This window comes from Dermacentor variabilis, chromosome 7 (genome assembly GCF_050947875.1).
Source record: "Dermacentor variabilis isolate Ectoservices chromosome 7, ASM5094787v1, whole genome shotgun sequence".
Classification (NCBI taxonomy): domain Eukaryota; kingdom Metazoa; phylum Arthropoda; class Arachnida; order Ixodida; family Ixodidae; genus Dermacentor; species Dermacentor variabilis.
In genome coordinates, this window is record NC_134574.1 from 5,424,265 (window position 1) to 5,568,443 (window position 144,179).

Sequence of the window (144,179 nt, forward strand, 5' to 3'; positions counted from 1 at the left end):
CAGCAGCTCCCGGAATCGCTCCCCGGTACCTTACAGGAGTTTGACACCCCCACCGCAACGTCGTGCTCCCCGTTCTCCCTCACCGCGGCATCGCACCACGTCCCCTTCGTTACAGGAAAACTAGCCAGTGCGGCCGATGGAGGTGAGGTCGCTGGAGACATGCTACTGACAGAAATACCTCCTGTGTTGATGCTGAAAAACAAAGTGCGCGTTTTTGTAGATAATGTCCCTTTGGTGGCTCTGGTGGACACAGGCGCAACAATTTCTGTTATGAGTGTCTCTTTTAAACACGTCTTAGGGTGAAAGGTTTTGTTTAAATGGGACGAAGATTCAAAGTTCTGTGGAGTGAGTGGCGAGCCGTTGTGACCTATTGGGGTGTGTAGTGCTGACGTGTTTTTGGGAGGCCATGTTATTACGACAGAGTTTGTAATTATTCGTCGGTCGACCATGATGTTATTCTCGGCATGGACTTCTTGCGGGAGTGTGGCGCTACTGTCGACTGCCGCACAGGGAAAGTATTCATAAGTGGTGCGATTCTATCAGGACTCCTGGAGAACCCTGTAGGTCGCGAAACTACACTGTGTGTTTGTGGTGATACGGTCATACCTGCGTCATCTACCGTGTTGTCTGTTGCGGCGCCTATTCCGACAGCTTCGAAGCTACCGTAGAACTGATGCTCCTAATCAGTGGCTGAACTTACAGATGTGCCGGAAGAACCTGATGGCCACAGTTCGGAAACAGCCCTTATGTCGATGGTAAATAAATCGCTCAGCACGAGTGAACGCCGAACGTTAGTGCGTGTGCTTTCGAAGCACGTTTCAGTATTCGACTTTGCGCAGAAGGACAAAATACCTGCGATCCCTGCGTCTCGAACGCGCCATACCATCAACACGGGTTCGGCAAATCCGATTAGACAAAAGCCATATCGTGTTTCACCATCAGAGCGTCAGATTATCAACGAACAAGTGCACGAAATGATGAAAAAGGGAGTCGTACAAGAGTCAGCGAGTCCGTGGGCAGCTCCAGTGATTCTTGTTAAAAAAAAAGATGGATCTTGGAGATTTTGCGTCGACTATCGCCGTTTGAATGCTATAACAAAAAGGACGTGTACCCACTCCCACGTATTGATGACGCAATAGACTGCCTTCATTCCGCCTCAGTAGATTTACGATCTGGCTATTGGCAAATTCCGATGCATCCTGACGACAAGGAGAAGACTGCCTTTGTAACCCCTGACGGGCTCTTCGAATTTTATGTGATGCCATTTGGATTGTGCAACGCTCCGGCAACTTTCGAGAGATTTATGGACACTGTTCTGCGCGGCTTGAAGTGGAACATCTGCATGTGCTACCTCGACGACGTCGTCATCTTTGGCCGCACCTTCAGCGAACACAACTCGCGCCTGGATATTGTCCTGAACTGCATCAGAAACGCTGGCCTAGTTTTAAACTCTAAGAAATGCCACTTTGGTGAATGCCAAACCCTTGTGCTTGGGCACCTTGTCAACAAGGATGGCATCCGCCTTGATCCCCAGAAAACAGCAGCCGTTGAAGCGTTCGGTGCACCGCGCTCTGTCAGGGAGCTCCGTAGTTTTCTGGGGCTTTGTTCCTATTTCCGCCGATTTATTCCTAAGTTCGCCGACGTCGCGTATCCGCTGACATGCCTGCTACGAAAGGACACCCCCTTTGAGTGGACTCCGGAGTGCGACTCTTCTTTTCGTCAGTTGAAGTTTCTGCTGACGTCACGACCGGTTCTTCAACACTTCAGTCCTTCAGCTCCAACGGAACTCCATACGGATGCCAGTGGCATAGGTATTGGTGCCGTTCTAGTTCAACGCTACGGTGACCGCGAACACGTGATCGCATATGCAAGCCGCTCATTAAGTAGGCCCGAGCAGAATTACACTGTCACGGAACAAGAATGCCTCGCGGTAATATTTGCGGTTCAGCGGTTTCGTTCTTACCTGTATGGACGCCCCTTTACAGTGGTCACCGACCACCACTCATTGTGTTGGCTTGTGAATCTTCGTGACCCTTGTGGCCGCCTTGCGCGCTGGGCACTCCGACTGCAAGAATACAGCTTCACCGTATCTTATAAGAGCGGTCAACGACACGCTGACACGGCCTGCCTCTCGCGTATGCCACTCAGCATCACGGACTGTGACGCCAACGACTTCGATCACCTCGTGGCTTCTGTGTCGCCGCATTTTCCAGACTTCGACTGCTTCAAAGCCGAACAGCGAAAAGACGATAAATTAACACCGCTCTTCACGGCTGCGACCGCCTCGACGGCAGCAAACCATTTCTGTGTACGTGATGGACTCCTGTATAAGAACTTTTCCAGCACTGGCGCACGTTTCCTCCTAGTGGTACTGGAGAGCCTTCGCACAGCGATTCTGAGTGCTACGCACGATGACCCTACGTCTGGCCATTTAGGTTCGGCGAGGACGCTCTACCGGATTCAGGAGCGCTTTTATTGGCCTGGAATGCGACAGTCTGTTGAGACGTTGTGGCCAGCTGCTTGCAGTGTCAGCGCCACAAACGGCCATCTACTGCTCCAGCTGGTCTCCTGCAGCCGATCCCGCCTCCAAGCACGCCTTTCCAACAAGTGGGCATTGACTTCGTAGGTCCATTTCCAAAATCAGCCAAGGGAAATCGTTGGATAGTCGAGTAGAACTTGTTGCTGGGCGAGTTGGTTGGGATCTAAAGAATACATTGTTGCGCCAAAAAACGAAAAATAAAGACTTGGGAAGGAAGAGTAAGAAAAGACAGATTGAGCGCTGAACTTCAACTGATTTTATTCTTACAGCGGGGCAGGGAGAATGAACAAATGCGCATGCGTACATCAGTGTTGCCTAGAGCGAATCCAGTGACGTTTTGAACAGTTGCAACTCATTTTCAAACAGAAAAACAGACGTGTCACTAATACAACTCGTGCCTCTCTTTTTAATGTGATATGCCTCCAAAAGTTCTCTCGCTAACGTATCACCACTCCTGCCATGGAAGGCAGATGCCAGCCACTGCTGCGTGAGATCAAGATACTTGGCAGGAGTGGTGATACGTTAGCGAGAGAACTTTTGGAGGCATATCACATTAAAAAGAGAGGCACGAGTTGTATTAGTGACACGTCTGTTTTTCTGTTTGAAAATGAGTTGCAACTGTTCAAAACGTCACTGGATTCGCTCTAGGCAACACTGATGTACGCATGCGCATTTGTTCATTCTCCCTGCCCCGCTGTAAGAATAAAATCAGTTGAAGTTCAGCGCTCAATCTGTCTTTTCGTACTCTTCCTTCCCAAGTCTTTATTTTTCGTTTTTTGGCGCAACAATGTATTCTTTAAATCGTTGGATAGTTTGCGTCGACTACCTCACGCGCTACTGCGAGACGGCGGCCGTGCCCTCCGCAACTGCCACTGACGTTTCAACATTCCTGCTGCAATATGTGATCCTGCGACATGGTCCGCCTCGCGTGATCATCAGCGGCCGTGGACGACAATTCACAGCGGACGTCGTAGAGGAGCTGCTTCATTTGTGTGGATCCCACTTGCGTCACTCGACACCATACCATCCACAAATAAATGGGCTTACGGAGCGCACCAACCGAACAATTGTAAACATGCTATCCATGTATGTTTCATCCGACCACAAGAACTGGGATGACGTACTGCCTTTTATCACGTACGCGCGTTCAACACCGCCAAGCACGAGACTACCGGCTATAGCCCTTTCTTCCTGCTGTACGCACGGCCACCCCGGTACACAATCGACACTGTTTTCCCTTTCTGTAGTCATGAAAATCCCACTGTCGCCGAGACTCTCTGCCTTGCCGAAGAAGCTCGTCGTATTGCTCGTTTGCGCACTTTGGCATCGCAGGACAGATCGAAAGAACGCTACGACATTCGCCACCGTCCGGTAACCTATCGCCCTGGTGATTTAGTCTGGCTGTGGACTCCAGTACCGAAACGCGGGTTATGCCAAAAGCTTTTGGCCACCTACGATGCACCGTTTGTTATTGTTAGCAGACTGACGGAAGTCACGTATAACATAGCTCGCCTCACGGCAAGTGGTAGAAGAGCTGCCAAGACACAAGTGGTCCATGTCGCCCGCTTGAAATTGTTCACGTCAAGGCAAATGGATTAACTTGCCCGGCGGGCTTTATCTGTGACAAGGGGAATGTTACGCATGAAGAAAACGAAGACCGGTGAACGTGCTTGCGGTGCTGAGAAGAGGAAGGAAGAAGAGAACGACGCTGAGTTGCTTAACCAGCTGGCCGCTCTTGCGCTCACCTTCGCGACCTAAAGTAAACGGTCCCCTTCATCCGTAAGGGTTAAAAACGGTCTCCTTCGCACGTAACAATACTATGCACCGAGCAATGCGTGCGGGCTTGGTGCCCCACTCCGGTGTGGCATGTGTCTCCTCACCACATCTCTTGCATTCTGCCTTTCGTTCTTAGGGACACATGTCAATTCGATGGCCTACTTTCCAACAGTTAAAACAGTTGAAAGTATTGCCTTGTCCCGTCTCTATTTCTTCTTGTGTGCCGTCACTATTGGCGCTTCACCTATTGAAAGCGGATGGGCAACTCCGCCGCGACCACGCTGGCGCTAGGGCTAGCGCAGCGGGTCGGCGCGTCAAGGCTTTTTTCGAGCCACAGAGGCAAGATAAAAGTCCGACTTGCCCTTTAGTTGATATCTGTCGGTGTGAGTCGATCTTCCATTGCGTCCTTTGTAAAATTTCAGCGAACAAAAGGTGATCATGTGGCAGAAACAGTCACAGAACGACGGAGCATTGCGCCTCCAACACAGTAGTAATAACGAAGCTGAGGTAAATTTTTCGCAGGAGTGTAATCATTAACACGTTTTTGTAAATGTTTAAAATGTTTTGCACTTGGTTAGAGCAATATTAGCTCTTTGTTTGGCTGGTTTGTATAGCTATTTGTTTGGCTTTCTTAAGCTCTACGCCAACAGGTCGCTGGACCTTGCAGACCGATCAGGCCACTCATGCACGTCTTCGCTAAAGTTCCTTCCTCAGCTTGAGTTTAAGCCTCCACCCATCCGTCGAAACACCTAGCTTGCCTGTGGTTACCGGAATACCAGCCACGTCCAGCGCTGCGACAGAATGCTCGCAACGCACGCTGCTTTGATAGTTCTCGCTAGGGGTCGACTGCATGCAAAGTAGCTGGAGGAGAGGTTGGAGAGGCTTCGTGCGCTTGCTCCTAGAGAACCCGAAGTAAATGACACGACGTGCCATCATGACGCAGAGCCAGTGAAGGCAGAGCTTAGCCCCGATCAGTCGGCGAACGAGTTGAAGAGAAAATGCATGGCTATGGAGGAGAGTAACTTGTAATCGCCAGCAGCTCTCTTAACACGAGAAGCTTCACACAAATTGTGGTGCGAATGATTAACCTTAGCTCTACCCTATGCGTCTACAAAATTTGTCCGAACTGTTTCAGGGGCCCTTTAAACTCTGGCCCCTACTGGATCATGTCGGCTTGCCTGATTGGTCTGAGTAGGCGATTAGTGGAAAAGCTTGTGCCTCCCAACAGTCCGTGGGTCGCTAGGATGCTGTGGAAACCAATTTAAGGGAGGGGTCTGAGTCTTTTCGCGGTGAGCAAAGAGACAGCAGCCCATGGCGTCACTTCACAAGGGGAGACCAGGGCAGTCAGGCAGGCTGTCGACGACCGGTATGACGGTTTTGTACTGAATACGTATACAGTGTAAATCTAAAGTAATGCCAAGTTAATAAACCTAAAACACGTTGGCGGGCTAGCTGGTTAGAATCCATGATAGAGAGTGTAAGCACGACTGAACAAGAATGTAGATTCGGATGAAACAGTGACTGTTTGGTTTAAAAAATTCCTGTAGTAACTAAGAATCATTTGCTTACAGTATGCTACATAGAGAGTTGACATGCTTGGTCTACAGTATTCAAGACGCACATTTCTACAAGAATACATTTCAAGTTAAAATGTGCACTCAATTTAACTTCATTTTTCAATCACATTTAAAAAGACATTACAAGAACTTGTCTTTGTGCTGCGTTATTATTTTACTTCAGGGAAAGCTCCGTTAACAAACTATAACACGGAAATCAGCACTCGAATACGACGAGACAAATTATTGAGACGAGGAAAATTCCCTTGAAATAAATCTGGTTTGCGAGACAAATGCTTGTATGTATTGAATCTCTTAAAAGATGAGGGGGGAAATATGCGCTCACCGAGAGGGCATCGTCAGCACGAGACCACCACCAGGCACCTTACTGAGATGCGGAGAGCTTCGCGGCCGGAACGAAGCCTCCCCTCCCCGCCGGCCAAGGGTGGAAAACGCGCTTTCCGATCGCTCAAGGTTGCGCGGACATTGTATAGCTCTAGCGTCATGGAAAAAGCTTAAACAGGTGCGAGGGCGGCACGCATAGCGTGGGAAGCTAGCCGCCGGAATAGCTATCTCAAGTACTGCTGCTGGCGAGGGCGAAATACCTTCGTGTAATTATAATAACCCTAATAGGACTAATAGAGCCAGTTTAAGGGCGGAGAAGAAGGAAGGAGAGGGAAGCAATATTGCAGCGCCTTGGTTTTAAAGCGCAACCGTGGTAGAGAAACGGAAAGGCGATATAAGCGTGCGTGGCCATGATACGTACACGACAAACTGCCTTAAAATATTTAGACTTGAGGGAAAGCTCCGTTAACAAACTATAACACGGCAGTCAACACTCGAATATAATTATAACCCTAATAATAATTGTAAATATTCATCTCATCTATAGGATCTAAAGCGCATGCTGTTTCTTTGTCTCTGCGTGTAGTAGTCAAGAGAGCCAGTTTAAGGGCGGAGAAGAGGGAACGAAAGGAAAGTCTTTGAAGCAAACTTGCAGCGCCGTGGTTTTAAAGCGCAACCGTGGTAGAGAAACGGAAAGGCGATATAAGCGTGCGTGGCCATGATACGTACACGACAAACTGCCTTAAAATATTTAGACTTGAGGGAAAGCTCCGTTAACAAACTATAACACGGCAATCAGCACTCGAATACAACGAGACAAATTATTGAGACGAGGAAAATTCCCTTGAAATAAATCTGGTTTGCGAGACAAATGCTTGTATGTATTGAATCTCTTAAAAGATGAGGGGGGAAATATGCGCTCACCGAGAGGGCATCGTCAGCACGAGACCACCACCAGGCACCTTACTGAGATGCGGAGAGCTTCGCGGCCGGAACGAAGCCTCCCCTCTCCGCCGGCCAAGGGTGGAAAACCCGCTTTCCGATCGCTCAAGGTTGCGCGGACATTGTATAGCTCTAGCGTCTAGGAAAAAGCTTAAACAGGTGCGAGGGCGGCACGCATAGCGTGGGAAGCTAGCCGCCGCAATAGCTATCTCAAGTACTGCTGCTGGCGAGGGCGAAATACCTTCGTGTAATTATAATAACCCTAATAGGACTAATAGAGCCAGTTTAAGGGCGGAGAAGATGGAAGGAGAGGGAAGCAATATTGCAGCGCCTTGGTTTTAAAGCGCAACCGTGGTAGAGAAATGGAAAGGCGATATAAGCGTGCGTACACGACAAACTGCCTTAAAATATTTAGACTTGAGGGAAAGCTCCGTTAACAAACTATAACACGGCAAGCAGCACTCGAATATAATTATAACCCTAATAGTAATTGTAAATATTCATCTCATCTATAGGATCTAAAGCGCGTGCTGTTTCTTTGTCTCTGCGTGTAGTAGTTAAGAGAGCCAGTTTAAAGGCGGAGAAGAGGGAAGGAAAGGAAAGTCTTTGAAGCAAACTTGCAGCGCCGTGGTTTTAAAGCGCAACCGTGGTAGAGAAACGGAAAGGCGATATAAGCGTGCGTGGCCATGATACGTACACGACAAACTGCCTTAAAATATTTAGACTTGAGGGAAAGCTCCGTTAACTATAACACGGCAATCAGCATTCGAATACGACGAGACAAATTATTGAGACGAGGAAAATTCCCTTAAAATAAATCTGGTTTGCGAGACAAATGCTTGTATGTATTGAATCTCTTAAAAGATGAGGGGGGAAATATGCGCTCACCGAGAGGGCATCGTCAGCACGAGACCACCACCAGGCACCTTACTGAGATGCGGAGAGCTTCGCGGCCGGAACGAAGCCTCCCCTCTCCGCCGGCCAAGGGTGGAAAACGCGCTTTCCGATCGCTCAAAGTTGCGCGGACATTGTATAGCTCTAGCGTCTAGGAAAAACCTTAAACAGGTGCGAGGGCGGCACGCATAGCGTGGGAAGCTAGCCGCCGGTATAGCTATCTCAAGTACTGCTGCTGGCGAGGGCGAAATACTTTCGTGTAATTATAATAACCCTAATAGGACTAATAGAGCCAGTTTAAGGGCGGAGAAGAAGGAAGGAGAGGGAAGCAATATTGCAGCGCCTTGGTTTTAAAGCGCAACCGTGGTAGAGAAACGGAAAGGCGATATAAGCGTGCGTGGCCATGATACGTACACGACAAACTGCCTTAAAATATTTAGACTTGAGGGAAAGCTCCGTTAACAAACTATAACACGGCAATCAGCACTCGAATATAATTATAACCCTAATAATAATTGTAAATATTCATCTCATCTATAGGATCTAAAGCGCGTGCTGCTTCTTTGTCTCTGCCTGTAGTAGTTAAGAGAGCCAGTTTAAGGGCGGAGAAGAGGGAAGGAAAGGAAAGTCTTTGAAGCAAACTTGCAGCGCCGTGGTTTTAAAGCGCAACCGTGGTAGAGAAACGGAAAGGCGATATAAGCGTGCGTGGCCATGATATGTACACGACAAACTGCCTTAAAATATTTAGACTTGAGGGAAAGCTCCGTTAACAAACTATAACACGGCAATCAGCACTCGAATACGACGAGACAAATTATTGAGACGAGGAAAATTCCCTTGAAATAAATCTGGTTTGCGAGACAAATGCTTGTATGTATTGAATCTCTTAAAAGATGAGGGGGGAAATATGCGCTCACCGAGAGGGCATCGTCAGCACGAGACCACCACCAGGCTCCTTACGGGGATGTGGAGAGCTTCGCGGCCGGAACGAAGCCTCCCCTCTCCGCCGGCCAAGGGTGGAAAACGCGCTTTCCGATCGCTCAAGGTTGCGCGGACATTGTATAGCTCTAGCGTCTAGGAAAAAGCTTAAACAGGTGCGAGGGCGGCACGCATAGCGTGGGAAGCTAGCCGCCGGAATAGCTATCTCAAGTACTGCTGCTGGCGAGGGCGAAATACCTTCGTGTAATTATAATAACCCTAATAGGACTAATAGAGCCAGTTTAAGGGCGGAGAAGAAGGAAGGAGAGGGAAGCAATATTGCAGCGCCTTGGTTTTAAAGCGCAACCGTGGTAGAGAAACGGAAAGGCGATATAAGCGTGCGTGGCCATGATACGTACACGACAAACTGCCTTAAAATATTTAGACTTGAGGGAAAGCTCCGTTAACAAACTATAACACGGCAATCAGCACTCGAATATAATTATAACCCTAATAATAATTGTAAATATTCATCTCATCTATAGGATCTAAAGCGCGCGCTGTTTCTTTGTCTCTGCGTGTAGTAGTTAAGAGAGCCAGTTTAAGGGCGGAGAAGAGGGAAGGAAAGGAAAGTCTTTGAAGCAAACTTGCAGCGCCGTGGTTTTAAAGCGCAACCGTGGTAAAAGAAATGGAAAGGCGATATAAGCGTGCGTGGCCATGGTACGTACACGACAAACTGCCTTAAAATATTTAGACTTGAGGGAAAGCTCCGTTAACAAACTATAACACGGCAATCAGCACTCGAATACGACGAGACAAATTATTGAGACGAGGAAAATTCCCTTGAAATAAATCTGGTTTGCGAGACAAATCCTTGTATGTATTGAATCTCTTAAAAGATGAGGGGGGAAATATGCGCTCACCGAGAGGGCATCGTCAGCACGAGACCACCACCAGATTTTTTCATGAATGTTAGTTTTCTTTTTTCACTAAACCTTTTCAACTCTTGCAAAATTTCAATGCAGCATTTTCCATTTATTCTTTAATTCCTAGATTAATGATGTCAGCAAATCACTCAACCAGTGGAATTTGGTACCACTTCACAAAATTGGCAAACAGCAAGGCGAAATACTGAAACTGTCAAGCTGCGCTTTCTAGGTCACCTGGCTCGACCAGAAATCTTAGACGGCATTTGACGAAGCACCCCACAGTGCCCCTTGACCGAGTTGAACCCAGCCACTCTCGATCACATTCCGCGAGTGGTGAGAGCGTCGACTTCCCTGCTGCTCCTGCCTCGGCGCCATTTTCAAGCCCTTCAAGTACAAGGAGCCTGAGCTCATTATCGGACTATTCGGACGTATAAGAAAGTGGTTTGTTGTTGCCAGTTTCAATTTTGACAGCTTCGTCAACACCGTTCTCTACGCCTAGGCTTAGCTCAAACCAGTTATCGCAGCCATTTTTCACTCAATATGTTGAAGCAGTTAAACCAGTGTCAGCGCAGAAAAAAAAAGTTGATTGATGTTCAATTACACAAGATGATTTGCGAAGAATACCATTCGTTTTCACTGGTTCAAGATCAGGAATTTCGAAAACTCAATATTTTGAATCCAAATTATAGCTTACCGAGCCGTAAGACACTCACAAATAGTTTGTTGCCCGCTGTTCACAGCAAGCTCTTAAGATAAAATTAAATCAGCTCTGCTTGATGCCCCAGCTATTTGCTTGATATGTGATGGATGGACTAATATTAACTGTTATGCCCTTAGTGCTCATTACTTTGATCAGGCTATTTGCTTATGATCGCGTCTGATTGAATGTTTAGAATTTTCCGATAGAGATATATGAGTCACAATATAGCTACTCGGGTAAATGAAGTTTTAGAAAGGTTTCCTATCCGAAATAAAATTTGTGCAGTTGTCAGTGACAATGCTGCTAATATGAAAGCAGCGGTTAGGAAATTAAAAACTTGACACTTGGGTTGTTTTGTGTGTACTTTGAATTTGGTAGTCACAGATGCCATTCTGGCATCTATTGGGACAGCACTTGATAAACTCAAGTCCATTGTCCAGTACTTCAAAAGCAAAGCACACAAGTGCCTTATCCTGTTGTGAATACTTGCTCCAGTATGTTTTTATCCTTAGGCAACCAGATCTGGCCTCAAACAGCAAGGCACTGCCATTTGGTTATTACAAAGCTTTTATCTTCAATTTCTTTTTGCCATTCTTGTAAATATCTATGGCTCCATTCTTTGCATTCAATTTGCTGTCACTGCTTCTCTCACTTTATTTTTGATCTGGTTTTCTATTTACGCTTTCAATTATCCTGTAGTATATGGGGCCGTTCTGAGGCATGGCGTGACGACGGCGCCATCTGCTTATGCAACACATGCGTGGTTGAGTAATGGCTCCTTTATTCTACAGAAAGATACCAAAGGAGGATGAGTAGTACAGTTGCAAAGATATAAGCAATAACAGTACATGTTTTTGTTGCATGCAGTTACAGCAAGTCTGACCACCCGAAAGACATTTAACACAAAAAAAAAAACAGAACACATGCAATACAGATCTTTGTAAACAAGCCAATAACATTGTATAATAGTCAATTAGCAATGACTATGTCTGTAACTTCCCTTTGAACTAAAATTACTATTGGTGGGAAGCAAGCAAACCAACAAAAGTTAGTTACCTCTCTTACTCTATCCTCTTTCCCTGTCCTTTTATTCTCCTACCCAGATTCTTCCCCTGCTGACTGCCATCAACAGACAATGCTAAACAGTTACAGTGCGGTCAGCAATTTCTTTCCCTTCCTTTTTCCTAGATTTATTTCAAAACAATGACTACTGCTGCTACTAGCAAGCAAAATAAAAATTCGGCTAGTTTCAGTCAAAAATTACAAGTGCCTATTCTTTATCATTTGTTGCTAGTATGACAGAGGTACATTAGCATAAATCTGAAAATCAGCTAATTAGCTCTGAAATTTTCATCAACGATTCCAGGCACCGAGAAAAAGTGTGCTTGCACATTGCATTTTATGGTCTCCTATGATATTTTGGATTTAGACAGGCCATGCTGGCTAGCACAGAAAACGGCATTTGCTAGTCTACTCAATGTCTCCTACTTTCCTCCACAGATGAACGTGCAAGCAGAGCAACCAATGATTCTGGTGGTCTTGGATAGAAACCAGAGAGACCCACAGTGCCATCGAATGCTGGAATTCTTGTGCTTTGCGTCAACTTGGCTAGCTGCACTACATCTGGCACTGCCAATTTTGCTGCCCCACAAACGGCCTTTGTCAGATAGCTTGGACCCTGCGGTGATGCAAATACTGAGCCCCAAACATCAGACAGAAGGTATTCAATTCCATCGTGCACTGCAAGTTCCGGTGCAGCAGCTTCAACAGTCAATTCTTCAAGAATAGCTACACTTTCACAGCAGCCTTGTGAAGCAACAATGTCATCCACCAATGAGTCGCCAACATAGAGTGCGCGATGGCCGCCAAGCCATCGTTCGCACAATGCCATCCAGTTTCCACCACGATATACAATGCCTGCACACAGCTGCTCACCATGGCCGAGAGGCCTCTCTGAGCCATCTTCTTCAACAACCTGCAAAAATTGCACAAAAGAATGCCAATTTGAGTGACACTATGGTGACCACAGTTGAAGGTTCTGCGAGATGTGAGGCTGCACTACCATACTCTATCGCACAAAGGCAGGCAATGCCTTGGGAGTTGTTCTTTCCGAGTTCTCACATGCATGACCCAAAAGCAGCATCATATAGTATGAAAAAAAAAAGATTATGTCATGTAGTATGATTTACAATTATGTGCCATACTTCTCATTCCTCACAGTAGAACCTTGCTGATACGTTCCCATTATGTACGTTTTCCTGACGCCAAGTTCGTAATCAAGAACACAAGAAATGACCAAATGAAGTTACGCTCATTTTTTACCAGTTCATATGTTCCCCGATAACATGATTTTTCAGCACCAACGTTCAGTACGTCGCCAAACTGCGATCGTATGACACGTTTTCCGGCTGCTAGATCCCTTGTAAACAAAAAATGCGCAAGGCGCACACATTCTAGAACAGTATATAGCTGCCTACCGCGGCAGCTTCACCGCAATACTCACCCGCCCGTTTCGTGTGAAAATGCCGGTGCGCACTCAGCTTCTCATTTTGGTAGCAGCAAATCTTCTCCGGGGTCACTGCACACAGCATTTACAACTACTACCGCCAATCCTATTGCGATAAGCACCTTCGCCTATCTGTTTCACAGCGTGTGCTGACATCGGAAGCGTAGTGCATACTTTTAATAGGTGATAACCAAAACGTGCTGTTGTTCCCTGTTGTAGACTGCCATCATACAGACAGTTGACAAGCTTGATCTACATTATTCATAATGTACGCTTCAATAAAAATACATTTCAAGTTAGAATATGTATTCAATTTACCTTCATTTTTCAAACCACTTTAGAAAGGCATTACAAGAACTTGTCTTTGTGCTGCGTTATTTTACTAGTTTCATCGTTTTAGCATAAGATTTTTTTCGTGAGTGTTAGCTTTTTCTTCCCTAAACCTTTTCAACTCTTCCATAAGTTGAATGCAGCATTTTCCATTTTTCTTTAATTCTTCGATTAATGATGTCAGCAAATGGCTCAACCAGTGGAATTTGGTACCACTTCGCAAAATTGGCGGATGGCAAGGCAAAATGCAGATACTGTCGAGCTGCACTCTCTATGTCACCAGGCTCAACTGGAAATCTTGGATGGCATTTCACAAAGAAGCACCCCACAGTGCCTCTTGACCAAGTTGAACCCAGCCATTCCCAATCACATCATCAGCAGCCTGCTTAAGCCCACTGCAGGGCAAAGGCCTCTCCCATACTTTTCCAACAACCCCAGTCATGTACTAATTGTGGCCGTGCTGTCCCTGCAAACTTCTGCAGGTGAATCAGTCATCTTCTGTTTCAGCAGCGAGTCAAACGAGGCGAAGAAAATATGTGGACAGGAACAACTGACATAACCAACAAAGATGAGCACGAGTGAGTATACGTTGGCAGAACTGCGCAGAATGAGGGGCCAGCGGGCCAGCAAGAAAGCTTGGGGCAGTGCTGTCAGTGCAGTTGGTGGAGTCGTGTTTTGGAGGGTGTCGTGGCATAGAGCTATGGGCCTAGCCAATTCGTGTTTGGAGGGGTGGGAGGGCAACGAGAGAGGCACGCGAGGCTGACGATGCGGAGGGGGATGAGCGATGGTCGTTAAGGAGGTGCGGAGAGTGCAGCGGCTCGAAATTCTTTTTTAAAGCCTTACTAACAGCGTCGAGCTGAGTTTCGCTGTCACCAGCAATTTGACCTTCATTTGGCTGCAGCTGCGCTGTCGCCTTGGCAACGCATCATGTGACTCGCCTTGCAGAGTTCCGCGGCCGCCGCTGGCTTGGTGCATGCGCTCCCTGCAACTGGGTCGCCGCCTGACCCCGTGATTCACCGAGGGTCTGGCTAAGAGGAGCGCCGCGCTCGCCTAGTCAGTGCGAGCTTGGCCGAGCCGTCTTTTCTGAGCATTGCGTGGGAGCGGGATACCAAGCAGTGTCTGACCACACCCCGGATATCGCCCAGTGAGCTACTTCACTGCAGAGGGTCTGGCATGCAACAGGCCTCACACCATTGAGATCAACGTAGCAAACGCGTTCGTGCCCTGTCGGTTTGTGCTTTGACGCTGCGCATGTTTACGGCGTGTCTTTGCATGTCTAGCACTTGCACTTTCCCTGTGGCACAGCAGGCGTCGCACCGTCGAACGATGCATGTCTACCCAAGCTTAATCACAGTCATGTCTCACCACCAACTTAGGCACAGCCGTCATACCTGCCTTAACGACGATTGCGTACTTAAGTATAATAATTACAGCTACATCTAAAGTTAACCAAGTGAAACCAAGACTAAACTCTTTCGTTACTGTGTGAAAATTGTTTTTTATAGGCCTCTGAAAAAAATTACTTGCCGCTACAAATAATATTGCAGCATAGCATATTGTACATAATGACATGCTCTTTCCAAAAACATACGTTAGCAAACAAAAAAATTTATTAGGTAAAACATAAAACTCTAGGAAGCGCCACTTTTGCCGTCAGTTGATAAAAACAAAAATAAAAAACATGATATCTACAAAAACATTATTATCAAAGGAAATTCAGGATATACATTTCCAAGATACATAACCCAGGAATAGTGTATGAAAAAATAAATGCTCAGTATGCTGCGATTTCTTGGATACAAAAAAGAAACAAAGGCCAGTTCATTGCTCATGCAATGCAGTGAAGCAGTTCCTGGGTTTTGTGAAGCATAGGTGCACTCGGCACTTTTCCCACAAAAAGTCTAGTTTTTGTTCAACTTTGTGGTCCTCGTAACACATTTTGCAGTTCCGCCTATTTGGCATCTTCTGAGGATGGTCCGATGAGAAGTCCAAGGATTGTACTTCACCAGTTAGTCTAGAGTAACGCACCTCTTCCAGGACCGATCGCTCTCAGCATAGATTACAAGATTACGCATTCAAGCATATCTGTTTGCATTTTCGCTGGTTGTCTTTATCACCTCTGCAGAGAAGAAGAGTAGAAAGAAATCCCATGCAGTTGTAAACTGTCTTGCGCTGATCCATAGTGCTGGGCTGAGATGTGCTATGGATGGCGTTCTTTGCGTGAACGGAAGTTTCATTGCTGCCGATGGCAGCAGATCATAACCAAGCGAAGTATGCACCCTGAAGATAATCAGCAGAGTTTTCAGGTCATGCAAAAGATTGGAAGATAAGCACACACAAGGATGGAGACGACTCAAGGCTGTAAAGAAAACTCGCTGCTGAACAGCTGCGGTTGTCCCATGATGACTCAAAATACTGTCGCCATCAGAGCTTGAATCTGCTTTGCTGTCATTTTCAGAATCATAACTCGAGTCTTCATCACCAAATTGAAGTGTGGGTACAGCATAGCCGCACGGGACGACACCATGGGAGTGACTTTCGATAACTGTGCAGTGACATCGGCAGCGCCCCTTGCCGGGATTTTACGAGAGAATTGAAGCAGAAACTCCAGGAAACTGGTTGAAAATGTCAGGCCAACATGTTGGACATGCGGCGAACCTTCAGAAACACACTTTGGCGGAATCAAACGACTCAGACTCCAAACTAAAGCTCACAGAGAACAGCTGGCGTCATTTTCAGTTATTACTGCTCTGCACTGTCGGACAGCAGAGCCGGTGATATAATTTAATTCTTGACTGGCTGGGAGTCATTTGATCACAAAATTTTGATGCTATATGGTGCAATTGTGAGCAGCATGCTTTTTTCTCAAGCATGACAGAAGGTGACATACGCACTTCTTTTCGCTACAACATACGCACATTAGTTCGCAAAAATGTTCATCGAAAATCACGTCGCCAGAGTGTGAAAATTGAAACTGATTCTGAAAATGCAGTAACTGTACTAACTACTGAATGGACTTAAGTGGATAAAAAAACGGCTCCAACATGTCGAAATTGGAGATCTAAAGCATCAATCACCGGTGATGATTTGAATAGGCATGGTAACGAAAGAGTTAACCAGGTTAAACCAAGCCATCGTTTTGCATATCCAGGGTCGGCTGAGCTAAGCCGCAGCCACTTTTTCTTTTCAAGGACTTCGCATTCCATTACCTTTCAGCCAGACTTCGTCATAACCGATAATGCGGCATGAGAGCATCGTAGTAAGCGGGTTATTCCGTTACCGCAGTTGATGGTGCAGCAGCTTCTCGTTGTTATGTTAAAACCGCTATCGTTATGAGAAGGGGTGTGCAAATATCAAAATTTCCGAATACGAATCTAATACGAAGACTTAGCTTTGAATATTGTCACGTGGTGTCTTAACGTCACCACCACGTGATAATATCAAATCGAATATTGAATAATGATATGCACATGCATTTATTTGCAAGTTGAATTAATTTGTTACGTTGTAACATTGCAATTGCCTTGTCATTGTTAAAAAATTAGTAAGCCATTATACTAAAATGTGTATTAGGCTCAGGTTAACTTAGAAAATTTAGTAATCCCCGCCAGCTGTCCTCGCCAGCCTGTGCCTTATTGTACTACATCAATTGCCCGTAAACTCGGAGACATTTGACTCTGCGCCAGTCATCACTCACTGCACTTCCTGTCAAGCAATAAGCTCAGCATTGGGGGTGGCGCTGAAAAAGTGCACCCTCGCTGCCTGCACCCTCGCTCCCCTTGCTACTGAAAGGCCGGCTTTCCCTCAACGTTTAGACGTTCAGTGGCTAAATGTGCTCTACAAGCAAAATTTCAGTAGTAGCATGAAATCCCCCCAATATACTTGGATCAGATAGACACAAATGTTAAGAACCATGTTCGCTCCCACACCGCCAGCAATATGTTCGATTTGATTCGAATATTCGTATCCAACCGAATATTCGAACATTTTCGGATATCTATTTTTCGAATTTGGTATGACTTTAAAAATATAATATGATATTCAAGCTATTAGAAAATTCACACAACCCTAGTTATAAGTGGTTAGTGTGTATTTAGAACCTCCATATAATGAAGTGTGTTTAACACAACTTCAATATAACGAAATTTTACTGCCGCCGCAAAGTGATACCGAGACAATAACTGGAAACTTCTGCAGACGGAGATGGTCAAATGGTGAACTACAAGCAGCTGCCAACGAACGTGCCTCTCAAATCACACGCCATGCAAAAAAGATCAACCACCAGGGCTGAGCAGTGTCATGCTTTGCATAAAGTCCGTGTGCAATAAGATCCTATCGTGCCTCGCGCACTGTATGCTGTGGGTGGGAATGTCAGCTGAGGAGGATGGTGGCTTGATGAGCACCGTCTTCCTGCACGAGCTAAGGGAAAGGGGGGCGAGCTTGTGGTAATGCGATTAAGTGCACGTGAGGCCAAGCGGGGAGGAGGGGCACGCATCTCCTTTCTTTAGTGCGGCTGCGCATAGCTGTCAGCGGGGCTCAGCGCATGTCCTGATTTGGAGGTCACCTGCCACAGACGCTGAGGTGAAATGCCTTAAGGACAGAGTCGTCACTCTCGAATTCACCCTTGGCTTATGTAAAATATCTGGGACAGAAACACTTGACAGCAGCCAGTCATTTTCACGCCAGTTAAAAACAACTTCAAGGTGCGAGGATGCCGAAAACAGACTACGTAGATCAAATTAACTTTTTTTTTTTGGCATCAGCGATGAGGCCGGTGAAGCCTGGACGAGCAAAAAGTCATCAAACTCTGCGCTGAAAGGTTGGAGCTTACTTTATCAAACAACCAATTTGGATGAGTGCACAGAATTGGTCGACTTGCTCATGATAAATGCAGGCCAATAATCGCTAAGCTTGTCACATTTAAAGACAAACAGAACATTCTGGCTTCTGCAAGGAAGCTAAAAGGCTCCTCTGCTGAGCACTCACTTGGCAAGAAAGAAAACTGCCAGAACATGCAAAAGCACAGGACAAACCATGCAAACTGTCACTTGACAAAATGAGCATTAATAACAAGGAATACATGTACTAAGTTGATACTGACACCGGCGTACTATGTAGCAGATAGCTAAAAAAATCTATGGGTGCACGCATTCCTAAACTGAACCTTTATACTGACACATCTCACTCGCTCACAATATCGTACACTAACATATGTAGCATACTAACTAAGCGCAATATATTCTGTTCTTTGTTAGAAGATAGCAATCTTGACAGTCTAGCTTTAACGGAAACATGGCTGCACCACATTGTTTAAGATGGTGAAATTTTTACATAAAGTGACATATTCAGCATTTATCGGCATGATCGCAATGATAATGTCTTGCTTGCAATAAATAAAACTATTTCATTTTATGAAGTTGACACCTTGTCCTCGCTTGAGATTATCTGGGCTGCCTGTCAAATGACTTGTGAAAACATATTGGTTGATGTCTGTTACCACCCCCCTGAAATGCGCCTTCCATTTGTTGATAATCTATGTGAAAGCATGGCTACTGCCATGCAGAAATGTTCAACTAGTTATGTTCATCGGCTCAGTGATTTTAATTTTCCTCAAATCAACTGGCCATGCTTGTCATCATCGTGCAAGCACGCGACCAATTTCATTCAATTAACTCTGGACTTAAATCTCTGGCCTTCTAGATTTGGCACTAACTACTGCACCTGAAGTTGTGTGTCCTGTGTTAATTTCTGACGGTTTTAGTGACCATAAGCTGCTTCAGCTAACGCTCCAGCTACCAATGTTATTTACTGGATTTTAGTATAAAAAGATTTAGGATTATAACAAAGCTAACTATCGTTGCCATCAACACTGAACTTGAGCTTTTCTCAATCACTCATTTTTGCCATCTTTTTCCCAACATTCCGTTAAGGAAAACTGGATACTTTACAAAGACAAATTACTCGCTCTTGCAAACGAATATACAGTAGACTCCCTTTAAGACAAACTCCAAGGAATCATGAAAAGTGTTCGTCTTATCAAAAGTTCGTCTATCAGGAGTGCTTCTAAAGATGATGTTTGAGCATGCAGTCCAAATACCTCGTATATGAGAACAAATGAATGAAATGGCCTTTCAGGCAAAAAATAACTGCAATATAAGCATTTATTGCACTACTAGTGGTACACTGCACATTGCCCTAGTAAGGCATCAGGCACTGTTGACTGTTGCCCAGTCTGATATTTTCTTTTGTGCCTGTCGACAAAATCGTCTGGCTGCTACAAATGCAGACATCTCACTTAATTTTCTAAGATATTCCTCAGTGCGCTCGCATTGTTCAAAAAACTGCACTAAAGTATCCAGGCAACTGTCAGCTGCATTGCAGGTCACTTGTGCACATTCAGGCACAACATCCATCCTGTCAGCAGCAGCTTCTGATGGCAGGCCGAGCACCCCTTCAATTAAAGCTTCCAGTGTGTCAGCCGTACATGTTTGCACACCTTCATTAAAGCTGACATACGCACTCATGTCAATGGAGACACCCTTACTGCTCAGCGTAGAAACAATGCTGCTCTTCTCCAAGTTCACAGTAGAGTCCTCACTCATAGTATCGCAGTGATTCTGCACGCATGCCACGAAGGGCCTACTGCGTAGTTGGCGGTCAGCAAACGCGCGGAGGTTGGTAGTGCTGGCATGATGGCACTATCACGTGATCACCATTGAGAAAAAGCATTGGCTGCTTTTTTTCTCGCTCTTTCTCTTCGCCTTCTTTTTTTATTTTCGCTGGCTTTACTGGCCAGGCCACGCTTGGTCTTTCTCTCTCCCATTCTCTCTCTGCATCCTGTTTCCTCCCTGCAGTCTGCAAGTTCGGAGGACGCGAACCTGCTGTAGCGACAAAGAGGAGAGATCATTGCGGGAGGTGCTGCGGTGAGGGGGGGAAGGGGAGTAGCACAGCGCTGAAAACGCCTCGTATGAAGGGCTCATCGCATTGGTGCTGTGCAGGGCAGAGGGGGAGGGTCCAGTGATGGGGAGGCAAAGAAGAGAATGATCTTGAGGGCGCGGCTAATTCTTGTAGCCAGGCTGGGAGGAGTGAGTGAGGAAGGGTGGGAGAGGAGAGCGAGGAGCACCGGAACCTTCGCAGAAACACCGAGGTGGTTAGGCCTCCTTGTCTCCCCGCGTCGCACAGATTGTTGACAGTGCAGAAAAGCCTTGATTCATGTCTTTTTTTTTTTCTTTCTTTCCCCTAAAGTGCTGCTCGGATGGTCGAGTAAAGCTGCGCGGGTAAGGCGCAGCCGGCCGTGAAAGTTCATCTTATCCGATTAGCGCATGTGCAGTGTTCATATTATGTGGATTTTTTTTTTTTTTTTGCATTGACTCTATGGGAAACCAAACAAACGACTTCCACTGTTCATCTTAACCGAGGTTTCATCTTATGCGAGTTCATCTTAACGGGAATCTACTGTATTCCATACGTTTCGGCAGCCAACAACAAGACTAAACCATGGTTCAATAAAAAACTGCGGAAACTTCGTAATAAAAAAAAGCATCTGCACCACAATGCGATAAACTGTGCAAGCGAGTCCTCGTGGAGCAAGTACAAAACTTTTCTTAGTGAGTACACTTGTGCCTGAGAAAGAGTATGATTTACTCGAAACCTCAGCAGTCATGCCGGCATTACGGAATCGGGGTGTAGACGAGCTGTATGTAAAAATACTGAAAGATATATATAGCGGCTCCACAGCCACCGTAGTCCTCCATAAAGAAAGCAACAACATCCCAATAAAGAAAGGCGTCAGGAAGGGAGATACGATCTCTCCAATGCTATTCACAGTGTGTTTACAGGAGGTATTCACAAACCTGGATTGGGAAGAATTGGGGATAAAAGTTAATGGAGAATACCTTAGTACCTTGCGATTTGCTGATGATATTGCCTTGCTTAGTAACTCAGGCTACCAATTGCAATGCATGCTCACTGACCTGGAGAGGTGAAGCACAAGGGTGGGTCTAAAAATTAATCTGCAGAAAACTAAGTAATGTTTAACAGTCTCGGAAGAGAACAGCAGTTTACGATAGGTAGCAAGGCACTGGAAGTGGTAAGGGAATACATCTACTTAGGGCAGATAGTGACTGTGGATCCGGATCATGAGACTGAAATAATCAGAAGAATAAAAATGGGCTGGGGTGCGTTTGGCAGGCATTCTCAGATCACGAACAGCAGGTTGCCATTATACCTCAAGAGACAAGTGTATACCAGCTGTGTCTTACCAGTACTCACGTACGGGCAGAAACCTGGAGGCTTACGAAAAGGGTTCTACTTAAATTGAGGACGACGCAACGAGCTATGGAAAGAAGAATGATGGGTGTAACGTTAAGGGATAAGGGCAGATTGGGTGAGGGAACAAATGTGAGTTAATGACATCTTAGTTGAAATCAAAAGAAATGGGCATGGGCACGACATGTACTGAGAAGGGAAGATAACCGATGGTCATTAAGGGTTACGGACTGGATTCCAAGATAAGGGAAGTGTAGCAGGGCGCGGCAGAAAGTTAGGTGGGCATTGGTCATTAAGGGTTACGGACTGGATTCCAAGGGAAGGGAAGTGCAGCAGGGGGCGGCAGAAAGTTAGGCGGGCGGATGAGATTAAGAAGTTTGCAGGGACAACATGGCCGCAATTAGTAAATGACCGGGGTAGCTTGAGAAGTATGGGTGCGGCCTTTGCCCTGCAGTGGGCATAACGGGGCTGATGATGATGACACTTGTGCCTTACGCACTTCTAAAGACAACTACTTTGCTCACAACTTAATTTCGCTCCTGAAGACTAATCCGCGAAAATTTTGGCATACGATAACATCCAATCACAGTTCCGATATTTCCCTGCTAGACAACAAACAACCTTTTTCAGACGGGGAATGTTCATCGCTGTTCAATGCATTTTTTTCTTCTGTTTTTACAAGGGAAGACCATTCTGATATTCCAGTGGCTCCACATTACAATTACCCATTTGTGGCACCCGTAAATATCTGAACTGAAGGCCCCCCCCCCCCCCCATTGTTAGCCTCTTTAACAAACTTAATATAGCATCTGCCTGCGGTATTGACAATATTGACACGTGTACTTATCTTTATCGGGCGACCATGTTTCGCCGCCTGACAAATGTTATCGCACAGCGAGGGACGCGCCTTCATGTATGAGACTTTTCTGGAAAGTTATCGATGCTTCTATCCGCTGTCTGTTGTCGCCAAACCTTATGTTATCTGATTTCGTCGCCAGACGCGAATAGTGTAGAACTTTGTGGAAGGCACGCGGGTCCCAACGATTAGTCTGGAACATTGAACGACTGCTGTATAAAAGCGAATGCGCTTGGCCTACTGATCACATTTTCGACGATCACCGACCGTGTTCGCCACTATTGTTGTGCTATAAGCGTAGCCTGTTTTTGTGGGCGCAGGTTCACCCAATAAAAGTTAGTTTTGTCTTTCACAGTATTGCTACTGTGTTCTTCAACGTCACCACCACGTGACAATATTAACACTAAGTTATACAGTATCTATTTCAAGTGTCCTTTTGTACCCTATCTTCAAGCAGTCCTTATCGTCTGGTGTCTTGCCCGTTGACTGGCAGGTTGTGAAGGTTGTCCCTGTTTTTAAAGCTGGAGATGGACATGGGCCTGAAAACTATCGCCCAATATCACTCACATCTGTGTCATGCAAACTACTTGAAAACACAATCACCTCCCACATTTACTCGCACCTAGAAAAAAAAAATTTTCTTTCAGAAACAGCATGCCTTCAGGAAAGGTCTATCTTGTGAAACACAGTTACTGGAGTTCACCACCAATCTACACATCAGTCTGAACAACAGTCAACCAATTGACGCCATTTTCCTGGACTTCTCAAAGGCATTTGATCGCGTTGCCCACTGCCAGCTCATTTCTAAGATATCTCTTCTAGGTATCGTCTCACTAACACGTTCTTGGTTTAGAAAGTTCTTATCGCTTCATCGCCAATTTACCGTTGTTAATGTTTGTCCTCCTTCTATTACTGAGGTCACGTGTGGTCTACAACAGGGGAGTGTCTTGGGGCCTCTGCATTTCCTAATATTTATTAACGATCTCTCTTCAAACATTGCCTCTTGCAAACGACTATTTGCAGAAGACTGCATTGTTTACCGAGTAATTAATTCCATTAACAACCATACCACCTTGCAGCATGACCTTCTCATTATTACCGACTGGTGTAACATATGCAAAATGTCTCTTAACCCTTCCAAATGTAATATTACTATATCGTTCTCATGCAAGTGCAATAGCTCCATAGTCACATACAGCTTAAATAACACAACTTTGTCACATACCACTGCCTACAAATACCTTTGTGTAAACCTCACTAGTAACCTTTCTTGGTCTTGGCATATTAGTACAATTTGCACAACTGCCTTTAAAATGCTTGGCTTTCTGAGGCGCAACTTGCAAAGTTCATCTGCTGACGTGCATAAATTAGCATACCTGACGTTTGTAAGCCCGCAATCAGAATTTGCATCCGCTGTATCATCACCATAGCAAGAATATTTATTAACCATGCTGGAACGCACAAAAAACAGAGCTGCCCAATATATCACTCAGAATTTTGATCAGAACTCCAGTATAACGGAGATTAAGCTCGATATTTTTTTGCAGCCCCTAGACACCCGCCACAAGGTTGCTTTGCTCTGTCTACTTCACAAGTATGCTCATTACGATTAGCCATGCGTATTACCCCTCCAAACCCCCGCCTGTACGTCCTCAAGATTACATAATCATCTTAGCTTCAAGCGCATTCTTGGTAAAACTACTGCTTTCAATTTATCTGCTGTATCTCATATCATATCTCAATGGAATAGTCTTCCGGACGAAATCTTCTTGATAACTGATCGTAAAATATTTTGTGAACGTCTCTGCACACTTTTTACTTAATCTCCTTCCTCTTATTTGCTGTTATGCTTGAGCATTCTGTGCTTTGTTTTGTTTTTTTAGTTCAGCCTCTGTACAGTTGTGTTTGATTTATTTTTGAGTTTCTATTGTACTCAACAGCTCATTGTTACATTGCCCCCCTTACTCAATGCCTGACAGGGCCTGTAAGGTGTTTTCTAAATAAATAAATGTGGCAGAGCGGTCATGCTAAGATGGCGTGGCATGACCCACGTGTGCAGTACTGGAGGTGGCACAGCCTCGGCTCTCGGGCTAACAGCAGACAAAGTGCCACAGGGCACCTGTTACACAGGGTCGGAGTGGACGCGTGGCTTCGTACTGCCGATGTGAAGAGATCGTCAACATGGCACGAAACCACATCTTTTGTCGCAAACTCTCGAATTTAACAAAATGAATCGTTTTCTCACTCAATATTTGCTTACTCCAATTGCCCAATAATTAAAAAAGTTTTGCGTCCCCTCGCACATAAGAAAAATCCACCGCCGATTCTGCTTATCGGCATTAAAGGTCGAATTTCAATATAACGAAGCAATGTTACCAAATTTACCGACTTTGTTATATCTAGGTTTAAAAGTACTTTCATTGGAAAGGTGTGCGATTGCTGATCATTAAGGCAAGCATCAAAAGGGCTCATATCTGAGCCACGGTGTGGATGTTGAGGCGTTGGTTTTTATTCTGGCAAAGTAGAACCACATGGGGATGTAAAAAAAAATGTAGGCTTGTATGAAAACTACACTGCATCAATGTCAGCACTTAGTTTGTGAACAAAGCACGCACCCCACATGTTCGTTACTATATGGTCAGTGTTCATCTATGTGATCAGCCTGCAAGAACTGTTCAGACACAGGTAAATTCTGCTAATGCTGCTGCCAGATATGAAATGCTCGCATCTTTTCCTACCTATGTCTTTTGAAGTGTTTCCACAGGAACACGAAGAATGACTTAAGCTTGGTGTACTGACATAGCCACAAATAACACAGCCATGTATTGCTCCAGAATGGACTTTTTTCTCAAGATGTGCAAAGATCCATATGCAATGTGACAAGGATTTATAATATTTAAAGGATATGCAAAATGACAGCAAATTGAGGTACATGCAGAAAAAATTTTTGGAAAGGTGACAATTTGGGCAAATCGGTAATAAATTCAACTGTAAACTTTAGCACCACTAGACACAGTAAAAATAAGAACATGAACATAAAGAGAGGGGTGACATCTATCCATGCTGACGGTTAATTTGCTTATGGATAATGTTAGCCCCCAAAAATACCATTACAGGAGTGGTAATAAAGAACCTAAGAACTGTTCTAAGCAGAGTTTTCACTAAGTTTTAACACTGAGCAGTTGAAGGTGGGGGAAAGGGTGTGGCAAAAAAAAAAGGGCAGCAAATGAAATGTTTTCTAATCCCTGTTTTAAGCAATGGTACTACGTACCTGAAAAGTAAGGGAGGCATTGGAGAAGAAAGCTGGCTTGTTGGCGCCCACAATCACCAAGTCAAAGAGGTCACGCCACTGTGGGCCTAAAGCATGGGATGCAATGGCAAACGCAAGCAGAGGCTCTGAGCCAGTCAGAAGGAAAGTGCGGGTGCCGGCCCCTCGCAGGCTCTGGATCCAAGCCTTCACCGGCGGAGGGCACGGCCGGACCAGCACGTCGGGAGTCTGGAGCAAGGTCGTGGCTCGGGGCCCACCCGGACGGTAGAAGTGGGTCATTCCCTCCAAGAGGTCGTGCCAGAGAGGCTCCAGTGAGGCCTGCAGGCAAAAGCATCACAGCATTCACTAGCATATCCCCGCATAAAATAGCACAAATAAGACATAGACTGAGAAAGGAAGGACATAGAAATGCAGCGATGGCGTGGAGGCAGAGCATCTGCCTCGCATGCAAAAGGACCATGGTTCAAATCCCAGTGACACACAATTTTCCACCAGATTAAAAAAAAAATGTCTGCGTGTTGAGAAAAATTGCATAAACAGGCCTGGAGTGCGGCCTGATCCTGGTAACCAGAACTGGTAACGCGCTCCCTTACCAGAGCAGGATTGGCCACCCTGGTGCAGTACTTGGCCACAATCTCCTAAATGAATACTACAGAAGACCATATTCACACAATCAATCAGGTGACAGAGAAATGTGCGGAAATGAACCAACTCTTACATATAGCTTTCATTGATTATACGAGAAAGCGTTTGATTGGCAAGAGAAAGGAAGCGTAGCAGGGATCAACAGAAAGTTAGGTGGGCGGATGAGATTAAGAAGTTTGCTGGGACATGGCCACAATGGGCACATGACCGGAGTAGTATGGGAGAGGCCTTTGCACTGCAGTGGGCGCAGCCAGGTCGATGAGGAAGGACATGGCACATGCACTATGTGTTGTGTCCTTCCTCAGTCCAGATCCAACTTTACCTACATCGCCACAAGGCATTGTGCGGAGGGGAGGACATGGATCACACCATAGCACAAATAGCAATAGACTTGTACAAAATGCATAATAAAGAAGGAACAAAAATATGTAAATTATGTGATATTAATGCAAGAGGTATCTCAACGATGTCATTAATATAAATTTGGAACAACGGCCCTTGTGGTACACCACACATCACAGTTACCACAGATGATTTTGAGCCATTCAGAACTATGCTTTGTTGGTTACCATTTAAATACCTTTTTATCCAGTTAATAAAATAACTTTAAGGCTTATGTTTACAGAAAGCGTTGCAAATTCTAATAGGTTGTATGGTACAGTGTCGAAAGCCTCATAGAAATAGAGAAATACTGCATCATTGGGAAATTAGTGTCTAAGGAATGTGAAATGTAATGCTCAAATTCAGCTAGCTACGTAACAGATGAGCGTTCATGTCTAAAAACATGCTGGGATGATGTAAAGAAGCTGGCCGAATCAAGGTATTTGACCATTTCACTGTAAATGATGTGCTCGAATTGCTTTTAACAAGATGGGCCTTTATAATTTTCAGCAAGTTCTTTGTCCCTTGATTTTTGTACCAATATGACATGTGCAACGTTTCAGTCATGCGGAACAATTCCAGCATTAAGTGTGATTTCATATATAGTGCTCAAATACTTTGCAATGGTACTATGAAAGTTTTTGAGAAAAACCGGCGATAATCCATCACAAGCAACTGTCTTATATATCTATCTGTTGTAGCAAGCACTGAACACTACTAATGTCAACTACAGAATATTGCCAGGAAAAGGCGCAATTTGCACAACTTCCTAGCAATTGTGGGCAGCACAAGCGCCCATCTTCCCCACGTCATCGCATCGAGAGCCGGCACAGACACGAAAGAAGCACACTACACCCTCTCCCGATTCTCCCTCGCTCTCACGACGCGTGCACGCACCCTTCATCCCCGACTTGCGGGCAGGTAGCTGACGGGCGAGGAAGACATTCCCCTCCCCCAGGTAAAAAGGTACAAAACAGGACAACCGGGGGAGACCCTCGCTCTTGGATGCCGGACACCTGTACCACCTGGACGGGATCACCTGCCGCAACCCGTGAGTGACCTCGTTTGCCTGACCCACCCAGGCAACGAGGCAAGCCTATTTATCACTAAGAGGACGTCCCTCTGCGAGTGTTCATTATTGCTGGTAGCAATAAATGTTATTACAGTTGACGTCGCTGGTTGCCTTATTCGTTTGAACCCGATGTAGCCACAATTCCCCCGCTATGGGTTGGGAGGTCCACAAAGCGACTGCATGGGGCTAGGTCCAGAGCTCATCTTCAGCCCTAGCCGCACGCAGAGTGGAACCCCCCCACAATATGGCATACCACAATGTTGAATCCCTCCCATTCTCACTTCACTACACTGCAATGTGCACTTTCTCTGGACTACTTGCACTCTTCTGGTCTGCCCATTGGGATGCACACAAAGGCAGTGCTGAAACGTTCCAATGGCCATAATGCTGTAGAAAAGACCGCTTGGTTGTGCATCCCCCCCCCAAAGGAATCAACAGTGCAGAAGATAGAATGGAGTCGCTCTGTCCCAACTTCTGCACTGTTCGTTCCCAGTTTGATATGCATTAAATGGCTTGCACCAGCACCTTCCTGCATCTCACACACTGCTTCCCCTTCCGATTCAATGCGCCAGCAATGGTAGAGGATAAGTGAAAGATAATTTAGTTGAATTTTATTGACATAATTTACAAAATATAGAATTGCAATAATGCATCTGAATGCCTAGCCTGAGGCTAGTTGGGATTCATTCAAGTATAATTATGAAAGTACACATGTCAACAAAGGTTTAAACGCAAGAGTTTCAACCATGGCCCAGTTGTGCCTGAGACATGTAAGTACTCAAGAAAAGTTCAGGAAAACAATTGGCTGAGGTTCAACTCTTGTGAACCTAGTTATCATGAGCAAAAGGTCTTTTTGACTTGGTTTTGCAAAGAATATGCACACAGTGTTTCATTAAAGTTAGGCCACAGTCTTGCACATACATTACACATGCTGCCAAACAGGTTGTCCGTGAAGTCGCGGTGAAACCTGGCCATTGCAATCGAGCTTGCCGCCAGCCGCAGGGTGTGTTTCATCACACGTTCATTGTGGGTGCCGTTGCTGGTATTCACGTCTCCTTCTCCTTGTGGTTCGTGTCCCTGAACGACGGCGGCAGTTGCAGTAGCTTCGACCTTGGCACGCTTCTACGCTTGGTAAGCTTCTCTATAACGTGCTAATTTGGCCTCTCTTTGCTCCAGCATTTCAGCAGGCAACTAGGCCTTTGCTTGAGATCTCGCAGCTTGCCGTCTGGCTATACTGTACCTACTGGATGAGTGGATTCAGCTTGTCGCTTGCGCTAAAGGACATGCACAGACGGCCCAGCCGGCATGCCATCCATGGCGAGACTGAACAACCAAGCGCCGGCAAAGCAGCCATTAAAGGCGCCTTTATAGTCTGGCACTATCGGCGCATCAGAGCACGTTGGCTGCGTCTGGTTACACTGGCTGTGCCAGTGCGTTGAACCATCAGTCGAACTATAGATCCTGTTGTTCTCCCCAATGTGACGTAATATGTGTGTGCGCTCACACTACGTCAGACTATATTTAGCCCTTCAACCCACGCTTAGTCACGTGGTACAGCAGTGGCAAGGCTCCGAGCAAGCGCAGCTGTCACACCTGCCACACTTGTGCTCCGGCAGGTCAAGATCATTGTGACAAAATGAATGACCTTGAGAGGCACGGTGTGGTAGAGCTTTCACTCTAAAACAATGTGACCCAGTATCAGCTATGTCAAGGCAGTTGTGTGAGCTGTCATGTTACATGTACAAATAATCAACTTTCTGCTATCTTGTTTACGCATGTTTTACAGGAACCTTCTTCTCCCCTGTGTTTTTCTTAGCTTGTATTTTCCCCAGAGCCACAGAACATTTCAGGTGTCCACTAGGTAGTGAGACAGTTGTGATGCCCGCATCCCTGCATTTCCACCCTCCTTTTATCCTTAACAACTACTACTATTAACACTCGGCTTTAGGTGAAAACTATTCAGTTGTATAGCACAACTCTATAACACACATTGCCACAATGTGAAACCCTGTTACAAGTAGCAGCATAGGCCTAAATTACATCTTCTGGTGTCTTGTATACGGCAGCAGAAACATAAGCCTTAATGAGCAATGCCTGGAGCGTTGGGTAAGCTGCCTCTTTATTCTACCACCGTGGATGTAACGTTGTGATGTGTGGTGTGCGACATGGTGCGGTGATTGGGACGGTCAGGAGCAGACGACAAGGAGTGCACGCGCAAAGGCAAATTCCGTGCTGGAAGGAGAAAAACGACAACGCGGAAGAGCGTCCGGCACGTGAACGCGCGGCGCAAGAAAAAAGAAGAAAAGCAAACCAATTAGGAAAGACCACGGGGCGTCAGGCAGCCAATCGGAGAATGCCTAATCGGCCAGAGAGAAGAAAAAGCGTGGTGCGCTGGCAGACGCTGGGGAGACGCCGGGGAGACTCCGGGAGAGTTCCAGGAAGCGACGCCAGGAGGAGGTCAACCACCGGACCGGGAGTTGAAGAAGGCCGTCGGGTTCCGGACCTGAGCCAAAAGAACTTCCCCCGCCCGGAGCATCCTGCCTACCCGTTCCTGTGCGTCGCCCGTCTACCCGAGCGTGCCGCCAGCTGCTGAAGGCTGGTGAGCTTCTGCGCCTGTGGGCAGGACGAGACCAGTCGGGCTACGGGCCCGAGTTCTACGCCAGCTGCCCGGCCAGAACGCCGCCCCCGTCTGTCGTGCCGCCTGCTGCCCGAGGCTGGTGTTCGAGCTTCTGTGCCCGTGGGCAGGACAAGAGCAGTCGGGCCAAGGGCCCGAGCTCTACACCCAGCTGCCCGTCCAGAACGCCACCGCTGTCTACTCGTGCCACCAAGCCAGAGCTGGCCAGCTCCGGTCACCCGGTCAACCAACTTACACTACGACCGGCTGGTGAGATGTGCTCACCACGACTGGTGAGACCGGCGCCACTCCTTTCGTCAGCTTGTCGCCGCGTCACTGTGTCGATACTGTTGTGTGTCCCTGCCGTCGTGGCAAGCCCGGACTCGCGCACTAGTTAGCTCCATACTAGCCCCAAGTGTGTTTCTTTCTGCGATTATGTCTATTTGAGTGTTTCTTTTATGTTTTCTATTTTCTTCTATTTATTTTAAGCCTTTTTTTGTTCCATTAAAAGTTTGTGTGTGTTCGAAACCAACGGCTTTGTCCTCAATTGGGTTGTCGGAGGCTCCGCCTAAGAGAACCGTTAAAACATTTGAGTGCACGAACCTTTGCCCCCATATTAGGGTCATCACAAATGTTTAGCGGAGGGTTTGCTCTGGTGGTAAGACGCAGCCCAGAATGCGCATCAGCAGTACCAGGTGCATGCAGAATGGAAGCACTAATGACACTAGCAAGAATCCTTTCACAGATGCCACCTGTAACCGAATTCATACAATTTCATAGGAAACAGACATTAACATGTTCACCGCAGCAACACTTTTTGAAGTCGTCATTTTTGTGTGTGGCCCACCCGTGGGTAGCTTTTGATATTCCTCTAATGCAACCCACTGGTTCTCATTAGAAAACCCTCAAGGGGCAGAAAAATGGCTTGACAACACGCCAAATGAAAAGCAACAAACTTGTTTCCTCTTTGATTTCTAGCAAAGAAATCACTTGCACATTGCAGCAAACCTTGCACAACCCCACAGGGGGAACAAGCAGTAGGGATCATAAGACTCAAGCAAGAAATGGCCGTGAAGATCATTATTTTAACCATAATGATTGCTTTCACTGAATATTTATTACCACGAACATTTCCAAGATATCGCCATCCCCCCGAAATATGATAGTGAATTATTGTAATTGTCATAAATAAGGAAGCACGCAAAAAAGGAGGTCATTATTCATTTAATTTTACTGATTTACTTTCAGGGCCATTAGAGCATTACAGAAAGGAGTAGATGACAACAAAAAATACACCATAGTGAGAACAATAACAAGTAGTTCAACGAAGGTAACCAAGAAACCTTGTTGCCATGCTCGGTTTGGTAGTGTGCACATAAGTTTGTAAGGCACTCGGCTATCTCTAAGGCAGAGTTGTAGAATTGGGGATGGCCTTTAATATATTGTCTGTGTACCCGCACTGGTATAGGCTATATTTTAGGCTATTCGTAGCACTGCATTTGGCAAGGGCCACAACTGATTTGGGAGCAGCATGACAAATCTTTTTGCTGTGTGGCTGATCTGAACATGGCCTATGATCACATTATGATTAAAAGGACTTCAATTATGACTCCGTGACAACAATGTCAACTGGGTTCTACTACACTCTTCTTCTGTACGTGGTCAGACCAATGATGGTTTTTGCACATGAGAATCACCAATTACGATTTTTGAGAGGGGCTCTCCTTAACTGTATGACTGTACAAAGCAATAAATATCCATACATACATCACTCTAAAGTCACCTGGAGAGACTTGATAAATAGGCATTTGCCTGGCAGCAGAGAAAGGTCAGTTCTTACAAAGCGGTAAAGATTGCCTTCTTCCGAATTTCATGCTTAAAACTTCTGTGCCAGAGCCTTATGTTATTTCACAGATTTCTAAGCTTTTCGCCCCTTTGAGCAACTTCATGCTAAAAAAAAGTTATCAGAGCTGATGATGTTGTACATTTGGCACCTTCAGAATACAATATTGACACGCGTACTTTATCGGGCGACCACGTTTCGCCACCTAACAAATGTTATCGCACAGTGCGGGACGTGCCTGCATGTATCTGAAGTTTCTGGAAAGTTATCCATGCTTCTATCCGCTGTCCGCTGTCGCCGAACCTTATGTTATCTGATTTCACCGCCTGAGGCAAATGGTGTAGAAATTTGTGGAAGGCACGCGGGTCCCAACGATTAGTCTGGAACGTTCGACGACTGCTGTATTAAAGCCGACGCGCTTGACCCGCTGATCAGATTTTCTACGATCGCTGTTGTGCCATTACAACCAGCCCGGAATCCGAATCTACAAGATGCAGAATTTATCCTGCGAACGCCCTTTGGACAAACCCGGGGTTGCACCGAAAGGCACAGCGCCCTAAACTCTCCCTTGACAAGTCAAGATGCTGAGCCGTCAGGCAGCGGCATCCTGAGGAGAAGCATCGGCAAGCGACATGTCCAAACGTGCAACAAAGTGGTAGACAGCCCGGCGCCGTATTTCCTTTTGCCTGGAGGTCACCGCGCGCGGCAACTTTGAACCGGGTGGCCAGCGCAGTCGCTGGTTGGACCTCTTGGACGACCGTCGAGTGCTGGCTTTGTATTGGGCCATTTGAGTGACAATCGTTTCTCGGGGCTTTATAAGCCCCGACACCACCGCCGGGAGAACCGGATCCACCGACCCACCGGGAGCAGAGTGCCGCTCTCGAGTGGAGGGAGATGTGTCACGCGTTGCAGTCTCGCCGAACGTCGCCGTGCAGGAACAGTCGCATTTGCTGTGAGCTCTCGGCCCTCGTGCTGATCCGATCTTGTCCTGTATAATGACCTGTATATAGTGTATAAAGTCCCTTTTGTTATCCTCACCGACGCCTGACTCGGAGTCTTCGCTACCAACGCTCTGTCACGAAACGGGTGACGAGCGCTACAGGACCACCTCAGAGTCGCAACACGAGCTGGCAACGCTCTGTCACGAAACGGGTGACGAGCGCTACGGGACCACCTCAAAGTCATAATAGTGGATGGCAGCTACGGGATTGACCGGCATCGGCTACCTCGGCGCGGTGAGTGCCTGAGGTTTACCTCCAACACCAGACTTTCTCTGACACAGGTTATAGTAGCTTAGGGAAGGATTTGGTGTTGCATTGTGTTAACCTTGTGTGTTTCAAGCCTAGTGAGAGTGTTTTGAAAACCAGGGGATGCTGAGGGGGTAAACAGGGCAGTGTGTGAAATACTTGCGGATGTCTTACTAGTAGCATTATAGTAGCGTACGGCAGGTATATTCAAAAAGGGTAAACAGCAGAAGGACAGTGTGAACGATGGAGAAGTACAAGGTCAAAGAACTTCTCCAAATTTGTGAGGAGTTGGACATTGAGTTGGGCTCAACCAAAAGAAAGAATGCGATCGTTGAGGTCATGAGGACTGAGGATGTAACGGCTGAGGAAGCCGAAGAGGCCTGGGCGGATATCAATGAACGTCGGGAGCGGCAGGCAGAAAAGGAACGTCGTGAGGAGGAAAAGAGGGAGAAGGAACGTTGTGAGGAGGAAAGGAGAGAAAAGGAACGTCGCGAGGAAAGGAGAGAGAAGGAGAGTCGTGAGCACGAGCTTAAGATGAAAGAGTTGGAGACCCGAAATAGCGCGCCGGCGCCTAGTCTCACCTCTAACGTTCCAAAAATATGTGATCAACTTCCACCCTTTGTCGTCGGAGAGGATATGGCCAAATACCTCGTGAAATCTGAGCACGTGTGCGAACGGAATAGCATTGAGCGATCCCTCTGGGCACAGAATCTGTTAGCCTTGCTTCCTGGGGAGGCATCGGATGTAATAACTTGCTTATCGAAAGAGGCGTTTGAGAGCTACAGTGATGTGAAGGAAGCGCTACTGCGGAAGTATAAATTGTCGCCTGAAGCTTTCCGGCAGAGGTTCCGGTATGCAAAAAAGGGCAGGGAGTTGAATGTTGACTTCGCGTTTCATCTAGAAGCCGACCTGGTGGAATGGCTGAAGGGCGAAGAGGTTTACGACGACCGCGACAAAATCGTCAAATGCGTCGCGTTGGAGCAGTTCTACCGTTGCATTGATGAGGATGTCAGGCTCTGGCTGCAAGATAGGCTAAAGGAGGTTAAGCTAAACAAGGCCGCAGAGTTAGCGGAAAAGTATTACACCCGCCGCAGCTTGCACAGCAAGGCAGTGTGCGTAGAAAAAGCAGATAGGAGAGATGGGTTTTCCGGGAAGCCCAACGAACGAAAGCAAATCACGCGTCGCGAGTTTCGGGAAGACGAGTCCCTAACCAAAGAAACTGTAAGGGAAGGACAGAATGCATCTCAGAATGATAGCGATGGTCCCACACAGCGAAACGATACGATGCGTTCTTTTGAAAAACGGAAACCGTTAACCTGCTACAATTGCAAAAAGCAAGGGCACATCGCTGCGAACTGCGAAGAGAAAATTGCTTTTGCAACAATACAGGAAACTCACAAAAACATACGACTATTGGAGCCATATGTGCAGGAAATTAAGGTAAACGGCAAGAAGTGCCGAGCACTTCGGGACTCTGCAGCAACTATGGACATTGTCCACCCATCTTTCGTCTCCTCGAGTGATCTTACGGGAGAGTGAGCTAGGATACGACAAGTGGCCGAGGAGGAGAGTGTCTGTTTACCGATCGCAACGGTTATCATTGAAGGAGAGTTTGGGAAACTTAACACAGAAGCCGCTGTGTCTGCCGCCCTCCCGGAGCACTTTCCCTACCTCTTCTCAAATAGCTCAAGTAAAACTCTTGCTTGGGCTACTTGGTTCATGCTTGAAGTAGTAAAGGCAAGGCGCAGAAGACCAGGAATTAGGAAGAAGAACACAAACGACAGGACCGGCGCCACTCGAGACTGGCAAGCTGAGACGGCGATCAGGTTGACGCACAAAATGGCAGGATCGGTGCGGAAGCTTTGTTGAAAGAAAGAGCCCAATGTAGAAGAAATATGCTAAAGTAAAACTCTTGCTTGGGCTAGTTGGTTCATGCTTGAAGTAGCCAACTAGCCCAAGCAAGTTTTACTTGAGCACATTTCTTCTACATTGGGCCCTTTCTTTCAACAAAGCTTTCGCACCGATCCTGCCATTTTGTGCGTCAACCTGATCGCCGTCTCAGCTTGCCAGTCTCGAGTGGCGCCGGTCCTGTCGTTTGTGTTTTTCTTCCTGAGTCCTGGTCTTCTGCGCCTTGCCTTTACTACTTCAAGCATGAACCAACTAGCCCAAGCAAGAGTTTTACTTGAGCATATTTCTTCTACATTGGGCCCTTTCTTTCAACAAAGCTTTCGCACCGATCCTGCCATTCTGTGCGTCAACCTGATCGCCATCTCAGCTTGCCAGTCTCGAGTGGCGCCGGTCCTGTCGTTTGTGTTCTTCCCGAGTCCTGGTCTTCTGTGCCTTGCCTTTGCTACTTCAAATAGCTCAGAGCAGCTGCTGAAGGATCAGGGCAAATCATTCTTTGCCAACGTGGCGTACATGGCCCTCACGCGATCCAAAGCACACCCGCTGTCGAGAGAACTTGACTTTGCGTCGGTGAGCGCACAGCGGTGCGGCACACGGACCGATCAAGGTAACTTAAGTGGCGAGCAGGCACGGGAGAGGCAGAGCTCGGAGGCTGGCCTGGGCGAGCGTGTCCTGGAAGTGAGTGGGAGTGACACGTGCAGTGCTAGCCGCGATATGGACGCGACGTCGCAGTTAGGCAACGCAGGCTCCACACTCACTCCGGTTTCCGCCAGCTGGCAGGAGCAGGCTGCAGTTGAAAGGGAAACTCTGATTCACGAGCAACAGGAAGACTGCTCAATAGCCGATCTGAGGAAGAGCGTCATACGGGAAGTGAAAAAAAAGAGGGTTTCATTTTACGAGGAATCTGGCTTATTGTACCGCTGCTACACGGATAAGCAGGGTCGCAAATATAAGCAGCTTCTGATTCCTCGAAAATATCACCGAAAAAAATGAATGACCTCACTTGCTTCCTCAGTAGTATGTTTTCGGTCCAAGTGATTTAAAGGGGACCATTCTATTTGTCATTATTATTGCTGATTATTAGTTCCTGATATTTTGGTGTGTTGTTAATTTGAAAAATGGTTGTTTGAGCCTTGTGTACCAGATCGTACACCTGCCTCTTGTTGGAGCGGGAGCAAAAAGGGGGATAGCAATTTAGTTAGGTTGATTTGGAATATGGCCTTGGCTGGTGTTTGACGGGAGACAGAGGGCACTTGTTCAAGTTGGGTGTTGCCTTTTGCCGGTCGGTTTTGCAAGCTGCAGAACGACCAACCGGGACCAGTGGCGAGAAGCAAGGGCTTAGGAACGACCCGAGCGGAGCTGGTCGAGGTGCCTTGGCGACAACGCGGTGAGCAGAGCTCCTGTCCTGGCGTGTGGGACCTGGGCACATGAAGTTACCTGGCGTCCGGACATTGGACGTGAACTTGTACGAGCCTGACGAACGTGCGCACATGGCATCCGAGCCACGTGGAGGCAGCTCGTCTTCCCGGTGTCTTATCTGATGGCCGGGATGCTGTTGTGCCATTACCACCAGCCCGGAATCCGAATCTACAAGATGCAGAATTTATCCTGCGAACGCCCTTTGGACAAACCCGGGGCTGCGCCGAAAGGCACAGCGCCCTAAACTCTCCCTTGACAAGTCAAGATGCTGAGCCGTCAGGCAGCGGCGTCCTGAGGAGAAGCATCGGCAAGCGACATGTCCAAACGTGCAACAAAGTGGTAGACAGCCCGACGCCGTATTTCCCTTTTCCTGGAGGTCACCGCGTGCGGCAACTTTGAACCGGGTGGCCAGCGCGGTCGCTGGTTGGACCTCTCGGACGACCGTCGAGTGCTGGCTTTGTATTGGGCCGTTTGAGTGACAATCGTTTCTCAGGGCTTTATAAGCCCCGACGCCACCGCCGGGAGAACCGGATCCACCGACCCACCGGGAGCCGAGTGCCGCTCTCGAGTGGAGGGAGATGTGTCACGCGTTGCAGTCTCGCCGAGCGTCGCCGTGCAGGAACAGTCGCATTTGCTGTGAGCTCTCGGCCCCCGTGCCGATCCGATCTTGTCCTGTATATAGTGTATAAAGTCCCTTTTGTTATCCTCACCGACGCCTGACTCGGAAGTCTTCGCTACCAACGCTCTGTCACGAAACGGGTGACGAGCGCTACAGGACCACCTCAGAGTCGCAACACGAGCTGGCAACGCTCTGTCACGAAATGGGTGACGAGCGCTACGGGACCACCTCAATGTCGTAATATCGCGGACCGTGTTCGCCGCTATCGTTGTGCCATAAGTGTAGCCTCTTTTCGTGGGCACAAGTGCGCCCAATAAAAGTTAGTTTTGTCTTTCACAGTATTGCTACTGTGTTCTTCAATGTAACCACCATGTGACATCTGGTGGAGGTGCTTTTTGTTCATGTACCGGATGCCGCCGACAAGCCGTGATCCAAGCCCGGACCGCAAAGAGAACACAAAACGTATTCCTGGACCATCGAGCAAGCCGCCGTCTTCAAGAGCTGCCCCCTGAGCACAGACTTCTACCTGAGAAGACCAAGAAGATTGTGGCCAAGGCAACCCCAATGGCAGCCCCAGCGTCCCCCATCGTGCTGCAGACCCCCCCCCCCAGCCCAGGGAACCACGGACGTTCCGTGGTTCCACATTTGAGGACCCGGAAAGCTGGCTGGAAACGTATGAGAGGGTTGCTACATTTAACAGCTGGGCAAGCGACGACAAGCTGCGACATGTCTATTTCGCATTGGAGCACGCTGCCAGGACGTGGTTCGAGAATCGAGAAGCCACCTTGACGACGTGGGACCAGTCACTAAGCGGCTTCCTGCAAACATTTAAAAGCGTCGTGCGAAAAGAGCGAGCCCAAGCTCTACTGGAGACAAGAGCGCAGCTGCCGAATGAGACGATCGCGATTTTCACTGAGGAAATGAGCCGTCTGTTCCGCCACGCCAACCCAGAAATGTCCGAGGAGAAGAAAGTACGTCTACTGATGCGTGGTGTAAAGGAGGAACTGTTCGCCAGAATGGTAAGAAGCCCACCGAAGACCGTCGACGAGTTTCTTCGTGAGGCGACGAGCATTGAGAAGACACTGGAAGTGCGGAACCGGCAATTCAACCGATGCAACAAGCCACGCCGGAGTTCAATCAATGGCCACCGATGATCTGCACGAGACCATCTGGGCAGTCGTACGAGAGGAGCTCAAGTGCCCTCAATCACCGAAATTGTCAAAGAAGTCCAGCGATCGCTCGGAGTTCCCGAGGTACAACCACAATCATCGCAGCCCCAGCCAGAAGCGATGACCAACGCCGCCATCGCCCGCCGTCATGGTCCCCCTCCACGATCGCGCCAGGGCCCTGTAACACCGCAATTCCATCAACCACCGCCACCAGCACGCCCACCCGTTGCCCAGCTAGGCTACCCTAGAAAGTCAGACGTTTGGCACGCTCCTGACCCCTGCCCGCTCTGCTACCACTGCGGGAAAGCCGGCCATGTGTACCACCGATGCCCATACCGCGACCTGGGATTGCGAGGGTTCGCCATCAACGCACCGTGGCCTCGGGAAGGTGAACGTCCTCGTGATATCGCCGACTACCTTGTCGCAACTCAGTGGAGCCCTCGACGGCCATCCCGGTCGCCGTCACCTGGCCGCGACCTGTAGCCGCAGCGCCGTCAATACACTGGCCCAACATGGGGCCGCTCTGCGAGCCCATATCCGGAAAACTAAAAGCAGCAACCGATGGAGGTGCGGTTGCTGTTCGTCGACTGATGAAGATCCTCCTCCACCAACGAAGACGACAAAGAGACCATCTCGACGACATAACGACACGTCGCCGTCCCGACGAAGTCCGGAAACCAAGACTACACCGACGAAAGACGACGATGCGACGTTCCAACTTCAGTTCAACACGACGCAGCCGTGATCCGAAGCCAAGACCTAACTGCAATGCCAGACAAAGAATCACCGACCTCGACATGCTTCTCGACGGCCACGCAGTTACCGCTTTAGTGGACCCAGGGGCTGATAATGCCGTAATGAGTGGACACCTCATCACGCCGACTGGAATCGGCACAGCAAGAATAACCATTCATGACCGGACTTACCCTTCCACCTTCGTTATCCTCCAACAGTGTTCACGAGACGTCATTCTCAGTATGGACTTCCTGAACCAACAGGGCGCAATCATCGACATGAAGTCGAAGTCAATAACGCTGTCGGAAGATAAAGCGATACCACCGGAGAGCCCTCGTAGTAACCACGCCTTAAGTGTGCTCCAAGGTCAAGTGAGCATCCCGCCTCACTCTAGCATTGTTATTTCGGTCGGCACCGAAACACCCTCTGACGTAGAAGGCATCATCGAAGGCGACCGACGTCTAGTGTTAGACCGTGAAATTTGCATCGCAAGAGGGATCACTCGACTGCGTGGAGGGAAAACTGAAGTGTTTCTGACAAACTTCAGCCAGGAGTTCAAGCACATCAACAAGGGCACGATGATCGCATACATCGAGGAAATTCTGGAAGCCAGTAATGCATTTGTCCTCTCGAATTCCTCCACATCTACCCCGACAACCACAGTTCCCGAACCGGACTACGACATTAATCCAAGTCTATCTGTGATTAAGCAACAGCAGCTCAGAAGTCTGCTCCGATGATACAATGGCTGCTTTTCTACGTCATCGAGGATTCGACAAACACCAGTCGCCAAGCATTGCATAATCGCCGAGGAGTGGGCTCGACCACTCTGCCAGAGCCTTTACCGAGTTTCGCTGCGAGAATGTGAAGCTATAAGAGAACAAGTCGACGAAATGCTGCGCGACGACATCATCCAGCCGTCGAAAAGCCCGTGGGCATACCCTGTTGATCTGGTGAAGAAAAAGGACGGAACCCTACGTTTCTGCGTCGATTATCGTCGTCTGAACAAGATCACGAAGAAGGACGTATACCCCCTCCCACGCATAGACGACGCATTAGATCGGCTCTGCAACGCTAAATATTTCTCGTCGATGGACCTCAAGTCTGGCTATTGGCAAATAGAAGTCGACGAAAGAGATCGCGAGAAGACTGCCTTCATCACCCCAGACGGCCTCTACGAGTTCAAGGTTATGCCATTTGGACTGTGCTCGGTGCCTGCAACGTTCCAGCGCGTGATGGACATGGTTTTAGCAGGATTGAAGTGGCAGACCTGTCTCGTTTACTTGGATGGCGTTGTTGTCTTCGCCAGAAATTTCGATGATCACCTTAGGCAGCTTGCCAAAGTACTAGAGGCCATCAAGTCATCAGGGCTCACTCTGAAGCCAGAAAAGTGCCGCTTCGCTTACGATGAGCTTCTGTTCCTAGGCCACGTCATCAGCAAGTCTGGAGTCCGCCCTGACCCGCAGAAGACAGCTGCCATCACAAAGTTCTCGCAGCCCATCGACAAGAAGGCAGTGCGTAGATTTCTTGGCATGTGTGCCTACTATAGTAGGTGGTTTGTCAAGGACTTTTCACGCATCGCTGAGATGCTGACACAGCTAACTAAATGTGATGTCGAGGTTAAGTGGGAAACGCCGCAGGCTGACGCATTTCAAGAACTCAAACGACGCATGCAGTCGCCGCCCGTACTTGCGCACTTCGACGAGCACGCCGATACCGAAATCCACACTGACGCCAGTAGCCTAGGCCTCAGTGCCGTCCTAGTCCAGAGAAAAGATGGACATGAACATGTGATAGCTTACGCTAGCTGGTCGTTGTCAAAAGCGGAAGGTACTTATTCTACAATTGAAAAGGAATGCCTCGCCATTCAAAGTGGTCAGTGACCATCACGCGTTGTGTTGGCTAGCTAACTTAAAGGACCCTTAAGGACGGCTGGCACGGTGGTGCCTCAGACTACAAGAATAAGACATCACTGTAACATACAAGTCCGGACGAAAACACTCAGATGCCGATTGCCTATCATGTGCCCCCATTGACCCACCGCTGCAAGGTGACGAGGATGAAAATGCCTTCCTTGGAATAATAAGCGCGGAAGACTTCGCCGAACAGCAACGAGGAGACTCGGAGCTAAAACCCCTAGTCGAATATTTGGAAGGGCACAGCGAAGTTGTCCCTAGGACATTTAAGTGTGGATTGTCTTTGTTCGCGCTTCAAAACAACCTAGTCGTGAAGAAGAACTTCTCACCAGTCCACGCCAGCTACCTTCTTGTTGTCCCATCGGCGCTGCGTCCAGAAAGAAGTACGGCACGTCCTACATGACGATCCGATCACTGGGCACCTCGGTTTCTCCCGGACACTATCGAGGATACAAGAAAGGTATTACTCGCTGCACCTAATCGCCGATGTCGCCTGTGACGTCGAGACATGCTGGGACTGTCAGCGACACAAGACACCACCAGCACGGCCAGCGGAATTGCTACAGCCGATCAAGCCTCCTTACCGACCTTTTCAGCAGAACGGGATGGACTTGTTGGGACCGTTTCCGACATCAAACTACGGAAATAAGTGGATCGTCGTGGCGACGGACTATCTCACCCGCTTCGCTGAAACTAAAGCTCTACCGAAAGGCAGCGCAGCTGAAGTGGCGAAATTTTTCGTCGTGAACATCCTGCTGCGACATGGTGCTCCAGAAGTCCTCATCAGAAACAGAGGAACGGCTTTTACAGCAGAGCTCACGCAAGCCATTCTGGAATTCAGCCAGACAAGTCACAGGAGGACAACTGCCTACGATCCGCAGACGAATGGTCTCACAGAGCGCATGAACACATGCCTTGCCGACATGATAGCAATGTATGTCGACGTCGAGTACAAGACGTGGGATGCGGTCCTGCCGTACGTAACATTCGCTTACAACATGGCGGTGCAAGAAACAACACAGATCACGTCATTTAAGCTGGTTTACGGCAGGAACCCGAAGAGGACGCTCAACGCCATGCTGCCGCACGTCACTGACGAGGAAAATCTTGACATCGCTACCTATCTCCAGCGCGCCGAAGAAGCTCGACAGCTCGCCCCGCCTACGGATTAACCAGCAGCGTACCGACAGCCGACAGTACAACCTGCGACGACGCTTCGTCGAGTACCAACCCGGTGACCATGTTTGGGTATGGACCCCGATACGCTTATTGCGACGCTATTTCGGACCGTACAAGGTCATCCGACGTATTGGTGTGCTGGACTAGGAGGTCGTGCCAGACGGCAGTTCGCATTCACAGCAGCACCGCGCACGAACTGAAGTGGTCCACGTGGTGCGCCTTAAACCCTTTTACAGACGCTGACGAACTTCCTTATTTTGTTGTTTTCCTTGCTACGAGTGCTTTTCTTTATTACTTTTGTTTGTTTGCAGCATCGGGTCGACGCTTATTAAGAGGGGGGTATTGACACGTGTACTTATCTTTATCGGGCGACCATATGTTTCGCCGCCTGACAAATGTTATTGCACAGCGCGGGACACGCCTGCATGTATCCGAAGTTTCTGGAAAGTTATCGATGCTTGTATCCACTGTCTGTTGTCGCCGAACCTTGTGTTGTCCGATTTCATTGCCTGACGCGAATGCTGTAGAATTTTGTGGAAGGCACGCGGGTCCCAACGATTAGTCTGGAACATTGAATGGCTGCTGTATAAAAGCGAATGCGCTCGACCCACTGATCAGATTTTCGATGATCGTCGACTGTGTTCGCCGCTATCATTGTGCTATAAGTGTAGCCTCTTTTTGTGGGCACAAGTTCGCCCAATAAAAGTTAGTTTTGTCTTTCACAGTATTGCTACTGTGTTCTTCAACGTCACCACCACGTGACAATATGATATTTATTGGTAATCTACTAGTAAGTCCCACACAGGTGCTGCTGAAATATCACGTCACAAGAAGTTAGCTCATCTATTGCCCTTGCATTTTTTTTCTTACTGAGGTTCCACTCGGAACGAGACTGTTCTGGTAGTATATCAACAGTGAAAGTTACCAGTTTGGCTTCATGCGCATAGTTAGTGTTGCTTTCAAAGGCATTTCTGGGCTGCACACTACAAACAGATCTAGCCTAATGTGTTGTGCCAGGACTTGTTTACACAACAGTTACAGCTGCGCTAACATATCACAAGAAGCCAACAAACACTGACACCAAGCAAACAGGGGACATTACTTGTGCTTAATAAATGAAATAAAGAAACGATATATTAATGGATATGAAAGTGGATGAAAAGACAACTTGCCACCAGGTGGGGACGGACCAAACCCACAACCTTCGGTCTCCACCTGTGGCAAGTTGTATTTTCATCCACTTTCATTTCCATTAATTTATTGTTTCTTTATTTCATTTATTAAAGACAAGTAATGTCCCCTATGTTTTCCTTAGCATCAGTGTTTCTTGGCTTATTATGGTATGACTAATAAAAAAAATTTGGCCCCTCGGTTAATCCGTCAGCTGCGCTAACAGAAATATATAGATTCTTAGCTGTGCTGCATATGTGGTAATGGCTGCATCTTTCAACATCCTGAATATTCTTGGACATGTTGCAGGTTATTAAAACAGTATTTTAAATAAAGGAAAATACAAGCACTGTGTTAATAGCCTGTAATTATTGGCTGGTGAGGAGATACTTTTCAACATCGACTGCCTCACTTAGTTCCTCCGTTTTGACGACTACCCACCTCTCAGAGCAAGATGCACTCACCGCTGGCTTGGCACATGCAACCATATCAGCATACAAGGCCTCAGTTGGCACAGTGAAGTAGTCGGCAAAATTGTACCACTCATGGGATGGTCGCAGGTCTCTCCGAAACTCCAGCCCAGCGTACTCTTTTTGCAGTTGCTCTACCTGGAAATAGAAATTAGCCAGCCATTGCATTCCAAATTTCCCAGTAAAAGTGGCTAAGCATGCAGCAACATAAGCTGCAACCATCATTTTCATTTATTTCCTGCTTCAAAGAGCAGTGGAGCTCGGGAAAAAAAGCCGTAGCCCCGAGGCCCACAAGGTTCATTGACATTGACACCATGGAGCATGTGGTACAAAGATGTAATGCAGAAACATTATGCACGTTCTAGTAATAAAACAGTACTTCTGCATTACTAAATGAAAAACACCAAGTAAGACAGCGGCAGGTACACACAAAACAACAAATAGAATGCAAAATTAAGGGCTTGAAGAACACAACTTTAGGAGAATATATGCAGGAATAACGACACTAATTTCATTGTACCAAATACATTGGCTGTAACTTTAGGTAAAAAAGAAAAAAAAACAGTAACAAGGTTTTATATACACAAGCGTAAAAAACGGAGACAGTATACAAAAGTATAAAGAGACGCTCCCAACTCATGCTGCATTTAAGTGCAGCCCGATTTGTTAGCACACATGATCAAGAAATGATGTTTACTTACTGGAATAGTACAAAAAAAAATTTGAGCATAAATAATCAAGATATGATGTTTACTTAAAGGAAGGCCCATTCTTTCAAAGGATACCTTGAAGAACAGCTGGTGAGGCTCACTAACAAAGCCTGCACTTGACAGGTTTCACTAAGTCACCTAAAAAGTAATCTATATTAGCCTAACAATTTTACTGGCAGGTTGTTCTTTTAAAGAGCCTTACTAAAGAGCAGGTGGCACCATGTCAAAGGTCTTCAGAGAGGCACTGGATTTGTTTTTACAGCAGCTAAGCTGCAGCTGCAGCGCAATGACTTGTGTTCTGTTTCCATGCTTCTCACTTGGCCATCTTTTTAAGGGGGCAGAGTGAGGCCAACACAAACTGGGGCACATGCCATGTTTCTTGCGCAGGCAACACAGACACTGGGATTGGTCAACTACAAGAAACGTCAGCAAAGGGTTTTCATTTTGTCAAATTTCTGATGTGACAATGCACAAAAGAAAGACAAATAGAAGACAAGAACATGATGCCAGTGGCAAAATCTCGACCACTACATCTGAATGAGCTATGCTATACTTTCCCCCCAAACTTTGTGGGTGCGCACACAGTCTATACCTGAGTGCCTTGGCACAACTCGGCATGACAGCATTCGTCACAGACAGCAGCACAACTCTCCATTCCAGGATATGCCTTCCTACACATCTCACGCACCACCACCACTTTTTGATAATACGAGCAGCATATTATCATTGGCACATTATCAGCATACCGTGCTGTGCATAATATGTGCAGCAGGATTTCTTACAGTGCTATGTTGAGGTAAACCTGGCACCACTTAGCACGTGAATTAGTTAAGGAGCACTGTCAATAATGGCCGCTTCGGCTTGGCTTGAGCATCGCCTGGCCTAAACAGTGTAAACATATAGAGCTTCCTTGGAAAACTGTTTAATCACATGTAGCAGAACAACCAACAGAAAAGACACTGCAACTACCTCATCTTTCCTCCAATTATACCAGTGCATGAGGAAAAAAAAATGGAAGAAAAAACGGAAGCAGAGTTCTTGACATAAATGTGACATGGTCCCTCAGCTCCAGTATGGGAGAAGGCAGGAAACGAATAGACAGTCCGGACGCTAGTCAAGGCCTAAGGAGAGAGACAATGTTGGCTGTGAAGCTCACCTCCTAGCAGCATGACAATTCAGTTTCTCCCACATCCTCTAATAATGAGCCAATTAAAAAAAATTTTGTAGTAGAATGCTCCCTACATGGCAGCAGCGGAAGAGAGTGCAAGGGTGATTATTGCCGGTGACACAAACCTGGCTCAGAAGCAATTGTAGAGAGAGTGAAAGGCGATAAAAGAGTCGCAGTAAGAACATTTCCAGGGCAAGCATTGGGCGCTGTCCTGGAGCGTTCAAAAGCAAAGCTCGTGGAAAATGCCCATGGACGCAACCTTGTTGTAGTAGCAGGTGGGCTAAATGACGTCCTAAGCAGAAAGGGGGCAGGACTAGCCCAGCGCTTGGCGAAGGGGGTAGATGACTTGCGCGAGCTGTCCCCTCAGGTGCAGATCGCAGTGTGCACAGTGCCAGAGGTGCCTGCACATGACAGGAATGTACAAAGAGTCGTAGTGGCTGCTAATGAGGCTGTGTGGACAACGAGCCGAGAGAAAGGTTTCGAGGTTGTCGATGGTACATGTAAACAGGGAAGTGAGAAGGTGTGATGGTTTTGAATGAAATGAAATCCACTTCAATCACAAGCTTAAATGAGAAGTGGGCTGGTGACTCAGTGGTCACGCGGTTGCCCTTTTCGGGGGCCCACGGGCGTTCAGGACGCCAGTTTAGGTAGCGAAGAAAGTCCCCTAGGGGAACCTCAGGATAGCATTGCCATCAATAACAGAAAAAGGATGAAAACAAGAAAGAGAGATAGCCATGCAGTAGGGTACTGAAACCTGCAGGGTGGCTGTAGAAAGGAAAAGTGGGCAGAGATTGCGGAGCAGTCAAATAGGGAACAAACGCGGGTGCATGCAGTTACAGAAACGCACCTTGCAGATGCAGAAGAGCCACCAGTGATCGAGAAATATGCTTTGGAAGGGTGCAACAGAATTAAATCAGAAAGAAAGGGAGGGGGAGTTGGAATGCTCATCCATCAGGGAGCCAAATGGAAAAGCAAATTCACAATGTCAAGAGCATCTTTTTATCAGGTACAATGAGTGGGAAAAAACTTGGCTGGGTGTTACGTATTTGTGGACCGGAAATAATTGCACAGAGGGGAATGAAGTGTTAGTGGAATGCCTAAATAATGATACTAAAGGTTTTGAGAATGATGCTGAAATTATCCTATTAGGTGACATGAATGCCCACATACAGGATTTAGATGGCTATACTGACAACAACGGGAAGTCAATGCTAATTTTTCTGAGCAACATAATCTTGTTATCGTGAATACAAGTGTGACGGGCAGACAATGTGGCAAGTGGGAAACTGGCAATCGACCTTTGATTACTCTCTGATGACAGAAGGAATTCATGATAAACTGAGAGAAATCGTCATTGACGAGGAAGGGTATAGCAGCATAGGGAGCGACCATAAACACATCATTTTCAAAACGGGACATGTAGCTGGGAAAGAGAGCAAGGAGTGCAAAATGGCCATTCAAAATTGGCAGTCCAAACAAATAACAAATATAGTCACAAGAGCCGAGGAAGAATTAGGCAAATGGCCAAGAAAAGTGTGGGAATATAGTGAGCTAAGTATAATAATGACAGAAATGCAGAAGGAGAACCTTATCTCATTATTTCGATATGTTTAGTGCACTTGCAGACAACCAGGACGTCAACTGCCTTGCTAATTACTTTGAGCATCTTGTCAAATCATGTATCGAACGTTTTGTGCCCACCAAAACTAAGAAAAGAAATTCTAACATTCTATGGATGGCTCGTGATATCTTGCATTTGTCCCATCGCATTCGAAGGTTAAGGCATTCCAGAAGAGGCGCTGGTCCCATGGCGTTGGATAGATATGTTAAGGCAAAGAATGAACTCAATCTTAAGTTGCAAAATGCCAAGGATTTCTTTTTTCGCATTCGCCTGCACAATTTGTTAAGAACTAACCCACGAAAATTTTGGTCTGCTATTTTACCTCGCGATGCTTCATCCACTTCTTTCAGAATAGATAATGACGTCATCAACGACCCGGCGGTGACGTCCGATGCTTTCAACAAGTATTTCCAATCCGTGTTTGTTTCCGATAACAACTTTATCCCGACACTTACCAATATAGTTTCTTCTGAAGCAATCAGTGACGTTGAGATAAACTGCGAAGGCATCCTCCACCTTATATTAAACCTGGATGTTAAGAAATGCACCAGTCCGGACGGGATACACAACGTGTTCCTTGTTCGTTATTCGTTGTGGTCATCAAAATATCTGTCAGTCATATTCAGAAAGTCTTTATCATCCTCTACTGTACCTTCTTCATTGAAGTTAGCCAAAGTGCTCCCTCTTTATAAATCTGGAGATAAGCAGTGTTTGTCGAACTACAGACCAATTTCACTGACGTCACAGTCATGCAAAATGTTGCAACACATCATTCATAAGCACATCACGCTCTTTCTGGAATCAAATAATTTACTGTCTAACATGCGACATGGGTTTAGGCACGGTTTTAGCACGTTAACGCAGCTAGTTGAGTTCATGCATGACATTTCATTTAACCTTGATGTAGGCAACCAGGTTGATGCCATTTTTATAGATTTCTCGAAGGCATTTGACACCGTTTTACATTCTAAACTTATTGCTAAACTTAATGCTGTACTGAGTAATCCTCGTTTAGTTAACTGGATTTTAAGCCTTCTCTCATTTCGCTCCCAGTTCGTCTCTTACAGTTCGACTGACTCCGCTACTGTTGATGTGACTAAAGCCCCTTAAACTTCGTAAAGTAGTGCCACGCGTTGAAGAACGCCGCCTCCTCCTCCAGTGCTCTGGCCGAAGCTGACGCCGCGTCGCTATTGGCCTAATGGCATCACGTGGCCCCTTGCGCCGGCTTCGTTTGCTTACAGTCACGCTTCAGTGCCATCTTCGCTCGAGAAGCGGCGCTCGTTGGCGCATTCCTTCCGTTCCTATTCTGTGTTGTTTTGATCTTGTGAACGCCTTGAAGGATGTTTTGTGGCAAGTGCGACATCGCTTCACGTCATTTTCTGTTACCATGACCTGCTGCGCGTTTGGATGCCAATATAGTTTTAGCAAAGGCAAGAATATGTTCGCGATACCGTCCGGTAAGCGCAACGCGTTAAGAAGAAAGACATGGCTTCACCGAATCGGGACGGAGAACTTCCAACCAACTTCCTCCGCGCGACAATGTGATGTAAGTTGTGGCTCTCTCAGAGTATTGTATGTGCCAGGCTTGCGTATTGTGCTGCGGGCAATAACACAGTAGATATTGCACAGTTCATTGTGCATGTTGTCATTTGTACGCACGCTTTAACATGATTTTTACGCAACGTCTGCTTTGCTTATATGCGCACTATGTGGTCGTGTTAGTCATATTTGGTGCGCTTAATCGTTTTGAACGCCAACCGGCTTGAGTTCGCGGGCACGCGAGGTTGCGTGCGATAACGTGATTACAAAACTTTTAAGATTCAGCGCAGTCCTTTTGATAAAATTTCAGTCTCGATCATGAAAGCGCCTCAGGAGAGCAACTCTTTGCCTTTTGTGGTTTTGTGGCTTACTAGCCTTCTTTAGATAGACTAGCTTTGTTTGCCACATTTGTTCGTGTTCCTCGTTGGCGGTCGCCCGGTGGATTTGCGATACAGAGGCACCGATGAAAAGCGTGCGTGCTCTCCCGAAACTGTGTCACACGGTGCGTTCGTCGTCGAGCGACCGCATCATAGGTAATTGAGACGTATGTGCTAATTCGCGTGAGCTTTAAAGTGTGCGAAGCTTAAGATGCGGCGGTGGAGCACTCACAAAGAAAACGTGCGGTCGCCCGCCCGTTCCCTGGCTGGTTTAGTCGTCGTTCGTGCTTAGTCGTTTGCTCGTTCGTTCGCACGCTCGTTTAGTCGTTTGCTCGCTCGTTTAGTCGTTTGCTCGCTCGTTTAGTTCGCACGCTCATATAGTCGTTCGCTTGCTCGTCTATGCCACTATTAGTTTCTACAGTCATTATGCCTAATTGAGACGCGCTTGCTGTAGGACTCTTTGGCTGGTGCGTTTATTTACGCAATGAGACAATAAATGGTGCACACGGACTTGTGACTGCAAAGGCAAATCTGTAATGCATCTATGTGGAAATAACAGTTAACTTGCAACTCGAATGCCGTTTCATATCATTTTAACCTACGGATAAAACATCATTTCACTTGCCGCAATTTCGGCCGCGTCATGGCGGGGGGATTCTTTGCGCGATCATGACTTCACTAATAAAGTCATGTCTCGCAAATGCTACTTCGAAGGGAGTGCAACCATCCTGAACGCATGTACCTCAGTGCAACTCGGTTCACGACAAGTACGTCACTTAGTAAACGGACGAACCAACGCACGATGAAATGTTATTCGTGATAAGTCATTAACCTGAAAAAATTACTGAAGGCCACAGTGGTCTTGTTTGAGATTGAGTCAAGCATTGTTATCGCGTTCCCGCTTCGCGCACGAATGCTAAAAACTCGTTTTATTTTCTTGTGTACGCACAGTCCCGACTCTATGATCGGCTGCGGTATCTCTGTCGGCGTTGAGACACGAGAAACATTATAGCACCAGTGCCCACATCTGAGGCTTTGCGTGCGCTTAGATTGGCAAGCACACACGTTGGCGGCACTGTAGCTTGTAATACACTTTCGAACCTCCAGAGCAGTGATGTCCATCAGCTTTTGTACGTCATAGCTCGTACGCGCCGCGAATTCACATGGTAAGGGCGGCGCGGATTCTTTAGGCTGAGGGCTTGCTGGAAGCGAAGAGGTTGACATTCGATGGTAAACGTGTTATTTACAACCATTCGCAACAAGATCTTGTGACACGCCCTTGACAAATGTTGCGTACCTAATTGTAGGGCACGCGATACATTTGCAGTCATCAACACGCAGTGTTAACACTCCTTCAGATACTTATTAAAGAAACAGTTATCAAAGAAATGAAAAAAAAGCTGCCGTTACCGAATTTGTACAAGCATCCGACTAGAAATTCTATGCTGTTCACGAAGTTACGCGGAGCTGGAAAGCCAATGTGAACGTCTAAAGAGCACTGCCTTGCTATGCGTGCATTCACTCTGCGAAAGGTCGTCTGCTGCGTTCGAGCATCGTAGGCGGCGCCATGGTCGAGGAGGGAGCTTCAAAGAGAGGAGTGAAGGCGGAGGAGGAGAGTGGCACTACTTTACGAAGTTTCAGGGGCTTTAGATGTGACATCAGGTGTGCCCCAAGGCTCCGTCCTTGGGCCGCTTCATTTTTTTATTATACATAAACGATTTGCCACTTCACTGCTCTTCTAACATCCGTCTCTATGCTGATGACTGCGTTCTATATGAAGTGATTAAATCTTCTAATAATCATTATCGCCTTCAAGAGTTGATTTCTAGATTTTGCGATAGGTGTAACACTTGGCAAATGAACATTAATTTCAATAAAACCGTTCTGATGTCTTTCTGCAACAAATCTTCCCCCTCCCTGTTCAGTTACTCGTTCAATGGCCGTGCTGTAGATAAGGTTTCTGAGTATAAGTATCTTGGTGTCATTTTTATGCATAACAAGTCATGGTCCAAACACATTGATTACATATGCAGTAAAGCACTAAAAAAGTTAGGTTACTTGAGGCGAACGCTAACCCGATCTCCTAAAGAGACAAAGTTACTAATGTATAAATCTCTATTCCGCCCTGTTCTTGATTATGCATCTGTAGTTTGGAGCCCACATAAGCAGTTAGAGATTAATAAACTAGAAGCTATGCGGAAAAAAGCTGTGCGATTTATATGTCATCGTTACGATCGCGACTTTTCGCCCTCTTCAACACTTTCTTCCTTGAACCTAAACACGCTCTCTTCTCGTCGCTGTGTCGAATCATTAAAATTCTTGCATTGCATTGTCAATTCTTTAGTTAGGCTCTCAAATGATAATTACATTAACTTCGCGCCGGGATCATCAACGAGAAGACATCACGACCTAAACTTGATACCCTGCTACGCGCGTACTAACATGTTCAAATTCAGCTTTTTTCCCTGCCAATCGAAGACTGGAATTCATTACCTGGGTCCATTGGCTCATGCTCATCCAAAATTTTTGCAACCGCCATCCCAGATGCATAATCGTGCTCACCCATGTCTGGCAGCATTTGTATAACATCTTGTGTATTTTTCTTTTATTTTCTTTCATCAGTGCTCTTTTTGTAAAAGTGTTCACTTGTGTTTATTTGTGTATTGCCTTTCATCAGTGCTCTTTAAAAGTGTTCACTTGTGTCTACCGCTTAGAACGACAGAAAGCTGAGCTAGTTGGTAAGGATTTATTATGCAAAAAAGAAGTGAGGCATGCAGACAGGAGCACAATAAGAACAACAGTTTTACTGACTGTCGCATGGGTGTGGTGTGTAAAATTCCCCTTAGCTGTGGCCAGTTCTACGTAGGGCAAACGGGACGGTGTATCAATCAGAGGCTAATGGAACATAAAAGGTCGTTAACTGGTGGGTCGCCTTCTAATCTTTCGCTACATTGCCGAGATTGTAACTGCACGCCAGAGTTAATGAATGTGCGATATTGTACAGGCATAAGAATGAAGATACGCGTCTTATGGTAGAGGCATGGCATATCTTTAATGGTGGAAGTGCGTGCATGAGTCAGCCTTCGATTACTTTACATAAGGAAGAGATTAAGTGTCTTAACAGTTATCTCTCACGTAAACCGGCACGTGTACCCGACTGACACATGGTGTTACCATTCCTGAGCATGCGCAGATGAGTTTTGTGTCTTCTTCTTTTTTCGCCTCAGTGCTCCCTTCAGTTGAAAGTCCGCGTTCGTGTTGTCCACTTCTCTACTCTTGTGTCCTGTCTGCACGCCTCACTTCTTTTTTGCATAATGTCTACCGCTGTATACTCCAATGTATTTTCTGTACCTTTTCTTAACCCACTCCTGCTATAGCGCAAATTGCACTGCAGTATGTATAAATAAAATAAATTAAATAAAAACACGCTCGCTGGAAAGGAAAAAAGAAACAAAAAAGCTGGTGCAACAGGGTGATACGAGAAGTGATTGCCGAACGACAGAAAACATCCCGAGAGCACAGGCTGGCAAAAAAAGCCTAGTTACCGCTGCATGAGGTAGCCAGAAAATGGGAAATATATCGGTAGAAAACTATGTTTCAAATATTGGTTCAAGCAAAGATAAAATGTGAAGGTGAACGTTGGTTGTCAGAAGTACATGAGAAAAAGAAGGCCACACCTAGAATCTTTTGGAACGACATAGAATTATTAGGCAGGAAGTCTGGAATGATACAACATATTCTAGGCAAAGATGGAAATAAACTGGAAGGGGACGCCAGCATTGAATTACATCAGAAAAATAACAGCAGAATCTTTCCAAGGCAATGACGAGGTTGTATTTGAAGAAAAAAGAGCATGAAAAAGAACCAGATAGAAAAGGAGCTGGTGCTGACAACTTTCAAATGGAAGAAAGCCGAATAGAAAATTCCTAAGCCCACAGCCACAGGGCTAGACGAGGTTCCTGTTAGGCTGATTAATCAATTAGGACCAAAAATTATGGAAGCTCTGGTGAAAGCAGTGGAATAAATTTAAAAGATAGACGGATACCAGACAGTTGGCGACAAAGTAGAATGAATTTAATTTATAAAGGTAAGGGGGAGAAAGATAGAATTCACTCGTATAGACCATGGACCATTACATTGGTAATGTACAGGTTAGCAATGCAAGCAATTAAATTAAAGCTGCAAGCATGGGCAGAGAATAATGGAGTTTTAGGAGAACCTCAGAATAGCCTCAGAATAGGTAGGTGTCTGGATGATAACTTGTTTGTCCTTACTCAGTGTATTGAAATATCCAGAGTGGAAAGGAGACCATTATATGTGACCTTTTCAAACATTACAGGAGCGTATGACAATGTAGACTGCAACATCTTGTGAGATATTCTGGAAGGGGAATGCTTAGGTGACAATAGCATACAGGTTTTAAGAGAGATCTACCCAGAAATTACCGTTTGCGTTGAATGGGAAGGGATGAGGAGCAAGAATAAAGTTGATATCAACAAGGGACTGAGGCAGGGGTGCCCTTTATCTCCATAGCTGTTTATGATGTATATGGTGAGGATAAAAGGGGCGCTAGGAGCAAGTAATATAGGGTTTAATTTCCCATACAAACAGGCGGGTACAGTAGTAGAGCAGCAGCTTCCAGGTTTGTTTTATGTGGAAGACATTGTGTTGCTAGCTAACAAGCAAAGTGGCTTGCAACATCTGGCTCTAGCCGATAGTATAGCCGATAGCCGATAGTATAGCATAGGCTTCTGCTGTAAAAATACTTGTGTGTGGATTTAGTGCCCCGGATACTGAAAACGAAGGTCCCAGAGCTGCGTAGGAAACTCCTTTATAGGACTTGGAAGCGTCTGTATAGTATTCTGTACAGGAGTACTTTTCCTGAAGTTCACGAAAATGGAATTGTATATGTGCCTCTGACGCCCTCTTAGATATTTCAATGAAAGAGACGTAGCATTCAATGGTCTGCCATTCCCATGGTGGGAGCAGGCGAGTGGGTGCCATCAGGACATTCTCTGGCACTAAGGCACCTGTTTCTTCTGCCGGTGTTATCAAACGAAGGTTCAACGGAGCTCTAATAGCTGGGCGGTTACGAAATAATCTGGCTGTAGACACTTTACAAATAGATGAGTGACATGGATTCTGCATGTGTGGTTTAACCTTGAGCGCATAGGAAGAAGTTAATTTTTTTATTTGTTTTTTTTATTTAACAATACTGTAGGCCTTTGCACAGGCCCAAGCAGGAAGTGGATTGTAAAATATACACATGAGCATGGGAAAAACAGGAAAAAAGAAAAAAAAAACAAAAAACATATAAAGCAAAAAAAAACTGCCATACAACAGCACTGGTATTCAACACAAGACACTTTTTTTGTTTCACATGAATCAGGGAAAAAGGTACTCAAGACACTTTCAATATTAGTCACATAATATTCTTGTAGTTATCGTGGATCTATAAAACACCACTATTCAGCACATTGCAATATTTACATTTGAAATCATAAGGCAGTATGCAATCACACGTGCACTAGTGTCCAATCACTCAGCCAACGCATTACCTTTGTCTACGTACTCAAATACTTTCATGAACAGCCAAAATATGACTCCAATTTTGCGACAAAGCCATCCACAGAATCTGATTCTACAATTTCCTTTGGCAACGAATTCCAGATTTCAATTGCCCATGGGAAATATGAATATCTAAACGTGTCGCACTGTGTCGGATACTGCCTGATGTGTTTATTATGACAGGTTCTATTGGAGTGTCGGTGTGGTGGTTGCACGTAATCTCGCTTATCTATATTAATGTTGTCATTATATAGGATAAAAAGAAATTTCATGACAGCCACACGACGCCGACAAACAAGGGTAGGCAGTGCTGCCTGGCTTCTAAGAGCACTTATGCTTTCGTATCGAGAATACTTATGGTATATAAATCGCAATGCTTTATTTTGAATACTTTCTAATTTCTGTGAGAGTCCTTTCTGGTGCGGGTTCCACACTATGCTACCATACTCAAGAATTGGCCTTACTAAAGTTTTATATGCTGTTAGTTTCACATAGGACGGTGCTGCAGTTAATTTTCTTCACAAGAAACCAAGTGTTCGGAAGGCCTTTGTGCATGTATTATCGATATGGGTATTCCATTTTAACGCGCTTGTAAAGGTTATGCCTAAATATTTTACTGTGTCAGTTTGTATTAAATCGTTGCCCATTAATGTATAATTGAACCTAAAGATCGACTTTCTATGAGTTATGGTCATATACTGCGTTTTCTTAAGATTAATTTTCATTCCCCACATGTCACACCAGCGGGCTATATTGCTTAGTGTAGTATTTAGTCTAAGCTGGTCCTCGATTCCTTGCACACTTGTATAAATTACCAAGTCATCGGCGAAGAGCCGCAATTTTACTCCATTTTCTGCACAATCAGCGATGTCGTTAATGTATATGAGAAATAATAATGGCCCCAATATGGACCCTGTGGTACCCCTGAATAAACTTCGAGTTGATCCGAGTCATAATTATTTATAGTAACATATTGAGTTCGGTTTGACAGATAGGCTGCTATCGATTCTACTACATTGTGTTCAATTCCGATAGACTTTATTTTCTCGATTAGTTTACAGTGCACGACGCGATCATAAGCCTTCGAAAAATCAATAAAAATAGCATCAGCTTGGAATTTGGAGTTAATTATTGATGTGAAGTCGTGTTATTTCTAATAATTGTGTTATAGTTGACAAGCCTTTTTTAAAACCGTGTTGCTTAGGATATAATATGTTATTTTCTTGTAAGTATGTCATGACAGCTTTACTTACTATGTGTTCCATTAATTTACAGCAGCAAATGGTTAGTGATATTGGTCTATATGTTTCCACATGTAATTTATTGCCTTCTTAATGAATGGGTATTAATTTGGCACATAGCCAATCCTTGGGAAGAGAGGCTGTACTCAGCGATTCAGAAAATATAATCTGCAAAAAGGGAGACAGCTGCTGCACGTATCGTTTCAAAAATATATTTGATATATTATCGGGCCCCGGTGCCTTCTTGGTGTCTATTTCCAAAAGCAAGTTTAAAATGCCCAACTCTGTTATCATAACTCCGACCATCCGGATGTCAGCGGCTGTCACGGGCGCACTCGATATTTGTTAAATGTATTTGCTACAACGCGCATGTCTTCTATGACCAAACCTGCCACTTCTATTTTACTGCTCACGCCTTCTGGCTTCGACAAGTAGCGCCAAAACTTTTGCAGTTGATTCCTTATGAAATTTGTTACCTTATTTGAAAAGAAGTTGTCTTTTGCAGCTTTTATTTGTAATTTCAATTTGCATGCGAGCTCTATTATCTCCGCAAAATTTATCCTTTTTCTTCGACGTCCTTCTAGTATTCGTTTTAGGTGAATTATGCTCCGCGTGATCCACGGTGTTTTCCGCTCAGTTCTATTGAATTTTGTAGGTATGAAATTATTTTCGCAATGCATTATAGCCTCTTTTAGTTTTATCCAAAGGCCATTAACGCCTCCGCAGGATTCAGCTGAAAAACCATCCAAGGTTTCCTCTAAGTATTCAATAACACTCTCATCATTAGCTCGGCTATAGTCCTTGAAAGCTATTCGAGATGGTTTGATCTTACACCCAGCGCTCATACGCAGAGTAAAAAATGCTAGAACCAGCATCTTATGATCTGAGATCCCTTCTTCAACGCGTATATGTGGCGTTATCGACTGCGATACTAAAGCAAGATCAAGTACTGAACAGGCATTTCCTTGGACACACATAGGTTCATTAACAATCTGTGATAAAGAATAACTAAACATTATGTCAAACAGGCGCTCACAGTTTCTTGCATCTCTGTTGCCTATAGTTAACTTATTCCAATCTATCCCAGCTAGATTAAAACCCCAGTTAATAAAAGCTTTGTACAGTTATTAATTTTGCTGTGTAGGTAATCATGCACTTTCAAAAGGTATTCCTCAGGCGCTCCAGCGTGTCTGTAAATAGCACCTATTAACAATGACGTATTATCAAAATGAATTGTGCACCAAGCATTTTCATGGTTAGCTATTCCAGGCTCTTCTTGAAATGTTAAACTGCTTTTTATCATAATAGCTACGCTGCCTCCTCGGCCGTCACGATTTGTGCGTATCAATGAATATGAGGCAGGCGCAATTTCAGTATCATGTATTTGGGCATGTAGCCATGTTTCGGTAATTATTACAATATCTTGACTATACAGTATGATTATCTCTTTTAATTTATCAATTTTATTAATGACACTTCGAGCATTCAGGCACAATATCGAAAGCAGCACAGAAATTCGTTGTGTCTTGTTACCTTGTCATTTCTTTCTGCATTCTTTCGTGCTACCCTGTGCCAATGACGAGCTGTGGGAATCACTTAAGGTAGGTACAATGTTTCTTGTTATTTCTACTCTGGTGCGTTTATTGGGATCCCACATGTAAATACGTCTATTCAGTCTTAGTTTATCAAATGATAGTAAGGCTTTTGTACCGTTTGCCCGTTCAATTGCCGTTGAACGCCACAAGTTAGATCGGATGTCTCTTATTCTTTTTGAGAAATCTTCTGATACTGATATCGGTGTGCCCTTGAGTTTGTTACAGTAAGAAAGAATTTTGGTTTTTTCTCTGCAATCGAAAAGTCGAAGAATGATTGGGCGTGGGCGCTGACCATAACGATTGCCAATCTTATGAATTCTTTCCATAGATTTAACTTCAAGGCCGAGTATATCCTTGAATATACCTTCTTTTATTTTGCTTTCTAGTGTTCTCGCCTCCACTTCTGAGTCTTCAGTAATGCCATAAATTACTAAGTTATTTCGGCGACTTCTATTCTCCATATCATCCACTTTAATAACGAGTTCATGCATTTGTTTGTTTATGCTTTTGCAACAACTTTCACATTCCGATATTTTTTGTTTGCATTGTCTGAATCGAGATAGCTCATCCTCAATGGCCGTCATTCTTGTTTGTATACCGGCTACTGTTCTTTCCACTTGCTTCAAGTTAGAAGCCAAATCCTTCAACGTCTTATTTGTTTTACTTTGTTCTTTTAGTATCTTCTTCAGTAAGTCAGTGTTCATGCCTTCATCACTTTCTGAGCCAGAGTGCAGTCCTGGATTAAGTTCTACATCTCCTGACATTAGCAGTAACAGTCTTATAACATCACAACATTCACACACCAAACCAGCAAGAAATCTTGGACTCGGTAGCACTGTCAGGGTGATATCATCATCTCAAACTGAATATACGAAATACTTGTCACCAACCTGTGCAACAAAAAAGACATGCATGAACATGTGTCCCGAGACGGTGCCACCAAGTCCACTGAAGGGCTCGGCATGAAGATCCGCTTTTATATCCTGGGGTGGAAGTGAGTCTGCTGACGTCACTGGCTTTGGTAGTTGATAGCCGCATTCCTGAGCTGCGTCCATGCTCAGTAGGTCCTGGAAATTTCCTTGGAATGGTCACAAGGTGACAGCCATTGTCGACTGCTTACTTCCCGGCGAGGCATGTGCGGTTGATCCGAGGCTAATACCGACTAGCCACCACGCAATCTGTGCAACAAAAAAGACGTGCATGAACATGTGTCCCAAAACGGTGAAACCAAGTCCACTGAAGGGCTCGGCATGAAGATCCGCTTTTATATCCTGGGGTGGAAGTGAGTCTGCTGACGTCACTGGCTTTGGTAGTTGATAGCCGCATTCCTGAGCTGCGTCCGTGCTCAGTAGGTCCCGGAAATTTCCTTGGAATGGTCACAAGGTGACAGCCATTGTCGACTGCTTACTTCCCGGCGAGGCATGTGCGGTTGATCCGAGGCTAATACCGACTTGCCACCACGCAATCTGTGCAACAAAAAAGACGTGCATGAACATGTGTCCCTAGACGGTGAAACCAAGTCCACTGAAGGGCTCGGCATGAAGATCCGCTTTTATATCCTGGGGTGGAAGTGAGTCTGCTGACGTCACTGGCTTTGGTAGTTGATAGCCGCATTCCTGAGCTGCGTCCGTGCTCAGTAGGTCCCGGAAATTTCCTTGGAATGGTCACAAGGTGACAGCCATTGTCGACTGCTTACTTCCCGGCGAGGCATGTGCGGTTGATCCGAGGCTAATACCGACTTGCCACCACGCAATCTGTGCAACAAAAAAGACGTGCATGAACATGTGTCCCAAGACGGTGAAACCAAGTCCACTGAAGGGCTCGGCATGAAGATCCGCTTTTATATCCTGGGGTGGAAGTGAGTCTGCTGACGTCACTGGCTTTGGTAGTTGATAGCCGCATTCCTGAGCTGCGTCCGTGCTCAGTAGGTCCCGGAAATTTCCTTGGAATGGTCACAAGGTGACAGCCATTGTCGACTGCTTACTTCCCGGCGAGGCATGTGCGGTTGATCCGAGGCTAATACCGACTTGCCACCACGCAATCTGTGCAACAAAAAAGACGTGCATGAACATGTGTCCCAAGACGGTGAAACCAAGTCCACTGAAGGGCTCGGCATGAAGATTCGCTTTTATATCCTGGGGTGGAAGTGAGTCTGCTGACGTCACTGGCTTTGGTAGTTGATAGCCGCATTCCTGAGCTGCGTCCGTGCTCAGTAGGTCCCGGAAATTTCCTTGGAATGGTCACAAGGTGACAGCCATTGTCGACTGCTTACTTCCCGGCGAGGCATGTGCGGTTGATCCGAGGCTAATACCGACTTGCCACCACGCAATCTGTGCAACAAAAAAGACGTGCATGAACATGTGTCCCAAGACGGTGAAACCAAGTCCACTGAAGGGCTCGGCATGAAGATTCGCTTTTATATCCTGGGGTGGAAGTGAGTCTGCTGACGTCACTGGCTTTGGTAGTTGATAGCCGCATTCCTGAGCTGCGTCCGTGCTCAGTAGGTCCCGGAAATTTCCTTGGAATGGTCACAAGGTGACAGCCATTGTCGACTGCTTACTTCCCGGCGAGGCATGTGCGGTTGATCCGAGGCTAATACCGACTTGCCACCACGCAATCTGTGCAACAAAAAAGACGTGCATGAACATGTGTCCCAAAACGGTGAAACCAAGTCCACTGAAGGGCTCGGCATGAAGATCCGCTTTTATATCCTGGGGTGGAAGTGAGTCTGCTGACGTCACTGGCTTTGGTAGTTGATAGCCGCATTCCTGAGCTGCGTCCGTGCTCAGTAGGTCCCGGAAATTTCCTTGGAATGGTCACAAGGTGACAGCCATTGTCGACTGCTTACTTCCCGGCGAGGCATGTGCGGTTGATCCGAGGCTAATACCGACTTGCCACCACGCAATCTGTGCAACAAAAAAGACGTGCATGAACATGTGTCCCAAGACGGTGAAACCAAGTCCACTGAAGGGCTCGGCATGAAGATTCGCTTTTATATCCTGGGGTGGAAGTGGGTCTGCTGACGTCACTGGCTTTGGTAGTTGATAGCCGCATTCCTGAGCTGCGTCCGTGCTCAGTAGGTCCCGGAAATTTCCTTGGAATGGTCACAGGGTGACAGCCATTGTCGACTGCTTACTTCCCGGCGAGGCATGTGCGGTTGATCCGAGGCTAATACCGACTTGCCACCACACAATCTGTGCAACAAAAAAGACGTGCATGAACATGTGTCCCGAGACGGTGCCACCAAGTCCAAATATGTCCTCTGGAGATGTAATGTCCATTCATTAGACTCCACATACAGGCTTTCTACGGGACTTGTCCTAAAAGCGCCTGTAGCCAGGCGTATACCCAAGTGGTGAATGGGATCTAGCATCTTTAAAGCACTAGGCGGAACAGAGCTATATACTATTGCTCCATAGTCAAGGCGGGACGGTATAAGACTTTTGTAGAGGCTCAAAAGGCATCTCCTGTCACTTCCCCAAGATGTGCATGACAAGAGCTTTAGTAAATTCATTGTCTTCAGACATCTCGCTCTCAGATACCTAAGGTGAGGGACAAATGTTAGTTTCGAGTCTAAGATGATTCCTAAAAATTTATGTTTGTGGCTGACAGATAGCGGTTGTCCATTAAGATGGACAACAGGGTCAGGTAATATACCTCTCTTTTTAGAGAATAGAACGCATGTGCTTTTTTGGGGGTTTAACTTGAATCCATTCAGGTCAGCCCACTTAGATATTTTGTTTAGGCCAAGCTGTATATGTCGCTCACAGATAGAACTATTGCATGATTTAAATCCTACCTGTACGTCATCCACATACATTGAATAAAACATTGTTCGTGGTATGACGCTGTAGAGGGAATTCATTTTTACGATGAAGAGCGTGCAGCTCAGCACACCACCTTGTGGCACACCTGTTGCCTGCGTAAATTGACGAGATAGCACTCTACCAACCCTCACACGGAACGTACAATTAGAGAGGTAGCTTTGAATCAGGTTCAAGAGATTGCCTCTGACACCCATACAAGTCAAATCACGAAGAATTCCAAAACGCCAGGTTGTGTCGTATGCCTTTTTCATATCTAAAAATACGGCTAATAAAAACTGCTTGTGCACGAAGGCATCTCGGATATTCGCCTCCATGCAGACAAGGTGATCTGTCGTACATCTACCCTCCCTAAAACCACACTGCAAGGGGTCTAGTATTTTGTTGCTTTCAAGATAATGAATTAGGCGTCTGTTTACCATTTTCTCAAAGAGTTTGCATAGGCAGCTTGTCAGGGCTATAGGCCTGTAGCTGCAGACCGAAGTTGGATCCTTGCCCTCTTTGAGAATAGGAATTACGACTTCTTGCTTCCGGGCAGATGGAATGTAACTAGCAGAGAATATGGAATTTAAAAGTGATAGTAGTGTTGTGTGTTTCTGCGTGTAGGTGTTCAATCATCTCATGAACTATTCGATCGCCTCTAGGAGCTGATTTATTGCAACAGTTCAGTGCAGCCTGAAATTCCACCATGTTACATGGTCGGTTGTAAGGTTCATTTTTATTTCCTTTCTGGTTCAGAGGCCGTCGTTCCGCTTGTCGCTGATATCTTAATGTATCTGAGTAATGGGATGAACTCGAGATGTACTGAAAATGTGCCCCTAGCGAATCAGCTTGGTCCTAAATAGTGTCTCCTTGTGTGTTTACTAAAGGTAGAGGAAGACTTTTGCAGCCTTTTATTTTGTTGACCCTATTCCAGGCTTTCCGTTCGTCTGTATATGAATTGATGCTACTGATGTATTTTTGCCAACTTTCCCGTTTGGCCCGGCGGCGTGTTCTTCTACCTAGTGATTTTATTTTCTTGAAGTTGATAAGATTCTCGGCAGTTGGAGATTCGCGAAGGTGATTCCAAGCCTTATTTTGATTTTTACGAGCTTCTTTGCACTCCGCATTCCACCAGAGAACACGTCATATGAAAGGCGATCTATTTGACTCAGGGATACATAGTGACGCCGCATCAACAATAAATGCTGTCAGATATGCCACGGCGTCATCAATAGAAAGTGCAGAGATGTTTTCCCAAGTCATGCGGGTGAGTTCTTTATAATGTTTCCAGCCGGCTGACTCGACTTTCCAGTGGGGGACGCATTGGGGAGCATTCATCACGTTTTGTTGATTTCATAACAATTGGAAAATGGTCGCTCCCATATGGATTTTTAAGCACGTTCCACTCTAAATACGGTACGAGTGTACCAGATGCAATGCATAAATCGATCGATGAAAATGTTTTGTTTGCCACGCTATAGAATGTAGAGTCTTTATTATTTAGTAAGCATGCACCTGTAGTGAAGAGGAAGCTTTCTACTAAGCGTCCCCTGGTATCACAACGACAAGCTCCCCAAAGGGTGTTGTGTGCATTAAAATCTCCGACAACAATAAAAGGTTCAGGCAGTTAATTCATAAAGCTTTGGAATTCTGTTTTTGAAAGATGGTAGTTCGGGGGGATGTATAGTGAGGAAATTGTTACCAGTTTATTGAACAGTACCGCATGGACTGCGACTGCCTCTAGGTGTGTTTTAAGCTGTAATTGCTGGCAAGCAACCCCCTTATCTACAATTATTGCCACACCGCCAGACGAGGCAAGGGCGTTGTTGCGGTCTTTTCGGTAAGTGGCATACTGCCGGAGAAAGTTCGTGTGTGAAGGACTAAGATGCGTTTCTTGGACACACAGCACCTTTGGATTGTACTTATTTAAGAGTTCCTTAACGTCGTCTAGGTTGTGGAGTAAAACTCTGACATTCCATTGTATTATCTGTGTATCCATAATGTATGTGTTGTGCTGTGTGTCTAAGAAATATAGATTATATTAGTTCACGAGACCTTTCCAGGCCCCATGATACGAGCTCTCTCTTTCCTCCCGGCGCGCTCGAGGGAGCTGCGCCATTCCTTGGACGTCTGAGACGCCGGATTTGTACTCGTATCCATCACCTCGTCTAAGGCGGTGGATAGTGCCTGCGGAGCCGGCACATTTGCGGGGGCGTTGGGCCTATCTGCACGGGCAGTGGCCCTGGGTACAACAGGCCCGAGGGTCTGCTGTTCCTCTTTTGCGGGGGCTGGAACGGCGCTGGCAGTTCCAGCCAGGGGGGCTGATGGCGTGTCCGCCGTCACACTCCATGTGACTTGGGCGGCCGCCGAATGATGTAGCACTGCCCCCCGGCACGCCGCATCGGTGTAGGAAGGACTGGACTGATTTTGGAGTGAGAAACGCTTACGTGTCTCTGGAAAAGACAGGTTGAGTTTTACTTTCAGTTCTATGATTTGTTTCTCTTTTTTCCAAGAAGGGCACGATCACGAGTAGGCGGGGTGATCTCCTTCACAGTTGGCATGGTGGTTTGTTGATGTACAGAAGTCAGAAGTGTGTTCAGAAGAACTACACTTGGCACAAGTAGCACGTCCTCTACAGTTCTGCGACCCATGCCCAAAGCGCTGACACTTGAAGCAATGACACAGTTTTGGGATATATGGCCTGACACGAAGCTTACGGTAACCGGTTTCTATTGTTTCAGGTAGGCTGCAGGTTCCGAAAGTAATGATTATGCGTTTGGTAGGTATTTGCTTGTCATCTCGCCTCAGTGTTATCCTTTGTACTTTGACTACGTTCTGGTCCTGCCATCCTTCAAGCAGTTCGTTTTCGCTCAGTTCGAGGAGGTCCTCTTCTGAGATGACCCCGCGCACTGTGTTCATGGATATGTGTGGGCCCACTGAGACGGCAATTTCCCCTAATGTTACAACTTTCGGAGTTTGTCATACTGCACTTTGTCACGGAGTTCGAGAAGAAGATCACCACTTCCCATCTTCATTACTTTATAGCCTGGGCCAATTGCTTCAGTGAGAGATTTTGCTACAACAAATGGTGAGATCATTCTGACTGTTTTCTTATCGTACTGACTATGTACAATGTGGTACTTTGGAAAAGACTGTTTTGGCTGCATGAAAAACGTGAATGTTTCATCGGTGCGCCCCTTCTTCAGGGAGCAATCAGGTAGCAGAGGAAAGTCATTTGCCATATAGAGCAGGAAAATTCGGCGACGATGGTGGCCACCCACCACCGAGCCCAACAAGGGGACGCTACAAGGTTGGAAGAATACCTGCAGACGCCAGCCATGCATCGCCGCTATAACCTAATATATATACCCAAGATTGGATATATTACACACGGTTAACCCTTGCCGCCAGGAAATATGGAAGTAATACAAAGTGAAGAGGAGACAGGAAAGATGGAAAAGTGGGAGAGAAAGACGAAGATTGGAGAGTAGGACAGGAAAAGGCGACTGCCGATTTCCTCCAGGTGGGTCAGTCTGGAGGTGCCATCTATGGGAAGCAGAGGCCGAAGAGGTGTGTTGCCTCCGCCAGGGGGCCTTAACGGTCCAATCACCCAGCATCGGCTCAGCCCCCAGGATCCCCCTTTCCCTAGACACGGCTAAGGCGCGCACGGCTACACGCGGGAGGGTCCAACCCTCACGTGCTCTGGTACGTGGTGTCGCAACGCACCAAACGCCTGCTGACGAAGACGCCCCTGTGGGGGGCTTGTATACTTTGCCTTAGAAGACGATGCCAGAACGTGGGTTGAGAACCGGGAGTCGACCGTGACAACATGGGACCTGTTCCGTACTGGCTTCCTGTGGACATTTACAAGCGTGGTGTGCAAGAGCCACAGCTATGCTAGAAGCCCGAGTACAACTACCCAACGAGACCACAGTGATCTTCACTGAGAAGATGACGCGTCTGTTCCGGCACGCTGACCCGGAAATGCCAGAAGAAAAGTGCGCTTCATGATGTAAGGTGTAAAGGAAGAAATTTTCGCTGAACTGATCCGCAACCCACCAAAGACTGTAGTTAAGTTAATAATAATAATAATATTTGGGGTTTTACGTGCCAAAACCACTTTCTGATTATGAGGCACGCCGTAGTGGAGGACTCCGGAAATTTTGACCACCTGGGGTTCTTTAACGTGCACCTAAATTTAAGCACACGGGTGTTTTCGCATTTCGCCCCCATCGAAATGCGGCCGCCGTGGCCGGGATTCGATCCCGCGACCTCGTGCTCAGCAGCCCAACACCATAGCCACTGAGCAACCACGGCGGGTTGTATGTAGTTAAGTTCTTGACAGAAGCAAAATGATTGAGAAAACTCTAGAAATGTGCACTAGGTAATAAGACCGCCAAGTGCTGATGCTGCAGTGTGCTATCCAAGCACTGGGCTCCGGTGATCTCCAAGAGACCATCAGCGCCATTGTGCGCAAAAAACTGCGCAAGATGTTTCCTTCATTGCAACTCCAGGTATCCTCAGCCACTGACATCGTCAAGGACGAACTTCGACGGCCACTAGGCGTTACTGAAGTACAGCCCGAATCGTCGCTTCCCGTGCCGGAAGCGATGACCTACGCTGCCATCGCCCATCGTCAAGGTCCCCCTCCGCGACCGCACCAGGGCCATGTAATGCCGCAGTTCCATCGTTCACCGTCACCGCCACCAGCATGCCCGCCCATCAACCAGCACAGCCACCCGACGAAGACGGATATTTAGCACGTCCCCGACCACTGCCTGCTCTGCTATCACTGCGGGGAAGCTGGACATGGACACCAATGCCCATACCACGAAATGGGACAACGAGGGTTCGCTTTCAATGCTCCAAGCCTGCAGCAAGGTGAACGCCCTCATGATATCGCCAACTACCTCGCCGCTACTCAGTGGAGCTGACAACTGTCCCATTCATCATCACCAGGCAGCTACCTGTCGCCGCAACACCGTCCATACACTGGATGTCAAACTGACGACGATCCTCCGCCACTGAAGAGACTATCTCGACGACATAACAATATGCCGCTGTCCCGACGAAACCTGGAAGCAAAGAATACGCCGATGAAAGACGACCTCACGACGCCAAATACCAGCCACAGGTCAACACGACACAGCAGTGATCCGACGCCAAGACCTAATTGTAACACAAGAAAAAGAAGCACTGAACTCGATATGCTTCTTGACGGCCATGCAGCCACTGCCTTAGTGGACACAGGGGCCGATTACTCAGTCATGAGTGGACACATCGCCGCCCAGTTCAAAAAAGTTAAGACTGCACAGGAAGGCACTCAAATTCAGACTGCTGGAGGACACCTCATTACACCAACTGGAATCTGCACGGCAAGAATTACCGTTCATGACTGGACTTAACCTGCCACCTTCGTTATCCTCTAACATGTCATTCTCCGCATGGACTTCCTGAACTAACACGGCGCAATCATTGACCTGAAGTCGAAACCGATAATGCTGTCGAAGATCAAGCGACACCGCCGGAGAGCTCTCGTAGTCACCACGCCTTGATTGTGCTAGACAATCAAGTGAGCATCCCGCCTTGCTCCAGCATTATTATTTCCGTCAGCATCGAAACACCCGCTGATGTCGAAGGCATCATTGAGGGTGACCAACATCTACTAGTCGACCGTGAAATTTGTGTCCCAAAACGGATCGCTCGACTGCACGGAGAAAAAATGAAAGTGTTGCTGACAAACTTTAGCCAGGAGTTCAAGCACATCAACAAGGGCACAACTTTACTCGCATACATCGAGTAAATTCTGGAAACCAGCAATGTGCTTGTCCTCTCGGATTCTGCCGCATCTACCGTGATGACCGTAGTTCCCGAACCAGACTTGGACATTAATCCAAATCTCCCTATGATTAAGCAACAGCAGCTCAGAAGTCTGCTCCGACGATACAAAGGCTGCTTTTTGATGTCATCGAGGATTCGACAAACACCAGTCGCCAATCATCGCATAATCACCGAGGAGTGCGCTCGACTACTCCGCCAGAGCCCTTACCGAGTTTCACTGCGAGAACGTGCAGCTATAAGAGAACAAGTCGAAGAAATGCTGCGCGACGACATCATCCAGCCGTCAAAAAGCCCGTGGGCATCTCCTGTAGTCTTGGTGAAGAAAAAGGACGAAACTCTACGTTTCTGCGTCGATTATAGTCGTGTGAACAAGATCACGAAGAAGTACGTATGCCCCCTCCCACGGATAGATGACGCATTGGATCGGCTCTCCAACGGTAAATACTTCTCGTTAATGGATCTCAAGTCTGGTTACTAGCAAATAGAAGTCAACGAGAGAGATCGCGAAATGATCGTCTTCATCACGTCAGACGACCTCTACGAGTTCAAGGTCATGCCATTCAGTCTGCGCTTCGCGCCTGCAACATTACCGAGCGCCATGGACATGGTGTTAGCAGGGTTGAAGTGGCAGACCTGTTTTGTTTACTTGGATGATGTCTTCGTCTTTGCCAAAAATTTCAACGATCACCTTAGGTGGCTTGCGACAGTACTAGAGGCCATCAAATCATCAGGGCTCACTGTGAAGCCTGAAAAGTGCCGCTTCACCTATGATGAGCTTCTGTTCCTGGGCCACGTCATCAGCGAATCTGGAGTCCATCCCGACACACAGAAGACAGCCGCCATTGGAAAGTTCCAGGAGCCCATCGACAAGAAGGCAGTGCGTAGATTCCTTGGCATGTGTGCCTACTACAGACACTTTGTCAAGGACATTAAACGCATCGCTGAGCCATTGACACATCTAACTAAACCTGCTTGGGCCAATCTGGCCTGCAGTATTGTGAAATAAATAAATAAATAAATAAATAAATAAATAAATAAATAATGTCGAGTGCAAGTGGGAAATGCCGCAGGCCGACTCATTTGAAGAACTCAAATGATGCATGCAGTCGCCACCGGTACTTGCGCACTATGACGAGTATGCCGATACAGAAACCCATACTGACGCCAGTAGCCTAGGCCTCGGTGCCATTCTAGACCACAGTAAAAGCGGACTTGAACGGGTGATAGCTTACGCCAGCTGGTCGCTGTCAAAAGCGGAAGGGAATTATTCTACGACCGAAAAGGAATGCCTCGCCATCACTTGGAGCTACAGCAAAATTCTGCCCTTACATATATGGCAGGCCATTCAATGTTGTCGGTGACCATCACGCATTGTCTTGGATAGCGAATTTAAAGGACCCTTCAGGACGGCTGGCGCAGTGGAGCCTCAGACTACAAGAATACGAGATCAGTGTAACCTACAAGTTCAGACGATAACACTCTGATGCCGATTGCCTATCACGCGCCCCCTTTTGCCCGCCACAGCAAGATGACGAGGATGACGATGCCTTCCTTGGAATAATAAGCACAGAAGACTTTGCTGAACAGCAACGAGCAGACCCAGAGCTAAAAAGCCTCACTGAGTATTTGGAAGCACATACCGATGTTGTCCCTAGGGCATTTAAGTGAGGATTGTCGTCATTCTCGCTTCAAGACAACCTACTAGTACAGAAGAACTTCACACCAGTTTGCGCCAACTATCTTCTTGTTGTTCCCTCAGCGCTGCGTCCAGAAGTGCTGTACTTACACAGGTCGTACTGCTGGGCACCTCAGATTCTCCCGGACGCTATCGAGGCTACAGGAAAGGTACTACTGGCCGTGCCTGATCGCCGACGTTACCCGTTACGTCAGGACATGCCGAGACTGTCAGCGACGCAAGACACCACCAACAAGGCCAGCGGAATTACTACAGCCGATCAAGCCTTCTTGCCAACCATTTCAGCAGATCGGGATGGATTTGTTGGGACCCTTTCAGACATCAACAACCAGAAATAAGTGGATCGTCATGGCGATGGACTTCCTCAACCGCTTCGCTGAAACAAAAGCTCTACCGAAAGGAAGCGCAGCCGAAGTGGCGAAATTTTTCGTCGAGAAGATTCTGCTGCAACATGGCGCCCCAGAAGTCCTCATTACCGACAGAGGAACGGCCTTTACAGCGGAGCTCATCCAAGCCATTCTGCAATACAGTCAGACAAGGCACAGGAAGACAACTGCCTACTACCCACAGACAAATGATTTTACGGAGCGCCTGAATAAGACCCTCGCCGACATGCTAGCAATGTACGTCAACATTGAACACAATACGTGGGATGCCGTCCTGCCGTACGTAACCTTTGCTTACAACACGGCGGTGCAAGAAACAACACAGATCACACCGTTCAAGCTGGTTTACGGCAGGAACCTGGCGACGACTCTCGATGCCATGCTGCCGAACGTCACCGAAGAGAACCTCGATGTCGCTAACTATCTCCAACGCGCCAAAGAAGCCCGACAGCTCGCCCGCCTATGGATTAAGAACCAGCAGCATACGAACAGCCGACACTACAACCTCCGAAGACGCTACGTCGAGCACTAGCCTGGCGGCCGTGTTTGGGTTTGGACCCCGACAAGCCGACGAGGACTCAGTGAGAAACTATTGCGACACTATTTCGTACCCTATAAGATCATCCAATGTATTTACTTATTTATTCAAAATACCTTACATGCCTGAAGATTGGACATGGGGTAAGAGAACCTTATTGGTGAACTGGACAATGAGGTCGTGCCAAACAGCATTTCACATTTACAGCGGCGCCACGCGCGATTTGATGTGGTCTACATGGTGCGTCCTAAGCTTCCTTTTTCAAACTTCCTTATTTTGTTGTTTCTTTGCTACGGTTGTTTTTGTTTATTACTTGCATTTGTTTGCAGCATCGGGTTGATGCTATTTAAGAGGGGGGTATTGACACGTGTGTTTGTTTATCTTTATCGGGCGACCATGTTTCACCACCTAACAAATATTATCGCACAGTGCTGGACGCACCTGCATGTATCTAAATTTCTGGAATGTTATCAATTGTTCTCACCGCTGTCTGTCACCGAACCTTGTGTAATGTGATTGCATGTATGAGCGACGTAAATAGTGTAGAACTTTGTGGAAGTCACGCAGGTCCCGGCGATTACTCTGGAACATTCTATGACTGATGTATAAAAGTCGATGAGCTTGACCCGCTGATCAGATTTTCAACGATTGCCGACCGTGTTCACCGCTGTAGCTGTTCTTTTAGTGCAGCCTGCTTTTGTGGGCATAGGTTTGCCCAATAAAAGTTAGTTTCATCTTTCACAGTACTGCTGCTGTGTTCTTCACACATCGCTACCACGTGACAATATAGAAAAAAATAATACCTAGTGAATTAATAAACACACAGTCAGAAGAAGAAATCAGTGAAATATTCATCAGGGATGGTTGCATGTACATTATCATGAATGAGGTCTTGAAATTTGCTTATGTTACTTTCTGTAGCGATGTGTCATGGCAACAGGTTCCAATCTTTTGATATGCACAGTATGAAAGATGCAGTGTAGTGTTTTCAGCAGCACATTATGCGTTTTATTTTATTAAGATGGTCCCGGCAAGGATAGTTGCTGGTTACAGGAAGAAGAAATCATGGAAGGATGTGTGACGACAAAGTTTATGGAAAAGTGAAAGGCGATAAATTATAAAAGAGATAAATTATAACTTGAGAAAGACTGAAAAAGCCGTAAAAAATGGGCACAGCCAGAAATCAGTGAGAAGGCAACTTGGTATAGGACAAACCATGATGTATACACTGAAACATAAGCAGGGTAATATCATCAGCAATCTCAAAGGTATAGTAAAAGCAGCGGAAGAATTCTATACTGACCTGTAGAGTACCCAGAGGACTCAGCAGTACTCCATTCGAAACAATAATGAACAGGATACAGAAACTCCTCCTATAACTAGAGATGATGTCAGAAGGGCCTTGCAAGACATGAAACAGAGAAAAGTGGCAGGAGAAGATGGAATAACAGTAGATTTAATCAAAGATGTAGGAGACATAATGCTAGAAAAACTGGCGGCTCTCTATACGAAGTGTCTATCGACTACAAGGGTCCCAGAAAACTGGAATAATTCAAACATTATGCTAATCCACAAAAAGGGAGACGTTAAGGAACTGAAAAGCTATAGGCCCATTAGCTTACTCCCAGTATTATATAAAATATTTACCAAAATAATCTCCAACAAAATAAGGGCAACTCTGGACTTCAGTAAACCAAGGGAACAGGCTGGCGTCAGGAAAGGATACTCTACAATGGATCACATCCATGTCATTAATCACGTTATCGAGAAATCCGCAGAGTACAATAAGCCTCTCTATATGGCTTTCATAGATTACAAAAGAGCACCTGATTCAGTAGAGATACAAGCAGTCCTAGAGGCATTGTGTAATCAATGAGTACAGACCGCTTACGTAAATACCCTAGAAAATATCTACAGAGATTCCACAGCCACCGTAATTCTACACAAGTAGGAAGATACCTATAATGAAAGGGGTCAGACAAGGAGACGCAATCTCTCCAATGCTATTCACTGCGTGCTTGGAAAAAGTATTCAAGTTATTAAACTGGGGAGGATTAAGAGTAAGGATTGACGGTGAATACCTCAGCAACCTTCGGTTTGCCGATAACATTGTTCTATTCAGCAATACTGCAGATGAGTAACAACAAATGATTGAGAACTTTAACAGAGAGAGCGTAAGAGTGGGGTTGAAGATTGATATGCAGAAGACAAAGATAGTGATGAATAACTGGGCAAAGGAACAAGAGTTCAGGATCGCAAGTCAGCCTCTAGAGTCCGTGAAGGAGTATGTTTACCTAGGTCAACTAATCACAGGGAACCCGGACCACGAGAAGGAAATTCACAGAAGAATAAAAATGGGTTGGATTGCATACGGCAGACATTGTGAGCTCCTGAATGGGAGCTTACCATTATCATTGAAAAGGAAAGTATACAATCAGTGCATTTTACCGGTGCTGACATACGGCACAGAGACTTGGAGGCTGACAAAGAAGCTTGAGGACAAGTTAAGGACCGTGCAAAGAGCGATGGAACGAAGAATGCTAGGCATTACTTTAAGAGACAGAAAGAGAGCGGTTTCGATCAGAGAGCAAATGGGTATAAACGAAATTCTAATAGACATTAGGAGAGAAAAATGACGCTGGGCAGGTCATGTAATGAGCTGATTAGATCATCGTTGGAGCATTAGGGTGAGAGAATGGGTACCAAGAGAAGGGAAGCGCAGTAGAGGACGGCAGAAGTCTAGGTGGTGCGACGAAATTAGGAAATTTGCGGGTTCTAGTTGGAATCGGTTGGCACAGGACAGGGGTAATTGGAGATTGCAGGGAGAGGCCTTCCTCCTGCAGTGGACATAAAATAGGCTGATGATGATGATAAGTGAGCAAGCTTACGGCAATGCAAAAGCTCTTGCAATTGAGTGAGATTTGTTAAATCAGTGACACTAGCGAAAGTTGAGTATTCCGAGTAGATGAAGCAAACAGCAAGGCTTGGAAGGGCTTTTATGTCGTTAATAATGTAGTGTTCATAAGGATCCCCAGATGGCTGAGGCATATTCAATTTTAGGTCGAATTAATGTGGTGTAAGCAAGTTTACAAAGGTGAATAGGCACTTGTCTAATGTTATGTTTAAGACGGCTAAGAGAATGATAGCAACGGGTTGTGTTAATATGGTAATCCCATGATAGGTGAGATTGTAAATGAAGGCCAAGGTACTTGTACATTGATGTCAGTTCAATAGAGCTGTCATTTAATTAGTAAGATGAAGGTACATAGCAAACATGGTTGGTGAATGACACAGCCTTTGTTTTGCTGTGATTTAGTTACATTAGCCAGGATGAGCACCATAAACTTATCGTGTTAATGTTGGGTTGTAACGTCAGCTGTTTAGTGATGCAGGATACATTATGATATACGATACAATCATCAGCGAAGAGTCTAATTCTGGCTGACAGTGAAGATTGTTAATGTAGATTAAAAATAGTAACGGTCCAATCACACGGCCGTGGGGGACACCAAAAGTGACGTGTCCGAAAGATGAGGTAGTGACATTAACAGAGGTGAATTGCATGCAAACTGATAAGAAATCGCTTATCCATGCTACACCATTAAGGTGAATGTTAAGCTTTTCCAATTTGGTCAATAGCCGGTCGTTTAGGTCATGATTAAAAGCTTTTAAACAGTCTAAAAAAAAATTGCATCTGCTTGCTAACCAGCAATTATAGAAGAATGAATATCATGGATGAAGCCACCAAGTTGCATGTCACAAGAATATTCTCTTCGAAAACTGTATTGGTATTTGAATAAATGTTATGTTCTTTGAGGCAGTTAATGATCTGAGAATGTATAAGGTGTTCTAGAAGTTTAGTTTAATGATATGGTCTGTTTTCTCATGATGCTCGGCCAGCGCATTCGATGCCGTGCTTGCCTTTGCCACGTGGTGCTGCTTCTTTCTTTTCCTAAAATTTCCCAATTCACAGATGTATTATCATCATCGTCGTCAGATTATTTTTATGTCCACTGCATGACGAAGGTCCTCTACTTATGATCTCCAATTACCACTGTCTTGCACTAGCTGATTCTACCCTGCAAATTTCATTGCCCCACCCAGTTTTCTGCGGTCCTTGACTGCGCTGCCCGTCCCTTGGCACACTTTCTGCAACGGTCCTCCGGTTATCTGCCCTACACATTACGTGGCATGCCCAGTTCAATTTTATTTTTCTCTTAATGCCAACTAGAATATCGGCTATCACCATTTGCTCTTGGATCTACACCACTCTCCATTTCTTAACAATACGCCTAACATTTCTCGTTCCATCACTTTTTGCATGGCCCTTAACTTGTTCTCAAGCTTCTTTGTTAACCTCCAAGTTTCTGCCCCATATTTTAGTACCAGTATAATGTCATATATGCCATAGTTATTAACAATCCTGGCCAGTACCCCATGTGGAGCAGAAAAAAAATTAAGAATGATGACAAGAAAACTGCCATCTTTAGAAACGTGTATTCCCGTTTGTGCAACACGATCGTGGTTTTTGTGTCTTCGTGTATGAATTTTTATTTTATTTTTGTTAACAGCATTATATGAAATGTGTGCTATCAGTCAACCGTTGGGAAGGAAGCGAACAATACCTACACAGAGGTTATAAAGCTTGCCAAAAAGTAGACTTTTCTCACAATAATTGCGAATGATGCTAAGAAGCTTTGCCGTGTTATTAACCTTTCCAAAGATAATTCGGTCACGCTGATTGATTCCAGTAGTTTACCGGTACCCGATGATGTATGTCCCCTTGTCCTTAATTCTGTATGCTGCAAAAACTTTGCTGTATGTACTGACCCTGTACAGACCATGTACTGACCCTGTACTTCCAACTCTTGAGTGTTGCAGTTAGCCGGCCATAGACTATTATCATTGAACCTCATGGCGCCGAAAATGTAATTAAAGGTCTGAAGTTGTCATCAAGTCCTGGTGCTGATTTGATTAATGTGAAATTTCCGAACAATACTTTTGTTTATTCATCTGTTGTACTTTCAAAAATTTTTTAGCAATCTTTGGACATTCATCAGCTCCCTGCAGATTGCAAGGTGGTCCCATTTCACAAGCCCAGTGGCAAAAATTCGCCCAACTACCACCCCATTCACCTGCATTCCTTGCAAGGTCCTTGGGCACATGTTGTATTCGCCTTTAGCAAAGCATCATCATCATCATGAGCCTGGTTACGCCCACTGCAGGGCAAAGACCTCTCCCATACTTCTCCAACAACCCCGGTCATGTACTAATTGTGGCCATGCCATGCCTGCAAACTTCATAATCTCATCCGCCCACCTAACTTTCTGCCGCCCCCTGCTACGCTTCCCTTCCCTTGGGATCCAGTCCGTAACCCTTAATGACCATCGGTTATCTTCCCTCCTCATTACATGTCCTGCCCATGCCCATTTCTTTTTCTTGATTTCAACTAAGATGTCATTAACTCGCGTTTGTTCCCTCACCCAATCTGCTCTTTTCTTATCCCTTAACGTTACACCTATCATTCTTCTTTCCATTGCTCGTTGCATCGTCCTCAATTTGAGTAGAACCCTCTTCGTAAGCCTCCAGGTTTCTGCCCCGTAGGCGAGTACTGGTAAGACACAGCTATTATATACTTTTCTCTTGAGGGATAATGGCAACCTGCTGTTCATGATCTGAGAATGCCTGCCAAACGCACCCCAGCCCATTCTTATTCTTCTGATTATTTCCGTCTCATGACCCGGATCCGCCTTCACTACTTGCCCTATGTAGATGTATTCCCTTACGACTTCCAGTGCCTCGCTGCCTATTGTAAATTGCTGTTCTCTTCCGAGACTGTTAAGCATTACTTTAGTTTTCTGCAGATAATTTTTAGACCCACTCTTCTGCTTTGCCTCTCCAGGTCAGTGAGCATGCATTGCAATTGGTCCCCTGAGTTACTAAGCAAGGCAATATCAGCGAATCGCAAGTTACTAAGGTATTCTCCATTAACTTTTATCCCCAATTCTTCCCAATCCAGGTCTCTGAATACCTCCTGTAAACACGCTGTGAATAGCATTGGAGATATCGTATCTCCCTGCCTGACGCCTTTCTTTATTGGGATTTTGTTGCTTGCTTTATGGAGGACTACGGTGGCTGTGGAGCAGTTATAGATATCTTTCAGTATTTTTACATACGGCTTGTCTACACCCCGATTCCGTAATGCCTCTATGACTGCTGAGGTCTCGACAGAATCAAACGCTTTCTCGTAATCAATGAAAGCTATATATAAGGGTTGGTTATATTCCGCACATTTCTCTATCACCTGATTGATAGTGTGAATATGATCTATTGTTGAGCAGCCTTTACGGAATCCTGCCTGGTCCTTTGCTTGACAGAAGTCTAAGGTGTTCCTGATTCTATTTGCGATTACCTTAGTAAATAGTTTGTAGGCAACGGATAGTAAGCTGATCGGTCTATAATTTTTCAAGTCTTTGGTGTCCCCTTTCTTATGAATTAGGATTATGTTAGCATTCTTCCAAGATTCCTGTACGCTCGAGGTCATGAGGCATTGCGTATACAGGGTAGCCAGTTTCTCTAGAACAATCTGTCCACCATCCTTCAACAAACCTGTTGTTACCTGATCCTCCCCAGCTGCCTTCCCCCTTTGCATATCTCCCAAGGCTTTCTTTATTTCTTCCGGCGTTACCTGTGGGATTTCGAGTTCCTCTAGACTATTTTCTCTTCCATTATCGTCGTGGGTGCCACTGGTACTGTATAAATCTCTATAGAAATCCTCAGCCACTTGAACTATCTCATCCATATTAGTAATGATATTGCCAACTTTGTCTCTTCACGCATACATCTGATTCTTGCCAATTCTTAGTTTCTTCTTCACTGTTTTTAGGCTACCTTCGTTCCTGAGAGCATGTTCAATTCTATCCATATTATACTGCCTTATGTCACCTGTCTTACGCTTGTTGATTAAAATCGAAAGTTCTGCCAGTTCTATTTTAGCTGTAGGGTTAGATGCTTTCATACAGTGGCGTTTCTTGATCAGATCTTTCGTCTCCTTCGATAGTTTGCTGGTATCCTGCCTAACGGAGTTACCACTGACTTCCATTGCACACTCCTTAATGATGCCCACAAGATTGTCATTCATTGCTTCGACACTAAGGTCCTCTTCCGGAGTTAAAGCCGAATACCTGTTCTGTAGCTTGATCTGGAATTCCTCTATTTTCCCTCTTACCGCTAACTCATTAATCGGCTTCTTATGTACCAGTTTCTTCCGTTCCCTCCTCAGGTCTAGGCTAATTCGAGTTCTTACCATCCTGTGGTCACTGCAGCGCACCTTGCCGAGCACGTCCACATCTTGTATGACGCCAGGGTTAGCGCAGAGTATGAAGTCTATTTCATTTCTAGTCTCGCCGTTCGGGCTCCTCCAGGTCCACTTTCGGCTGTCACGCTTGCGGAAGAAGGTATTCATTATCCTCATATTATTCTGTTCCGCAAACTCTACTAATAACTCTCCCTTGCTATTCCTAGTGCCTATGCCATATTCCCCCACTGCCTTGTCTCCAGCCTGCTTCTTGCCTACCTTGGCATTAAAGTCGCCCATTAGTATAGTGTATTTAGTTTTCACTCTACCCATCGCCGATTCCACGTCTTCATAGAAGCTTTCGACGCAAAGCACTTGCACAATACGTAATTCATTTCTTCCCAGAAGCACATGGTTTCCAAAAAGAAGTTGTCTTGCAAAACTCAAGTTTTTCCTTTAACTCACAGCTTCCATCTTATTTTCGACAAGGGTTCATTTACAGACTGCATTTCTTTTAGTTCTCCAAAGCCTTCGAATAAGTGTGTCATTAATTGCTTCTATTTAAATTTAGTAAACTTAATCTGGCTCCTAACCTGTTTGATGGCTCGAACATATTTCTCTTTCATCGGTCACAGTATGTTGTGTCAAATAACCATATGTCCGCACCTAATCCCATAGACCCTGGTGTGCCCCAAGGATCAGTTATAGGCCCTCTTCTTTTTCATATTTACATTAACGATTTATCCAATGATGTTTTTTCTAACACTTACCTTTTTGCAGATGATTGTGTTATCCTCCGTGAAATCTCAGACAAATCTGATAGCAAATTCCTACAAGACTCTAACTGGTGTGACGTGTGATTAATGCAACGGAACTGTAAATGTATGCCTGTAAGTTGCAGCAATATTCCTCCGCCAAACCTCAATGATACTCCCCTAGAAGCCGTAACCTCCTATAAATACCTTTACACAACGATAAGATAATTAACAATACCAACCGCATGCTATATTACATTTGCCAAAATATTTTTTCTGATCCTACATCATTAAAGTTAATCTTGTACAAAACGCTTACCAGGAGTAAAATGGTGTATGCTTCATACATCTGGGACCTGCACCTTGAAATCCTTATTCAATCACTTGAACTAATAGAAAATAAGCTGGGTGTTTCATTTATAGCAATCATAGCTGCACATCAAGTGTAACTTCCATGAAAAACTCCTTACTACTTGCTTGCTCTGCTCTCAGCCCGACGCAAGTGCTGTCGCCTTGCTTTATTTCATAAATGATGTTTCCACAATTCCTACCCGCGCGATAACCTTTTATCATATCCTACCTACATTTCCTTTCGCATTCATCATAGCCATGAGGTCGAAGTAATTCAACGCCATACCAGAACCTCTCCCGAATCATTCATTCTTAGGACCTCTCAGGAATGGAACCACCTTCCCAGCACAGTTGTTGCAATCAAGGACAATCAAGTTTCGTTCGGCCATATCAGACATCATCGCTCCTGGACACAATTACCTAGTCAACTTTGCTGTGTTAACTAACCACTTTTTGCTGCTTTGTTATTTACTTATGTATATGTTTTTTACGCGCTCCCCTCTGTAATACTTCAGTCTTGAGGGTACAATAAAATAAATAAATAATGAACTTTCCCTGTGTGGCCAGGTTCGTATCAAGCTTCAAAGTGCAGCTTTTTGACCTGATCATCGTTGCAAACTTTGTTTGCAGAATAAATTAAATACAATTTATTGAAGCTAGTGCTGCTGGAATCTCCACAATCAAACAATGCCACAGGGATGACCTACGACACGTTATGTCGCTTGCTGTGTCCCTATGTGTGCAAAAGCTCCAACTTTTTCATTATGGCGAACAAATATTTTTAGTGTTCTTACTGTCATTCTTTTTCTTAAAAAGCACAGTCTTTATGTCATAATTAAATGATTTATTTTAGAGTGATTTAACAGTGCCAAATAAAGACATATAAAGTCCATTTCACCTGTCATAGTACTATTGGGATTTCAGATGTGGAAACAGCAGCTGTGGCAAATGTGTTGGTGATCCCTTCGTGTGTTGAATTTTTGTTTAAAAAAAAATTTTTGGTCTCGATTTCTCCGTTGGAAATCTTTTTGCATACCAAAAAAATGCCAAATCTTTGGAAGAACACTTTCGAAGTCTAATTTGATGTAGTACCTGTCTTGTGGTATCCCTTAAAATGGCTTTCTAGCACATTCGCTGGCAATAATCTGGTTTCAGTATTACCACTGAAAACCTACTCATGCTCACAGCAAAGGTCATTTGCTGCATAGCAGGACCGTTGAAGCACTGCCAGAGTACTCCCAAATGAGCACTAAATGTTCTTGGTTACCTCGCTACCCACTCTATACATTCAACTGCAGCAGAGTATCACATCGGTGAAAGCTTCAAGAAGCCTGTGGATAAGTGAGCACTAAACAACCTGCTACGAGCAAAAGAGGACCAGAAGCCTAGATTGAAATTTTCTATTAACACAAAGCCCACTGAAAAATGGTGATGCTTATTTGAACGTTGATATATACTAGCTTGACACAATATTTATCTCTTTTAGATAACATGGCAATACGGTATGTCCACACCAAGGTGATGGCTCCCTCGGAGCAATGAAAAGCATTGGACATAGCATTAGAAGGAATGCAGAAGTCTCTGTAGGAATGGCCCTGTATTGGTGACATGGCTTAGATGCAATAGCGAAACAGGTCAGGAGGTAATATACATTATGTTTGTATTATGGTCTGTCCAACCTCATAATGAAGTAACACAGTTCCAAGCACGCACTAAGTTTTGCAAGGCTTCAAAGACAGTCACATTCCACTAATTCAGCAGCATGTAATGCCATTATCTCCAAGGCCATGCTTTATGGCTCACTGTAGTGTCACTGCTCATTATTGGACAAGCAGAATGTGCTGCAAACGACTTGAAATGCATAGAAAAGGTCAAGTTTAATTTTACTAAATTGGGAATGCCAAACCTGTGCTTAGCCAAGAGTGAATTCTAAAACACCAGTTAGTATCACTTGCAGTTAGTATCACAGTTATTGCTGGCCTGGCTTACCAGGCCAGCAATACTAGTCAGTAACGAGCACACCACAACAGAATGTAGTAAGCCACGGACACACATCAAACAAGGCCAACAAAAAAAATTGACTATCCCCGTTTATAGGAATCGGTCATAACATGAAAGGGAAATATGTATTCTAAGGAGCAGTGATACCTTTCTTGCACATTCACAAATACAAGTCCCTAAATATGCACCCTTTTGTTAGTTTTGCTCAGAGTGAAGTAACGGCAAGCATGCGAGGCATATGCTGCAGTGCAGCATAAACAAAACCCTCGAGGCTACCAGGCACCAAAAATATACCCGACACGATGATGAGCACATATTTTGTGAGGCTCCGGCGGCTTTGTGCATGCACACCCATACATTTGCTCAAAGGCGAGCTGACGCACGTTCATCAAACGCACTCAGCAAGCGGCATCTAAGGGCTGAAAATGAGCTTGCGATGAAAAGTGAGGAACCTGCAGGTGCACCATTGTCCTTCGCCTCCCCTTTCCAACTGCTCCTAGCAATCCTTTCTGTGTGTAACTCCTGCCTCCATATCATTCTACCGTTCTCCGAATGTCCCTCATTCAGCTATCACCACCTTATAAAATGGCAAAGTGGTGCCATCTCGCAGGAAATTTGTGTGACGATGATTGGGTATCGTACTCTGATGAACACTGGGCCACAAGCCAGGGCGGGCTTGGTGGCGCACCAACCATAGCCTGCATTGCCTGTTATCCTTGCACAGACTCCCCTTGGCCTGTATTCTGGCTGCTCTTACTGCTCTGCCATGTGCCGTCGGCAAAGAAATGGTATCCCTTCACTGGGAAACACAGTTTACAGTTCCACCCACCACTACTCAGACAATCGTTTTCTGATGCAGAACAAATGCTGCACAGTTTCCTTCTACCCGCCGTCCCTGGTTTTCCCAACCCTTTGCAACATGCATCACCAATCATGACGCAATTATGCAAGGATAAAAAACCGGACATCAGCGCACACTTCAGTGAGCTTGGTGGCACACCAGCTATGGCCATCAGTTACCTGCATCACCTATTATTTTTGCAGACTCCCCTTGGCCCATCTTGCAGCTACTCTTGCTAGTCTGCCATGAGTTCTCCGCATAGACATGGCATCCCTCTACTGGGAAATGCAGCAGTTCACAGTTTCGCCCACCACTACTCAGAACACCAGGATGACCCAATGCAGAGCCAATGCTGCGCAGCTTCCTCTTGCTACACTCCGTTCCTGGTTTTCCCATCAGCCATTTCGACAGGTATCATACAGTCAACCGTGACATTGTTATGCATGGATACAGGACACAACAGCAACTGCTCGCACTTCAGTGGGCTTGGTGCCATACCAGCTATGGTCAGCACTCACCTACATCGGGCGCTATTCTTACAGGAAAAAATTATCATTTGTACCACAAACTCGTTACACAGCATTGGTTGTGCGGCCAAGCCCCAGTTGTTGGGCTAGTTTGATATGTAACTGTGCATCTGCGATATTTGTAGAACTGTTGCTCCTTGCGGGTGACATTCAAGAAAGCCCTAGTCCTTCTCAAGTCCTTCATGGGAATGAAACCACACTGGAATGGAATGCAAACGGGCAGAAGTAAAGAATGGCTCCTAGGCTTGATTACATGAATGAGAGATGTATGTTGGTGGCCTGGCCAAGTGTACTCCGGCCACAAAACTTGACCTGCACAAATGAATCAGCCCAGTGTCATTCAGAGAGTCCAACGGGGAAAGAAAACATTACACTTGTTTTCTTGTGTTTAGGCTTTCTTCTGGCGCAACAGCGGATGTGTATCTTTGTCTAGTTTTTTTGCACTGCAAGTTTCCGATTATGAATCAACAATAGACTGACAATGCATTCCTGAAGAAAATATGCATTGAAGTTAGCATGGACAGCTGGGAAAATTGGTACACTTGCATTCTTCAGAACTTAAAGGACGGGGAAAGAATACTGCCAAGTTGAAAAGAATTAGTACCCATTGATGGAAACATACCCATAGATGCTCTCTTCCTAGATTTCCAAAAGGCTTTCGACAAGGTACCTCATGAACGGCTCTTCCTAAAACTATCGCGTCTTAATCTTAACCCTTGTGTTCTCCAATGGATACACAACTTTCTGACTAACTGTCAACAGTTCGTTCACGCTCTCTCTCGTCTAATTTATTATCCGTTATCTCCGGCGTGCCACAACGCACAGTCCTGGGGCAACTACTCTTCTATTAATGACTTAACGATAGGTTGTTCTTCCAAAATTCGTTTATTTGCTGATGCTTGTGTAATCTATCGTCCTATTACTAACAATGCTGATTCTCGTGCTCCCCAGTCTGACCTTAACATCATTGAAACTTGGTGTAATAATTGGCTAATGTTCCTCAACATCAAAAAAACGTTGCTGCTTACATTCCATCGTTGCCAATCATATACTTCAGATAATTATGTTATAGCTGGTTCAGAAATATGGGCTGTGACTTCTTATAAGTACTTAGGTATTAACTTGTCCAATAACCTCGGTTGATCTTCGTACATTTGCAGCATTAGCAATGATGCCAATCGTGTATCATGCTACCTGCGCCGTAATCAACCATCTTGCTCTCCCCTCAGTAAAACTACTTGCATATTTAACAATCGTTCGACCCAAACTGGAATGTGCATGTTCAAGGTGGGACCCACACCAATCTAACCTGACAACAGCACTGGAATCCATACAGAGTCGTGCAGCATGGTTAATTCATTCTGACTACTCTTACCACACTAGCGTTACTAAACTTAAGTCCTCTCTGAACTTTCCAACCCTAGAGCACCGCAGAAAAACAGCAAGACTGTGCCTCTTTTACAAATTTTATCACTCGCTCGTTCACCAGACTGACATCACGCCTGCGCATCGCACTTCATACCGTCATAGCCATTCAAAGGCGGTTTATCCCCCTCCAGCTCGCACGACCACTCATCTTAACTCTTTCTTCGTTCAAACAGCGAAAAACTGTAATCATCTACCTGCTGAAGCAGTGCACCACTCCAGTCATTCATCGTTCAAGGCATTCATTGAAAATATGATCCAAATATGCCCACCCCTCATGTAAAACATTAAATGGGGTACTTGAGGTACCAATAAATAAATTAGTGCAGGTGGTCCTTGTCAACCTTATTACACTCATATTTCACTGCACAGGTTTCAAGAACACATAAAAAAAAAAAAGACTGGTGAAAATACCTCCACAAAGCCCCAGCGCAACCTTTCCATAACATTGCGGATTAATTATGATGGCGTCTCCCCCTATGCCTTTTTAATTGCTCATTCTGGACTGCCAAGAACTACATAGGACACTGCTCTATATTTTGTTTGCCCAAGAAGCTGGGTTGCACTAACCCGAGGCCAGCTGCACCATACCTCTTTCACACTGGCAATCAGTTCGGAGTTAGTCCAGAGACCTGTTCTGGCCCTGTCAATCATGAAGAAGCTTAAGCCAGCATACTCGCCTCACAAGTAAACTGATTCACTCTATAATCATTTCACTGGCGGGAGATAGAGCATTGTGAGTTACACAAGACATTCTAAATGAACCAGATGCATTAGCTATTAAAAAGAAAACAGTGTTTTTTTTTTCTTTTTGCACTACTAAAGCTGTCCAAAGGGAACAAAATATTTTGAGATCAATGACGTCAATTGATGTCCCAGCACTGCAGTATAGGGTGCAAGCAGTGAAGCTCGCCTGCAATGCGGCGCTGCGGTGCCTCAGCGCAGGTCGCCACATTTGTGGTTGCTCCTTGGCAGACGACAGCGTGTCCTGCTCGGCGTTGCTGCGCAAAGGCATCTTGTTTTATCACGTGTGGTTCCACTTCAACAATAAAACTACTATTAAGTGTTTCACTGCATGTGTTGTGTGAACAAGCGATATACTGAGCTTGGTGGTGTAGGTGTGAGTTTTGCCTAAATATGTCAATCGATCCCCGGGTATGCGCTCGTGGGTCTGGATGCATTAGCAGTGGATGGTGGGGTTCATGCACTTCTTATAACTGGTCAAGAAGCAAGCGCAACAATGTCAGCATTTGAGGGCGGGCTCTTACAACGTGCTTACAGAGCCGAATGTGCGAACAAGCATCTGCAATTCCGGCTGTGCAGGTACTGTGTGCTTGCATTGAGCTCTGTCGGCCTTCAGCAACAGCACATATGAATGCCTGCATCATCTTCCTAAATGCATGAGGGTAGCTTTTACAGTGCAGAAAAGATGGGTGTTATCTCCGCATTTAGTCATTCGAACTCACACCCATGCACCCTGCTAAGTACGCAAAGCTTGTGCCATCAGTGGGAAGTAGCCCTCGCTTCGGCAACGAACCAAATAAACGGCCTCACGGTTTGTTCGCATATTGTTGTAGTCATTTTGAAATCAAGTTGACCACGTGAAGCTTGCGTCTAGGACATGGCCTTTTAAGAATGCAAAATTAATGTAGTTCGCTGGGCGTGAAACGTCAACAAAGTGCAGCGCTGAGCTGCAGTCTATTCAAAACATTGCAATCACAACCATTCAAGTGCATAACTTCCAAGAGTTTGATCACATCCCTTATTACAGAAGGTGAAACTTCTTAGTGATGACGTCGTTATCGTCATTCGAAAATGCGAAAAAGTTAGTCAAATTAGCTAGCACACCATTTTACCAGCGACATTTTCCAGTTGTCTCAAATCCACTGATTGACGGGGCAATAAATACCAATAAGCCAAATGCCCAGCTTCATCATCGCAATTTAAGGCTTGCGCACCACCATGAACGCCGGCAAAATCGCTAACATGCGATTATGCTTTTGCACCAGCCTGTAGAATACTGTGGCGATAAGCTGTTCATATTCTGCTGTAAAGGGTACCTTCGTGCATTTAGGAAGAAGTCGCAGCAGGAATATGGGCTGTTGCTGAAGTCCGACGGAGTTAAATACATGGGCATGGGACAAAAAGTGCATGGGCTCATAAACGCAGATGCTTGTTTACACATTCGGTTACATAAGAACGTCACAGAATCTCACCCTCGAATTCTGATATCTCTGTGCTTGTTTCCTGACCTATTAGAACAAGCGTGTGAACCACACCATACACTGCTCATGCATCTGGACCCAAAAGCGCATACCCATGGAGATCAATTGAGATATTTAGCTAAAGCTTACCATTACATCACCAAGCTAACTGTATTTCACGTTCACAGAGCACATTCAGTAAAACATTTATTAGTAGTTTTCTTGTCGAAGCGGAACCACACGCGATAAAACAAGATGCCTTTGCCCAGCAATACCAGGCAGAACATGTCGTCTGCTGAGAACCACAAATGTGGCAGCCTGCGCCGAGGCACCACAGCGCCGCGTTGCGGCCGAGCTTCCTGCATACACTCTATCAGCGCAAAATTCAAGACAGGTTACCGCTAAAAAAAAATTCAATGGTGTTCTTAAAGAATATTTCACCAATATAAAGTGGTGATCGCTAAAAGTGAGCCACTTATCTATTCCCGAACGACTTGCCATAAGCCAGACAAACCTCCGAATCTGAAAGGCGTTCGAAACCCTTTAAGGCGCGGTCTACTCTCCCGCTGGCGTCAAACTTGACCAGGAGGCCACGCTTTTTGTCCGCCAGCAGACCTCTCTGCGAGAATGCCCGCGCACTGGCCCACAACCTGTTGCCCGGCCGCTGGTGACCAGCGCTCGTAGAAAGGTAGTCGCCGACACTTCTGTGGATGAGCTCGAACAGCGCTGGCAACCGGTAGCGCGCCAGCGTGTTGTCCAAGTCGAACCCCACAACGTCATAGTCGACCAGGCAGAAGGTTCCGGCCGCACCGCTACCAGAGCTGTCGACATTTGGCCGCGTAGTAGTCGACATGCAGCGCGAACTAAAAACGACAGCACTGCGGCGAGAACGAAGTCGACGAGCGACCACCGCTAGAGAAACGATCATGCCGCGCACACACACCACGGGTACCACGTCGTCTAATATGACAGCAGCACGCTGCTTGCTGGGCCCCAGGTAACAATTTTCGGTGGCGAACGAGCCTCTTCTCGAAACCGAACGTTGGGTGGTAGCGCTGAGCTTGGTGTCACAAATACAAAGCCCACACTCTGACTATTACCATGTTATTACCAGCTGTTACCACGCCATGGAATAGAGAACCAAATTAGAGTGGCACAAAAATAAGCAGCGACAGCGCATGTAACTTACGTAGATGGATGCCAGGTGGCGCTGCTCAACCAGGAAGGACTGAAGAAATATGGAAGAAAGTAAATGGGCTGGGAGAGCGTTGAGGTATCTGTAAAGAAAAAAACATTGATTCACAGTGGAGGAAAAGAACTAGGAAGCTTAAGGCCCATCCACACAAACGGACCTGCGGGCCGATCGGTCACGTAATGCGACGTCACGGCCCACCACGAGACGTTCATTTGAGGGATCGCCATTCGTTTGTGCGCAGGGCGGCGCGAGAAAGGAAAATCTGGGGGCTTTTGGTCTTTAAATATATGACTCTGTCTAGGTACCACGGAGGAGGCTTCTTAGCGCGTGTTCTGGCATTTGTCCCTAGGCGTGCCGGCATTATGGAGTGGGGTCGAGTTTGTATGCGCTAAAGCAGCTAGATCGTAGCTTTCTCGCGCCTTACGGCGATGTAGATAACATCACAGATGTTTGTGGGAGCGACCGTAATAGAGCCCGGGCCGCATATATTGAATATCTAGAAGCCAGAGCGTCTTAGCAACCGCGGTTGAACGCAAGTGGCTGAGAGGCCGCCGATGACGATGAGTGACCCAGAACGAGCGCCGCAGGCGCGAGAAAGTCTCCGTCGCACCTTCAGACGCAAAGTTCTGACTGGTCTTGCAGAAGTCGTGGCGCGTGGTAGTGTTGGACTTAGCGTCACAGGTTGGCGGCTATAGACCTAATTATATTTATTCAATCGTGCTTTTTTTTACTAATTATAACAACGTGTCATTATTTCGCATTATTGGCGGCGCCTCCACGACACCAAAGCGGCAACGATCGAGGACACCAAAGCTAGAACTCGGACTGGCCCGTAGGTTGAGGCTCGCCGAGGCCTGCGTGTGCCAGGGATGTAAAAGTTCGGCTGTCCGCTATCGCAGATAGCCATCTTTTGTTTTTTTATGCGAACACCCCCTGGTACGCTTCGGCCTCCGCGGCCTCAACCCACGGCCGCACTGCTTCCAGCTTTGATCACCCCGCTACCCCTTGGGTGCCCTCAAATCCTACACCGCCTGCTTTACTCAGGTGTTCTCCTGAGGCCTCCGTTTGCCGATTACTTGTGCCCTTCTGGAGTAGTGCTGGTAAAATATCCAATCTATCGTCGCGACGAAAAAAAGCGACCCGCGACTTGTACAACACCAGTCAGAACCTTGCCCCATCACACACAGCCATCACCGAATGGGGCGCCCGTGCCCACTTGCTCACCGCACGGGCGGCCAGCGGCGGCATGTCTAGCGGCCATACCATGGGCCAAATCTTGACCTGGGGCGCTATTCTGGACATTCCGCCGTTTTCTTCGATGCATGGTCTCGTGGAGCGACGCAAACAAAATGGCGCTGGTGGCCCTGTTTTGCTTACGTAACGTGACGCCAACTTGACGTTTCGCCTAAGAAACTGAAATGAAGGCACTGAATGTGGCATTATCAGCAAAGCAAAACAGTTTTCCTCCGCAGTAAAAATAAAGCAGCTATCTCAAAGCGTATGATTATTCCATCGAAAACGCTTCTTGCTTCCGTCGTCTGCTGCGTACAAGCCGTCGTCTGCTTCAATAGCTAGGATGCGTGTCCCCGGAAAATGGAATGAGTCATCGCATGTTGGCGCCAACGCGCTTGTTTTCTTGCTTGAGACAACATACGCGACCTACCAGTGGTGATACGCGCACGTTCTAGGCAACGTTATCGTTATCTCGTGAAACGCAAGTGACTCAGCCCGATCGACTCGGCTGACTGAGAAACGGTCGAATATCACCGATAGCGTTGAGCGCGCTAGAGATATCCACTAGTAGGGTGGCTAGAAGGGGAGGTGTGAATACCGGCGGCGCAAACGTGACCCCACAGCGCACCGATGCCGCGGGGCGGCGCTGTTGACCAAGGCGGGGTAGGCACGCAGCCGAAATGAGCGCCTCGCCAGCCTCGCGTCGGCTGCATCTCTACCACCGAAGAGAAAGTGACTGCATAAACGAGTGAGTTTGTTTTCAAGGGCATTGTCCAGCTTATAGAACGATTCTGAGGGATATAAAAGGCCCTCAAGGTGCCACTCTTTGGATGCCTCTGATGGAAGTTCTCTGGGGATATTGCCTTTATCACTAAGACATGCTGCTTTGCAGTCTTCACAATGTGTGAGCAAAACACGCCTTCTCGCCCCATAACCTGCAATGTAATAAACTTTAAGCCGTTTTTCGCTGCGGTGCTCTACATAACTTTGGTGGTCCACAGTCACTTGCACGGCATCTGTTGGCACAGCCTTCACGCTGTCTTCACTGTGGCTTTCTTGTTCAGCCAGCACCTCTCCAACAGATAACAACTCCAGGGCATCCGACGACACATTGCCGTCCTTGGGGCTCCTTGTGAAGTTCTAGAAACTAAGACACCTGGATGTGCGCAAGCAACATTTGTTACTTAAGCATGCCGAACTTCTGTAATACATTGGTACTATTTACCAAGCTTGCACGTATACACACCTTATGACTAGAATGAATTGAGGTGGGGTAGGATGATTGTTTGCCCCACTCGCTTGTCTCACAACGCCAAAACATTGCTCTAGGCGGTCTTGGCTCAGTTTCGAAGTCATCATGTACATATGATGTCAGCATTGTCGGTAAGGTAATTTAGAAGGTGTTTTGTTGAATGGATGGTCATCGTCAGCCCCTCAGAAGTACTGTTACTAAGAAAGCCGAGCCCATTGGAGTGAGCCTCCCATTCATCAGGAAACGGAAGAGTTTCATCAAGGGTGGCCTCTTTCTTGCTGCCCCATCTGAAATGCCAAAGAGAACAATCATGCACCATTTTGAGAGAAAAACTATGTTAAAATAACCTCATGACTTCTGCAGGGAACCTCGACGTCATAGCTTCAATGAGCCTGGCCTGACCATTGGGACCACTCGATCCCGTTTGGCAAATGCTTGTTTGCAGGCAGGGGCACGGAAGAGATACCTTTTCTGAGGTTTTCTTGCACCCAGTATCACATCAGGGCACAAAGCTCCGTCTTCTTTTTCGCTGCCGACTGCATCTCGCCGTCGAATTACGGATTGTCGCGAGGAACACTCCAAAAGGGGCGCCGAGACCAACTGACAGCGGAGGCGCAGGCCAGCACGGCTACGAGTCCCCCGCCGCGAGCGGCAGCGCCACATTCCCCCTGGTGGCATCGGTGCGCAAGGGGGTCACGCGCGCCCGAAGGAAAGCGCCACCGGTATTCAAACCTGCCCTTCTAGCCACCCTACCAGCGCTACGGGGCAGCGCGCAGGGAAGAGAGGGGTCAGTGACTTTCGGAGGGGTAGGGTCGCCGCGCCCTCACGCGGCGAGCAGTGGCGCGAGGCACTGAGAAATTTTTGGCAGCGTCTCGTGCAACGCGGTGCTCCCCAGACGACTCCACACAGTATCGACTCCTGCAACGCACGGAAGTGACGTCACTTTAATAAATTAAACTAAAAACAATTGAAATATATCAAATCTTACTAAACAATGCGTTTAACTTGCAAAGATATGAAAGAAAGTTGTCTTATGCGTTCATTAATGTACACATTTTGATTAAAGACATCAACGCAAAATGATTTCAACTATACTGTCAAGCGTTTCTCTATAATAATAGTCAGCGTTCAACATTACAAGGCAGAAAAATATGCTATCTATCACGTGCCTGCAGAGATGGAAAGCAATTTTTTTTAGCTTCTCGTGCGTCACCCGAGAGCCCGAGGAATGTGGTGGGGCCGCAAGCACACGCACGCTTCTGCCCCGTTTCCTCTCTGGAGCAGCAGACGACAAGCGCTGCAAGCGTACATGCCCACGTTTACGTCGCCACACGCTGTGTTTACAGCAGTCTCCGAACGCCGCAATATGGATTTATATACAGTGTGACGGATACGTGAAACTGCAGTCTTCGCACTGTCACTCGAATGTTTCCTCAAAGGGTCGGGCCCATACGAGTTCTTTGCTAGCTGTCTACCACAAAAGTCGGTCACCACGATTCGTTTTCGAGATCGAAGCAACCAGTGAACCAGTTTTGACACCCCTTTTCATGCAGCGCCGTGCGTCTTAATGTCATCATAGCTGCGCAAATATTACTGACTCGGATCGCGGAGAAACCGATGCGGCCGCCACCATTGTGCTCAATTATAAGCAGAAGCTTTCTTTTCCTGCGTTCCCGGGATTAGCCGCGTCCTCGTGCTTATCGTCGAGTAAATTGAGCGGATCCTTGAAAGAGTAATAGTAAACTGGGCCGGTCCCGAAGATCTTGAATATGTATTCAAGATAATGTATAATGAAAGGTACGGTGACCCATTCGTGGTTGCTTGTTGAGCTTGGAAGGCTTAAACAGAAGGAAACCCATGCTTTGCCATTGGCCAATTACCAATTAAGGGAACACATTACGAGGTCAGGCAAAGAATGCACCTGGGGAGGGTGGGAGCTTCACATTTCGAACCTATTTCCTATAGTGATGCACATTATTAAGATTCTTTTATGTGAAATTGCTGAACGAAAACAAGTAAACTTCAAGTATGCTTCACATTATAGCTATTATCATTCTGAGCTTAAAGCCTCCTTAAATTTCTGTAATAAGTCTGCCCCTGGCACTTGATGAAATTATACATACACAAGATATTAAAACACTTGCATCCTGAAACACTAATGATTCTTTAAATTATAAAACAAAATCTGCAGTCATTTCAGGCATCTTCGTTGTGCATAAAAAAGAAAGCCGTTGTAATTCCTCTTCTCAAGGAGCAAGATTAGGATCCATCTTTGGCAGCTAGCAACAGGTCTGTGATACTTACTGTAGCTGTCTATGCAAAGTCTTCGAGAAAATGATAAATCGCATCATCTCGTACACTCTCTAGAAAGCTAAATAAGCCGTATCAATGCGGCTTTAGGGAGGGCAAGTTGACGATCAATGACAATCGGTATACACTGAGCCCCATCAGGTTCTTTCTAACTACATATTTGCAGATATAAAAAAATCTTGTTACACAACATGGCACTATGGAATCTTGTTAGGCTTACCAGAAATAAGCATCTGTGACATGCTGAGCACAACAAAACTATGTGAGTCCATCTCACCCCGCTATTGGTTTTTTCGTCACGTACAAGGCAGAAATGCCCAACTCACCATACTACTTGAATTGCATTGCAAGCCTCTCATGATGCCATCTAGTCCACCTGTACAGCACCCAACATCACAATAGTGCAAGTCCCTCTCTATCACTTATGATAAAAGATTCAGTCACTTACTGCAGTGAAGCAGCTCAAACAAGTTACAGTTAAGAATGCTACTAATCTGTCAATAAATTCACAGACTATACACTTCCTTACATCTCAGTATTGAGGTGCACTGAGTACAAGCACACAGATGGAATTGGTTCAACCATTTGGGCAGACCAATTGGCTCAATCAACTGCCTCATTTGTGACACCTAACTGTATTCCTCCATCTAACCTAACTGTAATCCCCATGCTCTTCACCACGCACTGAAATCTTGCCTCTGGTGGGACACGTATATATGTGCCTTACTTCCCCGATAAGTCTGCTCCTTGCCTGTGACCTTACCCAGACACAGGAAATATTTCTTCAGAGATTTTGTCCGGGAGCAGCCCTTAGACAATCCATCACTTGGGCTTAGGGATTGCCTAAAGCTGACTAAGAAATATGCCCCAAGTGCTCAACTCCTGTAGCAACGTCAGTGGCATATACAAAGGGGGGGGGGTGCACGAAGGACACATCCCCCCTTCCCCAAGATGTCTGTATGTGGCTGGCAAAGCCCCGACCCCCCCCCCCACCTCCCCTCTACTGTGTATGTACAGCGCTGTGTATGTCGTCTATCGCTGTCCTGGTCCTTTGCGCTGTACGTTATTTTTGATCATGAATTACCAACTAGCCCAAGCAACCACCCTAGTCCCCTCTACTCCCTCAACCTCTGCGTTCCCAGTCAAGTGCGCCACTTAGTAGCCTCGTGCTAACATTCACTCAGATTCTGAACACTGTTGCCACACTGTAGTAGATGGCATGTCAAATACTCTGAGCTATTTACACAGCCAACATGCAGACTGCCATTCACAATGCATGTTAAGAGCATTGTTGGCAGATCTTGGACAGATCGATCCTTGGAAATCGTTTAATGACCCATGCTAAGCATTTGCCACCTCAACAGTAACAATGCAAAGAGTGCGACACCTTATTCCTTAAGCTTCCAAGCATGTGCTAGGTGTGCATATATGCAACTGCAATACTTAGAACTGAAATAGAAGTATGCATGCTCAGAGTTCATCACTGACGCCTCAAAATCACAAGCGAGAGTATTGTTTGCAGCACTGGGACCTTCTTTTAATGCATGTGAGGCTGTTAATTTGCAAACAAGCATCCTTACAAGCAAAGCACTAACAGTTATTTTCCCCATAAAATATATTATAGGCACAAGCATTCATAAAGCTGTATTACTACACATTGACTGCCTTAGCACAGTGAAAGTAATGAAAACATATAAAAACCACAAAAACGTGGTACCAAGCTAGGTACACAAGTATCTGTGCATAGCCTAATTGCGTATGGTGCCTGCTCGCCGTGGCTTAGAATGAAATGAGCTTGCAGCACCGGCAGAGTCCGAGTCCTGAAGGCCCAGGCTTCCCCTGAGAATGCTCGCATTTTAGCACTCATAGTGTGCAGTGAGGTCCCCCTTATTCTCTTTTGCAAATTTTGACGTGGGCCCCCCTGTAGAGGCTGCCCAGGATTCATCTCTGGCTCACAGATTACGAAGAAGCATCCATCACTTATAGAGGCCCTGAAAGTGGAGCTCACGTTTCATTCACGGACCTAAAGCTTTTCTTGTGTAAAATGTTCAGAAGCAATTTGGAAGATACATGGAATATATAAAGGTCAGTAATGAATTACACACAGTGCAGAATAACTGAAAGATGGGCAAGGGGGTGCAGATTTATAGCGATGCCTTGCTTGGCAGCACGATGTAACACAGACAAAAGAAGAGAGGTGAAGAAAGTAAAGACTTGGCACTGTATACACAAGAAAAATAATTGTTTAAGGAAAACGCTAATATATACATAGATATATGTATGTCCTGAAGCAACAGTATACACAACGAGAAAAATAAATCGCAAAAGTAGATTCACAAAGCCACGTGATAACAAAACAATGTCAGAGAATGGTAGACATGTACAAAAATAAAAACATAACAATAATTCATTTCACCTAGGACACACATCTAGATAATTGCATTTCTTGGTCACAAGAGTCACAATTTAAGCCTGGCTAATGCATTTTTCTCGTAATTTGTTGATACAAAATGTTTCAATTATTTCACTCATTAATTTGTTACAATGATGGGAAAGCATAAGTGTGTGATTGAGCATGGGGTTACATCCACATGAGTGACAGTAACTGGCCAAATAGTAAGGCAGTCGAGACGAAGTGAATGGATGGTGGTGCTTCTGCACTCTCATGTTGCACCTCGTCACAACATAACGGGATCAGGTATACCAAGTCTAGTTAGCAGCATACACACTTGGAAGCATGTTTTGTTTGGCAATCAGATTTTGCTTTTTTGTTTTTACCTTTTTACACTTAGTGCAGCCTGATCCCAATGGAAAGACAAGCAAGGTGTCTGGAATTTGGAATGTGGAGAATAAAAACGGATGGCATGTACACATTCTTACGTTCTGATGAGCAGTGAGTTATCAACATGCAACAAGTTTGGAGGGTCCACCTGTTCTCCATGTCTTTATGGAGAACAGGTAGCCTAGCCATAAAACAGGTCTATAAAATAGGTCTATCCATAAAACAGCATAACAACAATTTATTATTACATTATATTTTTGTTTTTATTTATTTATTTGGCAAATACTATCAGCCTTGCATAGGTTGTGACAGAAAGTGCGATATAATGTACACCTGTTTACCTTTCAGTACAGCTGGTTAGGGCAGTGTTTGCTGGCACATAGTTCCAGCTGCCAGGTGCCTAAAACTGCCAAAACTACCCTTCTGTGGCAATCATGGTCAAGTTTAGGCAAGTCAGAGCCTTATGCATATTCTTTTTATGCTGATGTCCCTTTTTTGTCTGATTATGTCTGATGTTTAATAGTACAATGGCCTGGAATGACTAAAGAATGCCATGAATGTTGCATGATACATTTAACTTAAAAATGGATTGCTATAAATAATAAATATTGGCTGTATACAGGCTTAAAATAACTAGCTGTATAGGAGTGTAAAATATACCTGCTGTTAAAATTACAAGCCTATAAGTGATGTTTGTCTTTGCTAAAATGCATGAGGAGATGAGAAGACAAAGCATTTGAACTGGTGTGTCCTTGGCAACAATCTACTTTTCAATAACAAAACTGTCAGGTACTTTTCTCAGTGGTGTAGGTATGCTGGATATATATACAGTGTCTTCAAAGTCTTAAATCATAGCATTTCCTCCAGTTGAAGGCTTAAGCTGCAATGCTGCAGTGCACATGCAGTGCCAGCTTCCAAACCATTGTGCGTAAGGGCTATGGAAAGGCCCAGAGTGCTTGGTAAAAGACCACACCAGTTCAAATGCTTTGTCTTCTCATCTCCTCATGCATTTTAGCAAAGACAAACATCACTTATAGGCTTGTAATTTTAACAGCAGGTATATTTTACACTCCTATACAGCTAGTTATTTTAAGCCTGTATACAGCCAATATTTATTATTTATAGCAATCCATTTTTAAGTTAAATGTATCATGCAACATTCATGGCATTCTTTAGTCATTCCAGGCCATTGTACTATTAAACATCAGACATAATCAGACAAAAAAGGGACATCAGCATAAAAAGAATATGCATAAGGCTCTGACTTGCCTAAACTTGACCATGATTGCCACAGAAGGGTAGTTTTGGCAGTTTTAGGCACCTGGCAGCTGGAACTATGTGCCAGCAAACACTGCCCTAACCAGCACCATTGCCACTCCCACCACCGCATCTTAGGTTATATAACGACGTTTATATAATGACAAGTGTGACATGTTTAGAGGCATTCACCTGCCGTACATTCTGTTACCTGTGCACATTCACAGAGAGCTAACAGTTAATTCTGTAGCACGCAAAGAAATAGAAACCTTCGTTAAAAATTATCTGTGCCATAAGCTGCGCACATATGCTGTTAAATAAGAGAGCTACGTAAAGGTTATATTGACGCTTCTTTATTCCCATTAAAGCGAATAATGATTGCAGTAAATGCACTTTTATGTATATGTATTAACCATAAGGCCAAAACTGCCTTTCTGTCACAATCATGGTCAAGTTTAGGCAAGTCAGAGCCTTGCGCATGTTCTTTTTTCCCCGATGTCCCTTTTTCTTAGCACATTGCTGTGTTCTGGCGAAGCTTTCATTTCTACCACCTGTAGTATTGTCCTTACAAACAAAATAATGCAACTTGTTTTTAATTTACAATGTTCTTTCTTTATTTTGATTTTTATATTGCATTCATTTTCGTCAAAACTTCACATTTGAAGTGAATTGTAAAACTGATAATTTGTGATACAACAACAATATTGCGCAAAGTTGTTGAATAGGTTAAGGTCTCACAGTCCACCAAGTTTCAACAGGCTCCATGGATTGGTATAGTTGATAAAAAACCATAGATATAGCAACTTTTGAAAATTGTAGCAAATTAAGCAGTTATGCTAAAACACTTCCGTTTTGCACGGCTAGCTAGCCCTTCTTTACGTCTATGTTTAGAGACAAAAATATATTCTTTGTAGCTGTAATATATTGTATTTCACATTTTTGTGAATTTCCGAGAATGCCATGTGCATGAAATAGGTGCCTCCACACTGAGGAATTTCCCAATTTTTTTTTCTCCTAAATATTCATTTGGCATAGAAGTCATGTTCACTTTCATGCTACTGAGTGATATGTGCATAAAATATAAAATATTCTATCGAATCTAAAATATAAATTTTTTGACCCGTGTTGATCTCTCGTGTGATCACCCAGCATGGAGACGATTGAAACTGACACAATTTAAACATCAGTACGTGAGACAGGTTTTCAATGTTGTCTGCATTCCTGCATGCTTTAATGCAAAAGATGTCTAAATGTGTAAGCGTGGTGCTGCCACATCAGTACACAGCATAGACATTAGTGATGGCCAAGGCTTTACTAGCTATCGAAATAAAGCTTTACATGTTGCCTTAGATATGATGTGCATCTTATAAGTATGCAGCACTTTCCTGTGAAAATTGTTTTAAGAGAGCAAGATACCTTTTGCCAACAATTGAAGCAAAACAAGCAGCCTGCCTCAAGGCAGCTTTTGTAGGCTAAAATAGCTTCACTTGTTCAGGGAACATGCTGGTTTACCCACAGAGGTACTAATGCACCCTATACTTTCTAATAAAGCACATCTCATAGCAGCTGACATCCTTGCCTAACTTCTTTCTTAATTTTCTCATCACAAAGCCATCACATATGAACCTCGAGTATCCTCATAGTAATAAATGAGAGCACAAAAGTACACATTAGCCTGCCCGTAGTTTCCAGGCCTCAATTTTTCTTCTCTTCGATGCTGTCTAGAATCTTCGCCAACTTTCCTAGATGATTTAGTGTGGCAGGATCTGATAGCATGCATAATTAGTGTCTCACAGTCTTGAAATAAGCCTTTTCTTCATGTCAAATGGACAGGTGTGTGCATATAAAAGAAAAATAATTTTTAATGCTGTAAATAGGGTGATGACGGCGATCCATCCTATGTTGCCCTGAAAATCATAGCCTGGGTAAATTGCACAGTGTCCTCTAGGCATCCTGATATCTCACGTAAGAAATAACTGCATAATTACTTCTCCTAAACATTATTTTTGTATTAGTGCTAATATAAGTACAGTGCCATACAGCAGGAGGTCAGAAAATGTCATTATCATGGGAGGATCTCTGTATAAATGAGAAGAGAGAGCTGCAACTAATAGAGAGATCAGTTATCGTAGCTGTCTTACATGCTTGCACAGAATGACAAGTTCCATAATTGTGCTAAGCTGGGCATGCAATTTACGCATTTGGATTGAGATAAGACATGATTCAGTACCATTATTGCCCTCACTTCTCAGATGGTGAAATCTAGTATAGCCCACTGCTGAGCACTCGGTCAACGAAACTGTGCTTGATAGGTGATACATGGTGAAATTAAAAAAAACTTGGAAGTTGGTGTGTCACCTCAGTGTGAGCTCTACCAGCACTTGGTTGAATTCCGTATACTAAGTCCAAAGTCAAGGTCGATGACTTCCAGACTGGCCTAGGCTAGTTCGAGCCTGAACCAGAAAGATGAATGCCAAGGGTAAAGAGAGGTAGCTCATTAATTGTTAGCATGACTGATGGGTTGATTCCTACCTCAAAGTCAGTTTTGAAGACTGACCTTACTTCTCCTTATCTGAATTGTTAGTAACATGAATGCAGCAGGACTTTCTTATATATAGCTGGGGACCAACAGTCTCTGCATATTCAGTGAGTATGTCAAGAGCATTTTGCAGCTGTTAAATTGCATATTAAGATTCCCATACGTTGATCAAATCGTCATGTCATCAGCATAAATAAAGAACTCAATGCTTGTGATGTCTTGAAGCCTCCATGCAGGACGAATGATGAACAGCGAGGGGGCCAGAACAGAGCCATGTGGCACACTGTGGTTTGAAGCACAGCTAGGATCCAATATGAAAACAATTTACATGCACACTAATTCTTCTCAGACTCAAAAATATGAGTACCACTTTTGTTACCTGCTTTGGTAGACAAAAGTCTTCCATGTTTCAAAAATTACCTAAATTATGTTCTGCATTATTGCATGCATTGGTTGTATCAGTTACCACCACCGTCCACAACTACTGGCTGTGAGGGGAGACAAGCAGCACACCATCTGGCAGGAGAGACAGGCCATCCTCTGTGCCTAAGTACAATCTGAATCCAATCTGTGCTGCTCGGTACACTTAATTTTTATATTCAAGCTCCCATGTTTTTCAAGGTGCATACATTAGCCATCATTAACTTCATTAAACAATTTATGTCTGCTTCAGGATTGAAAGCTTCAGTCATATCCTTGCCTTGCATTAGCTGACTCCATTCTAGGCCAGTGAATTATGCTACCTCGAATTACACCTCCCAATCCTCTGCTGCACATTACTGCCCTCCTTTCCTCTAGCACCGATTTTGGTACTCTTATAGATTATCAGTTAACTGTCTTCCATATTATACATGATAACTGATAATTTCTAGTATCATCTGTTCCTTGTTAGTATATAGGATATTATATGTCATGCTGCACATAAAATTGATATGTCCAGTAGCAAGTATTATCAGTGCAGATGTGGCAATGTATAAAAGACAGAGTAAACAGCAGCAATGCGAGGAAATTAAGTGATGGTTGATTGGCTGTGAAATGAGATGCATGCGGGAGCTAACCCACATTTTTTTAATAGAAAATTTGCCACATATATTGCGATTACAAGCCAATCTTACAATTTCATAATAGGAGTGTGCAAATATTCAAAATTTCGAATATGAATCAAATAGTCTTTGCTATTCAATTCGTATTCGATTTGAGAATTCACTATTTGAAGTTGTCGAATAGTACATTTGTTTTGTTTGAATACTGTAAGGGACAACAACAGTTCTTGCAGTCTACAAGGAGGAAGACTGATATAAATGAAGAATCGTTGAATGGTTATAGTGCAGGACAACTGTGATTATTGCGCAGATGATCCAGTTTCTAAACAAAGATATGGAGGAGGTCATTTACATGCTATAGTTGAGTAAGCATGTCCTGCCTTAAGAAGACTTTGCATTTGCTCTGTCTAATTAGACAAAGCAATTTATTGTTTGGTCAATCTCTCCATATGCTGGGATTCCTTCAAAATGATATGCAGGGCTGCAGTATTGCCCTTAACTCCTTCACTGAGCTGTATACTTTACTATACTCTACTACATGTGTCTGGGACAGGCTGTTCATTTTCTTTTATTTGTGTCATGGTCATTGCACACCAGATATGATTGTGCTTTCCTTTGCTTCTCATTTACAAGCTTCCTAGTTGACTTGACATCTAGTTGTTAATGGCACTATACGCATCCAAAAAGGCCAGCAAGTCTTTTTTTCCTTAACAGACTATACGGCATTTTTCATTTCATTATTTTAGAAAATGGGAATATTCAATATTTGATTCGATATTCAGAGGTAATTTTTCCTGAATATTGCTATCGATTCAATGAGAAAATTTCACTATCCAAGCATGCGTATTCAATATTAAAACTGCAACAATAAAAAGATTAGGTTTCAGTGCATGAGAATAATGTCACTTATCATTGCTGAATGTTGTGGCTTACGTACTGTCTGCATAACTTCTCCGCTTATATTATAAGCAAGAAAGGCGCAAAAAGATTGCTTGGAGGCAGGGGACAGCTGAAAAGTGAAGCTTGCTTGACATCATGTCAAGCATTGGGGGCCCCTAGATGGCAGTGATGGCTGGCAGCCAGCTCAGGTATAAAATTGGTTTTGTCTTATTTTTTTCTCCACAGTGGCTCTGACGAAGTGACATAGGAGCGCTGCGCCAAGAAGGCTGCAGCAGAGAGAGCTCACAGTGCTTTGCACAAAGGGAGTACGTGACAGACTGTAAGGAGTTGAAAGGTACTTCTTAATTTTGACAGCTGATGCTATCTTGGCATACATGCTATTATCGGAAAGTTGCACATATCTACTAGGAGTTCCTTGAGATTTTCAGTTTTTTTTATACATGCTGCGATTTGTGTGCAAAAAGGCATGGAATGTTTTCGTTCATCTCAATAATAAAAACACTTTTTATTGATTCACTATTTTTGTATTTTGACTAAGCATACAAGCCGTAGAATCCTTAAGTTTTGCAGTGACGTGTGTAAATGTTGATATAACTAATACTGCACTGCACAGCACTTCCTTCGTTTCAAGCAGCTATGCACAGACATGCGTGCAATGACAGAATGAATGTTTGCAGTCACCGTCGGCGCTCAGCGTTGCCCATGTATTAATTAAATTTACTAATACCTTAGCTAGTTCTGCTGCAAGATTTATGGCAACGCTTGTGTAGTCTTGTTAAGCTTGACGGAGTTGTAACGACATCACCTGGTCTGCCTGAAAAAGACACATTGAGATGCAAACTTGTGCAGAGTGGCACAAAATGTTTTCACTTCACATCACGCGCAAAAGCGCCACCTGTGCTTTCATGCCATTTCATGCAGCCCTACTCATGCCGCGGGTTTTACCGCAATGCTTGTCACTGCGGTGAAGTTCGACAAGTTTGTAATTGTGTGGCACGCTATGACCGAATTTAACGCTTTGAGACGGCATTTTGAGCGAAGCGGCAGCAAATGGTTACATTCATCTTAAGCACAAGCGCACTGTGGAGTTACTCGTTCGATTCCACGATATGTTTGCGTCTGTCGAGGGTATTACCTCAACGCTTGGGCAGTGCCGTGAAGTTCGACAAGTTTGTAATTATGTCGCACGATATGACCGAATTTCACGCTTTGAGACGGCATCTTGAGCGGAGCGGCAGCAAATTGTTACATTCACCTTAAGCACAAGCGCATTGTGGAGTTACTTGTTCGATTCCACGATATGTTTGCGTCTGTCGAGGGCTTTACCTCAACGCTTGGGCAGTGCCGTGAAGTTCGACAAGTTTGTAATTATGTCGCACGATATGACCGAATTTCACGCTTTGAGACGGCATCTTGAGCGGAGCGGCAGCAAATGGTTACATTCACCTTAAGCACAAGCGCACTGTGGAGTTACTCGTTCGATTCCACGATATCTTTGCGTCTGTCGAGGGCTTTACCTCAACGCTTGGGCAGTGCCGTGAAGTTCGACAAGTTTGTAATTATGTCGCACGATATGACCGAATTTCACGCTTTGAGACGGCATCTTGAGCGGAGCGGCAGCAAATGGTTACATTCACCTTAAGCACAAGCGCACTGTGGAGTTACTCGTTCTATTCCACGATATGTTTGCGTCTGTTGAGGGCTTTACCTCAACGCTTGGGCAGTGCCGTGAAGTTCGACAAGTTTGTAATTATGTCGCACGATATGACCAAATTTCACGCTTTGAGACGGCATCTTGAGCGGAGCGGCAGCAAATGGTTACATTCATCTTAAGCACAAGCGCACTGTGGAGTTACTCGTTCTATTGCACGATATGTTTGCGTCTGTTGAGGGCTTTACCTCAACGCTTGGGCAGTGCCGTGAAGTTCGACAAGTTTGTAATTATTTCGCACGATATGACCGAATTTCACGCTTTGAGACGGCATCTTCAGCGGAGCGGCAGAAAATGGTTACATTCATCTTAAGCACAAGCGCACTGTGGAGTTGCTCGTTCTATTCCACGATATGTTTGTGTCTGTTGAGGGCTTTACCTCAACGCTTGGGCAGTGCCGTGAAGTTCGACAAGTTTGTAATTATGTCGCACGATATGACCGAATTTCACGCTTTGAGACGGCATCTTGAGCGGAGCGGCAGCAAATGGTTACATTCACCTTAAGCACAAGCGCACTGTGGAGTTACTCGTTCGATTCCACGATATCTTTGCGTCTGTCGAGGGCTTTACCTCAACGCTTGGGCAGTGCCGTGAAGTTCGACAAGTTTGTAATTATGTCGCACGATATGACCGAATTTCACGCTTTGAGACGGCATCTTGAGCGGAGAGGCAGCAAATGGTTACATTCACCTTAAGCACAAGCGCACTGTGGAGTCACTCGTTCGATTCCACGATGTGTTTGCGTCTGCCGAGGGCTTTACCTCAACGCTTGTGTAGGGCTGTGAAGCTTCATAAATTCTAATAACATTGCATGTTCTGATAGAATTTCATGCACTAAAGCGTTTAATTATGTGTGGAGACGCAATGAAACTTCATACTGAGCTCGCAGCTTCACAGGCATAGGCTATGTTTTAGATCAATGATAATGCTGTGCAGGTTTCTTTTGAGGAATGAATGAGTGCTCTTTACAGAATGAATGGTAATCATGCTGTGAAGCGTGCAACAGCAGTCATCAGCCATAGCCGGCGCTTTTTCGAATGTTTTATTATGCTTCTGTAAATTGAGCCTGTACGTTCGAGTTTACGCTTCACATAAGACTTGAGTGTGATTCTCTCACAGTAAAAGCGTTTAGCAGGCATGTGCGTTGAAAAGGCGTGAACAAAGACTGACCTAGAGGGAACGTAATGTATTATACGCATTGGCGCTGTGCATCGTACGTAGCTGACCGAGCAATGGATATGCAAAACGGGTAGCGATATCGCAGAACTTTCGCTTGACACCGCTTCTAGCAGAACCGGCGCGTAATAATAAACAAATGAAATGCTGAAACCAGCGGTAACACCCACATTGTTCAGGTACGAAAGAGATCCGGGCAAGCATTGCAAGTCAATCCAATGCTCTTATGTCCTAGCGAATCGTAGTGTTCGTGAGTTCGCGTCTCTTATGCACGTTGTTTAAATTTCAAGCGTGAGAGTCGCTTCTTAATGCTTTTCAACAATGATGAGTCTGACGGTGAGTTTCACGATGCGGTTACGAGTTTTACAATGTTTGTATCTAAACAAGTGCGTCTGCTTTCGGCTTGCTATAACTGTTCCACGTCTGGATGGACAAGTAGCGCGTTTTGCAAACAGCATTTCTAGTGCAGGATTTGGTACTGCGTCCGAGAAAATCTGCACTTATTATGTAGTAACGAATAGTTATTGCTGCTCCTAATCAATGAGTCCACAGCGCCGCCACTGCAAACTAACATCGAATTTACGCGCGTTGGGTGTTCGCACTGAAATGTGTGCCGACGTGTGGTGCAAGGGAAGTCCCTGTACTCAGTTTAGTAGGAAACTCCATGCTCTTGCTGATGGCTGAGTTCTTTCATAGTGTGAGGCATACCGCCCCAGATGGTGCAACGTGTTCAGTTCTAGTATCCGTAACCGGAGAACACCGAGGCAGCTTGCCCTAGACGCGGGTGCACTCGGCCGCTGTTTTTGCTCCATCGCCATGCAACCGAGTAATCCTTCGTTGAACCGTTTTCTTCTGTATCAGGCCACTTCCTCCTGCCCACAGTGGCACCATTTCATACAGCATGATGCAGCAACTCATTTCTCTGTTCTGCTTGCACTCAGCACCCTGTCATGTCTTTCCCAGTGAAAGCTGCATTAATTGATGCACTAGGCATGCTTGAACTCGGTTTTAGCTCTACTGAAACTTTGCTCAAGCAAAGTGGTATCGTTAATGTTCTACTACCATTCTTCCACTTCGCACCCTGCCATCCATTCTGAAAGTGTGACACCTGATTTAGTGTGAACACATTTTGATGAAGGAGTTTTTAATACATTGATGAATTAACAAGACCTTGCTCCACTAAGCTTGAGCAGGCTAAGCTGGGTGTGCCAGTAGAGTGAGCATGATTTCTTCTCTGCTCATAATGCCGACATACATGATTGGCAGACAAGTGAAAGGTTGGACTTAAAAAACATAGTGGTGTCACTTCTAGGTGCTTGACACATTAAGAGATAGCATGACATATTATGAGCATGACACATTAATGCATAATATAAACAGCTGCAAGGACCCACTAATGGGATTTTACTGGGACAATGTTAGTTTATTACTTTGAATGTGATAGCATTGTGGGTGAACTTCAACCGCTTTGAAGGATCTAGCAGAAAATGTAGCCTGATCCCAAAGGCAGTGCAGTCTAACGCATCATCTCAAAGTACTGGCTGTCAAGAGGGAAGAATGCGAGAAACTGGCACGTTTTGCACGCACCGGATGTTTCAAAGAGTGACTTTGGCACAAGAGAAGTGTATGTGCAATTATGGGTTAACGGTTAGAACATAGGGCTGCTTTGCTAGAAGACGGATTCAATCCCACCAACAGTCACACACTGCTTTATAGCCTTATAAATGTACTTCACCCGCTTTGGAGGTGGGTTGAGCGTGTACGATTGTGTCATAGTGTGCATGAAATCACAAGTTTGTGGGAAGTACAAGTTATAGGAACGTCACTTTGATAAATGAGTATGTGCAAGATTACACATGCATAGAAATGTCACAATCATCACAACCTATTGCATACTTAGACAGTTAGCAGTGCTATGTTTTAGTCTAGTTTTTTTAATTTACTTATGCTCAATGGCTGGACAAACATTAGCACATGCAAAGAATCCTCGAAACAGAATTCTGTGACACTCTGCACATGACCTATGCGGTTAGGCACGGGGGAAAGGGGGTGGGTCAAGTGCATAGTTTCACCGCAGCAGGGTAGGATGTTTAGCGGGGCAGTCAACGAATAAATTTTTGTGCTACGTGTATGTTTAGTGTGCTCTACCAACTCTGAAATGCCAAGGAAAGAAGTGTGTAGTAACTTTCACATGATTATTTACATTTCTTTCTTGGTGCAGAGAAAAGGCACTTTAAGCCATACGGGTTCACTTTATGGTGGAAGCACCTAGAACAGCTACTCGTGACCTAAAGCATCCAAACAACAGGGTGATATGAATTTCAATGTGGCAAAGCATGCTGTGTAAGTCTTAGTTTTTATTGGTTAGCTTAGCCTGCAGCGAAATAATAAAAAGCCATAAATTTCTAGTAGCTTAATCACGAAATGCTTAAGTTGTGCATGTTTACGTGTTTTCTTCACACCACATTTAATTTGTAGCTTTTCCTCTAGATGTTTAATACAAATGAGCTTTCACTTTGCTTATTTAATTGAAAATTGTTGCATGCTCAACAGTGTTATAGTGTAGTGGAAGTCAGTATGTGAACAAAGCATGGACAGGTTTATTTAGGTGAGTGCTCTACACCAAGTTATACCAATTGTGAACTTGAAATTATTTTTATCCCTCAGATATGTCACCTTTTCATACCCATTTCATGTAGTGAAGCAGGTTACCTTTATATAGCTCTTTTAATCAGCACAGATTTCTCTGCTACATTAAAGTAACATTTCGATGGGCTACACTGTCGTACACTATAAAAATGTGCTGTATTCTTTCAGTCAAACAAACTAAGAATAACTTTGAATTAATATTGAGGCTGTTTTCAGGCAACATTCAAAATGCCTTTTTCTAAATGTTCACTGAACATCCATGTAATACGCACAAGTCTTGCAGCAAAATGTCTATGGGATACCCAGAAAATGTTCTAGAAAAAAAATGTATGCATAGGGCATGCAAAAATGTAATCTGGATGACTGAATTGTGTTACAATTCTTTAAAGTATGCTCAGATTAGGTACAGGGGCCCAATACTTGATCACCCATGCAACAGTGAAAGACAATCGAACAGTAAATGTGTGTTGTGCTTTTCGAGTTTATTGCAAAACAGTGTAATCTGGACTTGAGTGTTGGGTTGTTATAGAGTGCTGCCCTTTAGCATGGATTTTTTAAATGCTCTCTCTGTTCATTTGTGTTCATAACCAATAAAAATTGTAGACAAAGCTATACCTTGCCGTACCTCCGACATTGTCCTACAGGTACCTTGGCATTGAACTTACAACTCATCTTTCCTGGAGTACACACAAAACAGCTATCTGCGCAAGAGCTTCGAAAACTCTGGGTTATCTTCGACGGAACTTGCGTAAATCCCCTGCTACAGTTCGTAAATTAGCATATCAGACTTTTGTTCGCCCACAGTTAGAATTTGCGTCATCTGTATGGTCACCACATCAAAATTATCTAGTTGATATGCTAGAAGAAATTCAGAACAGGGCATCGCGCTTCATCACAAATAACTACGAAAGAACTTGTAGCGTGACCAAGATTAAAGCAGATATTTCGCTCCAGCCACTTGAAACTCGTCGCACGATAAGTCTTCTTTGCCTTTTCCATAGATACATCCATGGTAATCGACCTCATGTGTTGCTGCTTGAAGTACCAGCGTGCACGTCACGTCGCCTTAACAATAGCCATAGTTTCATGCGCATATTCGGCAATACACTGTCATTTAATGCATCAGCACTGCCACGTGTCATAACCGTATGGAACAGTCTTCCTGATAACATTATGGGCATAACAGATCGTAATGCTTTTCGCGAAGAATTGCAAAGTTTCCTGTAGAAACATTGTATAAGGATGTTATTTACCTGCTTTCCTTCCCTGTTTCTCACATTTGTATTTTTGTGTGCATGAGTATATTACTGTGTTTACGCTCTCTAAACCTTAGCCTAGACAAACATTTATTGAACTTCGCTTTACTTATCTTGTGAATGCCTGTATCGATATTTATACTGTTTACCCCTATACTGCTTTACTTATCTTGTGAAAGCCTGTATTGATGTTTATACTGTTTACTCCTGTTGAATCACTTTGTGTCCCCCCCTTACCCAATGCCCTTAAATGGGCCTGTAAGTTATTTTAAATAAATTTTGACAGTGACAAGCACCTGATCAAGGAGGAGTATTTAAAAAGACTCGCCTAGGAATTAATTGGCACATACCTAACGTAGTTAGTGCAAAAAGAAACTTGTGTGTAGGCTAGTTTGTTCTTGAGCATGGAAGCCAAGTTGTGCTGCATAGCTGATGCAAAATACTCCTAAATAAGAATGCGAAGGCACTCAAGATGGTGCACAATCATCTTCTGTGTTTCATATTAACTATGCAGTGCAAGTTGGTTTCATAGCAGGTGAGTGTTATGCATTTGCAAAAAAAAAAAGTTATAGCTTATATGTTGCATTGGCCTGTTACATACACAATGCCAGCTTTGGAAGAAAATAAATATGTATAATCAATCTTTTATTGGCAGAACCATTACAGCAAAATATACAAGTCTGATTTTCCATCTTAGACAATAGTTTAATATTTAGATAGAGGTACAGACGCTCCTGATGACTTGATGGTAGTGTGAATGCATGCAGCTGGTACATCAGTGGACCTGTACAAGAGGGAAAAAAACGCAGGTGAAGTACAAAGGATTAAGAAGAATCTGCAACTTGCACTCTGAGATGAACATGTCACTGTGCAGCACATGCCATGTACACAACAAAATTTCAGAATTAGGAAGAATCTTGGTCAAAATGCGTAGCTCGTTCATGTCTATCTATCATGCAAGCAGATACAATGAACGGGTTAAACTCTGCAAACTTGGCAAACATAGCCTCCACAATTTCAGTCGTTTCATTTTGCAAAAAGGCATAACACACAGGTCTTCCACGACCTCCACCATCTTCAACCAATATAGAGTACAAGATATAGCCTTCAATGTTTACTTTATATGTTCCATCAATAAATAAAATCTCTGGGTACTTTTCCAAAATCTCACACATGTGCGTTGTCTGAAGTAGCACAAATTGCAGGTTATTTGATTCTTTTCATAGTGAATGACCCAGTTTGGATTATTTGCTAACAAGGTGTCTGTTTTTTCTAAAACCATTTCTCCGTGAGCCTGCTCGTTGCGAATAGGAATAGAAAACCTTTGCTTGTAATTGTTAACATCTTTTGTAGTTAATTTCTTGCCCGTTTTCTGTTCGACCAAATTTTTAAAATACTTTGGGCCAATATTACATTTGGCAAAATCAAAGAATTCTACCTTCTCTGCATCGTTTAGAAGCCTGCTTTGAGGATACAAGTTATAATACTTCGTGGCGTGATTACGCTTAGCTTGCAGCTTGGTTATTTTGTAGTGAAGAGTAAGGGATTTGCACAGGCTTACTGAAACTGCCATTTCACAACCAGTACCATTGTATGCTTGCTTGGGTCGCTTTCCTGTGCCTCTTGGTTTTATAGCACGACCATGAACACAGCTATATGAAATCCTAATATACTCAAACTCTTTAGATACTATTGCAAATGGACTTCTATGAGACCTATTTATTGTGACTATGTGCTTGCCCTCCCTGCACCATTCATCAAGGCTTTGCCTAAAAGAAATAAAATTATCAAATGTTGCATTTAAATAAACTTTGCTGCCTCCCCCATGCAATAAAGTGACAGTGTTAGGAACTCTGGTTGTGTTAGCACCAGCTCCTTCACAAACAGCCTGGGCATCAGAGCTGGCAGGCCTGCAGCTGGATGTCAAAGCAGCCTCACAACACCTACGTCGCGTGGGAGCAATGCACGCAGCTTTGTCAAGGTCACCAGCCTCTGTGCCAGGATTGCTAGTCATCTGCCCTCCATCTTGCATTGTTTCTGACCTACAGCATTTGCAGACAATGACCTCATTTGGAACACCATTTATGACAGGTCTGCACTCAGCCATAGCAACTACCAAGCAGTCTTTATTCTACCTGCTAGCCACATGCTGCACCTTGCCAAAACTATCACAAATGGCGTCATGAGGGGCACTGGCTTGTCAGAATCAGAATCAGAATCGGTTTTTATTGAGATCATTAGAATGATTACAAGTTGTTAATATTCAGGAGGAGGTCCCGGAGTCAAAGACTGCAATGGGACCTCCTTTACAAAGTAAACGTAATAAAACAAAAGTACAGCAGTTTTCAACAAATGGTTAAAAAATTACAGGTTTTAGTATAAATACCATGATTGAAGAATTACATATGCATAAATGTCATGAAAAAAAGCTCAGTAACACAATCTAGTTGACAACTGATGAAGTAACTGCGTAGATGACGTGACGAACACAGTAGAATTTGTTAACTCGAATGTATATGTGATGCAAAAACAGAAACCTAACGGTATGGCAATGAAAATGAAATGAAGGGATCCTGAAAGAATGGTTATGAGTATGGACTAGGCATCAGTATTCGACATAATGTAATCTTTTAGTTGTTTCTTGAATTCGTGAATTTTAAGTGTTTTTATGTAAACTGGTAGTGTGTTCCAAAATGCGATGGATGAAAAATAAACGCTCTGTTTGCCATAATTAGTATGGATTTTAGGTAAAATGAAGTTCCTATTTATTGCAAACCTAGTACTATTAGTATTTAATAGAGAAGACTGTGGTAACAAGCTATCACATCGTGTGTAATTGATTTGGCGGAACAAAAAGGTACCTAGATTATATTTAACGAGTTGTGTGACTGTAAGAATGTGATTAGTTCGTAAAAGATATGAGGCGTTGTTATTATATGGGCTAAATGTAATTATCCTAATAGCCTGATTCTGTAGAATTTGCAATGAGTTTAAATGGGTTACGTAAGTGTTTCCCCAGCAAGTAACGCAGTAAATAATGTGGGAATGAATAAATGAAAAGTATAATGATAGTAATATTTGATGGTCAAATATGTTTCGTGCTTTTAGAAGTACCCTAATCCCGTAGGTAATCTTCTGTTTTAGTTTGGTTATGTGTTCAGTAAATTTAAGATGTTTGTCTACTTCTATGCCAAGATAATTGCATGAAAAACTTGCAGGGATAGGACTTCCGCCTAATAAGATAGGAGGAATGGAGTGAAGTGTTCGTTGGTGGGAAGTGAATACAACAAATTTTGTTTTAGACGGGTTTATCTGTAGCTGGTTAGTTTGGCACCACTCCATCAGGCTGTGTAAGTCGCTATTAAGGTTAGATACTAAGGTTGTAATACATTTATTGGAATTAATAATAGTAGTATCATCTGCATAAAGTATACATTTCGAAAAGGACAGGCAGTTAGGCAGATCATTCACGTATAATAAAAACAAAAGCGGACCCAGTATGGAACCCTGGGGCACACCAATATTAGTGAGCATGGTTTTAGAATGAACGGCTGAAATGTTTACTACTTGCATTCTGTCTGTTAAGTAATTTTGTAGTAACAAGAGCGCTGGGCCGGTGATTCCCAATGATTCAAGCTTACGAAATAAGATGCGGTGATTTATTTTCTCAAACGCTTTGCTTAAATCTACAAACACTGACGCTGCATAATTCCCTTCATCGATAGCTAGTTTTAGTTGATCGGTTAGAGCAACGAGAGCCAGTTCGGTCGAGTAACCCGAGCGAAAGCCGTATTGGAATGGTGAGAGAATGTTAAATTTTGTAAGGTAATTAGTTAAACGTTTTTCTATTAGCTTTTCGATTACCTTACTAAAGAATGGTAATACACAGATGGGGCGATAATTGGAAATTAAAGAGCGGTCACCTTTCTTAAAAATTGGGGTGATCTTGCCTTGTTTTAGCTCTTGTGGGAAACTGCCTGATTTAAACATGACGTTGATTATGTCTGCAAGGACATCACTTATTAGGGGTGCAATTAATTTTATATGGGAAGGGTGTAATTTATCGATGCCGGCGCCGGTTATTTTCATGTTGTTTATAATGTTTAGAACTTCCTGAGATGTAGTTGGAAATAAAAAGAAAGAATGTGGCAGGCGCTGGGGCACGGGATTGTCATGCGCAGGTGGCTGTAGCTCGCTGCTAAAGAAGAAATCAGCAAACGCATCAGCTATTTCTTTGGCGGTCTTGTATACCATACCCTGATATGCAATTTCTGTTATATCTTCGCGATTATTTGCCCTGTTTAAGAAGGAGTTAACAATTTCCCATTTCTTTTTTACGTTTTTATCGCATTCCAAAATTTTCCTTTCGTACCATGTTTTTTTAGCTTTTTTCAATGTGGCAGAAAGCTGGTTAGAAAACTTTTTGTACCGGATGGCTAAATTCTTGTTAAATGGTTGTCGTTTGGTTTTCTTATAAAGATTATCCTTTTTGCGCATTAAAGCTAAGAGCTTATCTGTTATCCATGGATTTTGAGGGGACGCGTACTTCTTCTTGCATTTAACTTGAACGGAATGACGATCAACACATGACTTAATCATAGAGATAAACAGTGCAAATGCTTTTTGTGGATCATTTGTAGAAAAAATGGGGGACCAGTCAAGGTTCGACGCGGCTTCAAGGAATGATTGTTTGTCTAATATAAACTTCGTGTACGTGATTTTTTCGGAGCCATGAGTGTAGTGAAAATTTAGAAATATAGGATAGTGATCAGTTATGTCGGTCATCATAACACCTGCGTCTGGTGGATATGCCAAATTTGATAATGCATGGTCAATTAATGTACCTATGGGGTGGTTAGCACATCGTGTCGGTATCTTAATTAAACATTCATAACCAAAGCTGTTAAAACAATCAGAATAATGTAAAGCATTAGTAGACGTACTATCAGCGAGGTTAATGTTGATGTCGCCTATAATTATTACATTTTTGTTTTCATCTGCTAGCAGTCCCATGACTTTATGGAGAGCAGTACAGAAGTCTATTGCTGATGACGAGGGTGAACGATATATGCAACCAATTATTAGGTCTTTGTTGTCCATGTTGAGGAAGTCATTTTTAAGTTCAATCCAAACGTCTTCACAATTAGTTACATTAAGTTTAAGATCGTTTCTTCGGTTGTAAGTAATATCTGAATAGATGTACAGCGCTGCGCCGCCATGGTTGCTGAACGGACGATTGGAGTATTCAGGAATAAAACTAGAAAAACAGAAAAGGTGTTTATCGTGGTCGCTCAACCAAGTTTCAGATACTCCGATGATTGAAAATGGGAAGGTGAATGAAGAAACGAGATCGGAGAATTCATCGAAGTGCTTGCGCAGACTGCGCGCATTCAAGTGCAAGACAGATCGCTGATGATTTGAAAGAAGATTGTTTAACTGGTTAGCTGTGAGATAGGTGGAAATTGTGAGACTTGCCTACGGAACAGGCGTGGCGCAAAGGTGGATTAGAGCTAGGTTATTACTGAAAGGTCGGATTCGGTTGCGATGCGAAAGACGCGGCTTTCAGTTGTTTTCTGGCCCTTGATTTGACAGTTTTCTGTCCACAGAAATCTCCAGTTCTTCGTTTTTTTCAGACTCAAGGCTTTGGAAAAGAGAGCTTTGTTTTCAAGTGTTAAATGTTCATTAACGAAGACAGGGTTCTCTTTTGCTGTTGCGAGGCCAATATTGCTCAGGCAGAGTCTAGCTTTTCGTGCTTTCGCGACGAACTCGGCTTTCTTCGTTCTCGAGCAGAAGCGAGCGATGATGTTTTTATGTTCTGTTTTAGTAGGAACACGATGAACAACGTCGAGGTCACTGGCCGTTACTGGGCAACCAATTTTGTTGCCAATAGTTTGTATGACTGTCACACAGTCCTCTCCTTGCGTGCAAGGGATGCCCTTAATCTCGACGTTGTTTAATCGAGAATATTGCTCCAGTTCGCCAACTTTCTTCTTGAGAGTGTTGTTGTTTGCTTGTAAAGCTTTGTTTTCGGATTTCAGCTCTTTGTTTTCGGCGCTCAGCTTTTCGACGAGTTTGCTTAGAAATTCCACGCTAGTTTCTAAACTATCAGTTCTTTGCTTAAGTTCTACGACGTCTATGCCCGAATTGCTCGCCCTCAGCAGAAATTTCCCAAAAATGTCATCAAGAAGTTTTTCGCTTACGTTTCCAAGCTTAGATTCAATGTCATCAATTCTTTTGGCAAGCTCCGCATTAGTAGGCATTGTTCACCGACCACACCCGGAAGGCCGCACGAGACGACGCAAGCTTGGCAGTACAAGTTAACACAAATTCAGCAGCAATGTTTGGCAGCGGCTGCAGCAATATTGGAATCACAAATGACAATGATACAAGCGCATATGACTAACCTGCGGATACAAAGAACGCTGGTCAGTCTGTGTTCCTGTTGCCACAACCGCTGCCAGAATAAGGTGCCGGTACCGCTGCGCCTCCTTATATCCTTTTCTCACGGTGGGCTGGTGGCGCAAGCGCAACGCTGGTTCCGATAGCACCGAAGATTCTTGAGTGGCGCAGCTGCTGTAGGCCGGGTGGACACACGTGGAAGCAGATAGCGGTACGTTGGTCACGGGGAGTGGAAGACGACGACACAAGCCGCTGCGCCTCCTTATATCCTTTTCTCACGGTGGGCTGGTGGCGCAAGCGCAACGCTGGTTCCGATAGCACCGAAGATTCTTGAGTGGCGCAGCTGCTGTAGGCCGGGTGGACACACGTGGAAGCAGATAGCGGTACGTTGGTCACGGGGAGTGGAAGACGACGACACAAGCCTGCGGATACAAAGAACGCTGGTCAGTCTGTGTTCCTGTTGCCACAACCGCTGCCAGAATAAGCAGCTACTACTAGAGACTTGCTACTAGAAGCTACTACTAGAGACTTGCTACTAGAAGCTTGCTACTAGAGACAGCAGAAGGAGCAGACTCAGACTTTATACTGTCAATGCATGTCTGTTTCTGGCTTACAACTGCTCTCAAAGGTGAAGCGAACTTCAAGAACTTTGCCTTTCCTGTCTGCAGCCAGGTCACAGCTCCATTCTTGCTTGTGCAGTGCTGCAGCCTTCCGCCTCCTCCTCGATACTACCAGTTTCCACTCCCTCTCGCCACAGTGGGAGACAGCCTCTGGCACAGCTGCTTCTTGAGCACTGGCCTCTCCTTCCCCCACATGTGAGCACACAGCAGGAGCACTCTCATGCTTTTGTGTGGCTCTCCTAGTTTTCCAGACACAAGTGGTGCTTGCACCTCGACCAGGGATCATTGGCTCAGCAGACCTCCCCTCGGCTTTTCCCCTACTTGGTACACTTGTGCCATGGAAAGTGGGGGAAAGCAGGCTGTCCCAGGTGAACCAAGCCTTGCTTCCCTTGCAACGGACACGGACACCGCCAACAAGTGAAAATCCAGCACCTTGAAGGGTTCTGGTAGGCTGGTTGGTGCCGTGCCTCTGCAAGGGAGCAGTGCTGGCTTTCCAGACAGGAGCTGGTGCTGTGGAAGGTCCACTTGCTGCTTGCAAAGAAATTAAAATATGCAAACCAAGCGGGGGAAAGTCAGCCTCGGAGATGGCAGGGATGCTGTCCTGCAGAGTCCAACTGGTCTATGAAGAAGGTGCCTGGGTCTCCTTGTAGGACTGCTGGATGCGGCTTCTCTCCAGATGGATGGACAGGGTGCAGGCCCCCTGGTACAGGAAGTCTGCCAGCACCTTGTTACCAAAGCGGCTCGGGTGGACACCATCTCTGCTCAGGCAACTGGGCCAGTTGTCCACGAGACCACCCAGGAGTGTGTAGCCGCACTCGTGGTACTCACGGCACTCACGGTACTGCATCAGGGCTGTGTTAATCTTTTCGTAGTTATCATTCAGGTCATGCAACCATGAGGACTGAGCTTCCCATGAGCTGTACTGATTCTGCCCCCGAGGAAGAATGGCAGAAAAAGCTACATGCACCAAGGTATTTCTCTCAATGATCCCCTGAGCGAGCTGGCGATACTTGTCCATGCACACGCTGACACTGTCAACAGTGTTGTTAGTGCCAACGTGCACAATGACAACATCAAAACCAGCTAGCTTGTCAGCAATCATTGACAGCAAATGATCAATCCTTACTCCTCTATGCGCGGCAACACTGACAAACTAAGACGCGATGGGAAATACTGGTCCGCGTATTTCACCATCGAGTCACCGGCAACCAAAACACGTGTCATGTTGCAAGCAGCGCAATCTAAAATGACACCTAGAAGAAAAAAAAGAGACTGCGAGAAAATAAATCTGAGCTTTTTCACAAACGAAAGGAGGCTACCTTCTAGTCAGCACTATATATACGTTAAATCCGAGAAATCCGCGCTAGGGTTGAACAAAGCAAGCGGTCGCGAACAAGGACAGCAAGATCGGCAAATGCGCGACTAAGACAATCAAAATACCACCAAAATACTTATTAGAATAGATATAAATAACGCTAGCAAATATAAAATTACCCTGCAAAGCAGCTTTCGCACATATAAAAGGATGATGTCAAAGGCTTGCGAGGATGCAGCAGAACCAGGCCTTGGGTCTAGCACCAGCGGCAGTAGAAAAGCACGACCCGCAAGCGCGGCTGACGGGATGCGTACTGAATGTCACGTGCGAACAAACAATCAAACCACGCGCCCTCGAAAAAAAGGAAATACGCATGCATGTGACGTTGACATTTAGTGACGTCACTTCCGTGCGTTGCAGGAGTTGATTCTGTGTGGGGTCGTCTGGGGAGCACCGCGTTGCAGCAGTCTTTGCCGAAATTTTTAACGCGATAGCGTTAAGGAGCTCGTGTCGCAGAAAAGCCGGTGTCGTCGGTGTCGGCGTCCGCGGCGTTGGCCGTGAGCGATAAATCACGGCAGGCACTTCATAAATAAAAAGCAACCTTTAAGATGGGCTGGGTGGGAATCGAACCAGGGTCTCCGGAGTGTGAGACGGAGACGTTACCACTGAGCCACGAGTTGGATGCTTCAAAGCGGTACAAAAGCGCCTCTAGTGAACGCGGTGTTGCCTTAGAAACGAGCTGTTTCTAAGGCTCAGGCGTGCGTCGCTTGCTCAGGCGCACATTTCGTTGTCGCGCCGAACGCTGCGTTGCTCGACGCTCACCGCGTCCGATGCGGGGCGCGTAGTCGCTGCGCCGTAGCCCATTGTCTTACACGCCTTGGCGGGTCGACGGGAACGCTGTCGCGTTCCACTCTTGAAGGCGAAGCTTAAGCGTCCTCCAATTTTTCCCTTGCTAGCCGGGCGAATGCTCAGGCCGTAACAAGAACGCGCGCCGCTGCCGCTCGAGTCCGGCCGTGCCTAAACGTCATTTTGACGATGCGTGACGTTGCGCTGGGCCGCCATTGCCGAGATTTTCCGCCATAATTTTTGCTGTGACGAGCCGCGCGAATTATGCTAATGAGCAGCCATATGCAATGGCAGCCGAGAGGAATGCGTATCGCCACATTTTCCCCGCCGTTTTGCGCCACGAAAATCTTTTGTTCATTACGCGTGCTCATAGTATTTGCATCGCTCTCGGGTGGTGTTGGCATTTGTGTTTGGGGCCATCGTTTTTTAAACGAACGCGTTTACACGAAATAATATTGGTTGAATAGCAAACTTTCGGCAATGTTGTCCACTTTTCACTGCTGCATTTGTATTGTAATCAAGATTAATGCCTTTTCGCACAATCAGAAGTTATGACAACGGCCTCTTTCTAATTTATAAAAAGAAATGTACGCAAGGCGGCGCCTTGAAGTTTCCTCCCGCCACGGAGGAAGGAAACTAAGGAGAGGCCCTGACGTCACTATTTGTGAAGCAAAAGTGAAGCCGGAAGTTGGCGTTGCTCATCGCGATGCTCCGCCTTTTGTGCCACCCTCCTCTCTTGTTTACATCTTTCGCGAAACCACGCCGCTCGTGGTTTCGCGCACGCTCGCGCAACATCCGGCAGAGCGCGGTGCAGGTAACACAGCGCAACAAGACACGGTGACTAACGCAAACCCGCCCACACAGCGCCTTTGCCACGGCACGAAACCTACCAGAGCAACACGTGTGAGCGCTCAAAACCATACCAACGCCGCCATTGTGGCCCAAAAGGCGTGGCCATACAGCAAAAAAAAAAATAAAGAAGCAGCAAAAAATTGAGAACCTACTATGTCATTTCCGCCACACTTTTCTCCTAGCGCGCGGAGGGGGTAGGGCCTCTCCTTAGTTTCCGTCCTCCATGCCTCCCGCGGTGCGAGTAACTAAAACCCCTCCATACACGTTTCCGCCGACCAGGTTAAGTACCGCCAACCTGCCCTCCTCCTCCACGCTCCTCTCCCACTCACCCCCTTAGCTTCCGGCGGCAAGCGGAACTTGCGTAGCTGCAGCTTCCTGTTACGAGTGGAAGTGACGCTTTGTTTTTTAGCGTTGTTTACTTTCGCGTCGCTGGAAAGTCGTTAATTCCACGAGCTGCGGTTGAAACTGTGAATGCGATTCCATCCAAGAACCACCGCCTACTGTAACCAGCGATCTGCTCGTGTTCGCTGCTTCGCGTCAACCTGCAACGGGTTGTGGCACGAGCGACGACGTACAGCGGAATGTAGTGCCTAGGCGCTAGGAGACCACTGCCGTTTTTCGTGCATTTGGAAAACAGCGACCGCGAACTACTACTTCAGCGGAATACACAGCTTCTCCCCTTTGCATTCTTCTTCTGGTGACTGCCACAGCTCTGCTAAGCACGCGCGGGCGTCTCACCATCTTCCAACGGCAGTCAACGCGGAAATTCCCGCAGCGCAACTCCAGGAAGCGGAAACGCCGGAACCGGAAATTTTTAAACCGGAAATGCCGGAACCGGATTTGGTGTGAGGGGAAAAGGCGGCGCACAACAAAGGTTGTCGCTACTTAAGAAAGCGGCGGTGGCGCGTGGATGTAGGGGCTTTACGAGTAACCAGCGAAATGAACAAGAGATGGCAGCGCCGGCGCTTGCGTCGCGCTAGTGGTAGGGTGGCTAGAAGGGGAGGTTTGAATACCGGTGGCGCTTTCCTTCGGGCGCGCGTGACCCTCTTGCCTTGCGCACCGATGCCACCAGGGGGAATGTGGCGCTGCCGCTCGCGGCGGGGGACTCGTAGCCGTGCTGGCCTGCGCCTCCGCTGTCAGTTGGTCTCGGCGCCCCTTTTGGAGTGTTCCTCGCGACAATCCGTAATTCGACGGCGAGATGCAGTCGGCAGCGAAAAAGAAGACGGAGCTTTGTGCCCTGATGTGATACTGGGTGCAAGAAAACCTCAGAAAAGGTATCTCTTCCGTGCCCCTGCCTGCAAACAAGCATTTGCCAAACGGGATCGAGTGGTCCCAATGGTCAGGCCAGGCTCATTGAAGCTATGACGTCGAGGTTCCCTGCAGAAGTCATGAGGTTATTTTAACATAGTTTTTCTCTCAAAATGGTGCATGATGGTTCTCTTTGGCATTTCAGATGGGGCAGCAAGAAAGAGGCCACCCTTGATGAAACTCTTCCGTTTCCTGATGAATGGGAGGCTCACTCCAATGGGCTCGGCTTTCTTAGTAACAGTACTTCTGAGGGGCTGACGATGACCATCCATTCAACAAAACACCTTCTAAATTACCTTACCGACAATGCTGACATCATGTACATGATGACTTCGAAACTGAGCCAAGACCGCCTAGAGCAATGTTTTGGCGTTGTGAGACAAGCGAGTGGGGCAAACAATCATCCTACCCCACCTCAATTCATTCTAGTCATAAGGTGTGTATACGTGCAAGCTTGGTAAATAGTACCAATGTATTACAGAAGTTCGGCATGCTTAAGTAACAAATGTTGCTTGCGCACATCCAGGTGTCTTAGTTTCTAGAACTTCACAAGGAGCCCCAAGGACGGCAATGTGTCGTCGGATGCCCTGGAGTTGTTATCTGTTGGAGAGGTGCTGGCTGAACAAGAAAGCCACAGTGAAGACAGCGTGAAGGCTGTGCCAACAGATGCCGTGCAAGTGACTGTGGACCACCAAAGTTATGTAGAGCACCGCAGCGAAAAACGGCTTAAAGTTTATTACATTGCAGGTTATGGGGCGAGAAGGCGTGTTTTGCCCACACATTGTGAAGACTGCAAAGCAGCATGTCTTAGTGATAAAGGCAATATCCCCAGAGAACTTCCATCAGAGGCATCCAAAGAGTGGCACCTTGAGGGCCTTTTATATCCCTCTGAATCGTTCTATAAGCTGGACAATGCCCTTGAAAACAAACTCACTCGTTTATTCAGTATAACACCCGCCGTGGTTGCTCAGTGGCTATGGTGTTGGGCTGCTAAGCACGAGGTCGTGGGATCGCATCCCGGCCACGGCGGCCGCATTTTGATGGGGGCGAAATGCGAAAACACCCGTGTCCTTAGATCTAGGTGCACGTTAAAGAATTCCAGGGGGTCAAAATTTCCGGAGCCCTCCACTACGGCGTGCCTCATAATCAGAAAATGGTTTTGGCACGTAGAACCCCATAATTTTTAATTCAGTGTAACACGCTGGCATGCCAAAGCTGTGGCCGAGATTTTGCAGTCAATTGGTTCAACATCAAAGATTGGTTGCCTAGACCATTCTGCTACCCTGACAGCCTCAGTTATACGTTTTTATTGCCTCACAGAGATTCACTTTTTGCTTAAAGGTGTCAATCAGCAGAGCAGTGAGAAGAAACGGAAAACACTGAAACCTTGTGTGTTGTAAATTTTTTTCCTCACTTGTAAATAAACGATTTCATGACCAGATCTGTTGCTTCACCGTCTGCAATCATAGTAAATTGCTTATATGAGCGTCAAAATGACATGCTACAGGTCTGCAAGCGCAGACAAAAAGTGGTTTGTAAACACGTCCAGACGTTATCAGGTAATGTCTGCAGTTTACAGGTCTTACGGCACGCATAGGGTGATTGACTGCTAATCTCGAGGACGACGGTCGCATTTTCAGGGAGGCGATAAGCAAGGCGCCTGTGCGCCGTATGATGTCAAAAAAAATTATGGGGTTTTACGTGCCAAAACCACTTAAATTTATGATTATGAGGCACGCCGTAGTGGGGGACTCCGGAAATTTGGACCACCTGGGGTTCTTTAACGTGCACCTAAATCTAAGTACACGGGTGTTTTCGCATTTCGCCCCCATCGAAATGCGGCTGCCGTGGCCCGTATGATGTCAGTGCGCGTTAAAGAACCCGAAGTGGTCGAAATTATTTCGAAGCCCCCGCTATCCCCAACACCCAAAGCCAGCTCACAAAACGCGTTTGAATCTCGATAAAGTGCGAACTGGGCCCGTAAAATTTCGCAGGTGTAACGATGTGGGCTGACATAACATTGTTGTCATGATAAAGATTAATTCTTTGACGCTCGCAGAAAGCGCGCGATACCCGAAACGGGCTCACTTTCCCTTCGGTGGTAGAGATGCAGCCGACGCGAGGCTGGCGAGGCGCTCATTTCGGCTGCGTGCCTACCCCGCCTTGGTCAACAGCGCCGCCCCGCGGCATCGGTGCGCTGTGGGGTCACGTTTGCGCCGCCGGTATTCACACCTCCCCTTCTAGCCACCCTAGCGCTGGTAGCACGTTGAATCACGGCTGGACTACAGGCAGCAGCGTGCGCTTTTTTCTTGAATTTGCGACTTTTGGGGCACTCCGGCGTCGATAATTTATTCGTCACGGACTTCGTGCACTTTGACCTTTCTCTTACTAGCCAGCGAATCGTCGGAGAAAAGAAACCTGCGGCTCCGCGGACGTCATGGTGCCCTTGCCTGTATGTGAGTGCTCTTTGTCCCGCATACCGTGAATCGTACATCGCACCATGGTGTACTGTTGTGTTCCGTTTCGCAAATCACGGTCCGGGAAGAGTCCCGGTGTTTCTTTCATCAGTTTCCTAGTGATGCAGAACTTTGCGCTAAGTGGCTGAAGAACATTTCGAGAAAAAATCTCGTCATCAATGGCAAGTCTGCATCGATTGTAGTATGCAGCAAGCACTTTCGTGACAGTGATTATGCTCCCGGATGTCGCATCAAAAAACTCCTCCCAGGGGCTGTTCCGACCGTTTTTGAAGCGTACCCCTCTTATCTGGCACCTTGCTCTAAGAAAGCTCGGAAAGATCCCACAGATCAAGACCGTGTTCCCCCTCGGATACCAGTCAAGCGGAAAGCAGACGCAGCAGAATGTGAGCATGATGTTTCCAGCACTGCCAACGATGTCCCTGAAAAGCGCACGATGCATGATATCGGCACACAAACGACAAACAACGGCACTCAGCGCGCCAGTCGATACCTTGCAGTGATCGGAAGACTTCGCTCGCAGGTTACGTATCGCCGTTCTAGGTATACGAAGGTCCTGCAAGATCTCACAGCCGAGAAGAAAGTGGTCGAGTACTACCGTAACAGCAAAAGCCATGCTTCGGTCAAGAAGATTGTTGCGGATTCGCAGGAAGGAAACAAGAAGGCAGTATTCCTCCTTCATCAGATTGAAAGCTATGGACTGCAACGACCATGCTACCCAGAGGAAATCATTCGAGAGTGCGTGATATGGAGATTTATATCGCCAAAAGGCTATGACCACGCCCGAACATCCGGTCTTCTAACACTGCCAGCCAAGTGCACGATCCAGAGATACATGGGCCCAACTCCAACGTCATCGGGGAGGAGCTCCGCGATGCAAGATAGGCTGATTCACGAAGCTTCGATGCTTAGCAGCAAGCAGCACATGGCTTCGCTAATAATAGACGAGGCTGCTATAAAATCTAAATGTCTTTTTGACAGAAAAGCTGACACAGTATTTGGCTTCAAAGACAGACCGAACGACAACGTGCCATCCTGCTTAAAGGCCACTCTAGCAAACAGAGTCTTGTGCTTTGTGCTCCACGGTATCACTAGCCAGTACAAAATACCGTGCGCTTACTATTTCACCAGGCAGCTGAGTGGAAAGGACTTGCCAGCATGGGCGAAAGAGGTCATATCAGCTGTGGAGTCATGTGGCTTCATTATTGTCCGCATTGTTACGGATAATTACTCTGCCAACACGACAATGTTCAAGCACTTGGGTAACGGGTGCCTCTCGACGGTAGTGGAACACCCCCATGATAAGGACCGAATAATCTTCTTAAGTTTCGACCCATGCCACGTACTCAACAATATCCGAAGCCGATTTCTAGAGCGTGAACTGACGGACGGCGCAGGTGTCATCAGTGGTACGTTGATGCAAAAACTATATGAGTACCAAAAAGACATGACGGTGAAATTGGCAAGGAATTTAACGAGGAAGTATGTGTATCCGTCAAATCTGGAGAAGATGAACGTGCTGCGAGCTGTGCAGGTATTCTCGCCCCCAGTGATCGCAGCGCTGGAGCACCTTCAAGAAAACTCGCACAGTGACCGGGCTCTCTTCGTTTTCAAGGAGGCAAGCTCTTCAATTCACTTCATGACAGCGATGAAGAAATGGTTTGACATTCACGATACATCTTACAAAGGAAGTGGACAAAAGGTGCCGATTTCTGAAGAAGATGACGTTCGTTTGCTGTGCCTTGAAGGCAAATTTCTCAGCTACATAAAGAACATCCAGAACGTTTCACTTGCCACGGGAAAGGATGCCTTCACGAGTGAAACATTCCAAGCCCTACTATTCACGTCAAAGTCAACTGTGGAGACAGTGCGCTACCTGCTAAGGAGAGGTGTGAACTACGTGCTCACAAAAAAATTGAACAGTGAACCCATTGAAGCACTTTTCGGCAGGCTAAGATCGATGTGTGGTGGCAACGATATGCTGGACGCAAGAGCTGTTACGGCTGCACTGGATCATATCGTGAAAGAAAAAGTCTTACGTCCAAAAGACGTCAAGGTACTTGAAGTTAGCGTTCAGGAACTGGCTGCAACACTGTCGCCAGCTCTGTTAGAAGACCTCAAAAACGTGACAGAGGATTCTGCTGCTCCGACGCCCTCCGTAACATGCTCGGGCCTCGCATATGTAGGCGGTTATATTGCAAAGCTAATCGCTGAATTTGGATGCGATGCCTGCACTCTGCTTGTCACGACTAGTAATCGGAGTGATCCAGTTTTCAAGCTTCTGCAGGGCCAAGACAGAAGTGGGCTCTATTATCCAAAGCCAGAACTGTTAGCCCTTTTGGATAAAATAGTGATTTTCTTTGAAAAGGCTGTGGAGCAGTTGCCGCGGACTAATCTTCTTGAGGTGTTTCAAACAATACTCGAACCGCAGCTTGAAAAGTCGTGCCTACTCAGATGCCCAGAAGGGGTGGATAATAGCCATGCTAGAAGGTCGGCCTGCTTAATTGCTGAGAAATTCGTAAGAATACTCCTCATTAATTACACGAAAACGGTCACTGATAAAAATGATAAGTCATGTGCCTATGTGCACAAGCCTTCAAGGAAACATTTCAGGCTCTAAGGTTCCGTAAGTTAGAGTTACCGCTGCGTGTGTGCTTGAGATTTCATATTCAAGTAGTCCTTTGTAACAGAAAGGCGTGTTTCATCATTCGAACTTATTTTCATGGCAAAGGCGTGAATCCATATCTTAGTGTTTACATCGTAAAAGCAGTTATGTTTCAGTGATGTTTTGCCATTTATATTACTTTAAGGAAGCTTGCTCATAGTGTCAGATATCATTGATGTGCACTGCTCCGATAAATTGGTTTACTGTAAATAAAATATCTGTTAAACATTTTATTCTCTGTTCTTTAGTAAGGGGAGCGTTAACGCTTCCCTTTCTTCATTACAAAATTTGAGCAGAGTGTTACCGTTTACCGGTATCGTTGCCGTATGGCGGTGCACGTGCCGCTCAGATCCGCAGTACCTAAGGGCAGCTAGAGCCTGACGTAACGGTAACTGCTGCAGAATCCGGTCCCGCTCTGCATTACATCCCACGTATGGCGGAACGCGAAAAAAAGCATTCTCTAAGTGGCGATAGACATTACATTTAAGTCTCCCAGTTACTGAAACAGAAGAATTAAGTTGTACCAGCCAGAACTGCGTCGCGGGGTGATAGTGCTGCTATTTCGCAGCTTATCAGCACAGCAGCTGGGTATGGGCTGATTTCCTGATACTAGAAAGAAAAAGGCAAGCATGAAGCATTTCTGCACACTGCTGCCTGATGCTGCGCAATAGTAACAAGCCCCAAAAGCCCGAAAACCTTTCAAAATTCATGCTGCAGCGAACGCGCGCATGTATTCCGCGCGGGCCGCGCCGGCGGAGGGGCAGGGCTGCAGCGCCCCGTCAAAGCTGCGGCCGCAGGCGGCAACTGCCCCCATTGCGCAGGCCGTAACAAGAACGCGCGCCGCTGCCGCTCGAGTCCGGCCGTGGTTTAGGAAAGAGCCCTTCCTGTGACGCTCCTCACGAGATATTCCTTCAGCCAATCAGCAAGCTGGCAGGGAGCATATCTTTGATCGCCACCACATATATATTCGCGCAATTTTAGATGCATTGCACTGGTTTCTGCACGCTACCGCTCATATTCTTTTTGAAGCGCTAACATCACAATATATCTGCCAAGGACCAAAAAAATATATTAGTCCATAAAATTTGCAGCTTCACGTCACGTTTCGTCATCTTGATGAAAACGCAAAATGACATTTCGCAGAACTGCCGTTTCCCGGCACAAATTTCAAGGCACGTGAGCTCTCCACAGCCAATCAGAGTGTAAACATTGCGGATAATGGCGGCCGTGCAGCCGCCATGCGTGTCGAGAATAACATCCCTGCTGTATAAGGGGCACGACCTACTGTATAAAGGGGTTGGGTATAAAGGGGTGACCTGTCCGTGCGGCGCTACAGTGTACTAGAATACATAGAGTTAGTAGAACAACTCTAGAGGAAAAGCTGGGCCGGAAAAGTGGGAACCTCTAGGGCGCCGCCCTGTTGCTACTGGTCAATGTGGCCAGCGCAATTACTATTGAAAGAGCTGAAAGCAAGTACAGGTCACCTTATGCTTTCTCATATAAAAACGCATACCTGATGGCTTTATGAAGGTGGTACGTTAATATTAAGTTTACAGAAAGCGATCGCTAAGTCCGCGACTTATGTAAATCACGATGTACGCATTCTTGCAATAAAGGATGACGCGAATTTCGGTTTCGAATCTGTTTTTTGGATGCGTAGTAGTTTCGTACAGTTTAGGTTTGACATGCGATCGCGCGTCGACATCGGACGCTATGGCACACACACTCGTGCCTTGTGTGCCACCGAAGCCCCGAAGTGCTCTGGCGTATACCTTCACATGTAAGTAAACAAATGTATCACCTTGTTGAGAATATCACGCGAGTAGGCAGCTCTTGTGGTGCATCACAATCGTTTGAGAAGCGTCACAGTAGAGCATTTTTCTACATGCGGAGCGGTGTTTTTATTTGCAGGTTTCCCTTAAGTAGGAAATTGCTGGACAGGCGGACCAGCGCACCGGAATTGTACTGGCGAAGCCGCAAGCAACTCAAAGAATCTGTTTAATTGTTGCACTTTGAACAATCATGCTTCTACAAAGGCCACAGCAGACAAACAGCCTGATGCCGAGTATTTCTGTGCCACGAAGTAATCAAGAGGCGAGCGCCTAATGCGGACGAAATTGAGTGCATCGAGACTTAGAACGGCAGAAAGCTCAGCTACTTGGTAAGGATTCATTATGCAAAACAGAGGTGAGGCGTGCAGACAGGACACAGGAGTAGAGAAGTGGGCGGCGCTCGTGTTGTTTGCTTGTAAATACTCTACTCTTGTGTCCTGTCTGCACGCCTCACCTCCGTTTTGCATAACGAGTGCATCAACCCACATATTAATAGCGTAGGCGTTTTATTAACTGTGCAATATTTTCAACACTTCCTTGCATGCCATTTCATATGGAATATCTTTTCTGGTCACAAATTTGTGCAGCGAATCTATTTGCATGATTGACTCCGGGCCTGCGGGAACGTTCACTTGCACTTGATGCTGAGTCTTTTACATGTATCCATAAACTGAAGATATGCACATCAGATCCCTGCGAGCATTTTCAAAATTCAATTATTTTAGACAACAGGCACATATGCAATACTGACATAATCCCGAGTACCACTAAGCAGCTGGGACACATTTTTGTTGACCATACTCGCAGGTAAAATAAGTAGATCATGTGGACAGCTCCAGCTCATTCTCCTTAAATCAGTGTATACAAGGGGTATGCAAAGATAATTTTTTTCTCGCGCACCGATTATTTTGCTGTATAAGCAAGAGAACCCACCACGTTAGTGTAACGTATCTTGCACATCACACTAATATGTGCTTTAATTTACCAAGTGAGATGAGTTACTTTTATGGCTCATTCAGTCATATCACACTGCAAGCTGCATTCATCAATCTTCAATTGGATTTTGCAAATGTTTAATGAAACATGTTTCCCTTTTATGCAGATATGCAATGGCAAGCCCTTCCGTGTGTTCCAAAGGTAAAATTTAAGCTCTAAATTAAAGAAGACATTTTTAGTCAGAAACAAGCAAAAATGGTGAATGCAGAGTATCGAAGCCCAAGGTACAGCAATTATGAGAAGTGTCGAATGATTTTAAGGAAAGAGTCATATTTGAAAATGCAAGACTCTTTAGTGGAGGTCAAGTAAGTCAATATAGGTAGAATACTCTGCAAAATTATGCGAGTGAGGGGATGTCAAACAATGGGTCAGGAAATGCGTTGTTTTTCTGCAAAACAAAAGCTGATTGCCATTACATAAGTCATTTTAGCATCATGAGACTGGTGCTTGATAAATTCAGAAATAAACCAAAAAACAAGACAAGCAAAAATAAAAGAACTATTTAATGATGCTCTCTCCACAGTGGGAAATAAAAACAAACACATCACATCTAATGTGGACATATCAGACGTCTTGTGAAACACTAAAGGAAAAATTCAGTTTCGAGCTATGGAACTTGCCGCATAGTTGTGGGGGGCCTTGCACTTATAGTGATAGTTACCACTGCATTTAGAAATTGAAAGCATTCGTGCAGACAAGGATGATTCTTTATATTTTTGGCTACCACTTCAAATGCCTCCACCAAGTGTTACAATGCTGCACGCAGCCATACTAAGGATCTCGCAGCAACACCTGCAGGTAAAAAGCAGAAGCAGTCGAAGTCCTGGTGTGTACTGGACACTATGTTTGAAAATTTTTGGGCAAGAAGAGTGCAAGAAGCAGACATAACTGCATTGATTTCAATAATTTCCCATTTGAATGGCCTTTTCTTTTTGCTTAGACAATGCCTACGCCTAGTCACAGCAGCTCCCTCATACAGACTCCGCAAGCCAAGAGGCCGTGGAGGCAAATGCAGGTAAGAGGCAAGAAGCAATAGCACTGGTATCGACATTCATCTAATTTCTTTCTTTTTCTTTCGTTTGGGCAGCCAGCACACCTCGAACAGCCACCTTGACTGGGGGTGTGTCACCCTAGTCGCCAAGGAAACATTTGAGGGAAAGCGGCAGGCAACGTGAACAGCCACTTCTCCATGTAAACGATACCCTTTCTCTTGGATGACTCCTTCGCCACGCCAGCACACTTGTGCACAAAGATGCCGTGGAGGCACGTGCAGGTCAGAGGCAAGAATCAGTGGCACTGGTGTCGACATTCACCCAATTTCTTTTTCTTACACTGAGGCAGCCAGCACACCTCGAATAGCCACCTTGACTACGGGTGTGTCAGTAGATTCCTGTTGTACATATGCTCATAATAAACTTCAGTAAACTTGAACTTGATAATAAACTTGAAGGCAAATGGGACATTGATGCATTGTATTTTTGAACATTTATTGTACGCATACAATATATGTTACACTTTGCAGTGCTACAGAGCGTATTTTGAAGCTTCCCCCTATATTTTGCACCTTTAATTACGTATGTGTTGTGTGGCCCTCAATGCAGTTCATGTTGTAGCAGCTGCTTTGTCTGTGTATCGCACATTGGCTTAAGCTCGTGATATCCACATACTTCTCTCACATATACAAAATAAAGTTCTATGTAGTCCTCAGTGTTACAACAAAAAATGAAAGTAAACAATCCAATCGTGGAATTGTGTTTAATACAGTGATTCCTATGACAGTTACTGACAAGTTGACAACTTGAACTGGTCAATTGGTCCATAGCCTCCTCTATTTTTCAAAAATAAAGGAGGCTATGGATCCGTCATGGCAAGGAATTGTATGTATACATAAAAAGAGGGGGGTATGTGTGTGTGTGTTTGTAGTAGGGGGTATAGGATTAGGGCGGTACGAAAAAATGTACCAACACCGTCCTCTAGACCCATTGCGTTAAGGTACCGTAACAAAGCGTATTATGCATAAAGTTCACACAACCAACTCTGATATTACTGCACACGCCAGGCGACGCGAGCTACATTTGTCATGACGCATTCGCGACTGCACCGGATGCCCTCCATATTATTCTCTTTAATCGTGCACACTGCACCGAGGCAAAAGAAAAATGATGGGCGCAGGTGCCTTTAAGGTATCTCGACCTTGCGAGGCTCTGCTGCACGTGCCAGGGGAGCTGTCCGTGCGAACACTTCCTGGGACACACCTGCCTCGGCGGCCCCAACCTACGTACCGTTCTGCTTCGAGCTTTGATCCCCCCACTGTCCCTTGGGTGCCCTGGAGTTCCTGCACCGCCTGCTTTATTATAATCTCAGGTGCTCTCCTGAGACTTCCGTTTGTAGGTTACATGTGCCCTACCCCAACTGGATCAGTGCTTATAATAATAAAAAAGCCCGATCTATCGTCGCGACGATAGATCGCGAAAGCGGCTTTTGCAACATACCGCGCCCGTGCGAAGAGAATTACGGAACGCCAACGAGGAATCTGACCACAGCTTCGAGCTCGTAACCTCGTCGAGTGACACTCCTGCAACAGGCGTGACCGCTGAAAACCGCATACCACCGGAAACTTCAACAGGATCATCCCTCGGTTGCATAACTGCCACCTGTACGGCCAACATGGACCACACCCGCACCGTCCCGCAACATAGAATAAAGAACCAACTTATAAAGCCCAAACACACGGCTGCACGCACACATCACGACAGTACAAGCGAGACGCCATGCTGCTACGCTGCTACTGTTGCCGGATTAAAACTGACTACTGTCACCAAGTCTAGCAAGCGTCTCAGGAGCTGGCAACCTCGGCGCGTAGCAACATGGCGGCGCTCTTGCGGTTCCCGATTTCAATGCATGGGCCCTATGGGTAGCTTGTCCTCTAGAGTCAGTATAGTAACTCTATGCTAGAATAGCGGCGCTGAGCCAGCGCCGCTCATTTGCTTTTGCTTGTGTGTTCTTTTATAGTTTTCCAAACCGCCGCCGCGAACGGTGGCGCTAGTGCTCAACCCCACCTAAAGCCCCTTGATAAACCCCACCTACCCCAATTCCGTGGCCGGCCGCACGCACGGGCAACAAGCATTATTTTCTGCGAGAGCACGGAAGGACGCAAACGCACGCGCGCAATACAGTCGATTAGCTGAGTGCTTGGTGATCTGTTGGTATCGCTAGATCTTGATTACCAGATTCTATTTCAGTGACACTGTGATTCTCAGACCCGTGGGCGCCGGCTTTCGCGTTTGCGGCTTCTTCATGCACGATGGTTTTGCTGCATGCCGTTGTGAAAGTCAAGCGGCCGACCATCAAGAGGAATTTCATTTCATGAGTTCCGCGTGACCGATATGAGGAACCTATTCTTGAAACCTGAACAACAAAAAACATTGGCTGGGGCTTAGCTCAGGTTAAGCCTGGATATCTCGAAGCGAAAGGGTTCCGTGATGCTTATGGTTTAGCTTATAGTTATGCTTTATGATTTAGCCTATGATTATTATTGCGGTTTAGCTTATGGTTATGCTTTATGATTTAGCCTATGGATATGCTTACGGTTTGACTTATGGATATGCTTATGGTTTATGTTATGGATATGCTTACGGTTTAGCTTATAAGGTTATGCTTTATGATTTAGTCTATGGTACGTTATATGCTTATGTTTTGGTAAGCTTATGGTTATGCTATACGTGTGCCTTGTGTAGTTATGCAAATTGCTAATTATCAATGATATATACCATAAGTTATGCAGGATTATTAACCCTAGCAAAAATTCTAATACAAAAACTAATAGCCTATGAGGTTATTGACAATAATACAGTCTATTAGTGTATTAGTCTAATAGATCTATTGGTCTATTGGCCTATTAGTCTGATAGGTCTATTGGTGTATTAGTCTAATAGGTATATCGGCGTATTAGTCTAATAGGTCTATTGGTGTGAAAGAAAAGGTTTCAATGCGCCAGTTACAGAATGAAAAACAGGCATAATTACTAGAAGCATTTATTAGCACGCAAATATTTTTACAGATTTATCTTTCGAGATCTTCGTCAGGTCAGCAATCTTGATTGCCAGAGCTTTTAGTCCACCACTTCGACCATAAAATGTCCTTATGGATTGGTCAAAAAAACCTGGGCAGAAACATACACACATGTCGAAACATTTAAAAGCAGCGGTGCTAGTTCTACCACTAAATGTTTAAGCAGGCAATATTTGCTTCTAAATTGGAATAATATGACCCCGTAACTTCCAAACTAATTTTAGGACAAAGTGTGATATGCTTAGTTCGACATGTTTATCATAAAGAAAAATGACGCGATCTGATATGACAGAACAATTAGACAGCACATAAAATGCACCTTATATGTTCTGTGAGTTACATCGAAACTGTAGGCAGATAAGGAACAACTTTAGACAGAAATCTTGCACACCATTGCCGGAAACATGCATGTCACTGCTGCTATGCGTACAACAATCGGCCCAATGACACAGTACTGAAGTTCATCCACCATTGGGATAAAAAGAAACAACTTTATCCTATACTATAGAAGCATAAATAAGTACAATAGTTACCTCCAAATGGAAAGGAATCGGCGCCGGCGAAAACACATCACATCGATGCACGCTGATAGATCCACGAAGCACAGGGGTAAAAACAGTTGCCTCCCGTTGTTTTGAAGTCACACAACACCCGTATCCAAACATAATACTGCAGGAATAAGATTGCGCAGACGCCAGCATCTCGGGTGCCTTAAAAACACATCGTTCATTCACTAAAAATCGCGCACACCTCGCCTTGACATGGCTACAGTACACTGCAACATGGCAGCCGCCAATGCACACATGCTGTGCGCAACTACGGCTGACTACGGCCGTAATTTTGCGATCTTCCCGCCTGCCGTGTTCCCTTCTCTGCGATACTGCTCATTGATGTCAATAAATATTACGGCCTTTTATGTGCGGCATTAAGTTATCAATTTAGGTTACAAGTTTAACACTGCTTTATGCGCACTTCAACAGAAGATACGGGACTAACGAAACTTCAGTGGCAAACAATTATGGTTGCTGCGATTGCACCATCGTTCGTAAACCCACCGGGCATCGCGACTCTGCCTTGCAGGTCACGGCTGGTTGTTCGTTGTGCTTTTCTTTTCGTGGCGAAGTATTTGCTGGTGTTGCAAACACTAGCTGTTACCTCACGACTCATCGCGACGAGGCTCGACAGAGGCCTAGTTATCAGACGTCGCCATGTAGGCACGCGTCGAACGATCGCTTTCGTATATAGGAGGTATTCACGTGACGTCATCCGCAAGGGGCGCTAGCGCCCGGCGCGGCGGTCGCCATACTCGTGGTCGCGAGCGCGGGCGCCGCAGCCTTTATTCTATGGCCGCAGTACGACTACCACCAGTGTGCTAGGCTGTGCTAGGGTGGCTAGCTGTGCGTACTGTTTTGATCGTTTTTTGCCAGTGGACGGCGCATTGAGTTGTTCGGAAGATTTGCTTCCATCGTGGTTCGCTCAGTATGCGGTTAAGCGCGTACGCGCGTGGACTGAAAGAGCCTGAAAAGTCGCGCTATGAAGAAAAGGTGCGCCTGTGCGGCGGTTTTGACCCCCTTGACTTGAACGAAGCAGAAGTGAAGTGCGACGTTAACCTTTTGCCACGTGTGGATTTCACAGACATTAAGGGTTACCTCGTCCATGCAACGAGCTTCATAACTCGAGAGCAGCTGAAATCATACAAGGCTCTGGAAGCTCGCAATTATCTGACCAGCGGTTGGGTGCAGGAACCGCGTCTCAAAGCTCCCGCCGACAGCCGAGTGGTCATCGTTGGCAGGGTAAGCTCATTTGTTTTCTTGTAACACCGTCAAGTGTTATGTATTGAAGTGGTGGCGTGATGTCGAGCGCTGATGTGTTTCGAAATCATCGTGTTACCAGAACGATTTCATTACTCTGCGTAGTGTCATCTGTAGCAGCGCAAATGTGCGCACTGTTCGATCAAAAATGTGCAATCTCTTCGCATTTCTTCGCTGATTTAAGCGCTGTGTACCGCAGCGATCGCGCATTGTCGAGAACTGATGTAGTTTTTTTTTTCAAGTTTCTCGTTACACAAGCGACTTTTGACTGAGCATAGGCAGCGGCGTAAATGTGTCGATTGTTCGATCGCAAAACGAGCAATCTCTAATCATATAATCTAAATGCCGAGACACTAATATTCATGCATTATGCCAACATGTTCGTTTTAGCATTCCTGATGCATGCGTGTGTACTGTGGGTTTGCTAATGCTCAGTGGCAAACAGCCTAGTTCTGGCTGCTGCGGCACAACTACGATGTTTGCGCGCAAACATGTTTTTTTCTGAACGAGCTCTGAGGTAACAATCCTTAAGGAAAAGCTTTCATAACTGTTGTTTTCTCACCAGCTTATTCTCCCTTTAATGCAGGGTCTACGCTCCCAGTCACTGAGTGAGAAACCACTGCACCCCTGGCTCCTTGTGAAAGAAGATGGGCTGGTGCAAGCTGCGCACTGCACATGCAAGGCAGGCTTAGGAGAAGCCTGTTGCCACATTGGCGCTATCCTGTTTTACATACAGGCTGTCGTGCAGAGACGGGATGGACAAGCCTGCACCGATAAAGAAAATGCATGGCTGCCGCCACCTGTACGGTCCCTTGAAGCAAAGCCTGTATCAGGTGTGAGCTTTTCATCCTCAAAGATGAAGAAGAGGGTAATGGACGGTGAAACACCATGTCGTGAGAAACTGCGCCGGGTGAATGTTCAACCTACCACAGATGAAAAGTGGTCAGAATTTTTATCAGCGTGCCACCAAAGTGGGAGCAGACCAGCACTGTTATCCCTGGAACCAAAATATGCTCATCACTTCATCCCTGCTGCGACAAAATTTCCAAGTGCCATCCTGACCAACATGCAGCAGGATGATCAACCCACCACATGGAGTTCCGTAATGGAGCGATGCTGCCAGCTGGCTGAAAGTGCCACAGGTAAAGTATGACTATTCATAGTACTTCTATTTGCTATCTAGCATTTCATGCTTGGTTAATAAAGAATAATAGAAAAAAAGCAAATGAGTGTGCATAACCTGTAATTTTTGTATGGTGCAGGTTGCAGAGCTCATCGAGGAAAGCACAAGGGAGCAGGCAAAATGCACAAAATAGTTTGCACTCAGGACGGGCCGCATCACTGCATCTATTGCAAAGGCAGTATGCCGAACATCGTTGAGTGATCCTGCAATGTCACTTCTCAGAAAAATTTGTTATCCTGAAAGTACACAGTTTTGGTCACCACAGACTGCTTGGGGAAAAGAACATGAAGGAAAGGCGAGAGATGCCTACAAGGCTATGTCACAGGACATACATATGAATTTTGTCTGCAAGGATTCTGGTCTTCAAATCTCCACCGAGCTGCCATTTCTGGCTGGCCATTGCAGGACTTGGCATACAGGTACTCGCTTTTGTACATCGGGTTGATAATTAGTGTTACATTGTGTTTACAATATCTGTTGTCACCTGCAGGTTCAATGTATCCCAGTCAACTGTGTCTAGGGTTGTCAACAAGTGGATTGATGTGGCCTTTGTCCGCCTCTCCCGTGTTGTGAAGTGGATGGCATGATAAGTTGCACCTGCTGCAAAAAAGGAGTCCTAGAAATAAAATGTCCATTTAATGGCAGAGAAGACCATGCACGGGTGCTTGCCACACAAGAGAGCTCCTGTGTAACCGTTGTGGATGGGGCTGTGAAGCTCAAGCAGCACCATCCCTATTATTACCAAATACAAATGCAGATGTTTGTGTGTGACGTGAAGCACTGCGACTTCGTATTGTGGACTTTGAAAGATTTTATTGCAATCAGAGTGTACAAGGATGCACAGTTTTGTGCCAAGATGGTGAAGCGCTGTGAAGACTATTTCAAGTTGATCCTTCTGCCTGAACTTTGCTTCCATTACTGGACCGGCAGGTGCAGTGGCAATCTGCTAGAAACTCCTGAAGACTCTGAGACCTCGCAAGAGGAAGTGTATTGCTTGTGCTAAGGGCCAGAGTCGGGCAAAATGGTCATGTGCGAGAGTGCTGCTTGCAAGTATGTGTGGTTCCACTTCAAATGTGTGAACTTAAATAAAGCGTCTAGAGGAAGTTGGTTCTGCTGCGAGTGTAAAGAAAAACACAAAAAAAGATTAGCATGTTTCATGTACAGAACTGTTCTTTATTTTTCCTCACAGGAGCTGTTTTAAGCAATAAACATTTGCAAAAGCTGAATCATCTGCTTTGTCTATCTCTGGGGTCAACCGAATGGAACAGTGGAGTTAATCAAATTGCATAATGCCGAACAAACAAAGACTATCTTGTCGAGCACAGTGGGTCCATTCTCTTCTGATGCAAGCATCTCCACAGGAAGTGTGTACTTGAGTATTCGGTATTTATTGCGGAGCAGTCCAATCACTCTCTCAACATGAATCCGGACATTTGCAAGCTTTCGCGTCTTTTCTACTTCACAGGCTGAAAGTTGGGGCTTGCCTTTGGCGAAGGCAGGAATTGCAAGCTTTGCACAATGAAGTCCAACACTGTCGCCAATAGTGAAGCCCCTATCTGCCAAAACATAGTCCCCAGGCTGGAGATTATTCAGCACGCCACACTTCTCTGTAATGACCTTGTCACTCGAGCGTCCACCCCACCCACGAGAAATAAATGTAATAACGCCCTGTGGAGCGATGCCGATTAGATACTTGACTGTATTGTGATGCTTATAGTTCGACCATGTGCGCGACCTAGGCAGGAAAGACCAAGGTAGCTCTATAAACAACTCAGAACAGTCGAGTATTACAGCTAGTCGTGTCCCGAAGCACTGCCGAAATGCCATAGGCATTGTTCGCTGCAACTCTTCAGGTTCTGGCCACTTCACAACACGGGAGAGGCGGACAAAGGCCACATCAATCCACTTGTTGACAACCTTAGACACAGTTGACTGGGATACATTGAACCTGCAGGTGACAACAGATATTGTAAACACAATGTAACACTAATTATCAACCCGATGTACAAAAGCGAGTACCTGTATGCCAAGTCCTGCAATGGCACATTCAAGCGAAGGCGGATGAGGAATATGAGCATCTCCTGGAAGAAGGTTAGACTGTTTCGGTTTGTACGTGCCATTCCTTCCTTCAGCACTTCAAGAAGGGCCATCAAAAGACTGAAATTTGACAATCCTGTGTTAAACTGCAATATGTCTTCGTTTTCTCTCAGGCACTCTTCAGTCAGCATTTGCTCGTTCAGTTTGTTTCGCACTTCCCCGACCTCTGAGAGCAGGTGCCGATTCTCGTTCTCAAGATGCTCAATTTGCTCCATTGTCAAGTCAGTAACATGTGAAAAGTCAGCCTTCCCTGAAAAGATGCAGCAAACAGTGCGCAACCTGCCTATCAATGCTTAGTCAAAAAGAGAGCAGTCTAGCATGATAGTTCAAGAAATGTTTGCACTTTTATTCAAAGCCATATGAGCACTGTTACAGTACATTAAAAATAAGCATAAAATCAAAAACAGTAGCAATCTTAACTCCATGCAAATACAATAAAGCGCCCTTGAAATTTTTCAAGCTAGACTTTATTTGGTAAAGCGGCGTAAATAAACACGTTAATAACAGCACATTTTTACGATTGTGGCATGCACTGCAATTAAAACTACTCAACAGCACGTCACTTCAGTGAACGTGCCAAATGCAGCAAAGGAACAAGTGGGCCCTGCAAAGCGGTACTTAGTGCGTTCATTGCGTCCGGCTCGGGACTAGCGAAACCTACGGGAGAATGAAGTGCGGGCGCGCTCAGGCCTCGGCTAGCGCGGAAAGTGCGCACCAGACCATATTGGCAGCACAGCACTAACCAACATTTTAGCAGACAATGAGGGGAAAAAAAGCTCTATACCCCGACATCCGTCGAAACCTCAGCAGTCATGGAGGCATTGCGGAATCAGGGTGTAGACGAGCCGTATGTAAAAATACTGAAAGATATCTATAGCGGCTCCACAGCCACCATAGTCCTCCATAAAGAAAGCAACAAAATCCCAATAAAGAAAGGCGTCAGGCAGGGAGATACGATCTCTCCAATGCTATTCACAGCCTGTTTATAGGAGGCATTCAGAACCCTGGATGGGGAAGAATTGGGGATAAAATTAGTTAATGGAGAACACCTTAGTAACTTGCGATTCGCTGATGATATTGCCTTGCTTAGTAACTTAGGAGACCAATTGCAATGCATGCTCACTGACCTGGAGAGGCGAAGCAGAAGGGTGGGTCTAAAAATTAATCTGCAGAAAACTAAAGAAATGTTTAACAGTCTCGGAAGAGAACAGCAATTTACAATAGGTAGCGAGGCACTGGAAGTGGTAAGGGAATACATCTACTACAGAGTAGGTAGTGACGGCGGATCCGGATCATGAGACGGAAATAATCATAAGGATAAGAATGGGCTGGGGTGCGTTTGGCAGGCATTCTCAGATCGTGAACAGCAGGTTGCCATTATCCCTCAAGAGAAAAGTGTACAATAGCTGTGTCTTACCAGTACTCACCTACGGGGCAGAAACCTGGAGGCTTACGAAAAGGGTTCTACTCAAATTGGGGACGACGCAACGAGCTATGGAAAGAAGAATGATAGGCGTAACGTTGAGGCATAAGAAAAGAGCAGATTGGGTGAGGGAACAAACGCGAGTGAATGACATCTTAGTTGAAATAAAGAAAAAGAAATGGGGGCGGGCATGGGCAGGACATGTAATGAGAAGGGAAGATAACCGATGGTCATTAAGGGTTACGGACTGGATTCCAAGGGAAGGGAAGCGTAGCAGGGGGCGGCAGAAAGTTAGGTGGGCGGATGAGATTAAGAAGTTTGCAGGGACGGCATGGCCACAATTAGTACATGACCGGGGTTGTTGGAGAAGTATGGGAGAGGCTTTCGCCCTGCAGTGGGCGTAACCACGCTGATGATGGTGATGATCTACCCGAGCCAGACGTGCAAGGTCTGTAAAACTGAATCAGCAACACTCCCCCACATGCTATGGGAGTGCAAACGTCAGTACCCAGACCTTAATCCCGCGACCCTCTCGTCGAGATAGCACGCCGCCCTGCGCAGCTCCCATCTCGACGACCAACTCTGGGCGACCCAGCAGGCCTACGAAGCGGCGAAGAGACAAGACCTCGACGTCCCATCGTGGGAGGCCTAGGCCCCAGTGTACCACCCGCAGTCGAACGCGGTAGAGGAAGTCCACTCAGTCATGAAACGGCTTTTGCGAGCCTTGTGTTATGAGCACAAAGCCGATTGGGAGAGCTGCTTGCCTGCCGCCATGTTCGCGCTTCGAACTGCACCGCACGAATAAACAGGTTTTTCACCTTCAGAGCTCGTTTACGGACGCTGCCTTCGCTCCCCTCTCCGCATTGTTCGAGAAGCCTGGAAAGACCGGGCAGACGATCCTTCGGTTGTGGCATACGTGCTAGAGCTGTTGGACCGTCTGCACGCTTCTCAGGAATTAGCAGGGCAGGAAATGCGTAAGGCACAAAGCAAGGCTAAGCGTTACCATGACAGGACGGCTCGCACGCGACGCTTTGAAGTGGGGGAAAAAGGTAATGATCCTGAAACCCTCGTTGAAAAACAAACTAGAGGTTCAATGGGAAGGACTGGTTGACATAATTCAGAAATTATTTGAAACAAACTACGTAATCACGGTACCGGGAAAACGAAGGACACCACAAGTGTACCATAGCAATCTACTTAAACCCTACAGGCAGAGGGAAGCCATTGTGAACATGTCCCTTAACCAACCCGAGGAAATGTTTTCGACTTTCCAGAGTTAACAGCAGTGACGGAGACAAAAGACATTGACGAGACCATTGATAAGTTAGTAGAACAGGCGGAGTTGAATCCCAATCAAAGGGCCGAACTGAGGGAACTCGTGTTGGAATTTAAAGACGTATTTTCAGACACACCGGGCAGGACAACTGCGATCGTTCACGACATCGAGTTAATCTCGTCGGACCCAGTTCGTTCGAAAGCTTATCGCGTTTCGCCTCGTCAACGTGAAGTCATGACCGCTGAAATAAACAACATGTTAGAGCTAGGTGTAATCGAGCCAGGAGAGAGTGATTATACCTCGCCTCTTATCTTGGTTGAGGTCCCAGGAAAAGAGCCGCGGCCATGTATCGACTACCGCAGGCTCAATTTAATCACGAAGGACCAGACTTATCCAATACCGCATATCGAGGAAAGGCTTTAAAAAGTGAGCAGTGCTAATTTCATCTCTACGCTCCATTTAGTCAGAGGGTATTGGCAGGTTCCATTGACCGAGAGGGCAAGGAGGCTTGCAGCGTTTATTTCTCCGATGGGAACCTTTCGTCCGAAAGTCCTGAGTTTTGGATTGAAGAATGCGCCATATTGCTTCTCTAGCCTTATGGACCAGGTGCTACGAGGAATGGAGGACTTTGCACTTCCCTATCTCGATGACATAGCTATCTTTTCTTCATCATGGGCGGACCATATGCAACACCTGCGAACCGTGTTGTGTCGTCTACGAGAGGCCAACTTAACTGTTAAGGCTCCCAAATGCCAATTAGGGCGCGCGGAGGTAGCTTATCTAGGTCATGTAATAGGGCAAGGCCATCGTCGGCCTTCCGAGGTTAAACTGATCGCGATAGACAACTTCCCGCAACCACGCACCAAGCGGGACATCAGATCCTTCCTTGGCTTGGCGGGTTATTACCAAAGATATATTCCGCGGTATTCCGAGATTGCGAGTCCTCTAACGGATGCTCTCAGAAAAACAGAACCACAAACGGTAAAGTGGGATGACGCAAAAGAAAATGCTTTTAGTATGCTGAAGAAAGCACTAACGAGTCAGCCAGTGTTGAACGCGCCCGACTGCTCTGAGCCATTCATTCTTCAGTGTGATGCCAGTGACAGGGGTATGGGGGTGGTGCTCTGTCAAAAGAGAGATGACGAGAACGAACATCCTGTACTGTACGCCAGTAGAAAGCTTTCAGTTCGTGAGGAAGCATACAGTGCATCAGAAAAGGAATGCGCGTGCTTAGTTTGGGCGGTACAGAAGCTAGCTTGCTATATCGCTGGCTCAAGATTCACCATAGAGACTGATCACTGTCCCCTCACATGGCTGCAGTCCATGTCTACGAAAAACGGTCGTCTTTTGCGCTGGAGCTTGGCTCTTCAACAGTACACCTTCGATATTCGCTACAAGAAGGGTAAGCTTAACGGCAATGCCGACGGTTTAAGTCGTTGCCCCTAGAGTATCGAAAGCCCCATGCTCATCCGGGTTTCCGTGGCATTTTTTTTCGTGCATTCATATGTTTTTCCGAAGTGAAGCCGATTGTTAGCTGATTTTAATAACCACGTCCTAACGCTTTCAAGAAATGGCTGTTTTTAGTGTTGAGGGGGGGGGGGAGGACGCGCGTAGGAAATGGGAAAGGTGTAGCGGGTTTTCTCTTTTTGTTAAAAGCCGGGTGTGTCTTGGGGGAGAGTGGCCTTGTGCTTGCTGTTTTGTGGTTGCGGGTCGGGCACTGTTCTGGGGTGATTGCTTGCCCACGCAGGAGACGAAAAGTTGCGAGACCTGCTTGCAAAGACCAATTTCACCGGACCGGACCAAGGACAAAAGTCACAAGAGCGCCACAAGGACGGATGACCACTCCCCGGAATCTAACTGCTACGAACGAAGGGTTCGTGACCTCTACGGGGAATCCTGATACCGAAACGCCGATCCCTCGTACAGCGGCTGCTGGCCCCTACACGTCGGGATCTTCCTCCCCCGCCGGAGATGCTGTTAGGGATGGCCGGACGCCAAGGGCGATACGTCATCCCCTTACCCTCTACATGGTCGTGGCACCGTGGGTGATACGTCATCCACTTCCCCTCTCATGGTCGTGGCACCGTGGGTGCTACGTCATCCCCTTCCCCTCTCATGGTCGTGGCACCGTGGGTGATACGTCATCCCCTTACCCTCTACTGGCCGGACCCTACGGCGCCGGAGAGGTCATTCACCCGACATTCTCCCTGGATTCGTCGAAAAGAAGATCGACTTCTCCTACTCGTGCTCGGTATTGCAGGAGGAGGGGCCCTCTCTCGGTGCCTGTCACGTGTCATCGACGGAAGCAAGATCCCGCCCACACTTGTAGAGAGCCTATTTAAGGGGCTCCGAAATGTACTTTTGATATACTTCATATCTTCATGCTCTTATTTTCTTTCAACTACGTTTGAATAAACAGCAAATCATCTCGCCCTTGCTCGGTCGCCATGGTCTACCGGAAGCCTGCAGCCCGCCGACAACACCGCGCTACCCAATAAGTAAATGTCGGTCGAGCTCCGATAGGCAGGCGTCGCTACTTCTCGGCAGCAGTACGGTACGCTACCTTGGAGTACGCAACACTGGAACAGCGACGACAAACTGCGACATGTCTTCTTCGCATTGGAAGACGCTGCCAGGACGTGGTTCGAGAACAGAGAAGCCACGTTAACGAACTGGGACCTTTTCCGAAGCGGCTTCCTGCAGACATTCACAAGCGTCGTACGCCGAGAACAAGCCCAAGCACCTTGAAGGTGCTTGGGCTTGGGCTTGGGCAAACGACGACAGAAGGCAGGAACACACAGGACAGCGCTGATTCTAAAGATCTAAAGCCCAAGCACTACTAGAAACCCGAGTGCAGCTGCCTAACGAGACCACCGCGATTTTTACAGAAGAAATGAGCCGCCTATTCCGCCACGCCTACCCGGAAATGTCCGAGGAAAAGAAAGTCCGGCTACTAATGCGTGGTGTAAAGGAGGAACTTTTCGCCGGTATGGTACGAAACCCACCGAAGACCGTCGACGAGTTTCTTCGCGAGGCCACTAGCATCGAGAAGACACTCGAGATGCGAAACCGGCAATTCGACCGCCGCACCAACTCTACAAACTATGCCGGAGTTCAATCACTGGCCTCCGACGACCTGCGCGAGGCTATCAGGGCAGTCGTACGAGAGGAGCTTCAGAAGATCTTCCCGTCGTCGCAGCCTCAAGTGGCCTCGATCGCTGACATCGTCAAAGATGAGGTTGAGCAGTCGCTTGGAGTTCCGGAGGAGCAACCTCAATTACCGCCACCCCAGCCCGAAGCGATGACCTACGCCGCCGTCGTACGCCGTCAAGGTCCTCCTCCGCGACCGCGCCAGGGCCCTGTAAAGCCGCAATTCCGTCGACCACCGCTGCCACCGCTGCCAGCACGGCCACCCGTTACCCAGCGCAGCTACCCGAGGAAGACCGACGTTTGGCGTGCTCCTGACCACCGCCCGCTCTGCTACCCGGGGAAGCGGGTCACGTCTGCCGACAATGTCCATACCGGGAAATGGGACTGCGAGGTTTCGCCGTCAACGCTCCGCGCCCGCAGCAAGGTGAACGCCCTCGCGATATCGATGACTAACTAGCGGCTACTCAGTGGAGCTCTCGACGACCGTCGCGTTCGCCATCACCAGGCCGCTACCTGTCGCCGCAGCGCCGACCATACACTGGCCCAGCCCGGGGCCGGTCAGCGAGCCCATATCCGGAAAACTAAAAGCAGCAACCGATGGAGGTGCGGTTGCTTTTCGTCGAACTGACGAAGATCCTCCGCCGCCGACGAAGATGACAAAGAGACCATCTCGACGACATAATAACGACACGACACCGCCCCGACGAAGTCAAGAAGCCAAGACTACACCGATGAAAGACGACTTGACGACGCGACGTTCCAGCTCCAGTGCAACACGACGCAGCCGTGATCCGACGCCAAGACCCAACTGCAACGCCAGACAAAGAACCACCGACCTCGACGAACTTCTCGACGGCCACGCAGTCACCGCCTTAGTCGACACAGGGGCTGATTACTCCGTCATGAGTGGACACATCGCCGCCCAGTTGAAGAAAGTTAAGACTACGTGGGAAGGCCCTCAAATTCGTACCACTGGAGGACACCTCATAACGCCAACTGGAATGTGCACGGCAAGAATTACCATTCACGACCGAACATACCCAGCACCTCCAACAGATGTCACGTGATGGTGACGTTGAAGAACACAGTAGCAAATACTGTGAAAGACAAAACTAACTTTTATTGGGCGAACTTGTGCCCACAAAAACAGGCTACATTTATAGCACAACGATAGCGGCGAACACGGTCGGCGATCGTCGAAAATCTGATCAGCGGGTCAAGTGCGTCGGCTTTTATACAGCAGTCATCGAATGTTCCAGATTAATTGTTGGGACCCGCATGCCTTCCACAAAGTTCTACAACATTCGAGTCACGCGATGAAATCGGATAACACAAGGTTCGGCGACAACAGACAGCGGATAGAAGCATCGATAACTTTCCAGAAACTTCGGATACATGCAGGCGCGCCCCACGCTGTGCGATTACATTTGTGAGGCGGCGGAACGTCGTTGCCCGATAAAGATAAGTACACGTGTCAATATTCAAAACTGGAGCTACAACCATCGACACATACAGATTGCTGCCGTTTTTCAAGGTATGACCTTATCAACTTAAGCGGATTGCCTCTTATACCGTATGCGTAAAGTTTATCTAACAGAATGTTATGATTAATACAGTCAAATGCTTTCCTGAAATCGACAAAAATGCCCAGTTTTAGAAGTTTATTTTCAATGTTGTGCAGAATTAATTCTTTTTGTTTAAGTAGCGCAAATTCCGTACATAAGACTTGTCTAAAACCAAATTGGGAATCTGTGAAAAGGCGATTATCATTAAAGTAAATTTTCAAACGCTTAAGCAAAATTTTTTCTAGTGGTTTCGAGAAAAAGGGCAGAATCGATATTGGTCGATAGTTGCCCATGTCTTGTGTCGTCCCAGATTTATGGATATCAATCACTTTGGCTAGCTTTAGTCTATCTAGGAAGGCAGAGGAAGATATCGATAGGTTAAATATATACGATAAGTGAGGTGCAAGAACGTCAGCTACAAATTTTATTGGTTTTACTGACAGACCCTCTGCGTCAAGGCTGGAGCTATTCTTCAAGGCGATTAGTGTAGCAAAAACTTCGAATAGGTGCGTAGGGTGGAGAAAAAAGGAGTCAGGTGTCTGTACCGAAATTAGACAGGTAGCATCTTTGTTGTAGTCTGTTTTAGGGAGACCAACAAAGTGTTTATTAAAGCTATCAGCTAGTTCAGTACCCGTTAAGGTTACACCGTTCATTATAGGACCTCGTATAGAACTGGAGGGTTTGGGCATTTAGGGACTGCGTTTATTGTTTTCCAAACTAATTTTGCATCACAGCGGCCGTCTTTCTCAAATATATTCGTATAATATTCCTTACGCGCCTTGCGCAACTCGCTGTTTAATTTATTTCTGAACTGTTTGACTGAAGGCAGTCAGGTCGGCCAAATCTCGGCTGGACAAAAATTTTTGAAACATCTTGTCTTTATTTTTTATCTGTTTATAAAGAGACGGTGTAATCCATGGTTTGTTCATTTTTTTAGATTGGCGCTTTGTGGACCACGGGAAACAGGCATCATATATTTCACGAAGTTTATTTGTAAATATATTGTGCGCTTCATCTGCACTGCTATTAGTAAAAATTTCGGACCAGTCAGCACTGTTTATCATTTCTCTGAATTTATTAAGATTTGTGTCATTGATTGACTGATAGGTAGTAAGGGCTTTTCTAGTGAAAGTTGAAAGTTTTTGTACAACCAACACACAAATTGGACGGTGGTCGCTAAGGTCGGACGACAGTGTACCAGCGCATTCAACAGCAGTGTCTGCATTCACGACGTATAAATCTATAATTGTCTGGCTGGAAGCAGTAATTCTTGTGGGAGACGCTATAACGTTTGT

At 45.8% G+C, this 144,179-nt stretch overlaps 3 protein-coding genes and 1 long non-coding RNA gene across 5 annotated transcripts; 2 read left to right on the forward strand and 2 right to left on the reverse strand.

Annotated features, from left to right (window-relative positions):
* Positions 1-11,358: 11,358 nt before the first annotated feature.
* Positions 11,359-86,881, reverse strand: Nt5a (5' nucleotidase A). The gene is made up of 4 exons (XM_075698171.1): positions 86,213-86,881; positions 44,206-44,349; positions 25,831-26,145; positions 11,359-12,574 (listed from the first exon to the last, which is right to left on the reverse strand). Exons 1-4 carry the CDS (start codon positions 86,624-86,626, stop codon positions 12,074-12,076), a joined length of 1,374 nt encoding a protein of 457 aa, XP_075554286.1. The 5' UTR covers positions 86,627-86,881; the 3' UTR covers positions 11,359-12,073.
* A 20,744-nt stretch (positions 86,882-107,625) lies between these two features.
* On the reverse strand, positions 107,626-115,508 carry LOC142587297 (uncharacterized). Of its 2 annotated transcripts, none has more exons than XM_075698174.1 (2): positions 114,579-115,508; positions 107,626-107,785 (listed from the first exon to the last, which is right to left on the reverse strand). In XM_075698174.1, the coding sequence occupies exon 1, from the start codon at positions 115,120-115,122 to the stop codon at positions 114,640-114,642; it is 483 nt and encodes a 160-aa protein (XP_075554289.1). In that variant the 5' UTR covers positions 115,123-115,508; the 3' UTR covers positions 107,626-107,785; positions 114,579-114,639. The 2 variants fall into 2 exon arrangements, with proteins under 2 accessions (XP_075554289.1, XP_075554288.1); XM_075698173.1 differs by having other exon boundaries at positions 114,054-115,508.
* A 10,493-nt stretch (positions 115,509-126,001) lies between these two features.
* LOC142587298 (uncharacterized) lies at positions 126,002-127,768 on the forward strand. Its single transcript, XR_012829440.1, has 2 exons — positions 126,002-127,323; positions 127,646-127,768. It is a non-coding gene; the product is annotated as an uncharacterized LOC142587298 (long non-coding RNA).
* Positions 127,769-131,831: 4,063 nt separating this feature from the next.
* Positions 131,832-133,588, forward strand: LOC142588943 (uncharacterized). The gene is made up of 3 exons (XM_075700752.1): positions 131,832-132,172; positions 132,777-133,332; positions 133,453-133,588. The coding sequence occupies exons 1-3, from the start codon at positions 131,861-131,863 to the stop codon at positions 133,572-133,574; spliced, it is 990 nt and encodes a 329-aa protein (XP_075556867.1). The 5' UTR covers positions 131,832-131,860; the 3' UTR covers positions 133,575-133,588.
* Positions 133,589-144,179: the final 10,591 nt, after the last annotated feature.

Bases quoted from the DNA above. Each gene is read 5' to 3' on its own strand.
- Nt5a (XM_075698171.1), bottom strand. From the start codon at position 86,626: ATGATCGTTTCTCTAGCGGTGGTCGCTCGTCGACTTCGTTCTCGCCGC. The intron at 26,146-44,205 runs GTGAGTGCATCT...TTTTGCCTGCAG, and splicing joins TTGCATGTGCCAAGCCAGCG to GCCTCACTGGAGCCTCTCTG. The intron at 12,575-25,830 runs GTACGTAGTACC...CAATTTTTGCAG, and splicing joins ATGCCTCCCTTACTTTTCAG to GTTGTTGAAGAAGATGGCTC.
- LOC142587297 (XM_075698174.1), bottom strand. From the start codon at position 115,122: ATGATTGCTGACAAGCTAGCTGGTTTTGATGTTGTCATTGTGCACGTT.
- LOC142588943 (XM_075700752.1), top strand. From the start codon at position 131,861: ATGCGGTTAAGCGCGTACGCGCGTGGACTGAAAGAGCCTGAAAAGTCG. The intron at 132,173-132,776 runs GTAAGCTCATTT...CCTTTAATGCAG, and splicing joins GAGTGGTCATCGTTGGCAGG to GGTCTACGCTCCCAGTCACT. The intron at 133,333-133,452 runs GTAAAGTATGAC...TGTATGGTGCAG, and splicing joins GCTGGCTGAAAGTGCCACAG to GTTGCAGAGCTCATCGAGGA.